The sequence below is a fragment of the Pecten maximus genome, chromosome 12 (genome assembly GCF_902652985.1).
Source record: "Pecten maximus chromosome 12, xPecMax1.1, whole genome shotgun sequence".
NCBI classification, from domain to species: domain Eukaryota; kingdom Metazoa; phylum Mollusca; class Bivalvia; order Pectinida; family Pectinidae; genus Pecten; species Pecten maximus.
This window is the reverse complement of record NC_047026.1, coordinates 12365410-12508135: the sequence shown is the minus strand read 5'-3', so window position 1 is coordinate 12508135 and position 142726 is coordinate 12365410. Positions and strand designations below refer to the sequence as shown.

The following is a 142726-nucleotide window of genomic DNA, read 5'->3' as shown; positions in this document are numbered from 1 at the left end:
CGGCTTCTCATTAGTTGAGGCTTGTCCAGACTACTCCTCCTAAAGTACTACTCCGATTTTAACGCAACTTGGTACGCATGATTAGTGTAACATGTAGTTAAAAAAATGGGAAATGAATAGGTGCACTCCTAGGTCAGGCAGGGGACTTCGTATTGCTGTTGCAATACTATCAATCCTTGTTGATTCTGTGTAAGACTGATCTTTTCTCTACTTTCCATTCTTTTCTTTTCTCCGGTGAAACTTATATGTGAAGCTTGAGAAATATTCCTATAACAGGGATTTTTCGTGAACGGATCACACACAAATCACAGACGTAGGGTGATTTGAATAGTCCACATCATCATTAAAACAGAAACATCGTCATCATAAAAACAGTAATAAATTGTAAGTTGTGAAACCTATTCATCGTATCATCATTGTCCCATGAAATAAATGCACTTCATAAAATCATATTGTTCTTTATTCTTAAACTTTTATGCAGCAAAATTAATCTAGACTCTATGCTTAACACACTGGAGATTATATTAGCAGATCAGTGAGGTGGGGAACTTTTTATGTTTCAATTGCACATCCATCCTCTGTTCCTGAAAAAAGGTGATGTGTGTTTATAGGAATAGATGAGCGTCTAGGTCAATGATGGTAAACAAGTTTCAACACAAGGTTGCCTCTATACTCGACTCCTCTTTTATTCTCATCTGCCTTATAGACTGCTTTGTGTCTTCCATAAATGGTGTCTTTTAACAATGGCTACCGTTCTTTATATTAACTGTTATGTTTTTTGTGAACAAAAATAAATGTCTCCCCTTCTCCCTTAATATCGTGGATTTTATTTTAGTTCAAGGCCACACTGTCAGGGGTTGATAAAGATATATAGCAGCTTTCATTAGAATATATTTGAAGGTTGAATCTTATTGCTAGATAAGAAATCATTAGAAAAATGTGAGCTTTGGCTTTTGACCCTGAATTAATCGCCAAAGTAACCATACGGTAGTGCATTTCACATTGACCTCAGATAATTCAAGCACAATGTAGACCACAAGTTTTGTTAAGGAGTTATGGCATTGACAAAAATTGCACTTACTTGACCTTGACCTCAAGGATAAAGATCAAAGCATTATGTCTTTGACCTCGAGTTCAAGGTCCGAATGATCCAATGATATTTCTTTGTTCTTCGTCAGTGGTTAATTAAGGTATACATGTTCTAAAAGGTTAAAAAGCCTGTACAAGAATTATTGAAACAAGAGGTCCAACGGGCCTTAACGGTCATCTGACTATCTTAAGTACATCATACTACTAAAGCTAGTAAATAAAGGATCATTTCTTGGTGCGCGATCAGAAAGATGCAACAAGAGGCCCAATAGGCCTGTATCTCTCACCTTGCTCTACAGCAACTTTGAAGTTTATCTATTTCATTTCTGCAAATACTTAGCTGATTACCACTTTATTCAAATATCAGAGTAGGCTAGGTGTATTCATGTCAATGAATTTTCTAGTCCTTCAGTCCAGCATACTATTGGCCTAATATCACATAATAGAGTCTCTTGGGTATCAAGAAGTCATTGTTTTAAGATTTAAGCCTATTTGAACCCAGTGACCTTTAGTGTAGGTCAATTCGTTTGAACAAACTTGGTTTCCCATCACCCGAGCATGCTACCGGCCCATTATCAAATCCTTTAAAATCTTTTCTCTACTTTCCATTCTTTTCTTTTCTCCGGTGAAACTTATATGTGAAGCTTGAGAAATATTCCTATAACAGGGATTTTTCGTGAACGGATCACACACAAATCACAGACGTAGGGTGATTTGAATAGTCCACATCATCATTAAAACAGAAACATCGTCATCATAAAAACAGTAATAAATTGTAAGTTGTGAAACCTATTCATCGTATCATCATTGTCCCATGAAATAAATGCACTTCATAAAATCATATTGTTCTTTATTCTTAAACTTTTATGCAGCAAAATTAATCTAGACTCTATGCTTAACACACTGGAGATTATATTAGCAGATCAGTGAGGTGGGGAACTTTTTATGTTTCAATTGCACATCCATCCTCTGTTCCTGAAAAAAGGTGATGTGTGTTTATAGGAATAGATGAGCGTCTAGGTCAATGATGGTAAACAAGTTTCAACACAAGGTTGCCTCTATACTCGACTCCTCTTTTATTCTCATCTGCCTTATAGACTGCTTTGTGTCTTCCATAAATGGTGTCTTTTAACAATGGCTGCCGTTCTTTATATTAACTGTTATGTTTTTTGTGAACAAAAATAAATGTCTCCCCTTCTCCCTTAATATCGTGGATTTTATTTTAGTTCAAGGCCACACTGTCAGGGGTTGATAAAGATATATAGCAGCTTTCATTAGAATATATTTGAAGGTTGAATCTTATTGCTAGATAAGAAATCATTAGAAAAATGTGAGCTTTGGCTTTTGACCCTGAATTAATCGCCAAAGTAACCATACGGTAGTGCATTTCACATTGACCTCAGATAATTCAAGCACAATGTAGACCACAAGTTTTGTTAAGGAGTTATGGCATTGACAAAAATTGCACTTACTTGACCTTGACCTCAAGGATAAAGATCAAAGCATTATGTCTTTGACCTCGAGTTCAAGGTCCGAATGATCCAATGATATTTCTTTGTTCTTCGTCAGTGGTTAATTAAGGTATACATGTTCTAAAAGGTTAAAAAGCCTGTACAAGAATTATTGAAACAAGAGGTCCAACGGGCCTTAAGGGTCATCTGACTATCTTAAGTACATCATACTACTAAAGCTAGTAAATAAAGGATCATTTCTTGGTGCGCGATCAGAAAGATGCAACAAGAGGCCCAATAGGCCTGTATCTCTCACCTTGCTCTACAGCAACTTTGAAGTTTATCTATTTCATTTCTGCAAATACTTAGCTGATTACCACTTTATTCAAATATCAGAGTAGGCTAGGTGTATTCATGTCAATGAATTTTCTAGTCCTTCAGTCCAGCATACTATTGGCCTAATATCACATAATAGAGTCTCTTGGGTATCAAGAAGTCATTGTTTTAAGATTTAAGCCTATTTGAACCCAGTGACCTTTAGTGTAGGTCAATTCGTTTGAACAAACTTGGTTTCCCATCACCCGAGCATGCTACCGGCCCATTATCAAATCCTTTAAAATCTTTTCTCTACTTTCCATTCTTTTCTTTTCTCCGGTGAAACTTATATGTGAAGCTTGAGAAATATTCCTATAACAGGGATTTTTCGTGAACGGATCACACACAAATCACAGACGTAGGGTGATTTGAATAGTCCACATCATCATTAAAACAGAAACATCGTCATCATAAAAACAGTAATAAATTGTAAGTTGTGAAACCTATTCATCGTATCATCATTGTCCCATGAAATAAATGCACTTCATAAAATCATATTGTTCTTTATTCTTAAACTTTTATGCAGCAAAATTAATCTAGACTCTATGCTTAACACACTGGAGATTATATTAGCAGATCAGTGAGGTGGGGAACTTTTTATGTTTCAATTGCACATCCATCCTCTGTTCCTGAAAAAAGGTGATGTGTGTTTATAGGAATAGATGAGCGTCTAGGTCAATGATGGTAAACAAGTTTCAACACAAGGTTGCCTCTATACTCGACTCCTCTTTTATTCTCATCTGCCTTATAGACTGCTTTGTGTCTTCCATAAATGGTGTCTTTTAACAATGGCTGCCGTTCTTTATATTAACTGTTATGTTTTTTGTGAACAAAAATAAATGTCTCCCCTTCTCCCTTAATATCGTGGATTTTATTTTAGTTCAAGGCCACACTGTCAGGGGTTGATAAAGATATATAGCAGCTTTCATTAGAATATATTTGAAGGTTGAATCTTATTGCTAGATAAGAAATCATTAGAAAAATGTGAGCTTTGGCTTTTGACCCTGAATTAATCGCCAAAGTAACCATACGGTAGTGCATTTCACATTGACCTCAGATAATTCAAGCACAATGTAGACCACATGTTTTGTTAAGGAGTTATGGCATTGACAAAATTTGCACTTACTTGACCTTGACCTCAAGGATAAAGATCAAAGCATTTTGTCTTTGACCTCGAGTTCAAGGTCCGAATGATCCAATGATATTTCTTTGTTCTTCGTCAGTGGTTAATTAAGGTATACATGTTCTAAAAGGTTAAAAAGCCTGTACAAGAATTATTGAAACAAGAGGTCCAACGGGCCTTAACGGTCATCTGACTATCTTAAGTACATCATACTACTAAAGCTAGTAAATAAAGGATCATTTCTTGGTGCGCGATCAGAAAGATGCAACAAGAGGCCCAATAGGCCTGTATCTCTCACCTTGCTCTACAGCAACTTTGAAGTTTATCTATGTCATTTCTGCAAATACTTAGCTGATTACCACTTTATTCAAATATCAGAGTAGGCTAGGTGTATTCATGTCAATGAATTTTCTAGTCCTTCAGTCCAGCATACTATTGGCCTAATATCACATAATAGAGTCTCTTGGGTATCAAGAAGTCATTGTTTTAAGATTTAAGCCTATTTGAACCCAGTGACCTTTACTGTAGGTCATTCGTTTGAACAAACTTGGTTTCCCATCACCCGAGCATGCTACCGGCCCATTATCAAATCCCTTGTCATCTTGGTTATTGAAAAGTCATTTGAAGATTTTAGACTACTTGATCCATGTGACCTTGAATGTAGGTCAAGGCCATTCACTTCTACTAACTCGATAGCCATTCACCTCAGCATACTACAGGCCAAATATCAAGTCCCTACTCTCTGGGCCTCTTGGTTATTAAGAAGTTGTTAAAAGATTTTAGCCTATTTTACCCATTTGACCTTGAATATAGGTTTAGGTCATTCATTTGAACAATCTTGGTAGCCCTTCACCCAAGCATGCTACACATCTAATATCAAGTCCCTGGAGCTATTTGTTATTGAGAAGAAGTCATTTTAAGATTATTAGCCTACTTGATCCATGTGACCTTGAATGTAGGTCAAGGCCATTCACTTCTACTAACTCGATAGCCATTCACCCCAGCATACTACAGGCCAAATATCAAGTCCCTACTCTCTGGGCCTCTTGGTTATTAAGAAGTTGTTAAAAGATTTTAGCCTATTTTACCCATTTGACCTTGAATATAGGTTAAGGTCATTCATTTGAACAATCTTGGTAGCCCTTCACCCAAGCATGCTACACATCTAATATCAAGTCCCTGGAGCTATTTGTTATTGAGAAGAAGTCATTTTAAGATTATTAGCCTACTTGATCCATGTGACCTTGAATGTAGGTCAAGGCCATTCACTTCTACTAACTCGATAGCCATTCACCCCAGCATACTACAGGCCAAATATCAAGTCCCTACTCTCTGGGCCTCTTGGTTATTAAGAAGTTGTTAAAAGATTTTAGCCTATTTTACCCATTTGACCTTGAATATAGGTTAAGGTCATTCATTTGAACAATCTTGGTAGCCCTTCACCCAAGCATGCTACACATCTAATATCAAGTCCCTGGAGCTATTTGTTATTGAGAAGAAGTCATTTGAAGATTATTAGCCTACTTGATCCATGTGACCTTGAATGTCAGTCAAGGTCATTCATTTTTACAAACTCGGAAGCACTTCACCCCAGCATGCTACATGCCCAGTATCAATTCCCTGGGCCTCTTGGTTAATGAGTAGAAGTTGTTTAAAGAGGTCACTCATTTGAACAAACTTGGTAGAAGTTTCACCAACATGTATCTTGAATGATTTAGAATGTATAGCCCTGGCAGAAACTTCCTGTAAAAATTATCTTATTGGACCTTTAAACATAAGGTTTGCAAGGTTAGAATGAACTAACAGTAATGAATTACACATCCGCTTAAGGTAGGTGCAAGTATCCTCAAAATTTCATTAACATATATATATATCTTCAACAGTTCAAAACTTATGGCCCAGACAAAAAAATATTATTATTAGAATAAACTGGTACTAATACAATGTCTGCCTTCATTCAAAAAACATAATTATCATTTAATATCAAATCATACTTCAATATATTTCTATAGTTGATATATAATTATGACAATGAAAAGACAGAATCAAATTCCATATCAATTTCAAATAATTTAATCAATAAATTAATACTGATATCAATTTGATATGACAAAATATTTCATTTGGATTCAATTTTTTTAATGAATTTTCAAATTTCCCCAAATTCATATTTTTTTTACAATATTGACATGTAGAGTAAAATTGAGTTTATTACTCAAAATCCATGAGTATGGCTTTTCGATAATTTTCAATATTCAATAATATGTGTTTATTATACTGCTTCTAATAAGTAAGTGGCAAGTGTAAGCATTTACATAATTTTGATTTCTCCCCTAGAAAGGAGAGGGGCACTTTCAGAGGGAGGGGTACTAATTGCGGTGAATACAGGATATGTCACATTGCCCTAGACTGTACCACTGTCAGGTAGTATTTCATACTAAGACATTTAGATATTTATCTATTCAAATAGAAATAACATGGTTTTTTTCAATATATATTATTTATATTTCACTAAAAAGTTAAAGGAAAAAACGAAGTATTAATTGTTTTTATATAAACTGCTATGATAAAGATCGATTGAGAATATTTTAAGAAATTTGCAAATATTTGTCCAGAACAGTTTCTTCTTGTATTAACTTTTTACCAAATTTTCATCACCACATTTATTATTATGTCATTACGTAAGACAATCAACTGACTTATTCCCTTGTAAATACAATTCATTTTTGCATGAGTCCTTTTCAACAGTTTTGCTACAAACAATGAATCCCACAATATTAAATTTGAGTTATTCCAAAAATTAAGTGAGTCCACTCCCAGCAAAACTCTCTGGAGTACATACCAGACACTGGACTTACAAATGTAGATTGATCACTGAACAAGTACACTGTATATATAATTTCATCAAATCCATTGTGAAACTCTTTTAATTGAAGATAATTAGAAACAATATGTCCTTAAAACAGGAGAAACAATAATTAATAGCAAATAAATATAATCATTAATTTCTGAGAGGATTTTGGTTTGGTTTATTTTGTTTAAAGTCCTATTAACAGCCAGGGTCATTTAAGGACGCGCCAGGTTTGGAGGTGGAGGAAAGCTGGAGTACCCGGAGAAAAACCACTGGCCTATAGTCAGTACCTGGCAACTGCCCCATGTAGGTTTCGAACTCAAAACCCAGAGGTGGAGGGCTAGTGTTAAAGTGTCGGGACACCTTAACCACTCGGCCACCTTCTGAGAGTAATAATGATAGAAACATCAAACATTTTTTTACATAAACAGTTAAAATCATGTTTACCAATTAGTAGCTGTGTATACATACATATATTACATTTATGAAATTTATATCAAACTATAAATCATTTCATTGGTGAATTTAAAACTTTAGGTTTGTAGTCACCTTACTTATGTATCAATTTTATTTAAAGCCTAGTCAGTGACATCAATGATTATTATTACTGACATTCCGAGGGAAAGTGTTAACCCTCAGATTCCTCAATGAGATTTTCAACAAAAGTAGGGATATAAAAAATCTCAAAAATCTCATCGAAATGTTATTTAAATTTTTTGAAAAAAAAATAAGGCAGATAAGAAATGAACTATAGGCTTAAAATAAAAATTGTTTTTACAATTTACTTTGCTTACACATATCCTTCCAATTTCAAAATGCAGGCAATCCCTGGAATTTCAAGGACTATCTCCTCTTTCCAAACTTATCGGATCAATATGACTTAAATGTTTTGATATTCTTGTCAAGTGAAAAATTACCATTGAACATGTCTATCATTCAAGAGAAAGATTAAGCAATATTCAATTTCTTCATTTTGTGGGCAAATCTGCAGTTATCACTCTAAATGTACTGTGATACACAAAAGTTTTGCCCGCAAAGTCCGAGCAGTTTGGAATTTTGGGAGTGGCTGGTTCAAGTTCAACACAAACTGATTCATCCTGGTTCAGTGTGGTCTGAACAACGTTTAGATTTTCATTTCCTGCTAGGCCATTGGAACTATCATTATCAGGAACTTCAATCATGTACATGCATTCCTGGCCATTTTGATCTTTGTCCTTTTCACATTCATCTTTCTCATCCATACTTTCACATTTGTCTTCACTTGTGCAATCACTATCAGTTTTCTCATCCTCTTCTTCACTGTCACTTTCCATCATTTCTTTCAACAGTAGACTATTCTGAAACTGTAGAATATCTTTCAAATGCTTCACAACAAAATGTTTGGTTGAAGTGTTTGAAATCCAAGGGAGACGACTCCCAACATCAGTCAGAATTTCATTAAGTTCTTTCAAACGAACTCCCCAGACTGGGGTGAAGATGAACTTGTGCTTTTTGGCAAATTGTTTTATCCTACAATTGCTGTATTCAACCAAATTCATGGAACCCCAGGCAAGATAAGCAGCTAGTCCAAGTGTAACATCTCTATGAGGGCTGCTGGATGTCCGTTTTCGTTCATATAATTTCAAAATATCCTTCACCATGTCTAAGCATTCTCTGTTGAATACTGAATCAGATAAATGATAAGCCATGAGAGATGCTATACTTTGATACTGAATGTCAATATGCAATTTAGAAATTAATCTTTGATGAAGTTTTGCTACATCTGATACTGACTGTCGTGTCAGAAAACAGAATTCCTTGATCGTGATGGGAAAGTTGAACTGACGTCCTGTTATGTAAACGCAGCAATGGCTCAGCAAAATTTTGTTGTATGTATACATGCATTTAAATTCTTTGTATTGTGTTGCTTGCAGGAGCAAAGAATTTGCTGCTTCAATCATTTCAGGTCCAAACGATAACTTTACACATAAACTTTGCAATTTAGCTCGGCATCTTTTCATTGTAGGTTGTTCTCGTTTTCCCTTTAGATGCCATGCATGCAATGGAAGCTGAGACTGTGTGAAAACTGGGTTCTGGCAACCAATGTAACTGTCTGATACAAATGTCTGCAGCTCTGAATGGACAGTTCCACAATTCATACAGACAGCGCCCTCTTCCTCCTGGATTATTGAACTTTCCCCACATACTGTGCACTTCTTGGCAGACATAATTCTATAACAGAAAAACATGTCCGTTATGTTAATTTGTTCAGTAGATATAGAGGCTGTGTACAATCATTCATTACAAGAAAAAAATAGATTAGATGAGTATTTTCTTTAAAAAAAGTTGTTCAAATTATGTTATGCAAACAGCTGTATTACAGAGGCATATCTAGTCTTATATTTCAGAATATAGCCAGAAATATATGTACATGTGCCTTTATATTATATAACTTACATAATAATGTAGCAACACAAATGACGAAGGAAGACAACTTTTTGACTCGTATGTCATATCCCTTGCCATTTTTCATACATATATATGTATATAAGACTAGACATACCCCTGTACTTCGCTGCCCTAAAATGTTATTAATATTTTAATTTCTGTACTTAGATACAGTTGAGTGTAGACTAAAGGTTACACAAACTGCACTCCGAGTGCGCTCCGTTTGGACTTGGAGTGCACTCCATTTGGACTCCAGGTAAACGTGGAGTGCACTCGGATGGGCACTCCAAGTTTACCTGGAGTCCTATCAGGCTCCAATCCTACTTGGGTCCACATGTATCACATGTACCTGTAACCAAGTACATATATACATGATGTTTATAGATAGATGTATACTCCTATACATTTAGATTCCTTAAACATGTAACAATAAGATATGTGTTACTGTTTTATCTTTGTATATATCATCTTATTATTTTGTAGGTTCATTTTTAGTTGGATTATTAACAGCATCTAATATAATTGATTTTTTCTATTAGTAAACCCTATATCAAATGAATAGATCTGGCACTTCGTTGAAAAATGTATGATAGCATTCCTTTGATTTTAAGAGTTTTAACAAGCCACATAAATGAATAGAAATCGGTATTAAACAAAAATGTATTTGGCAAGTTGTTTGTAGTCTCTCAAAATGTAGTGTTTGATTGTGTACCGGAAATATCTTGTACTCAAAGTACTGTTGTTTTAATCATTCAAATACTTTACTTCCAACAGTTTATATTTATCTTAACATACAATACAAAAGAAAGTTCTTTTTATCACTTTGATAGCATATTCCGGATCCAATGTCTAATATTGATTTACAGTTTAACATCAGACTTAAATTTCCATTTGGTAAACCAACTATTTTTTGTTATACCTGCCTCATTAAATCCTGGTCATACATGGAGTTATTTTATGTAAGATACAATCTCCCCCAACTTCCAGGTTAATATTTACCTGTATATCAAGCGTGATTACAGGGGTGTGGAGAAAAGACAGACTTACACTGACCCCAATAATGACCCCTTCCTCCATGTTTACCTCATAAGGTGTGAAGATCTGGACAGGTGTACACACGGTCATCTAACTACATAAAGACCCCCTTAATTTTCTAAGATGGAAACTGGTCATCACACCTTACCTTTACCTAGCCTGAGTTTCCTCTGGCCCTGACACCAATATATATGGTGTCGGCCGCAGCTAGAAGAAACCCAGGCTGATCATGACCTATACCAAGGTCATTATACAATATAGGTACAGACTTGTGACTGGCTATATCTGACACTATTGAAATGATATGATTGTCCATTCCTATTACAGTATTATTTCAACAGTTATAAGTCATTATTATAAAAAAAATATTTGAAAAAAGATATTTCATTTCCAACTGGTACTATTACTTTTTATGTCTTTGATATTAAAATGTAAGTATGTATAGAGTATTAGAACACACCATGTAAATCACGATATATTAATATAATTTTCATGTTTGAGTTAAGTAAATACTTATCAAACATTCCATACACCAACTGCAGCTGGCCTTATGTCATTTTTTTTTTAAAGTTTGAACATTTAACTTTTTGATTTTATAATTGGCTTGAACAACCATTGTACATTCATGACCTGTATCTGCTACATAAAATGTATGAGTGATACATATGATAGATATTGACTGAATGGGAATAGAAAACGATGTAGTACATGTAGTTCCAACAGGTCAGTTTTACAGGTAAATGGTACATACATGTAGGTTTGTGGTTGCCGTGTCCAACTGCCCAGAGGCAAATTGTACCTCAGGCTCTATAATCCTATTCCCTGGACGAGAACAATGTGTACTAATTACGGGTATATAAGGCTATAGGTTGGTTTTAGGAAATGGTGAATTTACATTTATTATATACCATTTGGAATTACACTGAATTTTTTTTTTTTTACTTTAATCTCTTTCTTTACAATTAATTTTTTAAAGCAATCATGTCTTTATATTTTTGAATATAACAAGATAAGAACTGCATCATTTCTTAATTTGATCTGCATTAATTTTTTTCTGAACTTATATCATTCAACGTAGTACCTCTACATACCAGACACCTGCATAAACCAGCCAATACGTTTGGTCTCAATGACTTACGGTTTAGACAGGTTACAATGTAATAAGAAACAGCTTATTTTTACTTTCTAATTTCAGTATAGAATGACTTCATTTCGGAGCGTACTTTAATTTGTGTAACCTTTAGTCTATACACTCAACTGTAACTGTCTTTTATGGATCTTAATAAAAATAAATATTTCTAGTAGACTAAACAAATGTTACCGGTAATATCACAAAAGTAATTTGTAAAAAATCTACTTATCTATATATGAATAATATTAAGAGCATCAAAGTATTAATATATAATATACACTGTATGATATAGTCTGATTATAGACATGGTGTCTTAGAGGACTCCAGGTAGACTCCGAGTCAACTTGGAGTGCACTCCAAGTTTACCAAACGGAGTGCACTCGGAGTGCACTTGGGTGTAACCTAACACTCAACTGTATGGTGCACGTTTGACAGCTCAGTATGTGACAAACAGCACGAAATTTTCATATGTAAATTTTACAGAAATAACATTGTTTTTTCAATATAAATTGTGTGTTTTCCACTAAAAAAAGGTTGAAGGAAAAACGAACCTAGACTAGATCTATTCTCGCCATCGTCTTGAGCTACAATGTACAACATTTCAGCTAAATCTAGACCTAGATTGGCTAGAATCTACATCTCGACATTCTCGTTGGAATTTTTTTTTCAAACAACATTTTACTAGTTTTTATCTATTGTTAAAACTAATTATTACAATTTTAAGGAATCTATCTATAGGTCTAGCTATAATGTTGTTCTGGAATTATTGATATTCTATTACCTTTCTTGGTTGACACTTTTTGGCACGCCAAACGTTCCACTTTCGTTTTGACTATGACGCTACTGATTTACGTTGCATCGTGTTTAGATATATATAACAGCGACTGGATTATTTAGGCTACATTCGCATTCTAATTTGAGTTACTTCCCTTTATTTTCATTGTCATGAAGCAATATTGATCCAGCACCTAACGAAACACTACAACACATGTTATTGATTATGCAAAGCATATGACATGTTACTAAACCAGATAGCTTGTAAGTTTTATCACGGATTCGTACAGTAAAATCTACTGTAGATTCTACAGATGCACAGCATTTCCATCTTATTTACAGTATACTCTATACATGTACATGTAAATATACGTCTATACAGGTACATTTTGTACGTACAAAAAATGTACATGTACATGTCTTTTAAAATCTCATATATTATCATAAAATAATATTTTCATATAGATCTAGTCATATTGGCCGGCATATTTTTTATCAGAATTACTTTCCTTTGCCATTATCCAACAACTTCCAATATCTAGCACGCAATCATTAACATATAGACATTTTCTCCTAATAAAAACGCCAGGAGGAAATATAAGACTAAGCAACCGTATTAACTTGGAGGTTAGAGTGTCACGTTGGTTGGACTGAAAAAGATTCCTCGACAACCACAGCTACAGTAGATTAAATACCTTAGAAAATGGAGTTCGTTTTAATCTTTAAATGTCAGATGAATTATTCAGTAAGGTCGACAGTTAAATGTATAGGCAAATATAAATATAAGCTCAGCATTGAGTAACTTTGATAGTCTTATACTGATGTTGTCGTTAAATAAATTCCCGGCTTTTGCAGGGCACTTGGGCCTTTCTAGTAAAATGGCAAATGGATATTGAGGAAGACATGCCTGCAGAATACACAGACTGTATATATATAACATTTTAGCGCATGGCTGTTTAAATTGTTATAGTTGGTATATGTTTTGTTATATCGTTGTTTGTTATTAATCCTATTGTTTGGATGATATGAAATAACAATAAAGTTGATTGATTTAATTGTCTGTATTCAACTTGAGATACACGTATTTTACATATATATACATGTGTATCTTTCTTTCTTTGTTTCTAATACTTAACGCATTGCATTTGTACTTGTTTATTAAACTTAGAGTATTAATTAAGGTACTGGTTATACTAAATAAGTGATATTGTTCAAAAGTATATTTATCATGATGATGTATATTACACAAAAAATTATACAGGATTTTTTTTTTTCGTGTGTTGTAACAAAAAAAGAAATCAGTAGAGCTATTTCTAAGACGGAGAAATGAAAAGAAAATTAACAAACACCTAAATATATATAGACACATGTATAGCAATAATTAACAAGCTTAAGGCTCCATGATGTCATAGGTACATGTATGATGATATCTTAATTTCCAAAGAGAGGTCGTGTCTATAAAAGAAAGTTTCGGGATCAGGCGTCTATTGTAAATGACAAATTTACGTTATACGTGTGTTAACTCTTTGAACTCGGCGACTTTAAGTTTGTTCTCTCCGTGGCAATAAAACAATCATCCAGAATCGTTTCCACTCATCTTTTTTTTATGTTTACTGTAACTCTGTATAGAGATACATGTCTGATGTCTACTGTAACTCTGTATAGAGATATATGTCTGATGTCTACTGTAACTCTGTATAGAAATATATATATCTGATGTCTACTGTAACTCTGTATAGAGATATATGTTTGATGTCTACTGTAACTTTGTATAGAGATATATGTCTGATGTCTACTGTAACTCTGTATAGAGATATATGTCTGATGTCTACTGTAACTCTGTATAGTGATATATGTATGATGTCTACTGTAACTCTGTACAGAGATATACGTCTGATAACTCTGTATAGAGATATATGTCTGATGTCTGCTGTAACTCTGTATAGAGATATATGTCTGATGTCTACTGTAACTCTGTATAGAGATATATGTCTGATGTCTGCTGTAACTCTGTATAGAGATATATGTCTGGTGTCTACTGTAACTCTGTATAGAGATATATGTCTGGTGTCTACTGTAACTCTGTATAGAGATATATGTCTGGTGTCTACTGTAACTCTGTATAGACATATATGTATGATGTCTAATGTAACTCTGTATAGAGATATACATCTGATGTCTACTGTAACTCTGTATAGAGATATATGTTTGATGTCTACTGTAACTCTGTATAGAGATATATGTCTGATGTCTACTGTAACTCTGTATAGAGATATATGTCTGATGTCTACTGTAACTCTGTATAGATATATATGTCTGATGTCTACTGTAGCTCTGTATAGAGATATATGTCTGGTGTCTACTGTAACTCAGTATGGAGATATATGTCTGATGTCTACTGTAACTCTGTATAGAGATATATGTTTGATGTCTACTGTAACTCTGTATAGAGATATATGTCTGATGTCTACTGTAGCTCTGTATAGAGATATATGTCTGGTGTCTACTGTAACTCTGTATAGAGATATATGTATGATGTCTACTGTAACTCTGTATAGAGATATATGTCTGATGTCTGCTGTAACTCTGTATAGAGATATATGTCTGGTGTCTACTGTAACTCTGTATAGAGATATATATGTCTGATGTCTGTTGTAACTCTGTATAGAGATATATGTCTGGTGTCTACTGTAACTCTGTATAGAGATATATGTCTGATGTCTACTGTAACTCTGTATAGAGATATATGTTTGATGTCTACTGTAACTCTGTATAGAGATATATGTCTGATGTCTACTGTAACTCTGTATAGAGATATATGTCTGATGTCTACTGTAACTCTGTATAGAGATATATGTTTGATGTCTATTGTAACTCGGTATAGAGATATATGTCTGGTGTCTACTGTAACTCTGTATAGACATATATGTCTGATGTCTACTGTAACTCTGTATAGATATATATGTCTGATGTCTGCTGTAACTCTGTATAGAGATGTATGTCTGGTGTCTACTGTAACTCTGTATAGTGATATATGTCTGATGTCTACTGTAACTCTGTATAGACATATATGTATGATGTCTACTGTAGCTCTGTATAGAGATATATGTCTGGTGTCTACTGTAACTCTGTATAGAGATATATGTATGATGTCTACTGTAACTCTGTATAGAGATATATGTCTGATGTCTACCGGAACTCTGTATAGAGATACATGTCTGGTGTCTACTGTAACTCTGTATAGATATATATGTATGATGTCTACTGTAACTCTGTATAGAGATATATGTCTGATGTCTACTGTTACTCTGTATAGAGATATATGTCTGGTGTCTACTGTAACTCTGTATAGATATATATGTCTGATGTCTACTGTAACTCTGTATAGAGATATATGATGTCTACTGTAACTCTGTATAGAGATATATGTCTGACGTCTACTGTAACTCTGTATAGAGATATATGTATGATGTCTGCTGTAGCTCTGTATAGAGATATATGTATGATGTCTACTGTAACTCTGTATAGAGATATAGGTCTAATGTCTACTGTAACTCTGTATAGAGATATATGTCTGATGTCTACTGTAACTCTGTATAGAGATATATGTCTGGTGTCTACTGTAACTCAGTATGGAGATATATGTCTGATGTCTACTGTAACTCTGTATAGAGATATATGTCTGATGTCTACTGTAACTCTGTATAGATATATATGTCTGATGTCTACTGTAGCTCTGTATAGAGATATATGTCTGGTGTCTACTGTAACTCAGTATGGAGATATATGTCTGATGTCTACTGTAACTCTGTATAGAGATATATGTTTGATGTCTACTGTAACTCTGTATAGAGATATATGTCTGATGTCTACTGTAGCTCTGTATAGAGATATATGTCTGGTGTCTACTGTAACTCTGTATAGAGATATATGTATGATGTCTACTGTAACTCTGTATAGAGATATATGTCTGATGTCTGCTGTAACTCTGTATAGAGATATATGTCTGGTGTCTACTGTAACTCTGTATAGAGATATATGTCTGATGTCTGTTGTAACTCTGTATAGAGATATATGTCTGGTGTCTACTGTAACTCTGTATAGAGATATATGTCTGATGTCTACTGTAACTCTGTATAGAGATATATGTCTTGATGTCTACTGTAACTCTGTATAGAGATATATGTCTGATGTCTACTGTAACTCTGTATAGAGATATATGTCTGATGTCTACTGTAACTCTGTATAGAGATATATGTTTGATGTCTACTGTAACTCTGTATAGAGATATATGTCTGGTGTCTACTGTAACTCTGTATAGACATATATGTCTGATGTCTACTGTAACTCTGTATAGATATATATGTCTGATGTCTGCTGTAACTCTGTATAGAGATGTATGTCTGGTGTCTACTGTAACTCTGTATAGTGATATATGTCTGATGTCTACTGTAACTCTGTATAGACATATATGTATGATGTCTACTGTAGCTCTGTATAGAGATATATGTCTGGTGTCTACTGTAACTCTGTATATTTACATTTGGATGGCAAAGCCATGATATAAACAAACTAAACAAATTTGCAGTCTATGAGAGTATAACTGACACCCAAAGCGTGACACCATTCTATGCATAACTGACACCCAAATCGTGCATTCGGGTGTTATTCATACGCGACCGGATCCCCCGGAACTACTTGCAACCAATGTAAACAAATGGCATCTTATCATTGCTCATCATGCTATCGGATAGAGTACGAGACCAGAAAACAAATCTTAAAATGTAAAACGAAAATAAAGGTAAGAATGGTTAACAATCACGAAAATAGAAATAAAACAAGATTTAATAAACACATATGTTGACAGATATTTGTTCCGGGGCCAGAGTGGAAAATCATTACACACCACATTGTTTGCGCGCCACCGCCATCCAGTGTTTGAATGACAAACATTTTGAAACCCGCCACATCATGTTTATGTCAAATCATAAGAACGAGGCTTCTCTCCGGTCGTACAATAGAACAGTTTCTTCTTCACAAAAGAAAGCATCAAGTGGTGCATTACCGTGTCTAACGCATCCTAAACTTGAAACAGCCATGGTACCCGTCACAAGCAACGTTGTCGCTGAAGCTCATCTAACTCCCTCGGCCACTGTCACTTCTCTCATTGGTCGTATCCCTGACACCGGTGCTGTTGTAGCTACTATAAACTGTAATCAGGTTTCCATGCAATCAAAGAACATGTTTACATCTGGTTTTTTGGCGAATTCCACTTTCTCCCACTGCACATTCAACTTTCATAGCTAAACTCTGTCAATGCTGTCAGCCGTTGCGTGCGCGTGGTGACAGGTGAAATTTCCATCCGCATAATTGTTCCGGATGGTAAATTTTTAAAAAATAAATCCGAAATCGTTAACAAACTGAATAATTCATCCGTATATTCTGAAATACTGACTACCAATATTATTGATATTGTTATTAAAATATCTGATGATGTTTTCAGTATTTTTTTAATGATTTCCACGCACTATTTTTTTTTTATTTTTTTTTGCCAATCAGCACGTGAATCACAATAGGCTGTTCAATTTGTTGACCTCTGACAGTGGAAACGTCGGTAAAAGTCAGATTTCAAATTATAATGAAAATTAAAGTTGAAATCGAAAAGAAACTAATATAGAAAACGTAAATATAAGCATTAAACTGTCTTTTTATGGATTATATGGTCTATATAGATGCCAGAGCTTTGCAGACAATCATTTCATAATGCGCTAGCGCGCATTATGAAGATTGTCTGCAAAGCTCTGGCATCTATATAGACCATATAATCCATAAAAAGACAGTTTAATGCTTAAATAGAGATATATGTATGATGTCTACTGTAACTCTGTATAGAGATATATGTCTGATGTCTACCGGAACTCTGTATAGAGATACATGTCTGGTGTCTACTGTAACTCTGTATAGATATATATGTATGATGTCTACTGTAACTCTGTATAGAGATATATGTCTGATGTCTACTGTTACTCTGTATAGAGATATATGTCTGGTGTCTACTGTAACTCTGTATAGATATATATGTCTGATGTCTACTGTAACTCTGTATAGAGATATATGTATGATGTCTACTGTAACTCTGTATAGAGATATATGTCTGACGTCTACTGTAACTCTGTATAGAGATATATGTATGATGTCTGCTGTAGCTCTGTATAGAGATATATGTCTGATGTCTACTGTAACTCTGTATAGAGATATATGTCTGGTGTCTACTGTAACTCAGTATAGAGATATATGTCTAGTGTCTACTGTAACTCTGTATAGAGATATATGTATGATGTCTACTGTAACTCTGTATAGAGATATATGTCTGATGTCTACTGTAACTCTGTATAGAGATATATGTCTGGTGTCTACTGTAACTCTGTATAGAGATATATGTCTGGTGTCTACTGTAACTCTGTATAGAGATATATGTCTGATGTCTACTGTAACTATGTATAGAGATATATGTCTGATGTCTACTGTAACTCTGTATAGAGATATATGTCTGGTGTCTACTGTAACTCTGTATAGAGATATATGTCTGGTGTCTACTGTAACTCTGTATAGAGATATACGTCTGATGTCTACTGTAACTCTGTATAGAGATATATGCCTGATGTCTACTGTAACTCTGTATAGAGATATATGTATGGTGTCTACTGTAACTCTGTATAGAGATATATGTCTGGTGTACTGCTAACTCTGTATGAGATATATGTTGTAACTCTGTATAGAGATATATGTCTGGATGTCTACTGTAACTCTGTATAGAGATATATGTCTGTGTCTACTGTAACTCTGTATAGAGATATATGTCTGATGTCTACTGTAACTCTGTATAGAGATATATGTCTGGATGTCTACTGTAACTCTGTATAGAGATATATGTCTGGATGTCTACTGTAACTCTGTATAGAGATATATGTCTGGATGTCTACTGTAACTCTGTATAGAGATATATGTCTGATGTCTACTGTAACTCTGTATAGAGATATATGTCTGTGTCTACTGTAACTCTGTATAGAGATATATGTCTGGTGTCTACTGTAACTCTGTATAGAGATATATGTTGATGTCTACTGTAACTCTGTATAGAGATATACGTCTGATGTCTACTGTAACTCTGTATAGAGATATATGTCTGATGTCTACTGTAACTCTGTATAGAGATATATGTCTGATGTCTACTGTAACTCTGTATAGAGATATATGTCTGATGTCTACTGTAACTCTGTATAGAGATATATGTCTAGTGTCTACTGTAACTCTGTATAGAGATATATGTCTAGTGTCTACTGTAACTCTGTATAGAGATATATGTGTGATGTCTACTGTAACTCTGTATAGAGATATATGTCTGATGTCTACTGTAACTCTGTATAGAGATATATGTCTGATGTCTACTGTAACTCTGTATAGAGATATATGTCTGGTGTCTACTGTAACTCTGTATAGAGATATATGTCTGATGTCTACTGTAACTCTGTATAGAGATATATGTCTAGTGTCTACTGTAACTCTGTATAGAGATATATGTCTGATGTCTACTGTAACTCTGTATAGAGATATATGTCTGGTGTCTACTGTAACTCTGTATAGAGATATATGTCTGGTGTCTACTGTAACTCTGTATAGAGATATATGTCTGATGTCTACTGTAACTCTGTATAGAGATATATGTCTGATGTCTACTGTAACTCTGTATAGAGATATATGTCTGATGTCTACTGTAACACTGTACAGAGATATATGTCTGGTGTCTACTTTATAGAGATATATGTCTGATGTCTACTGTAACTCTGTATAGAGATATATGTCTGGTGTCTACTGTAACTCTGTATAGAGATATACGTCTGATGTCTACTGTAACTCTGTATAGAGATATATGTCTGGTGTCTACTGTAACTCTGTATAGAGATATATGTCTGGTGTCTACTGTAACTCTGTAAGAGATATATGTTGGTGTATAATCGTATAGAGATATATGTCCTTTGTCTACTGTAACTCTGTATAGAGATATATGTCTGGTGTCTACTGTAACTCTGTATAGAGATATATGTATGATGTCTACTGTAACTCTGTATAGAGATATATGTCTGGTTTCTACTGTAACTCTGTATAGAGATATACGTCTGATGTCTACTGTAACTCTGTATAGAGATATATGCCTGATGTCTACTGTAACTCTGTATAGAGATATATGTATGGTGTCTACTGTAACTCTGTATAGAGATATATGTCTGGTGTCTACTGTAACTCTGTATAGAGATATATGTCTGATGTCTACTGTAACTCTGTATAGAGATATATGTCTGATGTCTACTGTAACTCTGTATAGAGATATATGTCTGATGTCTACTGTAACTCTGTATAGAGATATATGTCTGATGTCTAATGTAACTCTGTATAGAGATATATGTCTGATGTCTACTGTAACTCTGTATAGAGATATATGTCTGATGTCTACTGTAACTCTGTATAGAGATATATGTCTGGTGTCTACTGTAACTCTGTATAGAGATATATGTCTGCTTTCTACTATAACACTGTACAGAGTTTGAGTGATTGTCACAAAACGTCATACACTTAGTCTCATCTATGATGACTTGAATGTATTTGCATTTCAATCTCTCGGGATGCAACTTGGGTCACTCTTACTATAGATATATTTCCATCGTCCTCGCTCTATCAACACCGTTATTCATTTGATATATGTAATTCTGTAACTTCAAATACTTACTCACAACTACAATGTATTTATGTATTGTTATGATGTAGTCATGTTTCCCAGTGCGATAATGTGATAAGACAATTCTTATCATTTTTTTCCAAAGGCTAATGTTAAATAGCAAGTGGATTCGTGGAGCTTGAGATACGATGTTTGTATAATGGGCGATGCATATGTATGGTGTCCCTAACATCACTGACACGTCCTAGAAGAGCGAAACAGCTGTATGGTGTCCCTAACATCTCTGACGAGTCCTAGAAGGGCGATACAGATGTATGATATCCCTAACATCTCTCACAAGTCCTAGAAGGTCGATACAGACGTATGGTGTCCCTAACATCTCTGACGAGTCCTAAAAGGGCGATACAGATGTATGATATCCCTTACATCTCTGACGAGTCCTAGAAGGGAGATACAGCTGTATGGCGTCCCTAACATCTCTGACGAGTCCTAGAAGAGCGAAACAGCTGTATGGTGTCCCTAACATCTCTGACGAGTCCTAGAAGGGCGATACAGATGTATGATGTCCCTAACATCACTGACACGTCCTAGAAGGGCGATACAGACGTATGGCGTCCCTAACATCTCTGACGAGTCCTTGAAAGCCTATACAGATGTATGGTGTCCCTAACATCACTGACGAGTCCTAGATGGCCGATACAGATGTATGATGTCCCTAACATCTCTGACGAGTCCTAGAAGGTCGATACAGACGTATGGTGTCCCTAACATCTCTGATACATCCTAGAAGGTTTATACAGATGTATGGTGTCCCTAACATCTCTGACGAGTCCTAGAAGGGCGATACAGATGCAGTAAAACACGGTTATAATGAATCCCAGGGGACCAACTGAATCAGTTCGTTATATCGATAGTTCGTATTACGTGTATTACGAATTTTATAGTTTTTTTCTTAAAAACTTCGCTGTATGAAAATATTAAAATAAAATTACAAGCAAGTACAAATCAAAAGCGATTCAATTATTTTAAGTCAGTTATAATTTTCTGCCGAAACTATTCGTGTGAGGCAAGTGTGTACAAAGTACTAAAAACATCTGACATATCATTTTGGGAATCCAGAAAATGGCTTATCCCGTGTAAATAATCACTCGCCGTAACACCACTCATTACGGAATGTTCCTCCTCTGTCTCTATTTTCTCCTCGTCTTCACTGTCCAAAATGCTCATAACGTCTTTTACAACATCTGCATCAATACTGACGAAATCGGTCGCGGTGACCTTTACCCCGGAAGTCTCGTTTTCACTAGCTCTCAATCGCTTGACGATAAAGCCATTGTGAAACATACATGTACTGTGTACACACTAATTAGACATCTAAGAATGGATTAACAACTTGACATAAACATCGACAAAACAACTCACTTTATTCAGAGGTCATCGAAAACATAACTCACCGATTCAATACCCTGAAACGTGCCCTCGGGTGCCTATCGATAACACGGCCGTGATCACCAGGGCATGACTCCGACTTCGGAGATGGGTTCGTACTATAGTGTTAAAATAACATAGAATTTCAGCCGACGGGACCGCTAAATTGGTTCGTTATAGACAATATTTCGCTATGTGAAATTCGCAATATAATTACAGAATTACATAGAAGAGGGAGAATAGCTGGGGAATCGGAATCAGTTCGCAATATCCATAAAATCGCTATAAGCGTGTTCGTACTAAACGTGTTTTACTGTACATGTGTATGGTGTCCCTAACATCACTCACAAGTCCTAGAAGGTCGATACATATGTGTGGTGTCCCTAACATCGCTGACGAGTCCTAGAAGGTTTATACAGATGTATGGTGTCCCTAAAATCTCTGACGAGTCCTAGAAGGGCGATACAGATGTATGGTGTCCCTAACATCACTGACGAGTCCTAGAAGGGAGATACAGATGTATGGTGTCCCTAGCATCTCTGAAACGTCCTAAAAGGGCAATACAGATCGACGTTGTCATTCATTTTGACTGTACTCTATAACGTGTGTGTCTTTTTGTACAAACCATGTAGTTCATCCTTCCAGCTTCTCAAAAGAACTCGTTATCACCACAATCACTACTAATTGATATGTTATAATGAGTATTTTAACAAAATACGATGAAAAAATAAAGTATTAACTAAATAAATCAACTCAGGGAATTGAGTATTCTAAAATAACTTTATTTCAGTTTATAACACAGCATTATGGATTTCATATAAATTAAGTCACATAATAAATATACATAAGGAGACTCGTTCCTGTAATTATTTTCCTTTTCAGTTTTGTTTTTGTTTGTTTATTTCTGTTTGAGGGAGAAGCTTATGCTTTAACCGACATCTTAAGATACCAATGTAGACCAACTTGCTTTTTTTTCAAATGTTTTTTTTACAGGAAGGAGTCTCCAGCAACAAACACTTTATATTTAAATATTATACTATCACAATTATCTTATCGATTCATGTACTATAATAAACACCATGTTTGGAGATATTTACATTAACATGCTACAAAATATGTTGGAGCTGCCAAAAATGAAAAAAAAAAAAAAAAAACTACTGGTGTCAAGCGCTTAGTTTTGCATTTTCATAAAAAAAATAATAATAATAATAAAAGCACACAAAAATTGTTCTATGTACTTACGGGCCAGTGTATCAAAGACTTCAACAAAAGTGCGCTTTTAAAAGGCTATACACAAAATTGGATCAGCGTTATTGTGAAGCTATTGTTCTCTCCCGAATACCCGGAATTCTCCATTATAAACAAACATTTATGAGATATTATGATTATTACACCGTCATGAATATTACAAGCTCGTTCAGTTACTATCACCTTAAACAGGAGGCCAAGAAGCGACTATACGCTTATAAAAGGCCGTTTACTGCTATTCAGTAGAACTCTTTAACTCAAAATACAACTACGTAGTACTTTCTGCTTATCTCACAATTTACGTAATACTTAACGTCGCCCACGTCGCCCTATACATTCAATGACGCTTAAATGCCATTTCTGGACAGTTACCTCTCTCAAACGAGGATGTGCTTTTTGTCCAACATTCAACATTACTCAGCAAACAAGTTTGCCTAAGTTCGGCAACATCCAGAATCGGTGAAGTGATATTCCTGTCACCCAGGTCTTGACTTTAATATCACAATGTCGTAATACGCTGTCAGAAAAAAAAATCCGTGTATTTTAACGACATGATTCTTTCTCCAAGTTCGGCAATACCAGAACAGGGGTGTCGGTTTTAGCACCCTTCAACATTTGGCTTTATGACAAAAAAAGCCCTTCGTACAAGGAGTTAGGGAAACCAAACGTCTTACAAGATCTTTGGTACCGAAGGCTATACATATTTGACATAAACAAATATGATTCATCCTGTTTCTGGCTGAAATCATAAACTGTTTCCTAAATACATGTTGAACAATCTATACCTGCCATATTTACCAGAACCAGATAATCTACGCCGTTGGCCGTCGAAAGGTTTTCTGAACAAGACGTTGGGTGTTTCTTGTCGATTTTCTTGAGTGGACTTGTCAATGATCTCCAGACCTTCAATGGTTTCAGTCTGTCCTTGAACTGCAGCATTTGATGAAGGTTGGCTGTTAATAGGTTGAAAACGACCTTGACCTTGCCCTATTACCATTCCATTTCCGTTTGGCTCAACCAATGGCGGCCCCATCATTGGTGGTTGCCCTGGAACCGGCGAGTTGGTTGGTTGTATCATTCCGCCATTCGGTGTCAGGAAGGGGGGTGACTGTTGACCAAATGGACGGCGTTGGAACATGCCGTTGTTTCCCATTGGTCGAGCAATGCGCGGGACGGTCAGTGTCTGTCCAATCTGAGAACCAGAGTTGACCATAACGGGAATTACTTGACCATTCTGTGTCCGTACCAGTCTCGTCATCGGTTGATCGGGATTCTGTGCTACACCGTTAACAAATATTGGAAGAGGTTGCTCACCCGTTTGTTGGATTCCATTTACAGCACGTGGCTGTTCACCATTTTCTGTGACTCCGTTTACATTGCGTGGTTGATCACCATTTTCAAAGACATTATTTATTAAGCGTGGTTGTTCGTTGTTCAATTGTTCGCCATTTTGAGGAATGGGAAAAGTTGGGCGGCCATTAGCATTCGGTAAAAATCCGATCGGTCTCGGAATCTGCCCTTGTCCCGGATTGCCTGAAAATTGTCCGGCTTCATTTTGTTGTTGGACAGGCAAAAATCCGAGAGGCCTCTGCCCTTGTCCTTGAATCGCAGCAGGGCCTGTCGTGAGTGGCATTTGGATCGGATTTCCGTTGCGATTAATCTGTATTTGACTTCCAGAATTAATAAGTTGTCCGTTTGGTCCAACAGATATTTGTTCTCCTTCACCTTGCTGTTGGACAGGTAAAAATCCGAGAGGTCTTGGACCCTGCCCCTGAATTGCCGCCGGACCCGTTGGGATAGGCATCTGGATAGGATTTCTGTTGTTTACAATTTGTCCGTTTGGTCCAACAGATATTTGTTCTCCTTCACCTTGCTGTTGGACAGGTAAAAATCCGAGAGGTCTTGGACCCTGCCCCTGAATTGCAGCCGGACCCGTCTGGATAGGCATCTGGATAGGATTTCTGTTGTTTATAATTTGTCCGTTTGGTCCAACAGATACTTGTTCTCCTTCACCTTGCTGTTGGACAGGTAAAAATCCGAGAGGTCTTGGACCCTGCCCCTGAATTGCAGCCGGACCCGTTGGGATAGGCATCTGAATTAGATTTCTGTTGTTTACAATTTGTCCGTTTGGTCCAACAGATACTTGTTCTCCTTCTGGTGGTTGTTGGGTAGGTAGAAACCCGAGTGGTCTCGGAATCTGGCTTTGTCCTTGATTTATATTTGACTGTTCAGATCCACCCCCCAGTTGTTGGTTGGGTAAAAACCCGAGGGGTCTTGGTCCTTGTCCTTGAATTGCGGCCGGGCCTGTCATAACTGGCATCTGAATCGGGTTTCCATTGGGACCAGCTTGAAGTTGACTTTCGGGATTTATGATTTGCCCATTTGCACCAACTTGTACTTGATTTCCTCTGCCAATTATTTGTCCATTTGGTCCAATTTGAAGCTGATTTTCATTACTTATAATCTGTCCATTTGGTCCGATTTGGATTTGGTTTCCAGTTCTGATTGGCTGTCCGTTTGGTCCAATTATTACCTGTCCTGGAATCTGACCTCCCATCATTGAGCCAGGAAGCATTTGTCGTATTCCAAACTGGTTTTGGCCCTGCCCTGGGACAAAACCTATGGGCCTTGGAGATCCATTTACTCCCATCCCCGGAGAAAAACGACCTTGCCCTTGTCTCTCCATTGTATTCGGTCTCCCGCAATGGCACAAATAGCCCCATTTTTTGTCGAAGGCTGCAAAGCAAAAAGAAAGGCATGGTTTAATGCACAATTGAATTTTGTTACAGAGGCGTGGTATCTCCTGCCATTAGTTATCTTTAATATTTTTGTGATATAGTTTAAGTTCATGTTGATAACATCGTTGCTCTACATGACGTAGCCGGAAATGTCTCAATCTGAAAATTGTAATTTCCAAAACGATGCTTATCCGAGTTCTTGTCGCACAAAATCCTTTCATTTTATGATTATTGATATTTTTGCGACAAAATGTAACACAGGTTTACGTTTAAGAAATATATAGATATATTCATTATGGAACATGGAACATGGAACGCTTGCACTTAATCTGAATGATAAGGTATGATTACAAAGCGTCGGTTGTTAATTTAATAAAATCCCCATGTTAATTACAAAAGAATGTATAGGAATGTGGCACTGAATTACATGTTTCCTGATTAGACACTAGCAATAAATCTCCACGTCTAATGAGTATTTCAGAAACACATTGTAGTATCTGGCAAACTTACCTGACGTTTCATTGCAGGTAGTCGTTAACTCATCCATTCGACGAGGGATGTTTCCCCGCAGACAGCCCATGAAGTATGGAAACTCGCTAGTTGCATGATATCGGTATTGGCCGTTGACAAAACGACCGTGACATTTATCAAGGTCAGAGTTCATAACTTCTCGTTTTAGGTCTGACGCCATTGGTCCATAAATTGGAAATCCGTCACGTGCAACACCAATCAACTCGTCTTCCCTTCCCTTATAAAGGCAATTTTTTGGGAGAGCGTGATAGTGATAGACGCCCGTGGGGTCAGGATGACCGTTACATTGGTCTAGTTGTTCAGCTGTATCCCCTTCCACAGCGTTCTGACCCTCTAAGTTGAGAGGATTAAATAGAACGACGCCTGTCCGAGATATACCGATAGGTCCCATTGGAAGACATCCGGGCTTTTCCGATATCGAGGGATTTTTTGGAACGCTGAAGATGTTGTTTCTCGGTATGACTGATTGTGACGTCAGCGAATCAGGGGCATGATCAGGCAAACCATTTGACACAATGACGAATCTGAGGATCGAAAAAAGTGAAAATGAAACATTTTTAATATGCAGAAAATATATATCGCACCTACAAATGTGGTTGGTCCTCGTGTTTCTCATTGAAAGATTGTAAACTCTCCAGTCGTAATCACAAGTTACAATTGTATCTACACTGAAACCCTTTCCAACCGACTGACCTCGGTCGATTCCGATGTAGACACGGAATCCGCCGAATTGTTACGAATGCTGTCGACATTTCATTCATGTGCCTGACCCTTTATTTTACTTACGAGTTTTCTGTTTCCGAAACACTGACGAAGCCTCCGTATCGTCTGCTATTGAAGAATTGTCCCGCCTCCTCGAGCTTCAAACATCTGACGCGCGAAAATACAAATAAATAAAGGACGCAGGCGAAAAAGGGCGTCATCTTGAACATTCTGCAAAATATAAAAAAAAAAGTTTAAATGGTATTCGTCATACACAATTGTTTAAATAGATTGTGTTATGTGGCTCCAGTCAATACAAGCTACATGTTTTAAGTGTTTAAGATTTTCCAATTCTCCGGTGATTTATTTTCATAATTAATGACATCATATTATGTGGAGGCGGCATAGTGCGCGAGTCATTCATGAATGGAAAACCACAAAGTGAAAGGTCAAAGTTGAATATCAGTCACGACTTCCTGTCAGTTAGTGAATGAATGAGTATTTCACCTGATAGGTGCGGTAACCACAATGACATATTTATTTTGACGAAGTAAATCATGAAAAAAACAGCCAATGAAAAATCGTCTTACAGACGACGTTTCAGTCGCAGTTTCCTACCAACCAGTTCTTCATAACGCAAATAATCAACTCCTCATATATTATTTTTTGTTAACACCAAAGCTTTGGTTTGCTTTCGACATTTTAATATTTATTCAACGCCCGATATATTTCTTTTTAAAGCGTTGAAAAAAATCAGTTTTTTTTTTATCTTTATTTAAAAAATAAAATACAAATAAATTGTAATTTCTATTTATGCATGCATCCGAAACACTTGGACTTTCCTTCTCAAATTACCATAAAATCCAGGAGGTGTGATGTGCTCGTATGTTGTAAGTACATGTAACCAGATTTGGATAAAAAAAAAACTATTGATTTTCATGCCATGCTAAGATCTGGCTATATCGCTTGGTAGATAACTGGCTTTGCTCTTCAGAGATCTACCTGCCCTGCAGCCAAGGGGTGCGAATGTGTAACTGCATCCTACCCCCATTGGATAATCGAAAGAGGCGACTTAATTAGGGATCTTAACTTTTCTCTTCATCCCATTTGATCAACGACAAAAGCAAATTGAATTATTTCTGTTTGCTGATAGGCAGAACTTGTGCAAGGCTATGGGAAATATTGTCCATGTCATGAAACTGTTACTTCACATTTGAAATAGCTGATTCTTCATGGAGCTATTTTATCATAAATAAAACCCCAACTGATACATTGCATTGGCCAGTCCTAGATTATTTTTTGATCAATGTAGCCGTTGCGAAATTTACACGTTTATGATCAACTACATTTCATATGAAGCAGACAGCAGTTGGCAGATTTATTGAATCTGGGATTTGTCATTGATATGAATTTATTGCTAGAAAGGAAAGGACAATCTGTCAGGAGAAACAAACACTACAAAAATACATTTTTTATATTGTAATGTATTACTATCAAACTGATCCGGATATGTTGTTTTTAATATTACTTGTGACTATTTTCCGGACTAGGTGTTCCGGCATGGTTTTATGTATTAGTGTTAACGAAGAAGAAAATAAAGATGGAAGCATGGATGATGAAGCTTGGTTTATAATTCTGTTTACAAGATGTCGCTGCGATCCCCACAGCAATACAATATGGAAAAAAAGGAATATAATGTTTGAATACCTTGTGCCCTAACTGTTTGCTTCATTAATGCAAAAAGATATGTTTAAATCAAATCAAGTATAGCTATTATTTGAAAGAAAATTGTATTTGTTGAATTCTCGTCATGGATTTTAAACGAATGGGAAGACACATGCATACATAATGAACTGAAACTTTTTACAATTTAAGGTAGTGAAATATAGTCCTTAAATTGTGTTGTCTACCTCCTTATACTACAAAATGTACATATAAGTAAACTATTGTTTGAATAGACTTTATTTTTCTGACAAAAGGAATCCATTAATATTAATAATTTTGACGATATTTAACGGCAAATTCTAATTTTAACAGTTGATCCGTCTGAAGTAATATTATGTTAAAAAATACTGAAAACGTCATACGTTATACAATCGATATTAAGAGACTCGACAGAAATACTTCATGCAAGGAGAATGTAATATTGGCGACATCTTGTCTGTTTCTTCGGGTCATTACTAACTGGACATTCGTAAACAACTTGTGTGGTGCGCCCGGAGGGAAAGTCTATGGGTCTCAAACTAGACTAAGTCCCGGTGAGAAAGTCCGCATAATTTGCAGATTTATTCATTTATTCATTTTTTTATGTTAAGAATAACTTTTAATTGGTTCAAATATCTTTTTATATTTATTTATAGATGTAAGGATCCATGTATAGATTGCGAGCCGCTGTAAATCGGTTTTGATCGTAAACATGATAGAACCGGAAGTGTCCGTATTTATACATTAGTTATTACCCTCTATATCATAACTTGACAGAATCGTGTGTCTTCGACGTCGGTCGGCGTCCATGACCGAAGGCGGTGTACAATATCTAAGTCTAAATATCCCATCCGGATAAACAGTTTAATTAATTCCAAACGAATAAATAAAATAAATAATTTTACCATAAAACTTAGATATCATCATTTGCACTTGCGGTTTTAGCAGAAAACTTCAAGGGTAGAATACGTGGAGGGTACAAATATTTAATCACTAGATAATAAGAGTAAATGAGTCGTAGAAAGAAAGTTTTGATCTTCGTTTACAAAGAAATTCAAATTCAAAGATTGAACAAGAATACCTAATGGCGAGAAAAAAATATCATACAGATGATTTTTATCAAAAATAAAGATAAATTCACGCTATTTTTCCAAAATGCAAAAACAGTGTATATTGAAAATAACTCACAGATCCTACCATCGTGTTTATACTGTAGTTACCTACATAGCAGCCTTAGACTAAACTAATATCCTTGCTTTAACGAGGAAATTATTTTTATTTTTTTCATATGTTTTATTAATTCTGAATTGATACATTATTGCAATTTCATATTTATCGGTTCCATAAATGCATGAAGAATTTTTAAACTTTAATTCATAATTCCTGCGAAATAACGGGTAGTTTTCCATAGGGTTTAATCAAAACCTCAAGAAATTCAACCCTGAACAAAAACAACGTTTAAAATACAGTATATCTGGTATCTTCGTATCAACACAAGTTTTGTAAATATCTATGTGAGATAAAAAAAATGCAATTGATGTACTTTCACTGTTTCTCACCGATACTTTTAAAGGGGCATTCCTACGTTTGAATAAAGTTTAGGTCATCATGATGAAACTTACAGGTAATATACATTTTTTCCTAGTAGTAAGAGTAATAATCTTCATATTATACGACAGTTTTGCTCTCAAGAAAAACCAAAGTTCTTGGAGTAATAAGTCCTGAAAATTCTTAATTCGACCCGAAGTATCACTAATTACCGCGATATCAGTCTACAATACGCCTTTTTCCTGTACATTTCGGCGTTAATTTCATTACTTGTAGGCGCAAACACTAATATTATCATCATTCGGACATAGATTTCATCAATAGAAATTGTGCATGTTTCTGATGTCTGAACGAAGGAATGTCCCTTTAACCATTAAGAATACTATGTAGTATCGACAGCGTTATGCAGCACACGCACTACAGAAATATATCTAATCAAAAACAACAACTGAAAACAAAATACTGTCGGCGTCCTCAACTACTACGACCGAAAATTTAATGCTGTGAATTCACTTTAAAACGATTAGAAAGAGAAGCTTAAACGTTTGGAGGATGGTGATAGCGACAATGATTATTATGTTATTTTCGGTATTGTATAAATTTTATCGATCATGCTATATTAATGATTTATAAGAGGCAGAACCAAAGACTTGTTGGGAAGTTAAGTTCCGGAATATTGCGGATAAATTAGCACGGTTCTGGTTTGACGATTAGGTGCCGTAGATAATGAGTTCGAAACTCGGTCAGGGCAAGGGTCATAAATAAATGTCTTTGTCATTTGTGTTACTTTGTTATACACACTCACATGTTAATCAATTAATTGATTAATTAATGTTTATTCATTTATCATTTATCTATTTATTAATAATTCTTTGTATTGTGAAATAGTAACTCGCTTTAAAATCTACAACATTTTTCGTGTTTAACAGAAACAAGTAATCTTTTTTGGACGAGATTTTTGGGACAAAAACAACACTTTCGACCATCCTCTAAATAAATTATAATGAATTACTTAATGTCTATTTAATTTACAGTTAAATGATACCATGATTCTCAGGGTTTTGGGATATCAATCACACTGAATGCCACCCGATATTGTCGTTGCTCTCAGCTGCTCCAATTGCAAGCTGTGGTGAACTTCGGAAAAAAACATCATTGATTATATTTGTTAACTAGCACCAATTTTCTATTTCTAAGTAATACCCATCCAGCGAGTGTCTGTTTTTAGCAAGTATATATAATAACCACTTCTAAACTAAGACGAAGTTGGTTCTACAGAGATATTGTACAGAATTTGTACTCATTATAAGAACGTTGATATTTTGTTCGCTCTGCTTATAGCAAGTTGATGTTAATTGATAATTCAGCGACCAGTCTCACCCATATTCTTATGGAAATTCCTTCACTTAGAAATATCTCGTAGGGAAGCATTATACAATTTAAAAAAGATTCCTAAACGTAAATTTCGTCCTTAAATTTTGTAAAGCTTTCGTATGGAAAATTTTGAAATTGATGACACCGAGGCCTGATGAATGATATTGAGCATTATATACATGTATTATCATTAATATTGTTACAAAGTTAGTAACTCACCTCTACTTTCCTATTGTTGATACGCTTTCGTGTCCAAGTGTTACCTGTTCGAGTTACCTGTGATATATATCCCAGGTATATACTTATATGATATATATCCCAGGTATTCCTACCCGTGTGCGTCGTGATTCTGTGAACGATCAATCAATGTTATCGAAAATCGCCGTGAGGTATTCAAAATTCCGGCCATGGCGTTAGTTTCCGGTTTTAGTAGCCAATCAGAAGGCGTCATTTTGAAAACGTCTTAATCAGGCATGTTTAATTTAGCCATGTATGATGGACTAGGCAACTAGTGACGCCTATGAGTAGACGAGTTTCGTATTTTCATTGGTCAAGACTGTACACACGTATTAACTGGCCGCTATGACGTGTATTTGCAAAAACGCCTAACAAAATGTTGCACACGATTCTTATAAAATATCGGATATGTGTATGCCAAATATGGTCAAATAATTGCACGTTCATTCTGAAATTACAGAATCCCTTTATGGTATTTATGATATTACTGATTTATGTACAGTCAATGACTATATAAGGACATGAACACGTGCTTCATTAACGGCCACCATGCAGCTGGAGCATGTGAACATGCTATAAATCATAAGGTATACATGTAATTAACTATCGCTGATAGTGGTAGTTATTTTCCAGTACAGGAATAGAATAAGTTCCTCTACACTGGACTCCATTAATATTCTATAATTTGTGTTTAAAGAGTTCATTTCTTGTTATGGTTGCCTTATAATTATACAAAATATCGTGATTTTTTTTATTTATCTTTTTTTTATAATTCATCTAATCTATTTTTAAATGTGTTTATATTCTTAGCAGTTACAACATTGTTGATATGGTAGGAGTAGGGATTTATATTTTTTCTATTAATACTTACCAGAAGCAGGCGCCTGTGGTTTTCAATAGCTTCTAAGTCTCATTTTTTGCAAATGCTATCCCAAATTTCACAATCATACTCTGAGAGAGGCCGCACATACTCAAAGAATAGTTTCCTATTAAAAACATAGGTGAGGTATCTAAGAGTTGATAAATATATCTTAGTTTCACTTAAAATGCATTTAATATGGACACCCCATTTAGCATCCCCACTAATATATACTCAGAACCAAACTCCCACATGTACATCAGTTATGTGACCATATACTGAACAGCACGCGCAGTTTGGATTCTCACTAATTAATAAAAGTAGGTCACAGTGACCATATAGTGAACAGCACGCGCAGTTTGGATTCTCACTAATTAATAAAAGTAGGTCACAGTGACCTTATGTTGTAAAATTCAAGTTCAGCATCTATTGTTTATTCCAGATGTCAATCTTCATTTACCTATCGCAATGTTTAGAAAAGTAGGTCGTGGTAAAATAAATTTGCAAAATTCAAGCTTAGCATCTATTGCTCATTACAGATGGCAAATATCATTATCCTATGACAGGCATGTATAGTAAGGATATAACAATCGCTATTAATATAGAATTGTAAATTGATGATTTTTTATCAACATAGCACGTACGAGGGCTGATTGATAAGTTGGAAGTCTTCGACATATTGAAGGATTTGAATTTTGTCGGTCATATTGTATCATTTTTCAACATAATCCCCTTCAGTATCAGGGCCTCAATGCCACTTTTATAGAACTCATTTTCTTGGCTGTTCAGAACGTCATCCACTGCATATTAGGGCTAGGTTAGGGTTAGGGTGCCTGAAATAGCTGTTTTCAGGTTTTGGAAATAGATGAAAGTCTGATGGAGCGAGATCAGGTGAATAAGGCGGATGCTCAATCATTTTAAAGCCACAATCGTGAATGGCAGCTTGTTGGCCCGGATGGAGGTTGCAAGGGGTCTTACTGTGGGAGGAAACTGGATTACCCGGGGAAAGCCCACGTGGACAGGCAAGTGACCCCATACCTTTTCACGTCCGATCGGGGAATCGAACCCCGGCCGCCTCGGCGAAAGGCAAGTGTGTTACCACTGTGCCACCCGATCGCCCACTTTTACATGTTTTACCTATCCTTTCAGCTCTATTTATAGTTTTCCAACTGCCAGTTTAAATTAGTGATTTCTGATTACATATTATAAATTTACACAATGTTTTTGCATTTTTCACATCTAAAACATCAAGGATATTTCAAAACACAGTTCTTTCGGTAGCATGTAGCTTTTGAAGAGTTTTCAACATCAGATTTCCATTTTTGTATAAACTGATCTTTCACATTTTATTTTTACATAATAACATACTCATACGCGATCAATATTATTTTGCTGTAACCAGGTATGACCAATTCCACAATCTTCTAATATGTGTTTTATACATTTTAACCATGGACAGATCATATTTCCATTAATTAATTTTAAATACAATTCACTATACATTAATGTAGAATTTTGTTCAGCTTTAATTTCCAAACAAAGGTCATGCCAAATAATTAATCAATCTGTTTTTAATAGTAGTGGACAATAGTTAAGCTCCAAGTTCTCCATACGACAAGTAATAACTTATATAAGTTGAAGTGAACTTTCTAAACTATGTCACTTTTGACAAAATCCCTTGTTTCACGTCCATATATACGAATAGAGATCAGGTTTTCGACAGCAGACCTCGTCCAGTCCAAACAACCAATCGGGAACCGTCGGCACTTTCCGTAAACGAAAAAATACCGTATTTTTTTTCGTTTACGGAAAGTGCCGACGGTTCCCGATTATCCAAACAACATGTGATGTGGATTATACATGAAACCGGAATAGTCCACTTACAACATCAAACATATACACGAATGTTATCGACACGACAATGTTAACGGTAGACAATAATCAAGCTACACTATAAAACATTGCAACTTCCTTATTTCCACTTAACATTCAAAATTTTCCACACACTCAGAAATAAAGCGGTATTGATGAAGAACAACAGCATGGGAGCGATTCAGTTTTGTTTACTAATACTTGTTGTTGTTTCAACAGAATCAACGGAATCCGTAAAATTTTCTGGTGAGTACCCTTCATCTGTCTAGTATTAATAATTAAGTAGGACGAGTACTCTCCATCAGTCTAGTATTTATAATTAAGTAACTCTGACGAGTCCCAGAAGGGATTGTAGGACGAGTACTCTCCATCAGTCTAGTATTTATAATTAAGTATCTCTGACGAGTCCCAGAAGGGATTGTAGGACGAGTACTCTCCATCAGTCTAGTATTTATAATTAAGTATCTCTGACGAGTCCCAGAAGGGATTGTAGGACGAGTACTCTCCATCAGTCTAGTATTTATAATTAAGTTCTCTGACGAGTCCCAGAAGGGTTTGTAGGACGAGTACTCTCCATCAGTCTAGTATTTATAATTAAGTTCTCTGACGAGTCCCAGAAGGGATTGTAGGACGAGTACTCTCCGTGGGTCTAGTATTTATAATTAAGTTCTCTGACGAGCCCCAGAAGGGATTGTAGGACGAGTACTCTCAATCAGTCTAGTATTTATAATTAAGTTCTCTGACGAGTCCCAGAAGGGTTTGTAGGACGAGTACTCTCCATCAGTCTAGTATTTATAATTAAGTATCTCTGACGAGTCCCAGAAGGGATTGTAGGACGAGTACTCTCCATCAGTCTAGTATTTATAATTAAGTATCTCTGACGAGTCCCAGAAGGGATTGTAGGACGAGTACTCTCCATCAGTCTAGTATTCATAATTAAGTATCTCTGACGAGCCCCAGAAGGGTTTGTAGGACGAGTACTCTCCATCAGTCTAGTATTTATAATTAAGTTCTCTGACGAGTCCCAGAAGGGTTTGTAGGACGAGTACTCTCCATCAGTCTAGTATTTATAATTAAGTTCTCTGACGAGTCCCAGAAGGGATTGTAGGACGAGTACTCTCCGTGGGTCTAGTATTTATAATTAAGTTCTCTGACGAGCCCCAGAAGGGATTGTAGGACGAGTACTCTCAATCAGTCTAGTATTTATAATTAAGTTCTCTGACGAGTCCCAGAAGGGTTTGTAGGACGAGTACTCTCCATCAGTCTAGTATTTATAATTAAGTTCTCTGACGAGTCCCAGAAGGGATTGTAGGACGAGTACTCTCCGTGGGTCTAGTATTTATAATTAAGTTCTCTGACGAGTCCCAGAAGGGATTGTAGGACGAGTACTCTCCGTGGGTCTAGTATTTATAATTAAGTATCTCTGACGAGCCCCAGAAGGGATTGTAGGACGAGTACTCTCAATCAGTCTAGTATTTATAATTAAGTATCTATGACGAGTCCCAGAAGGGATTGTAGGACGAGTACTCTCCATCAGTCTAGTATTTATAATTAAGTATCTATGACGAGTCCCAGAAGGGATTGTAGGACGAGTACTCTCAATCAGTCTAGTATTTATAATTAAGTATCTCTGACGAGCCCCAGAAGGGTTTGTAGGACGAGTACTCTCCGTGGGTCTAGTATTTATAATTAAGTATCTCTAACGAGTCCCAGAAGGGTTTGTAGGGCGAGTACTCTCCGTGGGTCTAGTATTTATAATTAAGTAGGACGAGTACTCTCCATCAGTCTAGTATTTATAATTAAGTATCTCTGACGAGTCCCAGAAGGGATTGTAGGACGAGTACTCTCCGTGGGTCTAGTATTTATAATTAAGTATCTCTGACGAGTCCCAGAAGGGATTGTAGGACGAGTACTCTCCATCAGTCTAGTATTGATAATTAAGTATCTCTGACGAGTCCCAGAAGGGATTGTAGGACGAGTACTCTCCATCAGTCTAGTATTTATAATTAAGTATCTCTGACGAGTCCCAGAAGGGATTGTAGGACGAGTACTCTCCATCAGTCTAGTATTTATAATTAAGTATCTCTGACGAGTCCCAGAAGGGATTGTAGGACGAGTACTCTCCATCAGTCTAGTATTTATAATTAAGTTCTCTGACGAGTCCCAGAAGGGTTTGTAGGACGAGTACTCTCCATCAGTCTAGTATTTATAATTAAGTTCTCTGACGAGTCCCAGAAGGGATTGTAGGACGAGTACTCTCCGTGGGTCTAGTATTTATAATTAAGTTCTCTGACGAGCCCCAGAAGGGATTGTAGGACGAGTACTCTCAATCAGTCTAGTATTTATAATTAAGTTCTCTGACGAGTCCCAGAAGGGTTTGTAGGACGAGTACTCTCCATCAGTCTAGTATTTATAATTAAGTTCTCTGACGAGTCCCAGAAGGGATTGTAGGACGAGTACTCTCCGTGGGTCTAGTATTTATAATTAAGTTCTCTGACGAGTCCCAGAAGGGATTGTAGGACGAGTACTCTCCGTGGGTCTAGTATTTATAATTAAGTATCTCTGACGAGCCCCAGAAGGGATTGTAGGACGAGTACTCTCCATCAGTCTAGTATTTATAATTAAGTATCTATGACGAGTCCCAGAAGGGATTGTAGGACGAGTACTCTCCATCAGTCTAGTATTTATAATTAAGTATCTATGACGAGTCCCAGAAGGGATTGTAGGACGAGTACTCTCAATCAGTCTAGTATTTATAATTAAGTATCTCTGACGAGCCCCAGAAGGGTTTGTAGGACGAGTACTCTCCGTGGGTCTAGTATTTATAATTAAGTATCTCTAACGAGTCCCAGAAGGGTTTGTAGGGCGAGTACTCTCCGTGGGTCTAGTATTTATAATTAAGTAGGACGAGTACTCTCCATCAGTCTAGTATTTATAATTAAGTATCTCTGACGAGCCCCAGAAGGGATTGTAGGACGAGTACTCTCCATCAGTCTAGTATTTATAATTAAGTATCTCTGACGAGTCCCAGAAGGGATTGTAGGACGAGTACTCTCCGTGGGTCTAGTATTTATAATTAAGTATCTCTGACGAGTCCCAGAAGGGATTGTAGGACGAGTACTCTCCATCAGTCTAGTATTGATAATTAAGTATCTCTGACGAGTCCCAGAAGGGATTGTAGGACGAGTACACTCCATCAGTCTAGTATTTATAATTAAGTATCTCTGACGAGTCCCAGAAGGGATTGTAGGACGAGTACTCTCAATCAGTCTAGTATTTATAATTAAGTATCTCTGACGAGCCCCAGAAGGGATTGTAGGACGAGTACTCTCCATCAGTCTAGTATTTATAATTAATTATCTCTGACGAGTCCCAGAAGGGATTGTAGGACGAGTACTCTCCGTGGGTCTAGTATTTATAATTAAGTATCTCTGACGAGTCCCAGAAGGGATTGTAGGACGAGTACTCTCCATCAGTCTAGTATTTATAATTAAGTATCTCTGACGAGTCCCAGAAGGGATTGTAGGACGAGTACTCTCCATCAGTCTAGTATTTATAATTAAGTATCTCTGACGAGTCCCAGAAGGGATTGTAGGACGAGTACTCTCCGTGGGTCTAGTATTTATAATTAAGTATCTCTGACGAGTCCCAGAAGGGATTGTAGGACGAGTACTCTCAATCAGTCTAGTATTTATAATTAAGTATCTCTGACGAGTCCCAGAAGGGATTGTAGGACGAGTACTCTCCGTGGGTCTAGTATTCATAATTAAGTATCTCTGACGAGCCCCAGAAGGGATTGTAGGACGAGTACTCTCCATCAGTCTAGTATTCATAATTAAGTATCTCTGACGAGTCCCAGAAGGGATTGTAGGACGAGTACTCTCCATCAGTCTAGTATTCATAATTAAGTATCTCTGACGAGTCCCAGAAGGGATTGTAGGACGAGTACTCTCCGTGGGTCTAGTATTTATAATTAAGTATCTCTGACGAGTACTTTCTGTCAGTCTAGTATTTATAATTAAGTATCTCTGACGAGTCCCAGAAGGGATTGTAGGACGAGTACTTTCTGTCAGTCTAGTATTTATAATTAAGTATCTCTGACGAGCCCCAGAACGGATTGTAGGGCGAGTACTATCCACTAAAGCTAGACCAGAGAGCTAACATCGCACTCCCCGCCAAGTGAAGAGCCACATTGCGTTATGCGGAGAGCGACAGCGCTCTATGCAAACAACAGCAACGCGCCATGCGACAAAATTATGGCAAGCCAAGTTGTCATTTATTCACGGAGTAACGTTGATCCAGGATGTTAAATCAAATAAGATATCTTATGTAATATATATATATGATATCTCATAAAAGGTATAAGATATCAGATATAATATATAAGATATATATCTTATAAAGGAAATTATATAATATATCTTATATAATTCGATTATAAGATATCTTATAAAGAACGAGATTTGAATTTGAGATAAGTGAACTCTCATCCACTCGATGAAGGAGCCAAGATGAAACTGAAACTAGATATAATTATATAATGGTTTGAAACAGATTTACAATTGCCATATATTCATGTTTGCTCGAACACAACATCTACTCCGTGCCTCGCCGATCGTGGTCGCGACAGAGGGTTGATTGTGCATGTTCCGCGTGCCTTCCAACAAAACGGAAGTTACCTTACAGAGGGAGCAGTCATTCTGGAACTTTTATGCTTTGTCAGTCTCACGAGAGTCTCGTTTTTCAAAAGATATCTTATAAACTTTTCTTTATAAGAGATCTTATATATAATATATGAAATCTTATATCTTTTATGAGATATATTATATACTTTATAAAATATATCATAAAGAAAAGTGTGTAAGATATCTTATAAAAGATATAGGATATCTTATGTAATATAAAAGATATCTTATATATTATATAAGATATCTTATAAAGAAAAGTTTATAAGATATCTTAAAGAAGATATAAGATATCTTATATCTTTGTTGAGATTTCTTTTATATTTTATAAGATATTTTATAAACTTTATATAAGATATATCATAAACATATAAGATATCTCATAAACATATTAGACATTTGATAAACATAAAAGATATCTTATATCATTTGGTAAAATACTGGATTAACATTGCTCCGCGAATAAATGACATCTTGGCTTGCCATACAAAATAAACGCGCCATTGACGAATAAGCATGTTTTTCTACAATCAACAGATCTTTTTTTTTATCGAGGAAAAAAAAGCAACAATTTCCAATTTCTCAGGTCCCTGTGGTTTAGTTCATTTTCTGTTTATTGTTTCGGTATCTGACTCCTTATCTGTTTCCGTACCAGCTTCCAGCTTTCACCAGTCGCAATGGCGGAACCATTTTTCATCATTTCTACCTATTTTCCGCAACATCTATGGGGGGGGGCAGCGGTGGCCCACGTGGGTTTCGAAGGCAGAGGTGGAGTGCTAGGGATAAAGTGTTCGAAACCCACGTGGAGTAGTTGCCTGGTATTCACGGTAGGCCAGTGGTTTTTCTCCGGGTAATCCGGTTTTCCTCACCTCCATAACCTGACACTTCCTTGAATGGTCCTTGCTGTTAATAGGACGTTAAACAAAACAAGACAAATCAATCAACACCTATTACGCGTAAAAGAAGTTCAGGTGCTGAACGTGTCTACCTTCCATGGTCAATTAATAATTTTTCCTGAGACGGTATCAACAGCCGACGGGTAGCCCACAAAGCCAATGCTGTACACTGGACCAGAACAAAGCCACCACTCCACACTGGACCAGAACAAAGTCACCACTGGACACTGGACCAGAACGAAGCCACCACTCCTCATGGGACCAGAACAAAGCCACCACTGTACACTGGACCAGAACGAAGCCACCACTGTACACTGGACCAGAACGAAGCCACCACTCAACACTGGACCAGAACAAAGCCACCACTGTACACTGGACCAGAACAAAGCCACCACTGTACACTGGACCAGAACGAAGCAATCACTGTACACTGGACCAGAACGAAGCCACCACTGTACACTGGACCAGAACGAAGCCACCACGCCACACTGGACCAGAACGAAGCCACCACTCCACACTGGACCAGGACGAAGCTATCACTGTACACTGGACCAGAACGAAGCCACCACTCCATACTGGACCAGAACGAAGCCACCACTGTACACTGGACCAGAACGAAGGCATCACTCCACACTGGACCAGAACGAAGCCATCACTCCTCACTGGACCAGAACGAAGCCACCACTCCACACTGGACCAGAACGAAGCCACCACTGTACTCTGGACCAGAACGAAGCCAATACTGTACTCTGGACCAGAACGGAGCCAATACTGTACTCTGGACCAGAACGAAGCCAATACTGTACACTGGACCAGAACGAAGCCACCACTGTACACTGGACCAGAACGAAGCCACCACTGTACACTGGACCAGAACGAAGCCACCACTTTACACTGGACCAGAACGAAGCCACCACTCCACACTGGACCAGAACGAAGCCATCACTCCACACTGGACCAGAACGAAGCCACCACTCCTCACTGGACCAGAACGAAGCCATCACTCCTCACTGGACCAGAACGAAGCCTCCAATGCACACTGGATAAGACAGAAATCACCACTGTACACTGGACCAGGACAAAGAAGATATCGGTTAAGAAGGAACGGACGTTGAAATAGGGCCGAAATGCTGAATAGTAAACAAGGTCCGGAATAGACAGAGTTAAACTACTAAAGGTAAAGAATTTTTGGGGATCAAATTATTTTACCGGTGTAGAACAGATTGTGTCCAGTTTGGACAGAGTCCATTGTAACATACGGGGAAAGGTCGCGTTTTCACGTTTCCATTTCTTCTCTCTTTTCTTCACTTGTTTAACTGACCAAGCATTCATCAGATTGTTGTTTGAACGAATTGTAAAACTTTTATAGCCAGTTATACATGCTATTGATGTGTCAAATATCAAGCTTGTATGTGTCAGGGTAAAGAAGGAGAAACATTTGAAGTGCAATTTTCCACGATTTTAAATGTTTGATAATGCACATACCATCATCAGAACATGTTCTTCAAAACAGACTGCTTAAAAAGACTTTTGAATGTTTTTGATTTATCTTCTCTTTTTTTTTACCCCTGTATGCATATGTGTAGGAGAAATATTTTTGTGCAGTTTTTGAGGATTTTGAATTGTCTGATTCCTGAAATTTAAGTATTATAATAGATATAGTTCACATATAGAAGGAAGAACGTCCGATTCCTGATTAAAAACGATGATTCCTTCTTTTTTGTTCTTTTTTAAATAAGAAAGTTTAATTCAAATACAGAGTTTCAGAGTGCTAGATACTGTTTAAGAAGAAAACTGGAAACTCCAGCATTTTTATGAGGTTCGACCGGTAAGATTTAAATATGGCAGAGAATGCGTCATGCTATCGAAAATTAACATTAAAAAGGGAGATTTTAATTAAAATGTCAAAAAGAGATTAATATAATATACTCAGAGAATAAACACACAGATAGATGTAAGACACTTGATCATTATATATTATGTGGTAATGTATACTGTTAGGTACAAATTTGTACACAACTTTTAAGTCGACAGGTATATGTATAGTATACAAATATACATATGGACTATCTTTTATTCAAATTCAAATTCTTTATTGCATTTAGCTTTACAGCTCATTTGCATTGTACAGATGTAATAGTACAAAATTCAGTTGGCGTACATACGGGACACTGCACATATATAATTATATCAATTAATTAGAGAATGGACAACATCATTACATCAGAGATTTTCTCAAATTATTTGCGTCGTACACTTTACTTAAAGATTTAGCTCTTTTACTTTTGTTGTGCTTAATAGTTGGACAAGCTTAAATACACATGGCTTTTTCCAATAATATTTTTTTTATAAATTTCTGCCTTAGATATTGATACACTGGACATACAAGGAAAAATGGAATTCATCCTCAAGATCACGATTAGGATCACAAAATTTACAGATACGTTCACTCCTGACTATATTAGAATAACGTCATGACTCAATACACAAGTTATGTGCTGATAACCTCATTGTTGTCAATACAATACGATTTTTCTTTGGTATATATTTAGTCAAATAACTTTGTAATACAACATCACTTACCAAGTGTCGATATAAATGGCACTTAGGCGAATTTTCTAAAATAACAGATAATTCTTGATGTGCTATGTCATTAATCCTTTGCTTGATCAAAGGTAAGATATTTGAATTTATTGAATGTTGGTTTATCCATGCTTCACCATAACCAAGACTGAAACAACATATCTTTGACACATTCAACCCAATTAAATACAGTATTTGATTTTGGTAAATTCAATAAAACATCATATGCGGTTTTCAAAATACAGTTATTAGAATTTATAATTTTGAACCAGTATTTTATCATACGATATTTTCTGGTATAAAAAAGTGGAAAACGACCCAATTCAAAATAAATCATAACATTGCATGTAGATTTTTTAACATATAATATCCTTTTACAAAATTCTAGGTGTATCTTTTCAATATCTGGCGCTTTACAGCCACCCCAGACTTCAGATGCATAACTTAATACACTGTTCACACATGTATCAAATAAATTCAAAAGTGTAACATAATTCAATTGCATAGATTTACATTTTGAAAAAAGGGCAAATACTGCCTTTCGCCCTTGTTCAGACAACTTTTTTTTGTAATGTATTAAATTTATTATTAAATCTAAAAACAACTTCCCAAATATTTAAATTGGTCTACAACTTCCAACTGTTTACCATCGTAAAACCAACAATCATCTTTATGTAATTTGCCACTTTTTCTAAATACAATTATTTTTGTTTTTTCCACATTTACAGTTAGACTCCATGTCTGAGAGTAGTTATAGAGGTTATCTAACATATTTTGCAAATCACTCGCAGACTCAGCAAAAAGGACCAAGTCATCCGCATACATCATGAGAAAGAGGCTTAACTCCCCAAATTGGTAGTCATTTGTTCCTTGTTCAATAAAATAATTGTCAAAGTCGTTGACGTATAACGAAAACATAATTAGGGGACATAATTTCCCCTTGGGCGAGGCCCATATTGTTTACAAAAAATTCTGAGCATCTTCCATCGACAGTAACACATGATTTCACCTGTCTATACATTGATTTAATAGTTTTAAGTAATTTTCCTTTAATCCCAAGTCGAAATAATTTAAACCACAATTATATCTATCTATAGAGTCAAAGGCTCTTTTAAAATCTACAAAGCAACAAAATAATCGTTTCTTATCATTAAAAGATTTGGTAATTATAGCATGAAGTACAAAAATTGCATCGACTGTGCTTACACCAGGACGAAACCCAAACTGGGCATCCGTTACCACACTGTTTAGTTCAGACCATTGTATAAGACGGTTGTTTAAGATTGACGTAAAAAGTTTTGCCATACAGCTAAGCAGGCTAATACCCCTATAGTTGGTAGGGTCACTACGGTCCCCTTTCTTATGAACAGGAATAATAACAGCTGTTGACCAAGCTTCAGGAAAAATACCTGAATTTAACACATTATTGAAAATTTTCATTAAAACAGGGTTCAAATATGTACTGCATTCAATAAAGTATTCATTAATAATACCATCTAAACCATGAGATTTCCCTCTTTTTAGCCCACTAATGGCTTTTTAATTTCCTGAACGGTAATTAGTTGGTCTAATTCATCAAACACAGTATCTTCATCCTCATGTTCATCTATTTGCTGTACTTGAACATTATTATTAACAGAGCTTTCTTTAAAATGATTGTAAAAATCGGACATTGTTGCTACAGGTTTGACTCTATTTCTAGAAGAGAATTTTTTATAGAAATATCTAGGGTTATGCTTTCTTAGATGATCCATTATATCACCTTCTACCTTCCTATACATATTCTTACCACAGGGGCTTGGCAAGCCCCTGTGATTCTTACGCTTCGATCCTCTCAGCTATTTTGTACTCCCGTTTACTTGCAAGTAGCTGTTCATGATTATCATGAGACTTATCTCGATTAAAAATACGAAGTTTCAACAAATATCGGCCTCTCAGGCGTTGTAGTTCATCATCGAACCACGGTTTGTTTTCCTTTGAGACATGCGACCGAGACCGAAATTGTATTCAGACCGTGTCGCACGTGCTGACCTCTCAGGTCGCTCAGCTTGTTCCACTTTTGTGAATGGAGATAGTAAATCTAACCGTTCATGCGTGACATTGTAAACACTACTGTTAATAGACTCTGGGGTTAATTCACCATCAATGTTACTTGCAGTATTAAACCTATCGATAGCATCACGTATTACAGTAATACATTGATTCTTTAAGGCATCGTCCCATTTATGTACAGGCCTCTTAGAGCCTGATAAATCTACCTCCGCCTTGTCACCAGGTAAATTCGACTGAATTTGGATATGTAGAGGAGCGTGATCCGAGAATTCTGTGAAACTACAAACAATAAAATTTTCTATAATCGGGATAAGCTGGGGATGTATAATTAGATAATTTAATAATTAAACGAGTTTTATTATATAAGATTGTAATTTTCTCAAATCAAATTAATGCTGAGGGATCACTTGAGATGACGTAGAGGGTCACGTGACTTCAGTATTGAGAGTAGATTCATAAGATATCGAACTAGATAAACAAGGGAGGGAATATGAATATGCATTGTATAAAGATCTGTAAACATAAATCAGTATACAAATTGACCTGTAGTCTTGCCTAAATCAAGACTATCAAGATATAAAGGGTTGGGCAAGTGATCCCTCAGCATTAATTTGATTTGAGAAAATTACAATCAAACTTCGTCTTATATAATAAAACTCGTTTAATTATTAAATTTTCTCAAATCAAACATGCTGAGGAATCACATGAGATTTTAGAGTCGAATCTTATGAATCTGTAATAGTATAGTAAAAACAACCAACAGACCGTTTGCAAATAAACAGAATATAATTTCTCTATGAAATGTCATAACATGTACACACACATAAATTGATGGTAACTCGCGATCGTAAAGTCTTGTTTATACACGAATGTATATAGTAATGTCTGTAGTACGAGAACAAGCTAATATTAAGGAGCATCACAGCATCAACTGATATTTACATAATCGGCAAAGCTTCTGCGGTCTTATTACTGGTAGAACTAGTACTTGATTGCACAATATTTTTGTAGTAAAACTTTTTGAATGTACAGTCAGTTTTCCAACCTGCTGTAGCAAGAATCTCGCCAAGTGGAACTGTCTTATGGAGAGCTGCACTGGTAGTGGCTGCGCGAGTACTGTGTGGTTTAAAAATGTCAGTGTCAATTCCTGCATTCCCCATCACACACTTAATCCACCTGCTAATAGTAGCTCTACAAATGCCTTTATGAGGAGCCACAGTACCAATCAAAAGTTTTGATTCATTACCTCGAAGTTTTTCAGTAAATGCAATATAAACACGTAGCACATCCACCACACATAATTGAATGTTATCTTTAAAACTACTAATATGTACAGGTTTTTGGTGATTCCCCGGCTTAGATGTTTTTAAAAGTTCACTAAAACTAATGGTAACACCAGTGTCTGTAAAACTCAAGTCACTAAGTTTGATCAGATGGATAGTCTGTCCTCTTTGCCCTGTCACTAATGCAAGCAACATAGTCAGTTTCCAAGTCAGATGCTTAAGTGAAAGTGTCTTGGAAGGAGATAAAGAAGAGACATAGTCCAAGACATCAGAAACATTCCAAGTTTCTTGGTAACGAGGAAGTGACGGTCTTTTAGTAAAGACTCCCTTTACGAACTTAGTCACCAATGGATGACCTCCCACATTTCCCCCATCACTATTGTATAGGGATGACAAAGATGAAACGGCTGACCGAGCAGTGTTAATAGCACTATACCCCACTCCTTCTCGAAATAGCATGGTTAAAAACAGTACTAAATGCTCGGCAGATGCTGTAAATGGAGAACACGCCCTCTGGTTACAAAACAACATCCATCTGTTGATATAACTCCCATATTGTTTTTGAGTTGACTGTCTCCAGGCCGAGAGAATGATGTCAGATGTGTCCTCTGGTAAGCCGCGGCCACTGAGGGTTTCCCTGATAACTTGAAAACCCCCAACCTCATTGTTTTGAGCGGGTGCTTCTTTTCCGGGTTTGTTGGCATAGTTAGACTTTGACTTGTTGGAGGTAGAATGAAGCTTTGTGCTGATACCATTTTTAGGAGCGGAGAGAACCATGGTTGAGTTGTCCAAATGGGTGCCACAAGTATCACTGAAGCTTCGTCTAACTGGATTTTCTGGATGACTTTCCCCAACAAACTGAAAGGAGGAAAAGCATAATAATTATAATGTTCCCAGTTGAAGGATAAAGCATCCACAGCTCGAGCTTGTGGGTCTGGTAGATAGGATACATAAGTGTCCAACTGCGTGTTCAGTCTTGATGCAAACAAGTCAATATCACAGTCATGAATAATGTCACATATCTGCAGAAAGATCTGTCTGTTCAACATCCATTCCATGTCATCATGCAAAGCCCGAGAAAGAAAATCTGCCTCAGTATTTAATTTCCCTGGAAGATGCGATGCACTTAACCAGATGTCTCTGTCTATACACCAAAACCAAATTTTCCTTGCCATATCATTCAAATGTTCTGTTTTACCACCCATGTTGTTAATGTATGAAACAGCCACCATGTTATCCATGAAAACTTGAACATGAATTCCTCTTTGGGATGAACAAAAACATTGTAAGGATAAGAAAGCTGCTGTAAGCTCCAACACATTGATATGGTGCCCTTGTTCAATATAAGACCAATGTCCACCAGTTTTCAAGTCGGTGTTTTCAACTACAGCCCCCCATCCAGATTTTGAACTGTCCGTTTTCAGTATCATGTCTGGGGAGTTGCGAGAGATAGGTTTAAAACAGTCTTGTATATTATCTCTCCACCAAGAAATTTGTTTCTTTACTTGCACAGAAATCAACATGGTAGCATCATATTGTCCATAATTTGCTTTGAGTAGAATGTCTTTCTCTCTTTCTAATGATTTATAATGCAACTGTGCATGTTGTACACCTGGTTCACAGGCCACTAGTTTACCGACTAACTGAGCAAAGTCACGAATCACACATGATGTTGCCTTTAAAAACTGTTCACAGTCTCGTTTTAGGTTGTCAGCTTTTTCTTTGGTCAGTTTCACTGTCATGTCTGTTGAGTTTAACACAAACCCAAGGAATGTAATCTGTTGAGTTGGTATAAATACAGATTTTTTAGGGTGAATAGTAAATCCTAGATTGTCAACTAATGTAGTTGTAGCAATTATGTTCTTTGCACATTCCTCAAATGTATCTCCTTGAATGAGATTGTCATCTATGTATGCAACATTTGTGTGTCCACTTTTCCGTAATTGAGAATACATAGGTTTCAGCAGCTTTGTAAACACACGTGGAGCTGATGCTAGACCATTAGGCAAACATGTGAATTGGTAACAGTTATTGTCCCACCAAAACCTCAAAAATTTTCTATCATATGGGTGAACTCTGACCGAATAATATGCGTCTTTAAGGTCAATAGAACCAAACCAACAGTCTCTGGTAATAATGTTAATGGCCGACTTCAAAGTATCCATTTTGAAATGATGATACTCTACATTCTGATTAAGTTCTCGAAGATTAAGGATTAATCTGTGAGTTCCATCCTTTTTTGGTCTCAGAAAAATGTTTGAGAAAAAAGAATAATTTTCTTGACATGTTGATACTGGTTCAATCACACATTTGTCCAATAAAAGTTCAAGCTGTTCTGTGATAATTTCCCGTTCAGTCACACTAAATGTGATTTGTCTAGTTTGTTTGGTATTAAATGGTGGATCAACAAATTCAATGCGATATCCTTTCACTATATCTAGAATATGTTTGTCAGAGGTGATCTGATGCCAATTAGACTTAAAGTCAGAAACTTTTCCGCCATAGAAATTTTCTGGAGTGTTGTCAAAGGCAGGTAGCGTGAAATTTTTTGATATAATATGCCTACCTACCTCAGTCCCTAAAACTTCTTTTTCCTTTGTTGATGGCCTTTGTCCAAAAAAGGGGCCTGGGTGTGGTTTTGTTTTGGTCGAAACTGTTTGTTCCAGTTGTTGGAAGATGAATTACCCTGTTGCCATGACGAACCCGGAGGTCGTTGATACGGATGGCCCCCATGTTGATACGAATGTCCGCCATGTTGAGACTGATATCCGTGTTTGTTTTGGTAGGGGTGTATTTTATCCTGAGCTATTTCTCGTCTGAAGAAAGGTTTTTTGGCCGCTTGTTTACCCATGCGTCTGGCAGTGTCGATTTCTTTTAACTGTGTATTGAGATCATCCCCAAACAGGTAGTCAGTGACAGCATTGGAGTCTTTGCACAATTCTTTGTATTGTGGTTTAAGATCCGGTCTAATGATATATCTCCTGCGGAAAGTAAGATCCATAAACGCGATCTGGCACAATTTAAAAGTGTCGTTAGCCAGGTTCACAGCTCCCACAAGTTCTGATGCGGTAAGTCCACGTTTAGTGTTGTGCGCTGTCAGCAACATGTCCATCAAGTGAAGCAATGGACAAAAGGCTTTGGCCTGAAGGTTTTGATTTCGTTGGAGTTTGGCATCCAAATCTCTCGTCGATTTACGCACCGAATTCCACAAACCCGTATTAATAGTGGGCACTGTGAGGTTACGCACATTCGACGGCTTGTTATACTTAGAGGTCAGATCTTTAATTTTTTCCTCAGACACTCTCGAACGAAGTCCAGTGTTTGCAACATTTGCCAGTGTATCATTGATGGCTGGACCTGTTTTGTCCTTATTCTCCACAAACTCTGTTAGCGAGTTTAAAACACTTTGATTGTCGAAATCCTGTGTTATGTCGACAGGCGACTCATCCTCGCTACATTCTGAGTCCTCGCCAGGCGTCATCGAGGGACCAGCAGGCCCCATTAAACGATCTAATGCGTTCGAAAAAGTGTCATCGTTAGTTACGGTGTTGTTAGTCGTTTGACAATCAACTAATGAGTCCATCCTGGCCTTCAAAGCAGCCAACATCTCCCCTTGTTGGGCGAGAATGCCGGAAAACATGTCTATGTTATTTCCGGAAGCGGAAGACGTAATGCCGGTCTCGTGATTTCCCGTTCTAATCTCGCCAGGTACATTAGCATAATTACGCCGCCTAGCGGCAGTGACGTCATGATCTGGGTCAATGTGATTTGCATACTGCCTTGATGAAGATGGAGGTGACTCCGCCATGTTAGTTTCCGATTGCGACGAAACAGTCTGAGTCCGCACTGCCAAATTGTATCTCCGCAACGGTGGCGGTCTAAATTCTTCTGAAATTTCAGAATGATCAGACATGATATCTTCTTCAAGTTCATGTTCAGGGGCTATGATGCCCAAGGCGGGTTGAATGGCTATGATGCCTTGACCCTTTCGTGGCTTCGAGTTCAAAGGTTCGTCAGCCATGACGAGCACAACACAAGTTGAATGTAAACAAAGTCCACGTGCTCAGAACATCCAGCTCCGTTTGCCGAAATGGCAACACGAAAAGAAGCAATGACACTTCACTGTCACTATTGCTAAGTTCAAAGATGAGCTAAGCCACAAATCACGATGAATTAGTAATTAAAAAGACAGAGAAAAACGAAGCGTACACATAAACAAAGAGATCCTCTAGTCCTGAAGTCACGTGACCCTCTACGTCATCTCATGTGATTCCTCAGCATGTTTGATTTGAGAAAATCTATTACACTCATACCACTTCTACCAGGCGCGTAGCTAGGCCTGTTTGGAAGTGTACGCCGACGTGATGCCAAAGGCATCACTGGAAGCGCGCAGCGCGAGGAGGGGGTGGGCACGGGAGGGGGATACTTTATTTGATTTATAGAAGGCCTTAGGAGTAATCTCCAGTATTCTGGTGGCAGTTTCATTAGTCCAACTAAACAAGAAATACGTCTATTTTGTGAGGGATAATCGGTTTTTATTCAACTTTCAATTTCCATGAGATATTGTGTCAATTCATTCATTCATTGAAATATGAAACCCAGTCGCCGGGCTTTGGTTTCAGCAAACCTGGACACTACCAAGTCAAGGTCTACATCAAAATCTCGATATGCATGCAACAATGCCAGCGACGACATCCGGTCACATCGCATGGTAGACCTCAGATAGGTTTTTACCCTGCGCATGATGCTGAACGACATAAGTATATAATTGCTGAATCGGAATGCCTGGCAGGGATTTAAACAATCCGGAAGAAATAAAAACAAAACAAAAAAAACCCAAAAACAAAACAATGAAATAAATAAATAAACGGGATACACACTTGACCCGGGGCGTAAAAAGACTATTTCGAAAAAAATGAGGTGGACGCCCGGGCGTACGGGCGTACGCCTGGCTACGCGCCTGTCTACCATGGAATGTAAAATCACTAGAAAAGGTATATTTGTCTCTTCCATTCAATATCCTTAGACCGGTAGCCTTACAAAAGTTTAACAGTCTAGTACCATATTCATTCAGCACTGTGTCGAGATTAACCCTTTTACCGATGTCAACATCGGCATCATAAGTAATAAAACCTTGTAGATGTTGTTGGACATTTCTATTAATATTATCATGTCTAACAAAAGCATCATCCATTCGTGTTCTACTATTAAAGTCTCCAAAAACAAAAATATCACCCTTATTAGAGTAATCAGCAATAGAGTTTTCAAGTTCAAAAAATAAATCACAGTTATAAGACTGGTAATAATTTGAACTGGATGGCGGGATGTATACACCTGCCATATATGAATCCTTATCAGTGCCTAGTAATACTTTATCTAATTTTATCCAGGCTATTGTATCAAAAAGTATTTCATCGACTGTAACAAGATTCTTTAGATCTTGATTTATTAATATAACAATACCTCCTCCTTGTGTATGTCTTGTCAATGTTCTAGGGATACAAAAACAATCATAACCACAAACACTAAGAGAAAAATCATTTGTTATCCAACACTCAGTCAACAATATTATATCATATGTACTAATATAATTAGCAAAAGCTTTATCCTCTAATTTACCAATGAGACCACCATTAATGTTCCATGAGATTATCTTAAGTTGTCTCGCATTGTGTCCAGACTCTGCGTATTCCTATTTACGTCCTGTTCGTCCGTTCTGTGTGTTCTTCCTTGTGCTGTAAGTGTTGCTTGCTTTACACAGGGCCCTGTGTAAAGGGACCTGTTTATATATAACTAGAATCTCATACATCACTCGAGTGTTCCTTTATCGGATTCGTATCAGTTGTTCCAAATATGTACGGTATTGTATAATGAAACGCAATTGAATCTCAAATGAGTTCCAATTAAAGATGGCGGCCGTCGCTCGCTTCAAACCGACTATTTTGTCTTTTTTTACAACGTGCATGACAAATGACGAATCACAGTTCCGCCATCTTGGATCCAAGTGGTACGTTTGAATCAACGATCCACAAAAACCTGTACAATGTGTTCCATTCTGAGACAGCAGGATCGTACCGGTACGAACCCGATAAAGGAACGCTCGACATGTCTAGTACACTTCAATGTAAACTCCAGTCCATTGCAGTGTTAACTCCAGTGCACTAGATCGCGATGTTTAGTTTGTGATTGATTGTAGCACACTAGCAGCTACATTTAGCAATTACCTCAATTTTGACCTCATGAGATTGAAACCCTGACTTTCCCTAAAGATGGTGAAGCTGTAAAAGTATGGAGTTCAGGCACAATAGGAAAATAAATGAAGTTGGTAAAGCAAAGACATCGGAAACCTATTTATAGTAACAGTGGCCTCAATTTAGACACCTGGGTGGCCGAAACCTTTTTTCTCTTTTGACAAATAAATGACATGTTTCTATCGAAATAAAAAGAAAATATTCTGAGGATGAACAGAGCCGTGGAACTCGCATTGCCCCCAAAAGTAAGACCTCTCGTAGATTCATGTAACTTGTTTCACAATAACTGTGATTACAACTTTTTACAGCTATTGTGTCTAAGCATATGATGAAATTGAATTCGAGCTTTCTGAGCATTTCTTCTATTTTTGGTTTCAGTGCGCCTTGTGAACGGCACCAAACGTTCGGGTATGGTTGAGCAACTTGTTGGATCGACATGGGAGTCATTATGTGGAGGTGTGTGTTGGACAGCCGAAAATGCTCGTGTCACCTGCAAAGAATTGGGATTCCAGTATGTATACAATATGTTCCGTTACACATTGTTTTTATAGAAAGATAGGTACTTTAAACATTGCAGTTGAAGAAAGTGGCCTACGTGTGTAAGTCTGTAAGTCAAGTCTTTCTGTTTCTCGTTGTATCAGCAACACCTACAGTTTGACCGTTCGTGGCGCACATAATTTAGTTCAACTTGTTTGAAGAATTTATTATCATGCCGCACCCCGGGGCATATATATATATATATATATATATATACAAAAATGTATATATATAGTGTTTCTTATGTCCATCCGTCCCGTCTGATCCCGTCCTGTCAGATTCCGTTACGTCCAATCAGATCCCGTCCCGTCCCGTTCCGTCCAATAAGATTCCGTTCCGTCCCGTCATATCCCTTAGAGTCAGATCCAGTCCCGTAAGATCCTGTCCCTTCCAACCCCGTGTCGTCAGATCCAGTCCAACCCCGTCTCGTCAGATGCCGTCCTGTCCAATCCTGTCCTGTCAGATCCCGTTCAGACACGTACTGTTCCGTACTGTCAGATCCCGTCCCGTCGGATGCCTTCCTACTAGATCCTGTCCTGTCCGATCCCGTTCCGTCCGATTCCGTCCCGTCACTGTCAGATCCCGTCCCGTCAGATCCTTTCCCGTCAGATTCCGTCCCGTCCCGTCGGATTCCGTCACGTCCGACCCCGTCCCGTCAGATTCCGCCTCGTTAGATCCCGTCCCGTCAGATCCCGTCCCGTCAGATCCTGATCCGTCCCGTCAGATACTGTTCCGTCCCGTCAGATCCCGTCCCGTCAGATTCCGTCCTGTCAGATCCCGTCCCGTCAGATTCCGTACTGTCAGATCCCGTCCCGTTGGATGCCTTCCTGCTAGATCCCGTCCTGTCCGATCCCGTCCTGTCCGATCCCGTCCCGTCAGATCCTGTTCCGTCCCATCCGATCATGTTCCGTCCCGTCAGATCCCGTCCCGTCAGATTCCGCCTCGTTAGATCCCGTCCCGTCAGATCCCGTCCCGTCAGATCCTGATCCGTCCCGTCAGATCCTGTTCCGTCCCGTCAGATCCCGTCCCGTCAGATCCCGTCCCGTCAGATTCCGTCCTGTCCGATCCCGTCCCGTCAGATTCCGTACTGTCAGATCCCGTCCCGTTGGATGCCTTCCTGCTAGATCCCGTCCTGTCCGATCCCGTCCCGTCAGATCCTGTTCCGTCCCGTCAGATCATGTTCCGTCCCGTCAGATCCCGTCCCGTCAGATTCCGCCTCGTTAGATCCCGTCCCGTCAGATCCCATCCTGTCAGATCTCCTTCGTCCCGTCAGATCCCGTCCCTGTCAGATCCTGTTCCGTCCCGTCAGATCCCGTCCCGTCAGATTCCGTCCCTTCAGATCCTGTTCCGTCCCGTCAGATCCCGTCCCGTCAGATTCCGCCTCGTTAGATCCCGTCCCGTCACATCCCGTCCCGTCAGATCCCGTCCCGTCAGATTCCGTCCCGTCAGATCCCGTCCCGTCAGATTCCGTCCGTCAGATCCCGTCCCGTCAGATCCCGTCCCGTCAGATTCCGCCTCGTTAGATCCCGTCCCGTCACATCCCGTCCCGTCAGATCCCATCCCGTCAGATTCCGCCTCGTTAGATCCCGTCCCGTCAGATCCCGTCCTGTCAGATCTCCTTCGTCCCGTCAGTTCCCGTCCCGTCAGATCCCGTCGCGTCAGATTCCGTCCGTCAGATCCTGTCCCGTCAGATTCCGCCTCGTTAGATCCAGTCCCGTCAGATCCCATCCTGTCTGAGCAATGGACATTTCCTGAGATATTTGTAACACGTTTGCTTCATATTTGCACCATGTAGAGCCGAGCTTCTTTACACCTGATCACATGCAAGTGGTCATTGATCAAGGTTAAAGGGTAAAAGGTCGCCTTCGACTCCTTTGGCACGGGACGTATTGTTGCATGCATTCTCGGTAAAGTGACACTATTAATCTTTCTGAGAATTTGCACCATTAACTATCATTTGCATATTAATGCTACCATATATAAACATCTTAGAATGAAATTATTTACATACTTGACACAGACATCCATCGTGTGCCGTCTTGACGTCATAAATGTAGCTTTAGGTTTGTCCAATTTGCTATTTGTTATTTTTATGTATTCGATCGAGAACATAATATAATAGGTATATTTGGTACGTATACCAGCGACTACCTATCAAACCATAGGCACGTGCCTCCTCTGCCATTACACTCAATATAATAAGGTTAGGAACTCCATCGACCTAGTTAAATGACTAAATTTCGAGAAAATGGTCATTATCGACAAACTGTTCAAGATATGTCGATGGGAATAGTTTCAATCGACAGAGTTTTCTTTGACATGGTATATATGTCAATAGCTTGATGACGTTATATATGTACTGTAGAGCTTGGCTTTATGAAACATCGGGAAATTGTCAGACACTGATAGGTAGGATGTTTATACCCATAGGTAGGGTGTTTAAACCGATAGGTAGGATGTATATACTGATATGTATCATGTTTATACCGATAGGTAAGATGTTTATACTGATAGGTAGGATGTTTATACTGATAGGTAGGATGTTTATACCGATAGGTAAGATGTTTATACCGATAAGTAGGATGTTTATACCGATAGGTAGGATGTATATACTGATAGATAGGATGTTTATACTGATAGGTAGGATGTTTATACTGATAGGTAGGATGTTTATACTGATAGGTAGGATGTTTATACCGATAGGTAGGATGTTTATACCGATAGGTAAGATGTTTATACTAATAGGTAGGATGTTTATACCGATAGGTAGGATGTTTATTACCGATAGGTAGGATGTTTATACTGATAGGTAGGATGTTTATACCGATAGGTAAGATGTTTATACTGATAGGTAGGATGTTTATACCGATAGGTAGGATGTTTATACCGATAGGTAGTATGTATATACTGATAGGTAGGATGTTTATACTGATAGATAGGATGTTTATAACGATAGGTAGGATGTTTATACCGATAGGTAGGATGTTTATACCGATAGATAGTATTTTATACTGATAGATAGGATGTTTATGCCGATATGTAGGATGTTTATACCGATAGGTAGGATGTTTATACCGATAGATAGTATTTTATACTGATAGGTAGGATGTTTATACTGATATGTAGGATGTTTATACCGATAGGTAGGATGTTTATACCGATAGGTAGGATGTTTATACCGATAGGTAGGATGTATATACTGATAGGTAGGATGTTTATACTGATAGGTAGGATGTTTATACTGATAGGTAGGATGTTTATACTGATAGGTAGAATGTTTATACTGATAGGTAAGATGTATATACTAATAGGTAGGATGTTTATACCGATAGGTAGGATGTTTATACCGATAGGTAGAATGTTTATACCGATAGGTAGGATGTTTATACTGATAGGTAGAATGTTTATACCGATAGGTAGGATGTTTATACTGATAGGTAAGATGTTTATACTGATAGGTAGGATGTTTATACCGATAGGTAGAATGTTTATACCGATAGGTAGAATGTTTATACCGATAGGTAGGATGTTTATACTGATATGTATCATGTTTATACTGATAGGTAGGATGTATATACTGATATGTATCATGTTTATACTGATAGGTAGGATGTTTATACTCATAGATAGGATGTTTATACCGATAGGTAGAATGTTTATACCGATAGGTAGGATGTTTATACCGATAGGTAGGATGTTTATACTGATATGTATCATGTTTATACCGATAGGTAGAATGTTTATACTGATAGGTAGGATGTTTATACCGATAGGTAGAATGTTTATACCGATAGGTAGGATGTTTATACCGATAGGTAAGATGTTTATACTGATATGTATCATGTTTATACCGATAGGTAGAATGTTTATACTGATAGGTAGGATGTTTATACCGATAGGTAGAATGTTTATACCGATAGGTAGGATGTTTATACTGATATGTATCATGTTTATACTGATAGGTAGGATGTATATACTGATATGTATCATGTTTATACTGATAGGTAGGATGTTTATACTGATAGATAGGATGTTTATAACGATAGGTAGGATGTTTATACCGATAGGTAGGATGTTTATACCGATAGGTAGGATGTTTATACCGATAGGTAGAGTGTTTATACTGATAGATAGGATGTTTATACCGATAGGTAGGATGTTTATACTGATAGGTAGAATGTTTATACCGATAGGTAGGATGTTTATACCGATAGGTAGGATGTTTATACCGATAGGTAGGATGTTTATACCGATAGGTAGGATGTTTATACTGATAGGTAGGATGTTTATACCGATAGGTAGGATGTTTATACCGATAGGTAGAGTGTTTATACTGATAGATAGGATGTTTATACCGATAGGTAGGATGTTTATACTGATAGGTAGGATGTTTATAACGATAGGTAGGATGTTTATACTGATAGATAGGATGTTTATAACGATAGGTAGGATGTTTATACTGATAGGTAGGATGTTTATAACGATAGGTAGGATGTTTATACTGATAGATAGGATGTTTATACCGATAGGTAGGATGTTTATACCGATAGGTAGGATGTTTATACCGATAGGTAGAGTGTTTATACTGATAGATAGGATGTTTATACCGATAGGTAGGATGTTTATACTGATAGGTAGAATGTTTATACCGATAGGTAGGATGTTTATACCGATAGGTAGGATGTTTATACCGATAGGTAGGATGTTTATACCGATAGGTAGGATGTTTATACTGATAGGTAGGATGTTTATACCGATAGGTAGGATGTTTATACCGATAGGTAGAGTGTTTATACTGATAGATAGGATGTTTATACCGATAGGTAGGATGTTTATACTGATAGGTAGGATGTTTATAACGATAGGTAGGATGTTTATACTGATAGATAGGATGTTTATAACGATAGGTAGGATGTTTATACTGATAGGTAGGATGTTTATACCGATAGGTAGGATGTTTATAACGATAGGTAGGATGTTTATACTGATAGGTAGGATGTTTATAACGATAGGTAGGATGTTTATACCGATAGGTAGGATGTTTATACCGATAGGTAGGATGTATATACTGATAGGTAGGATGTTTATACCGATAGGTAGGATGTTTATACTGATAGGTAGGATGTTTATACCGATATGTAGGATGTATATACTGATAGGTAGGATGTTTATACCGATAGGTAGGATGTTTATACTGATAGGTAGGATGTTTATACCGATAGGTAGGATGTTTATACCGATAGGTAGTATGTATATACTGATAGGTAGGATGTTTATACTGATAGGTAGGATGTATATACTGATAGATAGTATTTTATACTGATAGTTAGGATGTTTATACCGATAGGTAGGATGTTTATACTGATAGGTAGGATGTTTATACCGATAGGTAGTATTTTATACCGATAGGTAGGATGTTTATACTGATAGGTAGGATGTTTATACTGATAGGTAGGATGTTTATTACCGATAGGTAGGATGTTTATTACCGATAGTTAAGATGTTTATACTGATAGGTAGGATGTTTATACCGATAGGAAGGATGTTTATACTGATAGGTAGGATGTTTATACTGATAGGTAGGATGTATATACTGATAGATAGGATGTTTATACCGATAGGTAGGATGTTTATACTGATAGGTAGGATGTTTATACCGATAGGTAGGATGTGTATACTGATAGGTAGGATGTTTATTACCGATAGGTAGTATGTTTACACTGATAGATAGGATGTTTATACTGATAGGTAGGATGTTTATACTGATAGGTAGGATGTTTATACCGATAGATAGGATGTTTATACCGATAGGTAGGATGTTTATACCGATATGTAGTATGTTTACACTGATAGATAGGATGTTTATACTGATAGGTAGGATGTTTATACCGATAGATAGGATGTTTATACCGATAGGTAGGATGTTTATTACCGATAGGTAAGATGTTTATACCGATTGTTAGGATGTTTATACCGATAGTTAAGATGTTTATACTGATAGGTAGGATGTTTATACCGATATGTAGGATGTTATTACCGATAGATAGTATGTTTATACTGATAGGTAGGATGTCTATACCGATAGTTAGGATGTTTATACAGATAGGTAGGATGTTTACACTGATAGGTAGAATGTTTATACTGATAGGTAGGATGTTTATACCGATAGGTAGGATGTTTATACCGATAGATAGGATGTTTATACCGATAGGTAGGATGTTTATTACCGATAGGTAAGATGTTTATACCGATTGTTAGGATGTTTATACCGATAGTTAAGATGTTTATACTGATAGGTAGGATGTTTATACCGATATGTAGGATGTTATTACCGATAGATAGTATGTTTATACTGATAGGTAGGATGTCTATACCGATAGTTAGGATGTTTATACAGATAGGTAGGATGTTTACACTGATAGGTAGAATGTTTATACTGATAGGTAGGATGTTTATACCGATAGGTAGGATGTTTATACCGATAGATAGGATGTTTATACTGATAGGTAAGATGTTTATACCCATAGGTAGGATGTTTATACCGATAGGTAGGATGTTTATACCGATAGGTAGGATGTTTATACCGATAGGTAGGATGTTTATTACCGATAGGTAAGATGTTTATTACCGATAGGTAAGATGTTTATACCGATAGGTAGGATGTTTATACCGATAGGTAGGGTGTTTATACCGATAGGTAGGATGTTTATACCGATAGGTAGGATGTTTATACCCATAGGTAGGATGTTTATTACCGATAGGTAAGATGTTTATACCGATAGGTAGGATGTTTATACCGATAGGTAGGATGTTTATACCGATAGGTAAGATGTTTATACCGATAGGTAGGATGTTTATACCGATAGGTAAGATGTTTATACCCATAGGTAGGATGTTTATACCGATAGGTAAGATGTTTATACCGATAGGTAGGGTGTTTATACTGATTGGTAGAATGTGTATACTGATAGATAGGATGTTTATACCGATAGGTAGGATGTTTATACCGATAGGTAGGATGTATATACCGATAGGTAGGATGTATATACTGATAGATAGGATGTTTATACCGATAGGTAAGATTTTATACCGATAGGTAGAATGTTTATAACGATAGGTAGGATGTTTATAACGATAGGTAGGATGTTTATACCGATAGGTAGGATGTTTTTACCGATAGGTAGGATGTTTATACCGATAGGTAAGATGTTTATACTGATAGGTAAGATTTTATACCGATAGGTAGAATGTTTATAACGATAGGTAGGATGTTTATACTGATAGGTAGGATGTTTGTACTGATAGGTAGGATGTTTTTACCGATAGGTAGGATGTTTATACTGATAGGTAGGATGTTTATACCGATAGGTAGAATGTTTATACCGATAGGTAGGATGTTTATACCGATAGGTAGGATGTTTATACCGATAGGTAAGATGTTTATACTGATAGGTAAGATTTTATACCGATAGGTAGAATGTTTATAACGATAGGTAGGATGTTTATAACGATAGGTAGGATGTTTATACTGATAGATAGGATGTTTATACTGATATGTAGGATGTTTATACCGATAGGTAGGATGTTTATACTAATAGGTAGGATGTTTATACCGATAGGTAGGATGTTTATACTGATAGGTAGAATGTTTATACTGATAGGTAGAATGTTTATACTGATAGGTAGGATGTATATACTGATAGGTAGGATGTTTATACTGATAGGTAGGATGTTTATACTGATAGGTAGAATGTTTATACTGATAGGTAGAATGTTTATACTGATAGGTAGGATGTATATACTGATAGATAGTATTTTATACTGATAGGTAGGATGTTTATACTGATAGATAGGATGTTTATACTGATAGGTAGAATGTTTATACCGATAGGTAGGATGTTTATACCGATAGGTAGGATGTATATACTGATAGGTAGGATGTATATACTGATAGGTAGGATGTTTATACCGATAGGTAGGATGTTTATACTGATATGTAGGATGTTTATACCGATAGGTAGGATGTTTATACTGATAGGTAGGATGTTTATACCGATAGGTAGGATGTTTATACTGATATGTAGGATGTTTATACCGATAGGTAGGATGTTTATACTGATAGGTAGGATGTTTATACCGATAGGTAGAATGTTTATACTGATAGGTAGGATGTTTATACTGATAGGTAGGATGTTTATACTGATAGGTAGGATGTATATACTGATAGGTAGGATGTTTATACCGATAGGTAGGATGTTTATACTGATAGGTAGGATGTTTATACCGATAGGTAGGATGTTTATACTGATATGTAGGATGTTTATACCGATAGGTAGAATGTTTATACTGATAGGTAGGATGTTTATACTGATATGTAGGATGTTTATACCGATAGATAAGATGTTTATACTGATAGATAGGATGTTTATACCGATAGGTAGGATGTTTATACCGATAGGTAGGATGTTTATACTGATAGATAGGATGTTTATACCGATAGGTAGAATGTTTATACTGATAGGTAAGATGTTAATACTGATAGATAGGATGTTTATACTGATAGATAGGATGTTTATACCGATAGGTAGGATGTTTATACCGATATGTAGGGTATTTATGTATTTGGTAGGTTTTTTGGTAGGATGATTTTACTCATATTATGGTTTTAGATTAACTATGATTCACTTGTTCGTATTGATCCAGAGGAGGAAGTCGGCCTTCCGAGGACAGGAGAGTTATTGGTGATTATGCTGCGGGAAGATATTACTGCCATGGAAACGAAAATTATTTACGCAATTGTGATCAGATCAGCAATTGCTCACCAACTCCATGTATATACGGGGCTCAAGTCATTTGCCAAGGTGAGACACATCTATATATAATTGACATTTAACCTTTATCCCATCTAATCATACTTAACAGATGATTTTTAAAGTTAGGATCATGTTCGCATGTCATGTACAAAACCTGTTTTCATTATACAATACTATATAATCTATCCGATATGAAATGAATAGTGATATTTATTTATCACTTTGGAATATGAACTAAAGCAAATTATTGATGTGATGTTAACAATGCTCTCAACGTAATATTTTCAAACGTTTTAATGCTTTATCCTGTCGTTTGGTATTAGTTCTGATTTATTTTTATACCTACATATATGTACATTTAAATTTTAGATTTGATTTCAAAGTGTTCTTTTTCAATAAAAATATTATCTTAGATAAAGATGCAACAATCATGTTTCTGCAGCACATACTGCACCAATCATCATTAGATGTCTGATAGTCTAGATTAAAATACTAAGTCCACCTGCCTTAGTTCGCCTCGGCATGAATAAACCTTTCAATAAACATCTCATCTCTTTTTTTCTATTTTAAACAGATGCAGTTCGGCTAATTGATCACGGACCCTTCGGCAACAAAAGAATCGAGGTTTTCAAACGAAATTTAAAGAGAAAATGGAAGTGGGGAGGTCTCTGTAGCAAATGCTGGACAGGTATCAACTCCAATGTTGTATGTCACCAGTATGGATTAAGGTGAGTCAATTAGTAAGTTATAAGATTACCGCCTACTTGACTCCGCCTGTTGCTAGGTTTCGTCTAATCGACTACAGGCAGTGCTCTGTCTATGTGAGGGAGTAGACTTGTGTTTCTCAATAACAATACATTTTAATAATAATTAAGAGGTCACACTGATTATATTCGGTCAGTAGCATGCTGGGATGAAGGTCTACCAAGTTGGTTCAAATGAATGACCTTGACCTACTTTCAGGATCACAGGGATCAGATGTCTTAAGATCTGAATTAAATCAACTTTTTCCCTCAATAACCAAAGGGCCCAGGGTCATAGTATTGAGCGATTAGCATTGCTGGGATGAAGGCCTACCATGTTTGTTTAAGTGAACTACCTTGACCTACTTTAAAAGTTAAAAGGCCGAGATGTATTTAATGTTGGTTAAAAAGTAAAAAATCGTTGATCAGTGGACAGATCGGAACTCTGGTGACCGTTAAGCCCCCTGGACCTCTTGTTACGTAGTCGCCTTTGATATGAAGGGGGTTTTTTTTTTTTTTTGGGGGGGGGGGGGGGGGGGGGGGGGGGTCAACATTTGTAGTTTCTGTATGCATTCTTTCTAACTAATCTTCGCTCTTCGAATTTATTTTCGAGTGAAAATGACAATGTTTTTGAAATGACAAATTATAAATAGAGAGAAAAGGTAGCTGTAGAAAATAGCAAAAACATTATGGTAATATGTCATCCAGACAAAGTATAACTACTGTCTGATTTGTCTCGCTGTTTTGTATCTACAGATCGGGCAAGTTAAAGGAGACTGAAGCCTTCAACCCAGACCAAACTATATGGGATCATGTCCAGTTTAATTGCAGTGGTGATGAGAAACACCTTTCCGATTGTCTTAGAAGTAACCAGGAGTGTCAAAATTGTGGAAATGAAGCCATAATTAACTGTATTCAAAAAGGTAAACAATTTATCAAACTTATTTCCATGACATTGACTTGGTTAAAACCTTATATCTATGACATTGACTTGGTTAAAACTTATATCCATGACATTGACTTGGTTAAAACCTTATATCCATGACATTTACTGGGTTAAAACCTTATATCCATGACATTGACTTGGTTAAAACTTATATCCATGACATTGACTTGATTAAAACTTATATCCATGACATTTACTTGGTTAAAACCTTATATCCATGACATTAACTTGGTTAAAACCTTATATCCATGACATTGACTGGGTTAAAACCTTGTATCCATGACATTGACTTGGTTAAAACTTATATCCATGACATCGACTTGATTAAAACCTTATATCTATGACATTGACTTGGTTAAAACCTTGTATCCATGACATTGACTTGGTTAAAACTTATATCCATGACATTGACTTGGTTAAAACCTTATATCCATGACATTGACTTGGTTAAAACCTTATTTCCATGACATTTACTGGGTTAAAACCTTATCTCCATGACATTTACTGGGTTAAAACCTTATATCCATGACATTGACTTGGTTAAAACTTATATCCACGACATTGACTTGGTTAAAACTTATATCCATGACATTGACTTGGTTAAAACTTATATCCATGACATTGACTGGGTTAAAACTTATATCCATGACATGGACTTGGTTAAAACTTATATCCATGACATTGACTTGGTTAAAACTTATATCCATGACATTTACTGGGTTAAAACCTTATATCCATGACATTGACTTGGTTAAAACCTTATATCTATGACATTGACTTGGTTAAAACTTATATCCATGACATTGACTTGGTTAAAACCTTATATCCATGACATTGACTTGGTTCAAACCTTGTTTCCATGACATTGACTTGGTTAAAACTTATATCCATGACAATGACTTGGTTAAAACCTTATATCTATGACATTGACTTGGTTAAAACCTTATATCCATGACATTGACTGGGTTAAAACCTTATATCCATGACATTGACTTGGTTAAAACCTTATATCTATGACATTGACTTGGTTAAAACCTTATATCCATGGCATTTACTTGGTTAAAACTTATATCCATGACATTGACTTGGTTAAAACCTTATATCTATGACATTGACTTGGTTAAAACTTTTATCCATGACATTGACTTGGTTAAAACCTTATATCCATGACACTGACTTGGTTAAAACTTATATCCATGACATTTACTTGGTTAAAACTTATATCCATGATTGATATTTACTTGGTTAAAACTTATATCCATGACATTTACTTGGTTAAAACTTATATCCACGAATTTGACTTGGTTAAAACTTATATCCATGACATTGATTTAGTTAAAACTTATATCCATGACATTGACTTGATTAAAACTTATATCCACGAATTTGACTTGGTTAAAACTTATATCCATGACATTGATTTAGTTAAAACTGATATCCATGACATTGACTTGGTTAAAACCTTATATCCATGACAATGACTTGGTTAAAACTGATATCCATGACATTAATTTAGTTAAAACATATATCCATGATATTGACTTGGTTAAAACTTATATCCATGACATTGACTTGGTTAAAACCTTATATCCGTGACATTGATTTAGTTAAAACCTTATATCCATGACATTGACTTGGTTAAAACTTATATCCATGACATTGACTTGGTTAAAACTTATATCCATGACATTGACTTGATTAAAACTTATATCCATGACATTGACTTGGTTAAAACCTTATATCCATGACATTGATTTAGTTAAAACTGATATCCATGACATTGACTTTGTTAAAACTTATATCCATGACATTGACTTGGTTAAAACTTATATCTATGACATTTACTTGGTTAAAACCTTATATCCATGACATTGACTTGGTTAAAACCTTATATCCATGACATTGACTTGGTTAAAACCTTGTATCCATGACATTGACTTGGTTAAAACCTTATATCCATGACATTGACTTGGTTAAAACTTATATCCATGACATTGACTTGGTTAAAACTTATATCCATGACATTGACTTGGTTAAAACTGATATCCATGACATTGACTTGGTTAAAACTTATATCCATGACATTGTCTTGGTTAACGTTACAATTTATTGAAGTCAGAAACAATTACGTAATGTCTATTGAGGTTCTGCAATGACTTTAAGGATAGATTTAAAATAAAAAAAGGAAATTCTACTCTCGGTCCGTAAGTTATGGCTCTGTTGTGCAAAATCATTGAAATTAAAATTAAAGTCACTCTTTTTAAAATCTCTTTTTGCAAAGAAATTACTACGCAGATGTTTTAGCCAATACAAAGCGACGATTGTAAGGTGGACCCTTGCATCTACAAAGTTAGCATTGAGGAGAACCAAATAGATTTGTCCCCATTTCCACTCTAAAGATCTTTAACTTTATTTGTTTTATTTCCCTTTCTATCTTTTATTTTGTCTTCCTTCTGTTGGTTTCCCCATGACAAACGTCCTCATACTACACAGTTGTTTTAACCCCATGCCAACACAGTCTCCATGATGTAGCTTGTTTCAAGGATGATTATATTATATACATGTACATATTTTGTTAATTTCGATGACTTCAGAATCATTTACTTAATTGTGACGTTATCAATTCCAAACGATGGTTGTGATTCATTTATTGCGAATTTCAGTATTGTCAGAATATGTCTATAATTCTGTCTGATAGATTTTAATAACGATACGATATCCAGAGGATATTGGTTGCGAATGTAATGATTTCCTGGATACTTTAAACGGCGATCGAGATAATGTTACTTCAAAAATCATAAAAATCATCCGTGACAAATATATTTACGGAAGTCTTCAATTCGCGAATGGACCTGATGAGTAGGCGTGAAAATTAAATCCTCCGAATAAAAATGCATTACGGTAAGCAGATGAATTCCACGGTGCTACTATTCCGCGGTTTCCAAGTCCAACCTACTGTAAACGTGATTATTTTCGCGGGGGGTTAATTTCGCGATTTCAATATGTAAACTATACGCTTGGGAATAATTTTCGCGATCGATCCACTTTCGCTTGTAGTTCAAGATTACGCAATATCAAAATAATATGCGTGGGGGAAATTTTCACGATCAAAAGAAGTCCGCGTATTATTACAGTAGTTCATAGGTAGTAAAATTCGCGAAACCGCTTCTTGTTAACTAGCCCGAGTTTCCTCCTGCCCTAACACCATGTCTGATGGAGGGCCAGAGCGCACTACGATATGAAAACGTGGAATTCTCCGACACCGGTAGGTGTCGCTAAGATTTTGGTATATTAATATTGCGTGAGTTAGCAGTTGTATAGGTCTTCGACCAATATTATGAATTTTAACTTGTTGCTTCTGTCTCTGTTTCTTTCTCTTTGTTCTTTTTCTATTTCTGGGTTAGATAATGCATGTTTAGTAATGACAAGTGGAAAACTCAACGTTACATGATGGAGTGTATATCTATTCTTTCTGCAAACTGTCAGGGTCTTGGGGATAACTTTAAGAGAAAGGATGTGTTTTCTTACTTGAGATCTAAGAAATGTAGTATATATTGCTTGCAAGATACCCATTTTACTGAAGAAAACCAGAACTTTATCAGAAATGAATGGGGTTTCGATTGTTATTTTAACTCTTTCAAATCTAACGCCAGAGGTGTAGCAATATTATTAAATAATAATTCGGAAATTAAGGTAAAAAGAGAAAAAAAGGACTTGACAGGTAATTTTCTGGCTCTAGATATTTTATTAGAAGGTTTTAGACTTACTTTAATTACACTCTATGGACCTAACTCTGATACTCCAAGATTTTATGAAATATTAACTGACACTATTGAAGAATTTGGGAATGAAAACTATATAATATGTGGAGATTTTAATTTGGTCTTAAACCCAGAGTTCGATTATGACAGTAGCTACAAATCTATCAATAACCGGAAAGCCAGAGAGAAAGTTTTGGAAATTATTGAAAACTACTCATTAGTTGATATTTATAGGGAGTTACATTCTGATAGTAGAAGGTATACGTGGAGGAAGAAAACCCCAATTAAACAGGCTAGATTGGATTTTTTCCTTTTATCAGACAATCTGTTATCTAGTGTCAATAGCTCAGGTATAGAATCTGGATATAGGTCAGACCATTCATTCCCAACAGTAAATTTAAAATTTAACGAATTCAGACGGGGGAGGGGGCTTTGGAAATTTAACACATCCTTATTATACCATGAAGAATATTTACAACTAGTTAAAAAAACTATTTTGGATATAAAAACTCAATATTGTCTTCCAGTTTACAACCTTAACAGTATTGCCAACATTCCTGATACAGATTTACAGTATGTAATTAATGATCAACTCTTTCTTGAAATTTTGTTAATGGAAATTAGGGGGAAAACAATATCTTATTCATCTTATAGAAAGAAACAACAAACTCAGACTGAAAACAACGTAAGACAAGCCATTCAAGATATTGAAGAGCAGGAACAGGTAGATGTGGAAGAACTTGAAAGAAAGAAAAAGGAATTAGAAAATATCAGGCTTAATAGGATTAAGGGCAGTTTTGTAAGGTCTAGGGCAAAATGGCAAGAAGAAGGAGAAAAACCGACAAGTTATTTTTTTAATCTAGAAAATAGGAATTTCACATCCAAAATAATACCAAAAATTGAGAAAGAGAATAATGTAGTTATTTCGAAGCAGGATGATATTCTTGAAGAGATTCGTTCATTTTATGAAAAATTATATGCAGACAATGAAACAATTGAAGATGTAAATTTGATGGATTTTTTAGATACTTTTAGTGTAAGAAAATTAGATCATGGTGATTCTGAAAGCTTAGAAGGCATTATTTCTATTGATGAGGCAGCAAAAACTTTGAAGAACATGAAAAATAATAAGAGCCCTGGTTCAGATGGCTTCACTGTGGAATTTTTTAAGTGCTTTTGGAAATATCTAGGGGTTTTTATTATAAGGTCTATAAATTTTGGATATAAGAAAGGTATGTTATCAGTTACACAAAGACAAGGTATAATTACGTGTATTCCTAAGGGGGATAAACCTAGACAGTTTTTGAAAAATTGGCGACCCATAACATTATTAAATATAGTCTATAAAATTGCCATTGGATCTATAGCAAATAGAATTAGAAATGTTTTAGATAAACTCATAAGTGATGATCAAACAGGTTTTCTTTCTGGCCGATTTATTGGGGAAAACACTAGATTAGTTTATGATGTTATGCAATATGCTGAGGAAAACAATATTCCAGGAATGTTATTAATGATAGATTTTGAAAAAGCTTTTGATTCTGTTTCTTGGAGATTTATTGATAAGGTTTTCAAATTTTTCAATTTTGGTCCTGACATACAAAACTGGATAAAAGTACTGCATAATAATGTAAATGCTACTGTAAATCAAGGGGGCAATTTGTCATCTTTCCTTAATATTAAAAGAGGCTGTCGGCAAGGGGATCCAATCGCTCCATATATCTTTATCCTTTGTGTAGAAATTTTGAGTATTAGACTAAAAAATAACAGTAGAATTAAAGGCATAAATGTTAGGAACACTCCAATCCTAATCTCACAGTATGCTGATGATACCTCTCTGATATTAGATGGTTCAGAAAATTCGTTAAGGGAGTCCATTTTTGAATTGAATACCTTTGCAAAAATCTCTGGTTTGAAATTGAATATAGACAAAACACAGGTGATTTGGATAGGGAGTAAAATATATAGTGAAGATACTTTTCTGCCAGAGTTAAAATTAAAATGGGGAATGGCAAAATTTACCCTTCTTGGCATAGAATTTAGTGTTAATCTTCATGAAATTCCCAAATTAAACTTTGACAAAAAGTTGATCAAACTTAAATCTATTATTAAGATATGGAGTAGGAGATTACTTACTCCAATAGGTAGAATTCATCTCATCAAAACTCTGTTGTTATCTCAATTGAATCATTTATTTATGTCATTGCCAAATCCAGACAATCACTTTTTGAATAATCTTAGCCAGATACTTTTTAATTTTTTGTGGAATAGTAAAACAGACAAAATAAAAAGGGATGTATTAATACAGGATTACTGTGATGGAGGACTCAAAATGGTAGATATTAGACTTTTTATTGATTCTTTGAAGCTAGGATGGGTAAGAAGGCTATTTCAGAAGTCAGGTAAATGGCAAGTCATTTTAAAAACTATTATTGATCTACATATGCTATCCACCTGTGGTAATGAATATATTCGGGAGTGTCTAAAGAAATGTAAAAACAGTTTTTGGAAGGATGTCTTTCGAGCTTGGATAAGATTTGATGAATGTGATAGGGTAAAACAAATTAAGAAGAAAAATATCTGGAAAACCCCATTATGGTATAATAAAGACTTAACCATTGGAAAAAGAAGTATTTTTTTCAAGACCTGGTATAATAAAGGGGTAACAATAGTAGATGATCTTGTTAAAGATAATAATACCTATACTTTCTACACACTCCAAGAATTTATTCAAATTTATCGAATAAATACACACTTTCTCCAATATCAAGGTGTAATATCTGCTATTAAAACATACTTAGCAAGGGATGATTTTGAAAATTATAAATTGCTTTATCCGATAATTCCAAGTAATATTGATTGTTTCATAAAGAAGACAAAAGGAACAAAAGATATATATAATCTTATGGTGAAAAATAATATTGCTTCGACTGGTAGGAACAAATGGGAAGCCATAATGGAATTAAATGATTTAAACTGGGGAGTGATTTATAAAAATATTTTCAGGGCGACAAAGAATACAAAACTGCAATGGTTTCAGTACAGATTAGTCCACCATATTTTAACTACAAATTCCTTAATGTTTAAAGTAGGGCTAGTGAACAACCCATTTTGTACACTCTGCAATCAAGAACGAGAAACAATACTACATATCATGTGGGAATGTCGAGAGGTGCAGAGTTTTTTACAAAGTATCGAAACTCTGTTAGATGCATTTTTTATTCCGTTCTCATTTAATAAAAAAACTTTCATTTTTGGCTTATTTATAAATAATGAGTCTGCCATAGGTAACGCACTTGATAATGAAGTATTAATTATCATTAAATTTTATATATATAGGACAAGATGTTTACATAAAACTTTAAGTCCAGATGCTCTGATTAATTATTTGAAAGATTATTACATATTACAGAAATATATAGCTAATAGTAAAGGAGAGCAGGCAAAAGCAATATTGGACAATGAATGGAGAAAATGGAAACCACTTTTAGAAATTGCAGCCAGTTAATTATTTCATATACCCTAAATCTAATTATTCCATTTAATTACTGATAAAAGTTTCTCTTTCTTGTATCTCCATCATGTGTTATTTTTGTTTCTTTCTTTTTCTGTCTAGAACCCTTAATAAAGATACTTTGCTCACTCTATTCCTAACATTGTATTGACTAGCCCAGCTCTCTCTCTCTCTCTCTCTCTCTCTCTCTCTCTCTCTCTCTCTCTCCTCTCTCTCTCTCTCTCTCTCTCTCTCCTCTCTCTCTCTCCTCTCTCTCTCTCTCATATGTGTACGTGAATGAGATTGTTTTGAATGTGATGTACAGTATGTTGTTTTGCTTTTTTATTTTTATTTACCTTTTTTTTGTGAGAGGATATGATAGATGTAATCGACTGAATCAGTGTGGAGCCTGGTCAATCATGTCAATGACTCTGTTGATGTGGAAAGAGTTGATATGACCAACACAGATACTTAGCCCTTGACATGATTGATCAGGCTACCAGGAAACTGAATATGTTTGTGTGTGTTTGTATATTCTGTGTCGGTGTATGAGGATGTGTGTATGTTCTGTATATATGTTTGTCATTATATTCATGATTATGAGTATGTATGATGAAGATGATGATCTGTTGATGGATGATGATATATGACTGTTATTGCTGAGTATGATGATGATGATGGTTGTTTGAAAACAATGATGGAAATGTTTGTTGAAAATGATATGATGATTGTGATTATTGATGATGATGATGATGATGATGATGGTTCATGGACGATGATGAAGATACTATGACGATTAGTTTGATAATGTGATGATGATTGTGATGTTTTGTTGAAGACGATGATGATGAAAAAATGATGAGATTATGATGAGATTTTGATGATTGCATGATGATGATTACTATGATGATAATTATGATGATGATAATTATGATGATTTGAATGATGATGACCATGATGATGATGATTATAATGATGATGATTATAATGATGATAATTATGATGATTTGAATGATGATGACCATGATGATGATGAAAATGATGATGATATTATGAAAAGATTATGATGATAAGATTGTGATGATTAGTATGATGATGAGAATATGATGTTGATGAAGATACTATGATAATGAGATGATTGTGATATTATGATTATAATGTTGATTGTGATGATGATGATGATGCTATGAAGATTAGTTTGACGATAAGATAATGGTTATGATTAGTTTGATAATGTAATGATGATATGATGATGAGAGTTTGATGATGATTATGATGATGATAATGATGATGATGATGATGATGATGATGATGATGATGATGATGATGAAAGACAGTTTGTGATGATGGTGAAAATGATAGTGTGAAAAACATACCGATTGGAATCGATGTATGTATGTGTGTGTGTGTGTGTGTGATTATTCATGTATTCATGTATTAAAAATGTCTTAAAAATTAAAAATTAAAAAAAAAAAAAAAAAAGATTTTGGTGCAAACACATAAAAACCGGGGGTGACATAGCAACTACCTTCCACATATAGATAATTGAGATATCTATTTACCCCCAAAACATCTATTTAGTCCCATATCGGTGTTCTATTACGTCCGTATAGACCTTGCTTTACTCTGGTCAAAATTGCACACTATTGACCGTCCATTTTGTAAGTAACAGTAGATCTATCCACCAAAATCGAAACGCAAGGGACCGAAAAGACCAAATATCAAAATATGGTGTGTTTTCTTCTTATATACTTTAAATCAGGAAAACTTAATATTTCCCAAAACATGTTATATCGGATTGGACCCTATCATTCAAAGAGACTATAGAGGAACATCAAACCCTGTAAGAAAACGAACGCGTTTTCTGCGAAATAAGTTTGAACATGATTTAGCTATTATATACAATATCCAATAACTTAGGTTTCTAAATTTGTGCAATAAACATTTGTATTGATTGAAATCAATTGTATTTGTATAAACTTTTTTCTCCAAACTATATAACTAGTAATACTTGTATTAATCCAAAGGGAGTAACTTTTATCTAAAGTCAGTAGGATCATAAACTATCAATGATATAAACAGATGAACGGCAATCATTTAATAACTGACGTACTCTTTTATTAAATCAGCCTTCCTAGTTACAAGTGGTTTCCTTTATGAATTGAAATAGATTACACCAGTATACGTAGTTTCTTTGGTGAAAAGAGAAATAGTACACCAGTAGTTTGTTTGATGAAGTGAGATATATTACACCAGTAGTTTGTTTGATGAAGTGAGATATTTTACACCAGTAGTTTGTTTGATGAAGTGAGATATATTACACCAGTAGTTTGTTTGATGAAGTGAGATATATTACACCAGTAGTTTGTTTGATGAAGTGAGATATTTTACACCAGTAGTTTGTTTGATGAAGTGAGATATTTTACACCAGTAGTTTGTTTGATGAAGTGAGATATATTACACCAGTAGTTTGTTTGATGAAATGAGATATATTACACCAGTAGTTTGTTTGATGAAGTGAGATATATTACACCAGTAGTTTGTTTGATGAAGTGAGATATATTACACCAGTAGTTTGTTTGATGAAGTCAGATTATTACACCAGTAGTTTGTTTGATGAAGTCAGATATATTACACCAGTAGTTTGTTTGATGAAGTGAGATATATTACACCAGTAGTTTGTTTGATGAAGTGAGATATATTACACCAGTAGTTTGTTTGATGAAGTGAGATATATTACACCAGTAGTTTGTTTGATGAAGTGAGATATAATACACCAGTAGTTTGTTTGATGAAGTGAGATTATTACACCAGTAGTTTGTTTGATGAAGTGAGATATATTACACCAGTAGTTTGTTTGATGAAGTGAGATATATTACACCAGTAGTTTGTTTGATGAAGTCAGATTATTACACCAGTAGTTTGTTTGATGAAGTCAGATATATTACACCAGTAGTTTGTTTGATGAAGTGAGATATATTACACCAGTAGTTTGTTTGATGAAGTGAGATATATTACACCAGTAGTTTGTTTGATGAAGTGAGATATATTACACCAGTAGTTTGTTTGATGAAGTGAGATATATTACACCAGTAGTTTGTTTGATGAAGTGAGATTATTACACCAGTAGTTTGTTTGATGAAGTGAGATATATTACACCAGTAGTTTGTTTGATGAAGTGAGATATATTACACCAGTAGTTTGTTTGATGAAGTGAGATATATTACACCAGCAGTTTGTTTGATGAAGTGAGATATATTACACCAGTAGTTTGTTATATGAGGTGAGATATATTACACCAGTAGTTTGTTTGATGAAGTGAGATTCTTTACACCAGTAGTTTGTTTGATGAAGTGAGATATATTACACCAGTAGTTTGTTTGATGAAGTGAGATATATTACACCAGCAGTTTGTTTGATGAAGTGAGATATATTACCCCAGTAGTTTGTTTGATGAAGTGAGATATATTACACCAGTAGTTTGTTTGATGAAGTGAGATATATTACACCAGTAGTTTGTTTGATGAAGTGAGATTATTACACCAGTAGTTTGTTTGATGAAGTCAGATATATTACACCAGTAGTTTGTTTGATGAAGTGAGATATATTACACCAGTAGTTTGTTTGATGAAGTGAGATATATTACACCAGTAGTTTGTTTGATGAAGTGAGATATATTACACCAGTAGTTTGTTTGATGAAGTGAGATATATTACACCAGTAGTTTGTTTGATGAAGTGAGATTATTACACCAGTAGTTTGTTTGATGAAGTGAGATATATTACACCAGTAGTTTGTTTGATGAAGTGAGATATATTACACCAGTAGTTTGTTTGATGAAGAGAGATATATTACACCAGCAGTTTGTTTGATGAAGTGAGATATATTACACCAGTAGTTTGTTATATGAGGTGAGATATATTACACCAGTAGTTTGTTTGATGAAGTGAGATTCTTTACACCAGTAGTTTGTTTGATGAAGTGAGATATATTACACCAGTAGTTTGTTTGATGAAGTGAGATATATTACACCAGCAGTTTGTTTGATGAAGTGAGATATATTACCCCAGTAGTTTGTTTGATGAAGTGAGATATATTACACCAGTAGTTTGTTTGATGAAGTGAGATATATTACACCAGTAGTTTGTTTGATGAAGTGAGATATATTACACCAGTAGTTTGTTTGATGAAGGGATATTCTTTACACCAGTAGTTAGTTATATGATGTGAAGTATATTACACCAGTAGTTTGTTTGATGAAGTGAGACATATTACCCCAGTAGTTTGTTTGATGAAGTGAGATATATTACACCAGTAGTTTGTTTGATGAAGTGAGATATATTACACCAGTAGTTTGTTTGATGAAGTGAGATATATTACACCAGTAGTTTGTTTGATGAGGTGAGATATATTACACCAGTAGTTTGTTTGATGAAATGAGATATATTACACCAGTAGTTTGTTTGATGAAGTGAGATATATTACACCAGTAGTTTGTTTGATGAAGTGAGATATATTACACCAGTAGTTTGTTTGATGAAGTGAGATATATTACACCAGTAGTTTGTTTGATGAAGTGAGATATATTACACCAGTAGTTTGTTTGATGAAGTGAGATTCTTTACACCAGTAGTTTGTTTGATGAAGTGAGATATATTACACCAGTAGTTTGTTATATGAAGTGAGATATTTTACACCAGTAGTTTGTTTGATGAAGTGAGATTATTTACACCAGTAGTTTGTTTGATGAAGTGAGATATATTACACCAGTAGTTTGTTGATGAAGTGAGATATATTACACCAGTAGTTTGTTTGATGAAGTGAGATTATTTACACCAGTAGTTTGTTTGATGAAGTGAGCTATATTACACCAGTAGTTTGTTATATGAAGTGAGATATATTACACCAGTAGTTTGTTTGATGAAGTGAGATATGTTACACCAGTAGTTTGTTATATGAAGTGAGATATATTACACCAGTAGTTTGTTTGATGAAGTGAGATATATTACACCAGTAGTTTGTTGATGAAGTGAGATATATTACACCAGTAGTTTGTTTGATGAAGTGAGATATATTAAACCAGTAGTTTGTTGATGAAGTGAGATATATTACACCAGTAGTTTGTTTGATGAGGTGAGATATATTACACCAGTAGTTTGTTGATGAAGTGAGGTATATTACACCAGTAGTTTGTTGATGAAGTGAGATATATTACATCAGTAGTTTGTTTGATGAAGTGAGATATATTACACCAGTAGTTTGTTTGATGAAGTGAGATATATTACACCAGCAGTTTGTTTGATGAAGTGAGATATATTACACCAGTATTTTGTTATATGAAGTGAGATATATTACACCAGTAGTTTGTTTGATGAGGTGAGATATATTACACCAGTAGTTTGTTTGATGAAGTGAGATATATTACACCAGTAGTTTGTTTGATGAAGTGAGATATATTACACCAGTAGTTTGTTATATGAAGTGAGATATATTACACCAGTAGTTTGTTTGATGAAGTGAGATATATTACACCAGTAGTTTGTTGATGAAGTGAGATATATTACACCAGTAGTTTGTTTGATGAAGTGAGATATATTAAACCAGTAGTTTGTTGATGAAGTGAGATATATTACACCAGTAGTTTGTTTGATGAGGTGAGATATATTACACCAGTAGTTTGTTGATGAAGTGAGGTATATTACACCAGTAGTTTGTTGATGAAGTGAGATATATTACATCAGTAGTTTGTTTGATGAAGTGAGATATATTACACCAGTAGTTTGTTTGATGAAGTGAGATATATTACACCAGTAGTTTGTTTGATGAAGTGAGATATATTACACCAGCAGTTTGTTTGATGAAGTGAGATATATTACACCAGTATTTTGTTATATGAAGTGAGATATATTACACCAGTAGTTTGTTTGATGAGGTGAGATATATTACACCAGTAGTTTGTTTGATGAAGTGAGATATATTACACCAGTAGTTTGTTTGATGAAGTGAGATTATTACACCAGTAGTTTGTTATATGAAGTGAGATATATTACACCAGTAGTTTGTTATATGAAGTGAGATATATTACACCAGTAGTTTGTTTGATGAGGTGAGATATATTACACCAGTAGTTTGTTTGATGAAGTAAGATATATTACACCAGTAGTTTGTTTGATGAGGTGAGATATATTACACCAGTAGTTTGTTATATGAAGTGAGATATATTACACCAGTAGTTTGTTTGATGAAGTGAGATATATTACACCAGTAGTTTGTTTGATGAGGTGAGATATATTACACCAGTAGTTTGTTATATGAAGTGAGATATATTACACCAGTAGTTTGTTATATGAAGTGAGATATGTTACACCAGTAGTTTGTTTGATGAGGTGAGATATATTACACCAGTAGTTTGTTATATGAAGTGAGATATGTTACACCAGTAGTTTGTTTGATGAAGTGAGATATGTTACACCAGTAGTTTGTTTGATGAAGTGAGATATATTACACCAGTAGTTTGTTTGATGAAGTGAGATATTTTACACCAGTAGTTTGTTTGATGAAGTGAAGTATATTACACCAGTAGTTTGTTTGATGAAGTGAGATATATTACACCAGTAGTTTGTTTGATGAAGTGAGATATATTACACCAGTAGTTTGTTTGATGAGATGAGATATATTACACCAGTAGTTTGTTATATGAAGTGAGATATATTACACCAGTAGTTTGTTTGATGAAGTGAGATTCTTTACACCTGTAGTTTGTTTGATGAAGTGAAGTATATTACACCAGTAGTTTGTTTGATGAAGTGAGATATATTACACCAGTAGTTTGTTATATGATGTGAGATATATTACACCAGTAGTTTGTTTGATGAGGTGAGATATATTACACCAGTAGTTTGTTTGATGAAGTGAGATTATTAAACCAGTAGTTTGTTGATGAAGTGAGATATATTACACCAGTAGTTTGTTTGATGAAGTGAGATTATTACACCAGTAGTTTGTTTGATGATGTGAGATATATTACACCAGTAGTTTGTTTGATGAAGTGAGATATATTACACCAGTAGTTTGTTTGATGAGTTGAGATGAATTACACCAGTAGTTTGTTTGATGAGGTGAGATGAATTACACCAGTAGTTTGTTTGATGAAGTGAGATATATTACACAAGTAGTTTGTTTGATGAGGTGAGATGAATTACACCAGTAGTTTGTTTGATGAGGTGAGATGAATTACACCAGTAGTTTGTGTCTATATCTAATCCTCCTTTTAATCTTAATATTTACTTTATTTTTAGAACACATTTACAACGAGAAATGCGATAACAAAACAGGCTGTAAAAACGGTTTGATTTGTAATGACAATGTCTGCAAATGTGGAGACGACACTACTTCATTTTGGAATGCTGACCAAATGAAATGTACACAAAGTAAGTATATTTAAGATGGAAGATTCTCTCTTCCTGTTCGACTTGATTTACGATTTTCTCTCTTTGTTTTGCTCATGTTTTGATATTCAAGCTTTTATACCACGTGAACATCTTATTAATTTGACAAGAAGTTAAGTTACGAGTTAAGACGAAAAATGTGATATAAATACAGGATATTAGGATAATTTGATTTGCAAAGATGTTATCTAAAAATGAAAATACGAAAGAACAGTTAATTTTGGAATGTAAGGGAAATCATTTAGATATTCTCAGTTTATTTCATATGTGAAAAAAATCAAGGTTATAAGCTTTTATTATGACTATGCTATTTTGATGAATATATGCACGTGTTTTGCTTAATCTTTTATAACGGAATATTTTATTTTATGACCTCCTCCGATCTGAGATGATCTTTCTTCCTATAGGTAGCATAGTTACAATGATGATTGGGCTCTTTAATGAGGTTTGATGATTAAAACATGTTGTCTGCAAATGTGAAGATGACATCAGTTAATTTTGGAATTATGACACAATAAAATGTACAAAAAGTATGTTCATGTCATTTTCACTGTTTACATAGATATTACTGGGAATGCGTATTTCGACATCATATATCAAAAAACTATGACTTTGTGTTGTTTACCAGGGCGATTCCCGTTCCTGTACCGTTCCCCCTTTCAATGTAACGTAATACTTGTGCAGATTTGTCTATTGTTCATGTCAATCGTAATTTTGTGTACGGGATAAGTTTGATAAGTGTGATAATTCTTTTAGATTTTCCATTATCTTTTGAAATAATAAATATTTCTTTGATAAACATAGAACTGGATTTCAACGAGACATGTACAAACAGGACAGAATGTATGAGAAGTTTGATCTGTGCTGTAAACAATGTCTGCAGATGTGAAAATGAAACCACTACATATTGGAACGGAGATGAAAATGCATGTTCCGAAAGTAAGTTTGTTTGATATGGCTTATGTGCCTTTAGACACGAACATGTTTTTGTTTGTTTTATGTGGTGTGTATAAATAAGGAGCTTGATGTATGTGATGAAAAGCATGTAACCAATTCATGTTGAATTGCATGGAAAGTGAACGACCTGATTATTTTTGAATGCTTAATAACACCCCGGGGGTTATAAAGTAAACGATATGTATTTGATTGATATAGATATCAACCGAAATCAATACACATGTATTTCAACTTTCCTCTGGATAAAAAAAAGCTGATTTTTTTTTTGACTGCATGTATTATTTGCACATGGAATTGACAGTATTTTTTTTATCAGTGCGTATCAATAAACATCTATCAGCCAAATTACATTCACTCTAGTGTAGATATCAGTATAATCCAATGTTACTTTAAATGCAAGATAAACACCCTCAATAGATATATATATAACGCATGTTTAAATATATATTTCGAACGTCATCAATGGAAATCCACATTAAATTAATGACTTTACGCTGTATAAGTGTTTCCTGGACATTCGCTGATTCCAGTTACTAGTACAATATCGAACAAAAGTAATTGAAATAAGAAGAAATAAAATCAGCTTTTGGATTCTTTAACATAATGATATATTGAGTTGGTCTTCATAAATCAGCTGATTTGTGTCAAGGATCTGATATGCACAGATGATGTCGATGTCTGCAAATGTCAAAACGAAACCAGTTCATTTTTTTTATTAAATATACATTTGATTTATGATAGAACTGGATTTCAACGAGAAATGTACAAAAAGGACAGAATGTATGGGAGGTTTGATCTGTGCTGAAAACAACGTCTGCAGATATGAAAATGAAACTACTTCATATTGGAACGGAGATGAAATTACATGCACCGAAAGTAAGTTTGTGCGCTAGAAATTCATACGTATTCGATGCTTGTTTATATGCCTAGTGTTTCCGTTGTCACGACCTTATATTGATTCTATATTTGAAAATGTGACTTAGCCCGGTTTCACCTAGATTTCTATGGCAGATGTCGTCAAATTACGTTATCAATTTCATACCTTATGTTATCTGATGAAATGTACATCAGCCGAATTAAATTAAATTTTGACGTGATACGTTAGACACAGGCTATATCAAACCCACATTAGTCCTTCCTTTACGTTTTCTCTGTCAACCTTGTAGAGAACGGTACGGCATTTATATTATAGTGAATTTGTAATCGCGTCATATACCGCCTTCCTTCGTTATTAAATATGCATTGATTTTAAAGGCCGCTGGATATCTGTATATAGGAAGTATTGAAATTTTCAATAGTTGGTATTAAATTTGGTTCCGTCTGTCAGACTCCCGTTATCAAATTGTTTCCTCTTTTTTTCATGGAAAAAGTAGTGGAAAACCTAAATAACGCAATTTATTCTTGTTAGAATATATTTCATACCGTTTTTAATCAATTCAATTCATATCACAATGTAAGGAAGCCTTGTTTACCTTTCAGCTACAAATGGTGATAAAGAAAGGAATACTGTATTCGTCATACCTATCCTGGCAACAGTTGCGGCAGTTTCTCTTTTGGCAGCCATCGTCTTATCTGTATGCCTGTTCAGGTAACTCCAACAATTTATCGTTTCTGTATTGCTGCAGGATAGATGAAAATGTATTCTGCTTGTTCTGATTCAAAACCGGGTCTGTCTTCTTTCTGTAAAAGTAGCTTTTGTAAAAATAATATAGATACCGCTGACATATTTTTTGTATGTCTTTGTTTTGGATATCCGATCCACATCTCATGTTACCGTGTAGATGTTTTCTATTTACAATGTAAGGATTCAATGGCGTAAGCGCACTAAGAAAGAAATGTAGTAAGCTACGGTAGCAGTGTACAGTAAAAATGCCAAATTCTGAAAAATATGGCACATGCTTTAGATATGTAAACATTGCCAGTTAACCTTACATATAACCTCTAATAAAGTATATATATTTGAAATCTGTACAACATTTGCAATTTTAATAGAGCTCTGAAGGATAAGTAAACTGATATTTTCTGTGATTTTTAGAGCTGTGAATACCATGGTAACAGCTTAAAAAATTCTCAAAAATTGCAAAATATTATGATATTTGACCCAAAATGGCACAATTCTCTACACAATTTTTTTTCTGAAACCTATTTAAAATTAAATATCTCTATCCCAAAGACAGAATTAATCTTGTTTGGACATATGTTGTAAATTAAGTTTTTCCGCTATCTTACCTTTTCTGTGGGCTTCCATTTTGCGCTGTAGGCGAAACTAAATTTCCTGTGTAAACACACGTTCGGAAAATCCGGATATTTAAAATCCGGAACCAATTTATTGATTTTTGTTTTAATAAATGTGAAGCCTGTATGTACTACTTCATACTGGATATACCAATTATAGTGTACATTTATTTTTTCATTTTTTATACATATCATAATACAGGAGTTATTTGCTTAACAAAAAAATTGCCCATGGCCAGGCTGTCTTACTGTGGTGTGCTACCTACTGCTGACTTTTTTTTTTTTTTTTTTCTCTTTATTCAAAACAACAAGACGACAAATACAATAATTTGTGTTAACATGTTAGAATTATTTTATATGAATAGATGGCAAACAAAACAAAACAAAATTCACGGAAATGGGAACGGAAACCATTTTGCAGACGTATTATACATAACTGTTGCAATATGTTGAAAATCAGCACGTGACACAATGTTTTCATACTGCATTCATAGTGTTTTCATGGTCAATTGTTCGTTGTAATCAACACTCGGAATGTAAATATGATTTAATAACATGCAACTGTTCATTATTGTAGAGTAAGATCCAAAGAAAGGGGCGATCGAGGAATACGTAAGTAGTCTATTTTATTTACCCTAATTGATAATAATAATACCTGTATGTAGGGTGTAACAGTTGTACCTACTGTCCCTATCCCATTACAAGATTCATAAAAGTCTTCGTTTTCCTCTGGTTGATTATGGCCACGATCTTAATTTTTCTAAATGTCTGAATGAATCCGTCGACACTGTCTCACATTAGACCCGACGAGGAAGATTGTGAGTTCTGTCAAATGTGTATTGCTTCTGTATGCCTCTCGTTAGACGCTGTGAGTTAGATTATGAACGTGCCCACATGATTTATAGGGAACAACCAACCAACTGAAAAATAGACTTTTGAAACGTGCCCCTGTGTATGCAAGATTGAACAAGGGATAAAAAGTTTGGCAACCACTGATTAGCAAGTATATAATGAAGCTCCAAAATAATTATGTAGCCTGGTAGGTCAATATTCATAGGTACTGTTGATATAGATTTGGTAAGTAAGATTTAACAGGTAAAAAAAGGTATAATTTTTATTGCTGAATTCTGAATGCTGAAATTTGAGCTTAAGGACTCAACTTTTTTTTTTGATAAGGTGTTATATGGGACCCTTAACTTTTTTAGCTCGTCTCTTCGAAGAAGAGTGAGAGCTTATGTCGTCACTCCGGCGTCGGCGTCGGCGTTGGTTTTCCAAATATTACATTTGTGGTGCAAGTGTTGAAAGGCATAGTAATTTATGGTAATATGGTCCCTGTGGGGGTCAAACTATCCCCTGTTGGAGTTAAACTAAAAGATTTTTTGGGAAAAAAAACAGATTTTTGAAAATTTTTGCGTTAAGTTTTTGGTGCAAGTGTTGAAAGGTATTAAAACATCACTTCATAATTGTACTAGGGTGCTGATAATTGGCAATAGAGTTCCTCTGGGGTTAGACTATACCCTGCCAGAGTTAAACTAAAAGATTTTTTGGGGAAAAAAACAGAATTTTCAAATTTGTGGACTTAAAATATTTCTGCGTTAAGTTTTTGGTGCAAGTGTTAAGAGGTTTTAATACATCACTTTATAATTGTACTAGAGTGCTGATATGTATCAATAGAGTCCCTATGGAGTAAGACAATCCCTTCCTGAAGTAAAACTTTTAAAAAAAAATCGGATTTTTTCTTTTTAAATCTGTGTTTTTTTGTTTTTAAATCTTTGGACTTTGTTTTAAGTTTATATTGTGAGTGTTGAAAGGCATAGTAATACATGGTATTAGGTTCCCTGTGGGGGTTAAACTAACCCTTGCCGGAGTTAAACTGACATGTTTTTTTGCGGAAAAAAAACACATTTTTTGAAAAAAATTTGTGCAAATGTTGAAAGCTATTTAACACATCACTTTATGATTGTACTAGGGTGCTGATATTTGGTAAAAGAGTCCATATTGAGTTACACTATCCCTTCTTGGGGTGAAACTGAAAATAAAACAATGTGAAAATGCTCACAATAGACAATTTATACCGGTCCACATTTTTCAAGGGAGGCAACTCTCATTAGGATAATATTTTGTCAAAAAATTGAAGAAATATGTCCAAAAGCAATTACAATTGTATTTAATATATTCATTTAATCTACAAAAGCATAGCTTGTCTCCCGAATGTTTGTCAACAAATAATTTATATATATATAAATTAGTATGGTTTTGAAAATTGCATAAATTCACAAAACATAACCTGATCATGTAAACAATATAAATATTATTAATGCAATTTGCAAAACCATTCCAATTGATATATTTAATTATTTATTGACAAACATTTGTGAGACGAGCTATGCTGTTCTCCAACAGCTCTTGTTATAAATTATAATTGCCAAATTGAGTTTGTGAATTTTAATGATATACTTCAAAGCATTAATACTTAAGTTTATGGAAAAACAATTGGTTGGATGGTTCTTCTACCAGACTGATTATTTCTGCTCTCTGTCTCACGTAGACCCTGTCATGATGATGATGGATGTTATCACATGGCCTATGAGTTTGATTATTTCTACTCTCTATCTCATGGTTGATTCTGTTAGAAAGATTACGGCTGTTAACTCATGGTCTATAAGATTGGTTTATAGATCATGTTCAGCTTTAGATTGGTAGAAAACTGATTGAGCAATCATCAAAAAAAATTGACGAGCTATGCGACACTCTCATGAAATCTAACTGTGTAAATACAAGTTAATCCCTTTCGTTTTATGATTCAATAAATTCCGTTTACTAAAGTTTTTAGGATTTTTTACTGCCTCCGTTTTTCTCGAATGAATTTATTCTCTGAAATTGTCTTCTCAGAAGAACATTACACAAGCATAAACCCAGCCGAAAGAGAAGAACCACATACTTACGAAATGATGTGAACATATCAGATATGTGTACTACAATTTCCTGGCAGTGGTATCTGATGTTACCGCCCAATGGTTAATTTGTGTATCAACGAATTAGATGAAAATGTCGCAAAACTGGTTAGTCTTAAAACCTGAAATCTGGAAAATGTTTCTGAAATTGATCTGAATGCTTTGAACCTTGCACACAAACATTTACTTTATTCTATATGTTAACATTGCAAACATCGTTTATGTCATTATTTTTTTTTTAAAAGACATGTGTTCCTATTCTGTACAAAAATGTTTTAACCAAGGTCGATCCATGGTTTCGATATATGGAATTAAAATTATTTGCATCACATTGCTGTAAAGTCATCGAGTCAGGACAAGACAGTTGTTAGAGACATTACAACAATACAATTAAACGCATTTTCCTTGTCATCTGATAAATACATTGTTTGATATGTATTTGTCATATTACCGGTACATTTATAATCAAAACATTGTTAATTCATGTATCAAAATTTGAAATAAACCTTCCATGTCATGTCGTTATTCCATTGATAGTTTCATTAACAATGATATCATTGTGTTCAGTACCAAAACTCATGTCTTGTGCTAGATAAGGTGTTTCCCGAGAAAACAGACAGACGAAAAATATACCCATGTTAAGAAATGATTCTAATCAAAGTGATGGCGGGTTGGCTAGATGCATAGATTCAATCTCATATTTTATTTATCTGTTTTTTATTAACGATTAGAAGTCACATGTTAAGTATTGGCTCATTTTTCAAACTAATATTGATAATGATAAAAGTAAAAGTAAAAAAAAAAATTGAGGTTTTCTTTTTCCATAACATTATTCATGTATCTCTGTCTAATGAGTACATTGTATTGACTATGAAAGGGAGAGAAATAAAGACAGCGGTAGAAAAAGAGAGAGAGAGGGGAGACGAAAGTTGAACGGTGAAACACAGGGCGCCTGTATACATGTACAAAACAAGAAATAAATCACCATATTCAATAAATCACACCTTTTAGAATAGAAATTCGAAAAACAAATTCCCAATTCCGATTGTCCTTTCTACCATCTGAAACACAGCAGAATATAAAAATTTAAAGTCATCTCAAAATAGGGGATGTGCATCGATTTTTTAAGGGACTAAATGGCTAGATTTTCACTTAAATAATATAAAACTTTGAAGTTGATAAACATTGCCAATATTTCACAAAAAGTGCCATAATTTTGTAAACAATCTAATTTCAAGTATCGCAACGCTTTCCGGAAATCAAATGCATGAAGGAACTATTGAAATCTAACCATTTAGTCCCTTTAAAGAGCAAAACATTTTCGACTTACCACGTGACATCACCCTCTATTCTTGTTAAACCTGCATGTCTAGTACTATAATTTTATATCGATATGTCTAGTACCATAATTTTTTTATCGATATTTGTGTTTGTTTAACTTGTAAATGTGTCTAGTACTATATTTTTTCAAGAATACTGCTTTTTCTGATTTGACCAATCAAAACACTGATTACAAACGACAGTGGGAAAAATTGAGATTTGCATATAGCTCTCCGTCATGATTTATGACGTCATAATTTAAATTAGAATACATAACGTCACAATTCGGCGTACATTTGTGAGCCGTTGCCCGGGACCGCCATGAAATCTTGGCATATTTTGCTTATATGATGTAATAAACAGAATATCTAACAGTATATAGCTAATACGTGTGCTACGCACTCGTGAAAAATGTCAAAATATTGGCCACTGTCAGATATCCTCAATTTATATCAATATTTGTGTTTGTTTAACATTTGTTTTTGTTTAACTTGTGAATGTCTCGTATTATCATTATTTGTTTTTGAACTTTTTTATCAATACTTGTGTTTGTTTAACATGTAAATATATCAACTACTATCATTTTTACCAATATTTGTGTTTGATTAACTTGTAGATATTCTAGTATATAGAGGTTCCCCAACGAGTGGAGATTGTTTATCATTTTTATCCAACTCTCGTTAGTTAATTTTTTAATTTTGAAAAGACACGAGCTTTAGCGAGTGTCTTTTCAAAATTAGAAAATTAACAAACGAGAGTTGGATAAAAATGATAAACAATCGTCACGAGTAGGGGAACTTGTTTATCCCATAACTTCTTTACTTACAAATGTAAGCATGTCAAGTTCAAATTCTCCCAACGTAGCAACTAAATTCCGTGAACCAAATCACTACGGGACAAAATATAGGTCGTTATGAATGAAAGCTTATCATCTATTTTAGATGCAAGACTCATATCTTCTGTACTATATTTGTAAATGATATTATTTTACAAAACGAAATATAAGTTTGAAAGTCCTTGTATCTGTGTAATTTATTAAAAGGTAACTTGTTTAAATAACTCCGCTCAAAATAGTCGAAGACGACACCCGTCATCGCGAAGTTGAATGTCACCGCTGAATATTGGACTAATCATTGTCAGATCCAATTATCGGTCCTTTCCTGGATTTCGTAGGTATGCTATTACTGGTTATTGTGATGTTAAATGTTCATTCTGAGATTTATTCATTCAAAACATCGTGCATTTCAACAAATATTTCGGAAACCGAGCTGGAGTGTTGAGCAATATATGCCTAACAATTATGTAGCCCTAGTTTACGTTTGTCAGTGTGTTTACACGAAATCTCGTCAGTTTACTGACATGAGACAAATGTTCCAAGATGATTTTTCATTGTTTGTGTTTGGGATAAATATATTCGTAATAAAAGGTAAGTGGAATGATAAGAAAACTTGTGTTTATTCGTTGTTTTTTTTTCTGTTCCGTACCGAATGACACCCAACTAAAAGGGAAGATGCCTTACAGTTACGGTAGATGGTGCGACCGTTTCATTCAAATGACTACGATTTAGAGACAGCGATTTAACCATTTTGTATTACATTTGTTCATTGTTTCGATAATTCATTCATTGATATCGGGGTCCACTGCATATCTAGAATCAGGGGGGGGGGGGGGGGGGGGGGGGGGGGGGTCAGTTTTAATTCGCTACTTGTAGGCCTATAATCGATGCAATAGGCTATTTTGCTTCCGTCGGCTATTTTACCATCAAATTATATTTCGTACGACTCAAACCCCAGATTAATCGACATTTCCATGAGGACACCCGGGGACCCCTCTCACCCAGTTTAATAAGCTAATGTTGAGCACCAAAAATCCACAAAACGGCAAAAAAAAGAGAAGATAAGTGAGAGTAGTAAAAATAGTCCGTGGTCAAAGGCCAGAGGTTAGCCAATCAGATTCGTTGGAGGTCACAAATGACCAATCGGAGGCTTAGAAAGTGGTTACACACTGCGGTGTGTAAACAAAAACAATAACACACTGCTACGAATTTTATCACGTGCCATATATATCAGTTGTGAAACAAGCGTGGTTATGGGATAAAACATTTTTATCAATAGTTGTGCTTGTTTAACTTGCAAATATATCAAGTACTATCATTTTTATCAAAATTCATGTTTGATTAATTTTTGTTTATTTACTTTCTGTTTAACTTGTAGATATTCAAATATAACTTTTTTTATCAATCCTTGGGGTTTGTTTAACTTGTAGATATATAAAGTACTATCATTATTATCAATATTTGTGTTTGTTTAATATTAATATTTGGTTTTGTTTAATTTGTAGATATTCTAGTATTATCATTTTTGTCAATACGTGTGCCTGTTTAACTTGTGATATATATCATACTATCATAGTATATGCAGACGATTCTGAGATGTTTTTACACAAATATTTCAGATCATACTTGTAGTGCTACGTGCAATCGCACATTACTAGTATTTATCGGGAGATTTTGCAATGATCCTTTCTAGTTTTCGACAGAAAATATTGTCAGTGACTACGCCTACTGACATGCTGAAGAAGTTTTTAACATCCTTAAATCTTATAGAAAGAAGTGTTTTATGGTAAATTTAAATAGTTGTTTTCATCCATACTTTTCATATTCAATATGAATATTTTTACACAGATCAAACAATTTCTGAAATATTTCCTATCAAATGGCCGATCTCAGTTATTTTTCAGAGAGTTGTTTTTTATGTTTAATATATTTTTAGGTAGGGGAAATATTGGAAATCCGGAAATTGGACTGTCTTTGTCTTTTGTGTGTGACTTAACATCCAATCTGAAATAAAGCGAGAAAATGAGGTGTTGTTTGTTTTTCTCTGCAGCGAGACCTCTCTCTCTCTCTCTCTCTCTCTCTCTCTCTCTCTCTCTCTCTCTCACCTTTCCATTGTTTATATTCGTAATATATATTTTTTCTTTGTTTTTGTCCAATCCAATTTGTTCATATATTGACGATATTTCATGTCAAAGTATAAACAGTGAGGCCAACACAAAAATTCAGCATGAGGTTTAGCGGGAAGGGGAAATGCTTTTGTTTAAACAAAAAATCTGGATTGTTATTATTTAAAGGGACATGGCTCAGAAGGGATATTAGGTATAAACAATTTAAAGAACTTCATCTGAACGGACTGATGGATTTTGACCAAATTCGGACTGGAGTATTATTGGATGAAGGGAATCCAATGATGGAACAAAAAAAGAGACTAACTCCATGGTATTCACATGGGATATGCTCTATTGATAAGGGTACCACTTTTTAAACTTAATTGGTTACCCTTAACTGAAAATTAACTCATATAGAGAAATCACATTTTTGATTATCATTTGTTGCATTGACATTGGAATTTATCAAAACCTGGTTAGAATGATTAGCGAGGGAGGCTGATAGTATGTATATATTGGCACTGACTGACCCCATGTGGCTGATGGGCGTGGCCACAATTGGTCAAATTGACTTAAATATATTAAAAGCCATGCTACCGTTAAGGTGCATGGGCCTTTTGTTACGATTTTGATAGGGTCGCGAAATTAGCAAGACAGACGATATGACATGGCCTTTCAATGTCAAACTAAAAATATACGAAAGTAATGTGTTCAAATCAGACCCTATTATGAAAGTAATATTTCCCAAAGACTTATTTAATGTCAGGTCGGGAAAACAGCATCTTTAGAAACAAACAAGCGTGATAAGCAGAATACCAAAACGCATCATTCATTTTCTTGATCCAACCAATCGCGCGACGGACGTTTAGACACGTAACATTGTTTTCATATGAATACACCATAAATATGAATAATTTACAATATATTATTATTGGATATAAAACAAGTCAATAAACCCACATTGAAATCAATATCTACAATAACATATTACACGTTATAGATAAAACCATAGACCTCTTCATAAAAGTGAATTAAAACGTTAATTTCTTGATCAAGAGGCTTTAAGAAATAGGTTTTTAAGACATACCGGTAAATCTAAACCCGAGGGTCTTTTAAAATTGTTATGCTAATGTTCAAAGAAACAAACTATCTTATTAAATTAAATAAGTTTGCGATCTGCGAACAAACGCAGTATGAGTTTATATGCCGAACATTGAAACTGGATTCTTGTGATGTTTGATCCGGCAACCGGAACATAATTCCAAAAGTATTTGACTGTGAATGTAAATTCGACATGCCTTGCTTTTGACAAGTATTGAAGTATCTTATTCCATTATAGAAAAAATACATACCTAATAAATGATAATACAACTGAATTAAGTAGACACAGTGATAACATTAAACGAGAGGACAAACAACACCTATAATATTAGCCGGATGCTCATTTTGTGATTTCTTGAGAATTCTCAAATTTCAACTGAGACTCTCAGGTAGCAGACCAAGGTAGGATAGCCTGGCCATAGGTGATTGTTTTTGTTAAGCAAATAACTCCCGTATTCTGATATGCACGAAAAATGAAAAAAAAAAACAAAAACAAAAATAAATAAATGTGAAGTATAATTGGTATATTCATTATGAAGAAGTATGTACAGACTTCACATTTGTTAAAAAAAAAAACAAGATTTATTCCGGTTTATAAATTTCTATATTTTCCAAAAGTTTGTTTATGCCGGAAAGTTAGTTTTGCTTATAGCGAAAAACGATACCTCGGCAAGGTAAGACAGCAGAAAAACTTAATGATGAACATTTTACAACGTTAATCTTTGGGATAGAGGTATTTAACTTAAAATAGGTTTTTAAAAAATTACGTAGGGAATTGGGTCATTTTGGGTCATTTTTCATGATAGTTTGCAATCCCCCCCCCCCCCCCCCCCCCCCCCCCCCCCCCCCCTCTTTTTATTTTTTTTATTTATTTACCCTTCACAGCTGGTTACATAGATAACAAATATGTACATATTACTTTATTATAGGTAATATGTAGGATTAACAGGCTATGTTTACGTATCTGAAATATTTCAGAATTGGACATTTTTACTGTACACTGCAACCACTGTAGGAACAGGGAATCTCCCCTTGGAATGCCTCTACCAACTGCTTTATAGCAGAGATCAACACAGACTGCACTGACTCTCACTGACTCTCACTGACACTCACGCACTTCTTTCTTCTATCACTTGAAACTGAACACACATCCACTGGTAGCGGAATCGTAATACCAGCATACATTTCTGTGTCAGAGACAATAGGCACAAAAGAGGAATGAAAGGGCAGTTGGTCGACATTATACATTTGTCTCGCATCTTAATAACAGGGATAGTTGGTGGAAGTGCTTAACGCGTTCATACCCACATATGGGGCCGCGGTGGCCGAGTGGTTAAGTTGTCCCGACACTTTAACACTAGCCCTCCACCTCTGGGGGTTTCGAGTTCGAAACCTACGTGGGGCAGTTGCCAGGTACTGACCGTAGGCCGGTGGTTTTTCTCCGGGTACTCTGGCTTTCCCCACCTCTAAAACCTGGCACGTCCTTAAATGACCCTGGCTTTTAATAGGACGTTAAACAAAAACAAACAAACAAACATACCCACATTATAGGTAGTATACATGTCTCTTTTTAAAATGATATTATGTTCAAAATAGTTTGTTTCTGTTAAAGCTGTCGTGTTTTAGCGGGACTTACAGCAGAGCTTTCAAGAAATCGCCTCCGACGCTACAAGCCAAAAATGTTCATCATAGGAGACGGCCAAACGAAAACTATCAAAATCTGGATGGAAAGGTTAAAACGACCCAAAATCCGAGGTCATTTCTATTTGGATCGAAATAAGAAATTAAACCATTTACAAAACTATTTCAGATACTGAGAAAAAATGTCAAAGATTATAACCTTCAAAGTTTTGCCGATCAACCATCGTTGCTGTTATTTACGCATTGTGATACCTTATTTAAAATAAGTGGTGATACGTAATCGCAGCGAAACTCCATGGAAAGGTCAAAAAGATAATTCATTACGGCCTGGAATACATTGTTTGTGACCAAAACCAATCACTCATACTGAGTTTGTGGTACGATTAAACCAGTCTTTATATCAGCAACTTATTATACATTATATTATACATACGTCAATAACATTCCTGAGGAATACAACCAGGTCACTGATAAATATTTATCTTTGCGCTTCTGCGTCATAATATAAACCTAGTAAGCTCCATTTCGATTAAAGGGACTAAATGGTTAGATTTCAATAATTTCTACATGCATTTGATTTCCGGAAAGCGTTGTGATACTTGAAATTAAATTGTTTACAAAATTATGACACTTTTTGTGAAATATTGGCAATGTTTATCAACTTCGAATTATCGCTGAACAACATTTGTTGTTTACATCGGAGAGAGCCGAGTGCGTCACATGATTTCAGTATCCTCGCTTTCACCCGACGAAAATGGAATCGAGGTAAGTGTAAACATTTTGTCACGTGGATGTAGAACGTGATTACTTTGCAATCGGATGGTTTATACGGTCTCGAGGAGTACCGATCGTTATTCACTATTGTTGATTGAGAGCTCAAACAGATAAAAGTACGTATAACCCTCAGAAGTAGCATGTAAAATTTTGACATTCGGCAATGGGGCCTCCAAAGGGGACTTCGTTTCGTTTATTGTGATGTAGGAAAACATTATTATTATTCATCTTTGAAGTGTTCATTCAATTCAATATCGTCCCAATGTAAGAAATCGAAGTGTAAACTCAAATTGGAATTGCTATTTTGTATGACCGTAAGTGCTATGACGACGTAACAGCTATACAGTTGTAACCAGACATATATGTCTCTGTTGTAACATACAAAAAAAATGCCGATCACTAACGTGATAGGCCTACCCAAAATTGAATTCGATTTAAATCTGATTAATGGAGATCTACATTGTAAATTGATTGCACTGAGAGCAATACACAAACTGTAGGTCTAGATATAAGAAAAAATAATTCAGTTTTACACAGAAATTGTAATTTATTCGACTGTTTGAATCCCTCGGCCTTTCAGATTGACATCCTAATTAAAAATCGGAACCTTCATTGAGTTAGTAGTTTTTGCACTTAACTTTGCTTCTGTTTAATGATTGTAGTTAAAATGTTGTTGAAAGCCTTGTACGTTATTTAATGAATTATATAATTAAATATGTACGTTAAGAAATGGATAACACTGATACATGGTAAAAGATGGATATGAGTATTGTTGATTATCTCATTTATATCAATAATGTATTATCTCACTTATATCAATTTATCATCGATATAAATGAGATATTTAATTCACAATACTGATGTCCATACTGTTTTAATAATTCAATGATTAGCTGACAGTCTCAATGACAGTCATGGATTGAGGAATTGGACTATTCTCAAGTTTACCTACATGTACAATTATGTTCATTTATATGTTACATGTTCTTGTATTTCAGTCAACCTCAATATCATCTTGATTGGCAAGTCAGCAGAGCATGCAGTCTAATTATATATGGGTAGAGGTCAAGGTGACAGGAGTAAAGAAAATATAGAAATCGTGAAAATTTAAGCATTTTATTGGTAATCACTTTGTCTGTTTGCCCATACACATAAGCTGAATTATCTTATTTCAAGGAAGTTGTTTTGACACCTGTGCAGTGAAAAGGTTTGATATAAAATCAAAATAAATTACATTACATCATTGAATTCATGGAAACCTTTTGTTTTATGTACCATATTTCATATGCAGCAGTTTTCACTGATACTGGCTTATGTAAAACAAGAGGCCAATTGGCCTTAATGGTCACCTGAGTTTTGAAATATTCAATTTAACTGACCCTTTTTAGCCTCGCCCAGAAGGTCAGTCAGGGCCAACATGTGCATGCGATCAAGCTGTCATCCCATGCTGATAATGTTAATGAAGTTAGAATGAATTTCAATAGAAATCAAACAAATGCTGATCAAAATTGTGATTTCCCTATATAAATTTAGTCCCCCATCAGGGTCATGAAATTCACAATTTTTGTTAAAGACACCAGTATATGATTCTACCATATCTGCGAGCTGAGAAGATCTTTCAAATTTTAGTCAATTTGACCCTTTTTGACCCTGCCCCTCAGGTCCCTGGAGGTTGGGACTATGTAATCCACAGTTTTGGTTGACCTTTTGACCATGAAAGCTTACTGACAAATTGTTTAAAGACAAGCAAGGAAAGACGACGGACAAAAGTCAGTTAGAATAGGTCACTTCATACTTCATCTCAGTTGACCTAAAGATCCAACCCTAATTTATCAGAATATCAACAGAACAGTGACTTATGATGTTGATAATACACTAAACAGTAAATGCACAGTACAATTTGTCTCACAAATAGTTTTGATATAGAAAACACTGAGAAAAGTCAAACATGCAAATAAAGAATTTACCACATTGTATTTATTGTCTTGCTCAGATGTAAGCATTGGCATCAATGACTAGAGAAAGTTGACTGCCATGACTAGTGACTTAACATCAATGACAATTGTTGGCATCAGTGATAATTGAGTGTTGACATCAATGACTATTGAGTATTATGGAGTGTTGACATACATGACTGGAGTATTATGGAGTGTTGACATACGTTACTAATGAGTACTAGTGAGTGTTGTCATCCATGACTATTGAGTATTAGTGAGTGTTGACATAAATGACTATTGAGTACTACTACTAGTGAGTGTTGTCATCCATGACCATTGAGTACTAGTGTGTGTTGACATTAAAGACTATTGAGCACTAGTGGGTGTTGACATCAATGAATTTTGAGAGTTTATAAATTACTTGTGAGTGTTAACATGAATATTTCAATAGTGCACACATGTACAGCTATGAATAATCATTTTTGACTAAGCATTTAAATTTCAGACCAGACAATGTTGTTTGTCTCTTGAGATTATATAAATTTTGAAATTAAGGCTGCACTGATTATCATATGACATTAATGGAATGGATAACAGCTAAGCTATTATAGTAACATTATACCAATAAACTAAATACTACTCAAATTTAAGTTACATTTCAAACATTTTTCTACTTTTGAACTACCTCTCCCAACAATGGTTCAAACTACAAGTGGACTAGATGTAATTCTTGAAAAAAAAATGAGTTAAATCCTTTTTTTTTTGCTATACCAGGTAATTCTCTTATTTTGCCCCGAAAGGTGCCACTCAGATGATGGTGACGCTTCATTTATGCAACATATAACATTGCCACATAATTCTCCTGACCAAATTTCATCAAATCCATTTAATTGTTCAGGACTAGTAGAATTTCTAAAAGAGTTTCCATTCTGACCAGTGAACTAAAAAAATGTTAATAATAAGACCATTACAAAGGGCAATAACTCTGCAAACTACTGTCAAAAACTACTGTCCAATAATTTCTATTTTTGAAGTTGTCTGAGATCTTGTCGATATATGGCTGCTTATAAAGTTTTATTAAATTTGGTATATTCTGACATTTACTCAAGTTATTCAAATATTGTGTTCACAATGTTGACAGACGAATGCCGGACGCCTCAGTATGGCATACTCACCTTGGTCCTTCGGACCAGGTCAGCTACTAAACGTAAGGACAGATATTCAAAAGTAATAGTCTCTGGAACGTGATTAGTCTCAAAATGTCAATTATTCCCATTCATCTTAATTGGGATTTCTTCTCCTCTACCATTTGGGCAGTAGATGGTGGAGGAGCATGGGCTAGGAGTTTGAATCTTCTGGGATCTATTTGATGCAAGGGTTTTGGCTAGATATTCCAGTTCTATCTGTTATTCTGTTGGCCACTATCAGATTGATGAGTCCCTGGATGTGTTGGTATGTCCTTTCCACCTTGTACGGCACTTTTTGTCCTCCAAGAACTTTTGTGTTATAAATCCTGTGATATCTATAAGAAGAAGAAAAGATATTTTCTTACACAAAATCAATGTAATTTCCAGTTACACAAACCAACAAAATGTGCAAAATTGGCAATATTATAATCATGCCTTATATTGAAACATAGCAGTCATTATTTATCATGCAAAGATGGCTCTTCACGATATTTTGTCTGATTTTTCATCAAATAATTCGCCTGTCAACATTTTCTCAACTTACATTCAAGCTTAATTAGCCTCTACACACAATCAAGGCTTCTGCTGGGTCTTAAATATGTATACCAGTATCAATAGTTGAAAAATGTAAATTCAACACAACATATGTTGTGTTTCGCTTACGTTTTCGGGCCTAATGACTATCTTAAGGCATGATATTGTATATATGTGACATCATAATGTGGTATCCAAGACGTCAAATAAATGAAGCGTATGAAGATGGCCATTAGGCCCGAAAACACCATGGGAAATAACTAAACTAATTATGGTGTTATTGCATTAATTTGGTGAATCAATCACTATCAATATATAATGCAAAAAAAAAAAAATACTAAATTCACGAAATTGATACTCCAGAAGTTTTTCAATCTCCAATTGCACAATATCTTACCAAATACACTAAGAATTCAGCAATTTTCAACAAGTGTTAAAAGTAGAGGATACATGTGTAACAGGAGATCAGGAGATAACGTAGCGTAAGCGGCCAGACCGGGGTTCCAACCCGGGCCTCCGAACACCAGCCGGATGCTCTACCAACTATTGAGCTACCTGGTCACTGATGATCGACTCAGTCCAGTCCCGCTACACATGCATGCAGCTCATGCATGAATTATAGTGGTCAAAACTGATTGGTTCACTTATTCTGATTCAAATTATTAATTACAAAAAAAATCCATTATTGGTAGCTGCTAAACAAAAACAATATTTCAAATCCATTCATTTTAATTAGAAAAAAAAATTGTTATCGAAAATTGATCGGTTGGTGGTATCTGATTACAAACCAATACATGTATAGGAATTGGTTATGTTTTCAAACTGATTATATACAATATGTGTCATATACTATAGACCAAAACATGTAATCAAACTTGACGCCTATAGATACGTATATATATCTACATTTTTTTGTATATCAATATGCAAATCATAACGTAATAACAGTTCACAGTGATACATGACTTGTGTTGTATAATTATGAGAATTTTGAATGTTAATTAGCATCGACAGAAACTATTCCACGACTTTTTAATTATACAACTCAATAAATAAATAATGTTCTTCCTTCGCATCCAAATGCTAATGATTTATATAAATATTTGTTAATTAATGGCCTCAAGGATTAGTAATTAATTAACTATGAAAAATACCTAAGTGCGACTAGTAATAGTGTCGTCCGTAGTGGCTGCATGTACTCCATGTCGCCTGTGGTCATCTTCATTGCTTGGCTTCAGTTTCTTTATGACCAGATCTACATTATACGTACGCTCTAGATCTCAGGCTTGCTTTCAAAACTGTACAACGGAATATTAATAACACAATGTAAACTTAATGTGTAATATACAGGCAGTCTAACAAAAGCATAAAGTCATCAAGTTTACTTTCTGGTATAATACGATTAATTTGACAAATGTCAAAATTCCCTCTTGGGCGCCCCCTTTGATTTGTATTCCCATTTAGGACATGTTGAGGCCAATACCAAGCGATTCATGCCGTGTTAACACTACGTGACCTTTCTTAAGCTTAATCTCGATATCAGTTGTTACCATTTATGATAATTATGTATCATCAAGTACTATCAAGTCATCATCTGGGCGTACACGACAGTTGATCTACGAAACATCGAAGTCCAGTGCTGTCAACTAACCTGTTCAAGGCATTAACGTCACAGGACCCCATTTGGTACAATTTTTACACATTTATTCTAATAAAGAAAATACTCACGTGAGAATTTCAAATTAATGTTGATATTTTACTAAGACAACCTTTAGTACTTCCAACTGTATGATAAAAAAATAAATAGTACGTGATAGCTATTTATAGATCCGCGTTTTTTGTGTTACGTAACTTCCGGTCCGGAGCCTGCAGAGAGGACCCCATTTGGTACAAAGTGGTGAGACATCGATTTTTTCAATTATTTCCAAAAATATCATCAATAATGTGAGCGATTGCGATGGTAATACATATAGTATTACTTATTACATCAGTATTTTTCCAAAATATCAGTCATTTGTGTATAAATACCATAGCTGGAAATACAAATATCCCGGCCCGTATTTCCCGTATTTTTTTCCATTGAGCTCGAGTCCACGTGGTTTCATTGAACGATGTTTTGTGACAAATATCATAAATGCACATGTATGTACAGTGGTTTCACAACTTTTTATAAGTGGCAATACATTATACTTCTTTTAGGATGATGAAAATTTCATAAAAAAAAAATATATTAATAATAGATTACTAAATTAGAATATTGAAGCAAGGGGTACTTGTCGCTGTCAGGAGGTATGTAGAATGGTCCTACTGCTATATATATCCAGTGAGGACATTCCTACTAGCCGTCGGGCAGCTCAGATGTATGTCTACAGGATACATATTGAACCACACGGACGTTACAATATAATATTAAAAGTATGCATAAAATGTATAGGGGTCATATCTGATCAGTTTAAAGTTATAAACATGTTACATTGAGGATCATTGTACCTGTGATTGAACAGTTATAATATAAAATAACAAAAACACACAGTTTGTTTCATGTTGGTGACTATTACTGGCAGTATCATTTATTAATTTTGCTTTCTTTTGTTTATTTTTTTCCCCAGGGTAATTATTGAAATGAAATATTACAAGAAAAACCTTTAAAATGACAATAAATTTATTTTAATCAATCAATCAATCAATTAAAACACTCTTGATGGAAAGTCAAGAAACATTATTTAAAATTGAATATTTAAAATATGATCACATTAGCACAAGTGCTATTCTCGCAACATAACACGAGTAAGATTTAACAAGATATCACAGTTCATGTAAAAATGTCAACAAATTAATTTGAATATAATTAGATTGATCACTTACATCATAGAGGAAGTTAGGATAAAATGAAAGATATTGAATTGTTGAATAAATGTACTAGTAATTCTCACAGGTGTGACTAAAGAAATAGTTATAATACTATTGTAATGTAAATGTATATATAGATTATATGCTAAAACACTAATATAGTGTGAGTTTAGAACATTCAATCAACAGAAGTGAAATTAAAAGTTAACCATATTGTTTCTCAACTTGCAGGGCACATTTGGCAACACCAGGATGAATCTGATGCCTTCCTCATTTCAAATGTGCGGTACACTCTGGGTGGCAAACAATATGCATGAAAGGACTTTTTACAGAAGTAGCATGTCACCCAATTTTTTTCTTCTTCTATCGGAGAAACAAATTGATGATACTTGACATATAAGCATGCCGTGCCCCTCTGGGGTTGTACCATCCTGGTCAAGAGCCTTGTCAAGTGTTGGAAATACAATGTAGCTCAATATCTGACTGAACACGAGTACTGTAACTGGTGTCCTGACTAAGAGCTCAATGAGAATGGCTCAACATCAACATTCATGCTCTTCATGATTGAGGCATTCCTGGTGAAACCAGCAGCCACATTATGTACCAGCGTATCTAACCCAAAGGATATCTTCCTCCTCATCATTACATCGATCCCTGATGTTGCAAATTTTGCATGTATAAATATTTCTTCTGCAAGTTCATTGCGTTTGTTCTGTAGATGAAAGATTAAATTATGAGTTAAACCATAGCCGTGTTGTTATTTGTGTGTAAAAAGGTTCTAACTAACAAAACAGAGCCTTAACTGCTCAACTCCCCTGGCAGCAATGCTAACTTAGGAAGCCACTATATCAGTCCCTAATTGTCCTGTTACCTGTAACAATCAAAAGTAATTACAAGAGAGTGACCGATCGCCATCTGCAGAGGTGTTTGTTTCCTCAACCCCACTGGTGACAGCTAGCCATTCAACCATGGCCTAGACAACAAGAATGGTCAGGTAGTAATTAAATCATTATTAAGACCAACAAAAGAGGATAAAGCAATAGTTGTGTCAGTCATAATTGGTTTACTTCCAAAAACAACCGAAAAAAAATCTGACAGAACAGCAGGAGAGTTCCGAGTGTCTTTGTATACACTATAGTTATTGACTGAACCAGAAATGAGTATTTATTAAACTAAATCCCAACATGGATTTCAGAAAACATATCTCAAAATAAACGCTTAGGATTAAAATTATCAGAGAAATTTAATTTTAAAGGGTTAATGTTGTAATAGAAAAGATATTTCAAACCTTTTTTTTTTCCAAAATATTGAATATTAATTGTATTTATTTTTTCTTCATGATAATATTGATAATGATAATTTGTATCATTGAAAGGAAATGGTGAATTACTTGTTCATCAATGTACAGAGGATATTTCCCATTTATGCATGTTAAAAGTATTAGAAGGATTATTATAAATCAAATTATTTATTGAATTATTTCCTTCAGTGTTCAGTGAATGCCCCTTTATGTTAAGTATTCATAGTAAAAGGGAAATAACTCTTAATAAAGGCCTTAAAAAATCCGGACTTATCGTTGATCAAGCACCTGTGAGAGTGTATTAGAGATCAACTTCCGACATGCGCACAAATAGTTTTACTGCAATGGCGAAGCGGGGGAAGTTCGAATTGCAGGTACAGCACACTGAAAATGAGTGTATGTTCACTTTATAAGGCAAGTACCTGTGTAATACGACCAACGAAGACTTTTAGGACTATAAGAAATCATTTGGAGTGATAAATGTGCCGGAAAACATTTCAAAAGTTGATATAACACTGTCGTCGAAAGGCAAAACTATGCACAAAACGGATGTTTTCCTATAACTTACCCATTTCAATATCTTGTATTAAGCAAGCTGGATCGCTGCATACCTCAAAATTGACGTTGAAATGACCGTTTATATTTACATTATGACGCCATAAAATCTTAGGTCATGGAATGGACATGCGTGGATTTGGGAGCCATTTTATCAAATTTTGTACCAAATGGGGTCTCGTACCAAATGGGGTCGTGTGACGTTAGCTTGGCCAAAGGAGGGTCTGTTTTAATCCCTTCGGTCTTTTTTAACTGATGCCATCTGCTTGCTCTGTCTCTAAGAAACGTGTTCGTCTTTGTGAAGTTAAAATCACGTTCTCGATTATTCGTTTCTTCTTGCTCTCGGTTAAAACTGATTCAGGACCCTTCCACTTAGATCGGGTGTTCGCCATTTTTGTTATGATGTTTCCAATTTCCCGCATCGCGCATGCGCAAAGGTACGCAGAGGTATTTGTTTACACACATCGAAAAATAATAATATGAAATAACTACTAGGTTAGTCAAATTTATTTTATTTTTTTCATTAAATTTTAACAAATTGTTATGGACACTTTTGAAATGTATAATTAACATAAAGTGCTTAACTTTTTACATCATTTTAAATCGTATATCCTTTTTTATATATTATTTAAGTGGAAATCTAGCCATTTAGTCCCTTTAATATGACTATGAACCGAAATGAGTATGAATGCGAACTGAGATTAATGTAAACAAACAGTTCACGTCACAATTGAACGAGACGTTGCTGGAAATTATCTGTGTAAAAAAAATGAAATACCATATTTAAAAAAAAGGTTTAATGAGCTTTGACGAACCCCGTTCGGTATCACGTTCAAGTAAGTCTGTTGACTGGAATAATGCAGGTATTGTCACAAAGTCGACATAACATAGATATATCTGAAAGAGCAAAGTCGACCAACAATATCATGTATGTGATCGGGTTATCATGCCATGTAATATATAGCTGCCGTATCAAATTAGAAAAGCAGGACGCTGACATATTTTTCCATGACGACCGCTTTATTCAGCTGTTATACTCAGCGGACATGCTTCCGCATTATGACTTCATAAACAAAACAAGGCCATCCATAATACCCACAAGTAATCCTTATATGGTATTTCTTATATACCAGAATAGAGTTTGAACTGATCAGTGATCAAACTTTTTTTACTCAAATTGTTTTCCAAAGACTTTATTTTAAAGTCTCCTTTCCGCGTGGAAAATTCCGTCGCGAAAAGCAAGCGCGCGCCACGGATTGATTCGTCTATTCAACATTAAAAAGGCTCTTGGTTATTGTTTTCTAGTATGGCAAAGGGTGCAAATGTAATGTTGTCAGGATGAGGTTTTCAGAGTTCACTACTCCTCAATGAAGTTCTGTTTACAAGTTTACTTATACTTATATACAACGTACAGCATCATGGTCTGCATAGTATTGTGGCTCGTTCGGGCCAAATATCAAATCTCGCATTCTCGCTCTCTCGACCTTAGGTCGAAAATGCGAGGGAGCGAAATCGCGACGGCGAGGGAGCGAAAAAGCGAGAATGCGAAAGAGCGAAAACGAAATAATGTGAAACTTTGATGGCAAGAAACGAAAACGCGACCGCGAGGGAGCAAAATTTCGATGACGAAAATGCGAGATTAACCCATTACTCCTAACACAATACACACAATTACGGGATATACAAACACTAGCTTATCACAATAAATGCTTATGGCACTGCATTCGTCTAGCTCGGTTCATGCTATTTTTAGCTCTCTTTGGAATCGGTCGACGTTTTTCGATTTCTAGAATTGAGCTCAAGTGACAATAATTAGCGTTGTTTTCTCAAAAAGCAGTATCTCAGGGACTTGTCAACTGAACATATATAGGATCAATAAGCAAAAATCCTTTAAATAAGGGTTAACTGTAATATTTTTTTTTGTGTTATTGCTCAATAACGTAAAAAAAATATTACAGTTAACCCTTATAATTTAATTAACAACGATAAGAAACATTTTCATTAAGTTTAACATGTTTATTTTTTCCAGATATTTAAAACACATCGATAAATACAAAATCCCGTGAACAACGATTACTCCGCTGACGTCACAGGTTTTTTTTACGTTATGAGATGATAACATAATTTTTTGAGCCAATGAAAATGCTTGTTACAAGCAAAATTAAATTATATACTTGCTACAAATTATATGTAAAGCGATGTATCCCTGTGTCACAGCAGAATTCGGTGCTATGTCTCTGGAACATGTAACATGATTAATTACGGAATCTTTTTTCTAAATTACGCCTTAAGGGAGTGTATACGTAACACATCTGACAAAATAAAGCACCTGATTTAACATAGATTTTAATAACAGTAACTAGGAGTGCATCATTTGTGCGGTGCATTCACCTTCTATTGTTTAACATAAATTATAAACTTATACTCGGCACTGTTCACGTCCAAGGAACTTTTGCGTCTTGTTTTCCATTGAAGTGGCCGATGATATGCCTATTACCCGAAAGATTTAGTACTTATATGTTTTATCTTAAATGAACTCTTATGGAAATCGTCTTTGAGAATGCTATTTTTACGAGACTTAGCGAGATATCATATGAAAAGAAAACACATTTAAGGTACTTCTTACATTTTGACAGGTTTAAGGCCAATATTCACATAATAACAGACGGATTTCGTGGTAAATATTGATACATTTGTATTGTTTCTAAGTTGTCTGTTTTCTGTGGGCTTTAATGTACTCTCGTCGTATTGAGGCGATTACCAGAGGAGAAAAACGTCGAAAATTTAAAGTTAAGCGAGAACGAAAAGCAGCGTATTTCATATGTCATACGTATGACAGCGAACCATAACGACATAATAATGACACCTTTCCTTCTCCAAATATTTATTTATATAAAAAAAAATATTTTTAAAATACCATCAGAATACGACCAAGTGCTTTGAAAGTGTAAGTGTCTTCATCGGCGACACGCGCCATACAAATCTAGGTCACGGTGACACCCGCCATACAAATGTAGGTCACGACGACACCAGCCATACAAACCTAGGTCACGACGACGACCGCCATACAAACCTAGGTCACGACGACGACCGCCATACAAACCTAGGTCACGACGACGACCGCCATACAAACCTAGGTCACCACGACACCCGCCATATAAACCTAGGTCACCACGACACCCGCCATACAAATCTAGGTCACGACGACACCCGCCATACAAATCTAGGTCACAACGACACCCGCCATACAAATCTAGGTCACGGTGACACCCGCCATACAAATCTAGGTCACGACGACACCCGCCATACAAACCTAGGTCACGACGACACCCGGCATATAAACCTAGGTCACGACGACACCCGCCATACAAACCTAGGTCACGACGACACCCGCCATACAAACCTAGGTCACGACGACAACCGCCATACAAATCTAGGTCAAGACGACACCCGTTATACAAACCTAGGCCACGACGACACCAGCCATACAAATCTAGATCACGACATCCGCCATATATACCTAGGTCACGACGACACGCGCCAGACAAATCTATGTTAAATTAAAAATGATAACTAGGGAGTGACAACTTCGGACATGTCTGACCTCATATCGCATAAGGAACCAGAATGTGTCCAAATGGGATCATGGTGTCGAACAAAGAACTTCCCAATCCGTATTATACATCGACCTGCATATTGATAATGCCTTAGTCAGTAGTCGACATCTGACACGGAAATCGTCATAAAGGAGACTATCGCATGAACTGAAAACAAGCACAGGAAATGAAAGCGGGAGTGTTCCTACCAAGAGATGGAATTTTGTATATGGGTTACACCATGAGTTTAATACTAATATCTTTAATGTTATAAAATATACACTTAAGACTTGGTACATTGTTAACCAGTCTTCATATAGATATAATTGTATTGTTTACATACTTGTAATGATGCTAAGTTTTAGATACCGGTTCTTAAGGTTTAGCGATAGTGTTTCATCTCTTACGTAACAAATGACGTCATGCTTTCATGGGAGGAATAGAATATATTGTTGCTTTTATTCTTTTGGGACTGATTTTAGTTTAACTTCATTTATGTATGTCAAAGTACATTCATAAATGTTTTTTTTATTTCTAGCAGCAGTCGGTTGGATTCTTTTTCCATGGGATTAGCATTAATTTACATTGCAATGTATACGAGTTATTCCCCTTTGTGCGATGGACCAAGGTAGTACTAGACTTCTATATGCCATGAGTTATTTCCCGTATACACATTGGAAGGGGGCGCCAGGAAATCTTCATCTCAAAGAAAAAAATCAAACAATTCAAACACTTATTGTTAGGCTGTTACGGTCGAGTCGAAGTAACAATCTTGATAGAAATTTGTGCTGCAAATATCTAAATGACAAATATAAAGTAAAATAAACATAAAAAGAGTATATTTCTGAGTATTTGCGTGTAAGTCTTCAGGTACAAAAACAACTTTACACTTGATTATCGGGAGGGGGGGGGGGGGGGGGGGGGGGGGGGGGGGGGGTACACACGAGACATAAATCTATCGCTACAAGGTGTCGTTTAAGTTATTTTAAGCCGCTGCTAGTTCAATGGAATAAAATCGTCTCAGGTGATAAAGGAGTATTACATTGGTAAGTGAATTGCCATTAATTAAAATTAGGGGAGAGCGAGGCAAGAATATTCTGTTAAAAAAATAACGTACAGTGAAGGGGTACAAGGAGGTGCGTATGTGCAGCTGCTGATTATAAAGTTAAAGTCTTTAATGTATTGGAATTTAAGTAATATGCCTAAAGCCAAAGGAAAGCGGAAGTCAACACTGTCGGGGCCATACGGGCCAGGAGAATGGGTTGATAATACAGGAGAGGATCACCAGCCGGGACAAATCAGGCCAACCAACCTGGGACCAGTATTGGCAGTAATCAAGTGGCAGGAGATTGGCCCAATCAAGATGAAATGGGTCGGTTATGTAACAAACCTGTAACTATTCCCAGTGTTTTGGGGGTAAACATCGCAGATAAGGTCAAAGAACAAATCAGAGATGGCAAATATATAGAGTTAGGGATCCTTATTGATAATTCTAAACAAGAGCAATCTTTGGCTGTAAATAATGGAAAGATTATATGTGTAGAAAAGGCAAAGGCAAAAATTAAGGACATAGAAAATGGACAAATGCCTTCATTCTGTTTGCAAGTATATACGTAGATGCACACCCAGAAAGGGAAATGTTGAAATATATGCACGACATTAGACTCGGAGCAGTCAGGCCTAAGTCAGGAGGGTGGCGGATTTATGATGAGGAAAGAACATGACCTAACATCCCTGTGGTCAAATATAGAAAGTTAGCTTTGGGTCATATATATGGTCCCTGGGGTACCAACAGGGGAACTGTCACAGGGGTATACATCCCCCATACCACTTAAATGTTATGACTTTAATTACATGAACGGTGATATAGGTCACCATGTAGATACAGACATGCATGTCTGGGCTGTGGGGGAAACCATCCCTTGGAACAATGTTTCAGGGCTGGGCATAGGGGCCCAGGTACTGTACAGACCAGATTTAGGTTCCCGGGTGGTAACCAGAGGCCACAGGTTATTAGGTTTCTAGGCCCTAAGGGCAGATCAATCCTAGGCAAGCTAAACAAAATTGAATTGTCTACGTTCTCTAAAGCTTAAAAAAATATATATATAATTTCAGCCCCTATACTGTAGGTCCCAATCTGTGGCAGAGAGGAAATACCCCAATACGTGAAGGTGTTAGCACAGATGCTTGAAAATCATACGGATAGGGAATTAGGAGAATATTTGATGGCAGGGTTTTCTTAAGGCTTCAGGGTGCAGTACTCTGGCCCTAAGCTTCGTATTCATGTAACAACCTTGTTTCAGCAAACCAACATCCAAATATTGTACAGGAGAATTTACAGTAGGAAATTTTGTTAGGGCGAATAGCAGGTCCAGTTAGCGAGAGGCCAATATCAAATTTAAGGGTTTCTCCTATTGGGTTAGTGCCGAAGAGTGATGGTGGGTGGAGAATGATTTCACATTTGTCATTCTCAGAAGGCAATAGTGTTAATGATTGGATAAGTCCTGAGTTTAGAAAAGGGGCACTGATCGGAAAAATGGACGTCAAGTCTGCCTTTAGATTATTACCAATATACCCAGGGGATTATAACCGTTTAGGTTACAAGTTCCAAAAATATTTTTTTATTGACAAATACCTCCCATTAGGTTGCTCAATATCATGTAACATATTTGAAAAATTTTCTTCATTTTTGTTCTGGGCGGGTAGCTCAGAGAAGCCAGATCGAGACACTGAATCATTATCTCGATGACTTTTGCTTAGCTGGAGAAGCAAATAGTGGGATCTGTCAAATGTTAATGTCAACACTTTCAAATGATTGTTTTTTTTTGTAGGCTTAGAAATTGATGCAGTTAACAGGGTCATTCGGATCCCCAAAAAAGATTCTAGAGCTCAGAACATTACTTTCTTGTTGTGTGGGAGGAGAAAACATAAAATTGAAAGAATTGCAGACACTGACTGGGACCTTGAGTTTCTTTTGCAGGGCAATTAGAGCAGCAAGGGTTTTTATTAAGCGGCTATTTGATGCCATGGGTAGAGCTTCAAAACCCTATCACCGTATTAGAGTTACACAGGGTATGAGGGAGACATGGCTATGTGGTTACATTTTATAGAATCATTTAACGGAGAAGCATTTTTTCCGGAAGCCGAATGGGCTAGTATGATGTTCTGATACTGTACACAGATAGGGCTGGGTCAGTTGACCTGGGATGTGGTGCAATATTAGGAAACAGTTGGGTCTATTATCAGTGGCCCCCTCATTGGGAAGGTATCATGAAGGATATCACATCTCTGGAACTTGTCCCCCATGTATTGGCATTCATGATCTGGGGAAACTTGCTAATAAAAAGATCTTGCTTAGAATAGACATCCAGGCACTAGTGGTGATAGTAAATAAACAAACGTCAAAATCGAAGAGGGTAATGTAATTACTGAGGGTATTGCGACTGATACTACTCAAGTTAAATATACAAGTTAAAGCTAAACATATTTCAATTTGCGATAACAGGGTGGCAGACGCTGTTTCTCGCAAACACATGGATCGTTTCCGACAGTTGGCACCTACCGCAGACGAACACCCTCAACACATACCGCGAGAGTTTCTAGATCTGATCTCCAACGTGAAGCTGACAGACTACTAAACAATTCATTAGCAACCAATTCCCATTCAGTTTATGACAGAGGAGTCAAAGCATTTAACTTGTTTAGGAGGGAATATGATATGGCGGATTTGTGGCCACCACCAATTGTACTGTTTATTGGCCATATGTCACTACAGTGTGCATAGCAGGGATTGGATATAAATGCTAAATGTCAAGTTGTGCAGATTCCACAAGGGCTTTTGTCATAAAGAAAGCTATTGAAGGCATAAAAAGAGGTAGAAAAGGTTTAGACACTAGGCTACCTATCACGCCTCCCATATTAACTGAAATTGTCAAAGGCTTACCACTTGTTTGTTCATATAGTACATATGAAACTAACCTATTTACTTCAGCTTACCTCCTTGCATTCTTTGGGTTTTTGAGAGTTGGTGAGTCGGTCGGTACAGGTACTTGTGCCTTAAACAGGTCTGACTTAAATATAGATACCAAACAGATATCGTTTAGGATAAAGTGTTCTAAAACGGACCAGTATGCGAAAATTACTACATTATTAATATCAGAAATTCCAGAAAAAAGGAAATCTGTCCAGTATATAATTTGAAGCAATGCTTAGCAACCGCCCCAATACACCAGGCCCACTTCTTTGCCACTATGGGGGTAAACAACTGTCTCGATATCAGTTCAAGTCCATCATTCAGAAGGTCATGACTAGGTCAGGTAAAAGGGTAGGGAGGTATGAATTACACTCATTCCGTATCGGGGCAGCACAGCCAGTATGGCAAACTGGACCCTAGACCAAATACGCGAGGCTGGTCGGTGGTCCGAAAAATCAAAGTTATAGAAGGCATATATTCGTATCCCAGCAAAGCAGTTGTTAAACACAGGTTTAGCAGTACAATGAATGTAGGGGGGGGGGGGGGGGGGGGGTCATTTCAATATCAGTTTACTGACTATAGATTTAAGCCTTTCAGTTGAAGTCACAGTGTGGATAGTTGGCTCATCTATAATAAAAAGAACGCTTATACAATGCCGTACATATCCAGCTGGTCCACGTCTGGGATTTCAAAGGTTAGGCGTAGCGAGCATTTTCTGGCAAGGCAAACGTGGAATGAGTATGGCACGAGGTAATCCCAAAAAAATCAGCAAATGTTGAGGCTGGAAGACAACCATCCTACCTGATGGTCCACTGCAGTGGGAATGATATAAGGTTCATCCCAGCCAAAGAGCCGAGCTCGAGGGAGGTGATTATATCTGATCTATTGAAAATCAAAATTTTAATGCCAGAAACTTGTGTTGTATGGTTACAGATTTTGCCAAGGGGCTGATATAGGAAAGGGAACACTGAGACTATGGAAAGTGTTCGTATAAGAGTAAATAATGCTGCCGGGACAATGATACAAAGGATAGGGGTAATTTGGGGTTAATGGGCATTTTGACTCAGATAGAGTACATTTGTCAAGGGTTGGTGGTGATGTTTTTCTTAACACGATAAGAGGAGGTTAAGAGGCTTTCTTCAGGGGGCTAGATACCGTTTATCCTAAAAGTTACTAGCTTTTACATATTTAGTTTACTTAGATAGGCTAGGCTACGGCTAGTGTTGTGGCGATGACCGAGCGGTCCAAATGGCGCTTGGTTCAATCCACATCTTACTTTAATAGATTAACTTGAACGAGGACAAACTGAAGTTTATTTACTGAAGTGCTGCTCCCAAACTTCGGTTGTCTAACATGTGTTCAAAACTGAGGTGTTGTACCCAGGCCTTGGTTGAAACATTTTAAAGTGATGTAATATACGGTTTGTCATCTCATCTGAACACGAGTATTGGAAATGTAAACTGTGAAATTGAACTTAACTTTATTTGGGGGAAAACTGTGCAAGTTATCTGTTGGTGCCCTTGTTGGTAACCAACCAATCTTGAGAAAGTTTGAACTGTTAACAGTGACATTGAACTAAACTTTATTTGTGAAAAACAGGTGCAGAGGCAAATTATCTGTTGGTGACCTAGTTGGTAACCAACCAATTTTGTTAATAGTTATCTGTTGGTAACATGATACCAACTATTTTGTCAGTCATCTGTTGGCTCCCCGAGTACATGGTAACCAACCAAACACAGTTGATGTTTGCTAAATTATAAGCCGTGGCCCAGATATTGTCAAACCTTAAATAAATACAAAATCATGCGACAGGGTTGTGTTATCTCTCAAGTATTATTTTATTGTTGAATGTCTGAAATAAAGCAGATGTTTGTTGACAATATATTTGACGTTCCATGGACCCGGGAACTTGTTACGGTCTACGTGTAATTGGACCTTCCCTAATGTATATAGCACATTTTCAGATTTTTTTTAAAATTTCATCAAACAACAGGCATAGCCCATATAATCGCTCTCCTACAGGTTTGAATTACATGTAGTATATGAATTAATATATATATATATATATGTCATATAATGAGATGCAATTAGAAAATTAAGCATACATATAAACCGATCAAACATAAAATATGTGTTTGAATATATTGCCAATATCTGATCCATGGATACTTCATTCTGAATTTTGATTAAGTAAGTTCAGCAAAAATAAAATAGTTTGGCAATGTTCATGTGTTTGGTGAGTTAAATTCAAAATGTTGATTAGTATATTTGTATCAAAGATTTTAAATTCTTTTTAGAAGGTCAAATACTATGAAGATGATTTGAACTTTGAAAAAAAACTGAATTGGTTCACCATAATAATTAATGTTCGGTTATTGCAATCAAGAACGAGACTGAGAAATATAACCATATTTGGTAACCACATTCACCGAACGCCACCTACTGTGTGTTTCAATGAAATATGGTTGCCGCCATGGCCTTACGCTTCAAATAATTTACTTGCAAAAACATCTTCGTTTTATTTAGTAGTTTTACCGAAAATGTTGAAACATATTCAGTAGTTGTTTTCAAGATGCATACGATTTGAGAATTGAATAACGCTAGCGAAATGTGAAGACTAAATGAACCTGAACTTTGCGAATCAACTCCAGGTCAATATATTTAGTTAACAACGATTTCGCAGGCGCATTGGTCTCCGGCGGATGTTTTGATTTAGGCCCTTCCGTGTTCATTCCAAAATGGCTGACAGTATAACATAGGTCTGCAAATATGTCCGCGATTTTACTTAAATGTGTAAAATATATTTACTAGAATGTTAAATCATTATCAACTAGGTGTGTATTTGTGTAATTTAGAGAAAGAAATCTATCAAAAACGGCATTCGAGACGATACATTTTATCATGGCAGATGCTGAGTAGCTACATTATACATAGGCTACGTGTTTGGGAGATAGTACTGTGCGACTAATCAGTCAAATACAAATGATAATTTCTTGTTGTTATGTGCACGAGGTTGCTTGTTGTAGCCGATACGGAGAACGTACAAAATGTATTACTGTTGTAAGGGAGGTAACTGCAAGATTAAGGAAATCAAAAGTCAAACCAATTTGATTGGTCGATCCTTGCATGACTTTGACATGGGGTTTACAATCGAAGTGACATATAACTACGGCAATAGTTTGATGATATCAATATTTATGTAAACATGTGGTTGGCAGTTGTTGTCATGTTTCAAATGAACAATTATATAGCTTTTTTTTTATTTCGGCAAAGTCGTGAATATACGAACAGACGCTGGTTTGGGTATTTACTGAAACGGACTTGGAAATACCGAAACGAAGAAAAATGGGGCTTAAATTGGCATTATTATCAGGGAATTGACGCAGATATATACTCTTCAATGCCCAAATGCATCATGTGTAAAATATTAGGAATTTATTTGACCGAGAAGTATTTTAAATTAATTTTTAATCATTTGCGATTCGCGGCCCGATTGTCGTCAGAGTTGAATTACTGAAATGGCCGATAATGGACCCGAAATCGATATTTTTACGAGAGTGGACCCAAAATAGAGGTCTTTGGTGTGTTAAGTTCACCTTAAATTGTCCGTTTTTTTAAGAGAATGTACCCTAATTATTATTCTTTGATATACAATTTAGAAATTTTTGAAATATGAGGGTTTTAAATGACCTTGAAGTGTTTGAATTAATTTTGTATATGCTCGCTATTCTGATCGCGTAAGCCGTCAGTAAAAAAAAAGAGCCGGAAAACGGAAATCCGGATTATCTAAGAACGAATGCAAAAATACTTATAAATATGATATTCACTTAATTTGATATTCAGGTTTATTGTAGTTTTATAACTTTATAAATATTGTGATTTATTCTCTATATAATATTGCTGTGGAACTGTGTTATTTCTTAAACAAATTCATTTTAATTTGTAAAGAGGTCTGGCGCATATTGGCCTGTTTCGACCTAACGGTGACCGTTTTCAAAATCAAAAATATAAATGTTAAAAACTAATTCAGGCCTTGATTAGTAGTTCTAGTTGTGGTTTTCCGTAATTCTTTATGCGTGTTTCATCATATTAAGTTGAAATATGGTTTACTACATTGGAACTACCCTAAATTTAGTGCATATTAGAAGTTGGCATCAGTAAGGTCACAGAGTCTCGACTGTACTATAACTGATGATACCTTCAACAAAAAGACATATTTAATTTTTATCCATCCAAGATAGATCAACATACTTCCAATTTCAATTAGGACCTTACAGAAACATGCGTACAATCCTATCAAAACAGCTCCGAACATTTCAAATTATTTGTAATTAATTCCTAAATCAATATCAGTCAATTTATAAACTTTAAACTTAGAAGATTACTGAGTTTGTATTAAACAATAATGTTCGTTTACAGTACTTTCGGTACTTTGATTAGATTTAGGGGTAATTATGATATTTATCAATTATTTTGTCAGTTATTAACACTATAAGTTGTATACATGTTGAAATATATTTGTAGATCTGACAAACTCAACAATACATTAGAAAATATTGGTTTGTTGATTACAATCATCACACCGAGATAAAAGTACATCAAGGGTGTAGTGATTGTGATTGACAATAGGAAATGTGAACTGTTGAATAATTATTTTAGCTCTGTGTGTACTCTGTCAGAAAATGTCATAGATAAAGAATTACCCTTTTTTGAAAAGAGGACAGATTCTATTTTATCAGAAATACATATTGTTTCCAGTGAAGTTGAAGACATTATAAAAATTCTAGATGTTAAAAAAGCGTCAGGTCCTGACGGTATTAGCCACAGAATGCTAAAATTACTCTCAAGTGAAATGTCTATACCACTTTCTTTTATATTCAATTATTCTTTGTCATCTTGTATATTTCCTGAGAGCTGGAAAATTGCGCATGTCATGCCTATATTTAAGGCCAATGATGCAAGCACTGTCTCTCATTACAGACCTATCTCGCTACTAAGTTGTATAGGTAAACTTTTTGAGCGTGTAGTATATAATCATATCTACAATTTTTTAATCGAAAACGACATTATTTATAAGTATCAGTCTGGATTCCTACCAAATCACTCCACAACACATCAACTTATTGAAATATATCATTCAGTCATTTCTTCCTTAGAAAATTATGAACATTCTATCTTAATTTTTTGTGTGATTTTTCTAAGGCATTTGACCGCGTGTGGCACAAAGGCCTCTTACATAAACTCGACAATTATCTCTGGTAAATGGTATCTCTGGACCTCTTCTTCGTTGGGTGGCTAGTTATCTTTCAAAAAGAAAACAAGCTGTATTTATCAATGATTCACTTTCCTCTCTTAAGCCTATAAATGCTGGTCTCCCCCAAGGGTCAGTTCTTGGTCCACTTTTCTTTCTACTATACATAAATGCTATTTCCTGTAATCTTTCATCTCTATCTAGGCTTTTCGCTGACGATACCTCTCTATTTTACGCATCATATGACCTCAACCTGATTGAGACGGAGGCTAAACGGGACTTATTAAAACTTGAAATTTGGTCCAATGAATGGCTTATGTCCTTTAATCCTAATAAAACCGAGGCCCTCGTAATATCAACTAGACAACTTCCTTTTTGTTCCGTCCTTTACATTCGACAATACCCCGATTAAAATAAAAAAAAACCACCATAAACACCTAGGAGTCATTCTTTCTGATGATTGTAAGTGGAACGTACATGTAGAATCTATAGTCAATAAAGTAACTAAATATATAGCCACCCTCCGTAAATTAAAACTTATCTTAAACAGGAAAACATCAGAAAAAATGTACCTTACCTATATACGACCATTACTTGAATATGCATATGAAGTATGGGACAACTGCGGTACAACAAACTTTTAGAATTAGAATTAGAAAAGATAAATCTAGAGGCCGCAAGAATAGTCACAGGGCTGCCCATATTCACAAAAAAAAAGAGTTCTTATATCTGGAAACCGGTTAGTTACCCCTTTCGAAGAGAAGAGATGCTCGGAAACTTTCCTTATTCTATTCTATAGTAAATAATCTGGCACCTACTTTTTTATCGACCTACTACCAATGTATATTGGCAACATAGCTCCTTATATTTTACGAAATGCAGATTTATTAAGGGAACAACGCTTTCGTCTACAACTATCAAAAAACTCCTTTTTTCCTTCTACTTCAAAACTTTGGAATTACTTACATAACACTATCAGAAACTCGCCTACTTTAAGTTCCTTCAAATCTAATCTAAAAAAATCTATGACAGTAAACAATATATATGACAAGCATTTTATCAGTTATGGTCCTCGAAAACTAAATATTCTACACAACAGAATAAGAAATCGAGCAAGTGCACTAAGCTATGATCTTTTTAGAGCCAATCTCGTTGATTCACCTGCTTGTCAATGTGGACATCCCTGTGAAAATTCCCATCATTTTTTCCTTAACTGTCCCCTGTACAACAACTTAAGAGGAACTCTTATTGCTGATTTAACCTGGTACGATCCTGTTAATGTAAATATACTTTGCAATGGTGATACGAATATCTCCTGCACTGACAATATAAAAATCGCCAAAGTTGTGCAAAACTTCTTGAGAAGGTCGGGAAGATTCGACTAATCATCACTTCCTATCCCCCCCCCCCCCCCCCCCCCCCCTTCTTTTCATACTATTTTCATATAATATAAAAAAAACTTAATCCAAAATGCTCCATTTATCCATATAATATAAAAATGTTTTTTCTTCTAATTGATTAAGTATATTTGAATTCATTCCAAACATTTATATGTGGTGATCCTTCCCGATGCAGTCATTTAACTTTATATGTACCTATCTCCTCCTCCCTCCTGCTCTCTCTCTCTCTCTCTCTCTCTCTCTCTCTCATTATATTTTCGTTTCTTTATCGAATTTCTGAATATTTGTATATGCCAATATGCCATCATGTGACTATGTTATTGTTTATTATTTTGTTATTATTATGGGAGAAGTCGTTTATAAGTTGGAAAAACTTGCTGACTAATCCCTTTGTCATTATTATATGTCAATAAAATAGGTTTAAACTAAACTTGTGATTGACATCAAACAACTTATATTTTAAAGTTTGACGTGGAATGTCATATTTGTTACAGACCATAAAGAAGCGGTGAACTGTTTCAAAGATATAATTACCACAGCTACAGGCTGGTAGTTCAATAAGATGGTCTCTATAAACATCAAGATTAAGATTGCTTGAGTAATTCCTAAGTTGACAGATCAAAATATTGTATTTTCTATCACCTGCATCAATAAAAATAGTCTTTTTTGTTGTTGGGGTTTGTTGTTGTTTTTTTTTGGGGGGGGGGGGGGGGGGGGGGGGGGTTCTTTTTTGTCTTTTTCTGACATAATGTCACTTACAGATTATGATGTGATAATGAATAGATCAAACCTTGCTGCAAGTTCATTATAATCTTTCAGTGTAGATGGTGTAAAACTTTTGGAATATGTATTTGTTATAGTGTGATCCTTTCGTTTCTTGATAAGTATGGGCTTGTATTGTTAACAAGAGGCTCATCGAGCCTGTATCGTTCACCTGGTCAGATTTGACCAAATGTCAAAATAATGTTCATGTTCAATTCGTTAAAACGTAACTTTATTTGTCAATCTCAAACAATGCTCTATGTGGTTATAGTGTGGGGATCCCACCTGTTTTAAAGTAATAACGAAGTCCAGACTCTCTAAGGTTGTGAAAAGACTTTAGGGATTGTTTTTACAGCATGATTGTGTTTAAAGAAACTAAGTTCCTTAAGATGGGGGAAAACCATTGGGCTCTTTTTACATCAGAATTGTGTTTATCCCTTAACGTCCAACGATGCTATACATGGTTATGAGATGGAGGGCTACAGCAACCATTTATGTAAAATTTGTTCCCCATCCCCTAGGATGTTTCTGACTAAATCAAGTTAAGGTCCATTCATAACCTTGTGACTAGTAGCGATTTAAAGGAATTGCCTCAATTTCCCCTATTGGGTCCCACCCCTCCGGCCCCTGGGGGTCAGAGTCATCATATATTCAAAATGTATTCCCCTTCCCCAAAGGATCTTTCAGGCGAAATTTGGTTCAAATCCCTTCATAACTGCATGACTAGTAGCGATTTAAAGGTATTACCTCAATTTCCCCTATTGGGCCCCGCCCCTCTGGCCCCTGGAAGGGGGGGGGGGGGGGTCAGAATCGTCATTAATGCAAAATCTGTTCCCCTTACCCCTATGATGTTTCTGACCAAATCGGGTTCAAATCCATTCATAACTTTATGACTAGTAGCGATTTAAAGGCATAACCTCTATTTCCCCTATTGGGCCCCGACCCTCAGACCCCTGGGGGTCAACGTCACCGTTAATGCAAAATATGTTCCCCTTCTGCTAAGGATGTTTCTGACAATATTAAGTTCAATCCATTCATTATTTTATGACTAGAAACGATTTCAATGAAATGCCTCAATTTCATCTAATGGGCCCGCTCCCCTGGCCCCTTGGGGGTCAGAGTCACTATTTATGCAAAATCTTATCCCCTTCCGCCAAGGATGTTTCTGACCAAATTTGGCCAAAATACAATGAGAACTTTTTGACTAGTAGCGATTTGAAGCAAATGTTGACGGATGACGGACAGACGACGGACAGACGATGGACGCCGCGCTATGACACAAGCTCACCGGACCTTAGTTCCATGGTGAGCTAAAAAAAAAACCGGTTCAATTAATTCAGGTAAGTATGAGGGGGCAGTTATGTATTTTATATAAATGAATATTTCTTTTCCTTCTTGCAGCAAGGGTGTCCCAACCAAGTTCACAATACAGTTTACAATGTGAGGTTCCTGTACGCGGTCCAGTACAAATTCTAGCAGCCTCTATTTGAATAGGTTCAAGTAGTGCTGCATCCTGCTGTGTGAAAGTATCAAAGATGACATCTCCATATTCTAGTATGGGTCTTATGTAAGCGGTAAATATGGTCAATGTCTTACGAATCATTTAATATTTTACAGACTTCAATAAATAAATGCGTTGATATGCTTCGTTATAAATAAAGTTGATATGATGATGACACATACCATCTTCAGAAAAAATACACCAAGACGCTTATGAGATGAACATTTTTGACGATCTCATTTTGGAAAATGACATCAGGAAAAATAATATTTCTTCTCTTGCTAAATGTTAGAGATTCAGTTTTCGTAGGATAAAAATTTATATCTTATTCCTTGGACCATATATAAATGTATTATCAAGATCACTGGATAGACTAGTAGCTGCATCAATTGGATTTTTATATATAACTTTGAAAATAGATGTGTCATCGGCAAAGAGTCTTTTCTCATTATATAGATCAGAAATAGAAATGAACGTAGGACTGATCCCTAGGGAACACCGGCACTTACCTGTCTATATGATGAGAGGAAGCCTCTGATCCCTAGGGAACACCGGCACTTACCTGTCTATATGATGAGAGGAAGCCTCTGATCCCTAGGGAACACCGGCACTTACCTGTCTATATGATGAGAGGAAGCCTTCAATGGTCACTCTGTGTTTGCGATTACCTAGGTAATCTTTAAACCAGTTAATGAGATTCCATTTAATACCATATTTAAAAGTTTGAAAAATAAGCCAGGATGCCAGACACCATCAAATGCTTTACTAATATCACAAAATATTGATCTAATTTTAAATCCATCAAGTTTTTGAATAATAGTATTATACATGGAGAGTACTTGATACACAGTAAAGCCACCTAGAATAAATCCATATTGGTATTTTGTTAGCAATTCAAACTCCAATAGACGATTATATAAATGTCTGAAGATGTTTTTTTTCCAATATCTTACTGAAACAACAGGTAATGGAGATTGGACGATAATTAGACACTTCATTTCTATCACCTTTACCTTTATATATAGCATTTGTATTCGCCAATTTCCAAGACAAAGGAATAGAACCAGATGACATAGTTTTATTGAATTACATAGTTAAGGGAGTTGAGTTATTAGTGATGGGGTAAGAAGTTTAATAACTTCATCCGGTCCTGCAGGCTTTTTGTCATTAAATATGTTGTGATCTCTCACAACCTGCTCATGAAATAAAATACTGTTTAGTGTGTTAGGAGACCCAGGAATAGGGGGTAAGTGATCAATATTATAAGAGGATGTTGATATGGATGTAAAATAGTCGACAAGGCATTCCGCTTTATCAAGGGGATGAAACAAAACAGTGCTATTATGATTCAGTGGTGGAATAATAGTTAATTTGTTATTAATTCTCAGAAAATTTTTCACTGTTTTCCACCATTTGAAATATTTGAATCAATTAAAAAATTTTCTAAAAAAAAACAAAAAAATAAATGAAGATCTTTGGTAGTACGTATAGGCTTATGGATTCATTCATAATGTTCCTAAAACCAGCCCGATGATCTTGATTATTGGTCGGTATTGATTTTTTATGAATTATATTCCTCTGTCTTAGTTTTAATCATATCTCGTTTGACATCCATTGCTTATCATTCGGACGAATAGTAATTTTCTTTATAGGTATACAATCATTTATACATTGATTTTTATTATCAACAAGTAAAGCATTTAAACCATTCACGTCTTGTTGGTCTTCTTTACTTACCCAGTTTATATTATCAATCATTTGTTTCATTTTAACAATGTCCGCATTATTGTACATGAGAACTTTTTTTTTAATGCATGTTTCCTAAACACAGCTTTTATGCATACTGATAGCAGATTTTCCCCTTGAGTTGCCATGTTGTGCCAGCCGCGGTAAATTTAAAAAAGCATTCTGATTTGTTAAACACGTTTCTATAACCAATCAGAATGGTATACATCAAGTAAGTGTATGACCTGTAATAGTTATATTCGGTGATCTGATGAAGAGTCAGGCACCTGTGACCTGACGATGATACCGTCCATTGCTCAAGCGCGATGCCTGTTGGCTGTTTTGGTTCTTTTAGAAACAGATGATATTCATCCAGCAGTGATCCCGTAAAACACCGGACTAGATAATCTAAGTCGTATCAGAGAAGGATCTTTGAAGCGAATAACCAATAGCTTTCTAACGATGTCCAGGAAATACTTCACAGTAAGTATTTTCGAAATACAATTTATCATTTAGGTTTTGTTTCTGGGTTGAATGTAAATGCAATAACGATAAAACAAGTAAAACTGACGTTTGTGTCCTTTTCAGTAAGGCATTTCATGGATTAATTTCGAGATCGGCTTATTTTCAACGTTATTAGACGTTCCAAGTTGAGGATGTCGCTTGCAATACGACGTATATATTTGGTTGGGGATGGTATTCCGAACATTTCAATTGATAGAATAAAGTCTTATGCTGCAAAAACCAAGATTAACTGTAATATACATGTATATCATAAAACATCAATATACATATTTAAATAAATAATCGTCCTCACAAAAATGTAAATGCTTTATATTTACTCGAGAGACAAAATAGTTCCATGGAATCTATCACAGTAAGATATTAATGTCTACTCTTCCCTATACGAAATGTATGGTCATGGTACAATTGATCCTGTCGTCCACGTTAACAAAGAAATATATATGTAATTGACTATTTCATCCGATGGTAGACGGTTATGGAAACCATGCAATTAGACAGAACTTTTTGACATACAAATTACATATAATTATTCATATGTGATACACCATGCGTATGGTACTTATATCTGAAAAGTTTTATATATGAACTAGAAAATGTTCTCTGCAGTGGAATAGAGGTGTATATTTTGATTCAATCATCTTATTTTCTTGCACACAGACTACAAATTACATATACTTATTCATATGTGATACACCATGCGTATGGTACTTATATCTGAAAAGTTTTATATATGAACTAGAAAATGTTCTCTGCAGTGGAATAGAGGTGTATATTTTGATTCAGTAATCTTATTTTCTTGCACACAGACTCTCGCACATCTATGACCAAGTGTAAAACAAAGCGCTGCCGATTCGACTACAGTACATCATACCGAATCGTACATTATTTTATTCTATTTTATTTTTACCATCTCGTCAACCTTTTTTTCCAATTTGCTGTCAACAGGATCATTATCGAGACGAAAACATTCTAAATAGTCAATCGAGTCCAGAAAATACCATTTCAGACACTTCATATGTCAGTGCTAGTACGCTTCACATTGGTAATTAGTATGATGAAGGTGACAGTGTAGTCATGGAAACGTCACACTCGTAAATATCATATTGGTTGTGTTATATAACTTCTATCTTATGAGAAGTAGTGTTGTAAAAGTACGTGACGAGCGGGCTACTCTAAGCTAAGTGTCTGTTTCGGCTTTATAAACAACCCATGTTTTTTTTAAAGCTACAGTTTCAGTATAACCTCCATTGTAGTTCAAAGTTACTGATAAAACCTCACTGAAATAGACAATTATCTTTGTTTTTGCAAATCCGACACAGTCTGTTATTTCTGCAGAAACATTGATATCGCCAAAAAAAACGTCGCGAAAATTTGCCCAAAAATGAAATTCAAAAAATTGTATACGGTGTACTCTTACTAATTTCTTTTGCTTGCTTTTACAGTGCACCAGCCTGATCGTCGTTGGTATGGTCATTCTTAATTTTACCATAATGCCGAAGACTGGATGGCATTTCAGCATAGATAAGATTCCCACTGAATATCGCATTCAAAACTCCATTTCACAAACGACCTATGATAAAGGAAGGAAGTACATTGTATATGACTGTAGCAAAGCTAGGGGAGGTTTGTGTGGAGGCTGGTCAGACAGAATATCGGGTATTTTATCAACCCTTACCATAGCCGTCCTTACAAAACAACATTTCCTCATCAATTTTGACAATCCCTGCCTACTTCAAGATTATGTCATCCCAGCTACCTTCAATTGGATATATAATTCATCTGTGTTTCAAAATAAAAGCGAAGCATACCATTACCTACTTGACTACAAAGCATCTAATAATGGAAGTAAAGACGTCAACACTTACTTCCCGAAGGATGTCAACTTCATTCGGACGAACTGGGATTTTACGGAGTGTTTCAGAAAAAGACCAAGCATTGAACGTGAAATTCCTTGGATTGCTAAGTTGCAATATGCTGATATGTACAGGCAACTGTTCAAACTATTGTTTAAACCATCGTCTGTCCTTGATCGTGCATTAAAGGATTAATACCGAACACAACGATCGCGACCAAAGATAGCGTGTGCTCATGTACGTGTTGGGACCAATCCTAACATGCCAGGAGACGTCAGGAGACCAGAAAAACCACTGGAAGCTCTGTGGAAATATTTTGATACTTTGGACAAAAACGAATACGACATGTTCATCGCTTCCGACTCTGACAACATAAAGGAGTTGGGTAAGAAGCGTTACCATGGAAACATGATAGACACTGTCGGAAAGATCACACACATTGACCGACCCAATAAAAATGACCCACGTGAGGGATTTCTGAAACAGTTGTTAGATTTCTATACATTGGTCACCTGTGATATACTAATTATTTCACAGAGTGGGTTTAGCACGTTAGCAGCCTATGTCCGAGAAACAGACCATGGATTGTACTGTTGGCGAGGACGTGACCTCAGACAATGTTCCAGGTATAACGTGTCCTCGGCTGAAATCGTAGCGCCTGGCAAGTAGATATGCGAATTTGTTGCAAATTATCAGTTTCGGTCTTGGTTTAATGTAATCTAACATGGGTCTGCTCCGTGGACAGGGATATCTCAACCCGAGTGTAAGAGTTTGGCCAGTCAGCACGAGGTTTGTCGAGTGCTGGCCAGCCAAACTCTTATACGAGGGTTGAGAAATCCTTGTTCGTGGAATTAACTAATGTTTGAATATTTTTCTCACATACTTGCAAGCAAATGTTAGTTTTTATGAAAATTTCCATCGCACCATCTATAATGCTCCTTTCAATGTGCGCCAAATTGATGACGTCATCATTTACGACATGGTTACTCAACGTAAAATGATGACGTAGCGTTATTGTGAGCAGCGTCATATAGAACATACCAGCTATCCCCCTGTGTGAGATCGATTTATCTTTTCCCTAGTAACCGCCGGATTACCCTTTGAAATATGTGAAAATAATGTTTCTTTGATACCTCTCAGAAACAGAAAATTTCCCTTAGAATTATTGTATACTGTATATTGGTACATCTAGAGATGGAGATTTTCGGCAAATATTCAGGATAAGGCAATGTTTGATGATCTGGATTAATAAAATCTATTACCTGTAAGTGATCGAGATCGGGTTATCTCAGTCGAGGGCTAAGATTCTGTAACATAATCCCAACCGAGGCGTTAGCCGAGGTTGGGATGTTACAGAATCTTAGCCCGAGACTGAGATAACGCGATCTCGATCACTTACAGGTAATATATTTTTTTCTCGCACCTCTTACATATATCTAGTTGTATAATAACAACCCATCTATATATGCGTTTAGAGTGTAAGAGTATCCCGTCTGGGGCCTCCCGGTTCAAAGCCGATTAACCACCTCATCTGCGCTTCGAACTCAGTCCTTTCGCGTAAAAATATAGTTCGGTTATATCAAAGAAGAAAAACAATGATCAATCGGTACATATTATTTTAATAATAAACAACAACCAACCAAACAATGCATAGTAATTAAGTACATGACAAAAACAGTTTGAATGCACATATCGAGAGTATTACGTCACTTGCGCGGATGAATACATGAATGGGTTAAAATTCCGCCAAAACTCACGTAAAGGTACCAGATAGATCGGACGAGTTAAAAAAAATCTAGCACTGGGTATCACGTGAGATTTCCCTGTTCGAGGTGCGAGAAATCACATTATCAAACCATTAAAATGAATACACTGAGTCTAATATAATAACATGTGTATACTGTATGACCGTGGCTTACTGAAAATCACTTTTTCGCGTTGGGTTTATTATCGAGTATATACGATGTTATCATTGATGTATATGATACCTTATCACATAATTACAACATTGCTAGACACATAATTGTAACCTATATATGTATATATAGTTCAAAAAGATGAAGACATTGTGTATCGGTTAGATATATAAACAAAAAAGATTCAACATGACAAACAACTCCAATCAATAACGCTCGTGCTTTCAGGCCTTCCTGGTCATCTTCAAGCGATTGATTTATTACTATATTAAATATATACAGGTCAGGGATCGGAGGTCAAGCACTTGTGGCACAATAGAGTTGGAAAATCCTGATGTTATTTTTATGAAAGAAAGGGGCTAAAAAATATAAACAATGACAAATTTGATAAAATCCAAACTATTTATTTTATTGAATAACAGCAAAACAGTAGCCAAACCGTCAAAGACGTTACTTCTTGGATAACTATCGTATTCTTGAGGTATTAAAATAAACACATCGCGAAGCGTGACGTTAAAACGCTGTTGACAGATAAGACAAAAGTAAGGCACATATAATATTAGACGAATTTTATCAAAATAAAGCATAAGATAAAAGGTTTATCATTATGTGAAATATATTTGTTTTAATTGGGAAAATATATGGGAAATGATAAAAACATGTCTTTTGCAGATGGAAAGGCATAGAACCCCAGCAGGAAAATGTCTTCATAATAATAGTCTCTACCAACCATGAACTAATGCAATTAGTATTTCTGATGCGAAATGTAAATTCTGCTAGATAAACAATGAAACTCGATAACATTTATTTCATAGATTTATCTTTACTGATGAAGTGTACAGAACCACTTACAATTTAAGCAACAAACAGTATCTCGACATTACATTTTTAAGCTTTCTCGAACAAATGTCATAGTCTGTTGCCACCGCTTAGATTTTAATTAATGATTAGTTGTAAATCTAACTAATCATAAAATGAGTTCTTTCTATGTCTGGGAGATACATTGAAAACCATTGTTCACACATAACGACTACGTATACCATGCGATATATGTGCTGAATTACATTGTATGAATCCGTACATGATATGTTTGTTTCTTGAAGCTACTAATTGATATAAGTTTTTGCATAAGTACAATGTACATGTGTGTACGTTGTGAGTTTGAAGTTTATGTGAAGTAGAATGCTGTTTGGTATGATATATATTGTTAGAATTTATTTGATTGTAATTTCAATTTTAAATGATTACACTGAATCTTTGCAAGAGGAAAACTGATGTATGAAAGAACAATATAAAGATTTAAATAGTCTATTACCATTGTATATTTGAGGAAGGATTCCATGGTTTTTCACTTCTGGCGTTTCTTTCTGCCTTAGTTCGTTGATGAAACAAACAAAAAGGGCGTAGAATTGTCTGTTATTAAGTTATGAAGTTTGATGACATCACTGTCATTACTACTGGGATATAGAAATATAATGTTTTTAAGGTTTTGTAATTTTTTTTTAATTTCAACTTATATCCATACATCTATACCAACTGTATCTATTGGAATATGTTCATGTTTTATTTCGTTACTACAGTAAAGACTAGTTGCTTTGTCGGTTTGTAACACATATGGTTGTATTAACGTGTTGGCATATTGTTTCCTACATTGATTAATATGTATTATTATACTTTATCCATTTAACTAAATACATTGTTGTCTGTCGAAGGTATACTCATGTATATATGATAACAGGCCAAAAACAATATGTATTGGGTAGCGAGAATCGGTGAGAAGTGTTTCACGAAGGCTTATATCTTTCGAAAATACCGGCTTTCATTTCATCAGAATTATCGATGAATGTCGATGCATATTTTCTTACGTTTACTTGGGATATTTTTTTCTTGCGGTACACTTTGACTTGATTTGATTGTCTCTGAATATATCTGTAGCCTTTTATTTATAAACATTCTCTTTCTTTCCTGGATAGAGCAGGAACAGACGGCGGCATTCCGGGTACTTATGAACCTTTCATATCCATTCTTTTGTAAACATTCTCCTCTTTACGGAAGCATGTATGAGTCGCAGATATATGTCGTAATGTCAAGAAAATGACATATCCGTGGCAGGCGGGCAAAAGTCAATTGATGTATAAAACGTCCTCAAATGATATATACATTTTTCATCAATACAAATAGGACAATAATCCGAATCAGAAATACAAATTTTATTCGTTATTTCGTACAAATTATTTTGGCACAGCCTTGATGGTATATGAAATATATATGATGTTATGGGTCGCTATTTGAAATACAATGCATCGTTATATTCCAAGCCGGTTAGCCTTTTGAAATGGTGTTTCGCATGTTCAAATTCGTGGTATGATTTTCTGAAAAGAAAACAATTGTAATTTTAGGGATTCACTGTTGTCTGATGCAATACCAGCATTTACTGTACGATAAATTATGGCTAAGTTGAAGTTAACGGGACCAATTAAATATTCAATTTAACCGGTGGCTCGACTAAACTGGTTTCTATGTATGCAATGACATAAATGATCCAAATCCGTCTGTTGTCTATCATATGCATGTCTGATAACATGGTGGAACAAAGAAATACAGGAAAACAAACATTTGATATCCTAACAATGACTTAAGGGAATTTTAACGAATAAATATCAAACATGCACAGAAAACAGAAGAAAACAAACATCGTGAAATTATCACACACATGGATACACACGCACATTTTATTGATGAATGCAAGTCTGCCATACATACACAGTTTTAATAAAAACATATACTTAAACCTATAATGGTATCCGTATTAGTCCATTCTAGAAGTATTATATTGTTTTATTTGTAATATAAGGGTGTATATTTCCTAAATCATGAATACTATATTCAAACGGTTCAAAAGACATTGACACCCAAACTATATAAGAAAAGATTAAGTGAATCACTTACATCAGTATCCATTTATGATAGCACTAAAAGCCAATCTAATTAGAGTCTAGATAGTCAATCTCACTACGTTACATGAAAATCTAACAAAATTCCATAAGAGGTCACGTCGGGGTGACTTTTTGGATTAGCAAATCAAATGACTACTTCCAGAATCTTGGAAGTGAATTGTATATGTCCGAATTAGCATGACTTGAGTGTAAAGCATGCATAATCTATCAATTTGTTTGGTTTGAGAGTTGAATAACACACCGTATTGTGGTAGAATAAGTATTTCTACCACAATACCTTGTGTTATTCAACTCTCAGACCATCAGTTAATCATTACAGCTGTTGATTAACAATCTGTTTATACCACACGTGGTATAAACTCTGTACGCATTTTGATTGCCTAACACGGTGAACTTTGACTCAAGCTGCAATTGTTATTGACGCCATCAATAAGCTAATGACGTCACATCACCGGCTCCCGGACGTCACCGGTACACTTTATTTGCATACGCGAAATTATACTTGGCCACGTTTCCCTTTGATTCAAGCCGATATTATTGTGGTAGAAACAGGTCACACGACTCGAAATTGTTGGATATAGAGTTTATTTCACACGAGTAAGTTATTTTTTAAAAGTTGCAAAAAACGCTAAAGCTCGTGTCTTTTGTAACTTTTAAAAAATAACTTACTCGTGTGAAATAAATTCCATATCCAACAACCACTCGTTCTGTAACCTCTATATACACTATTCCAAAGTATTATATCAAGGATAATATCTTAAGTCCATATTTACGTCTAAGAATCCTCTAATGCTGTCAGAAGTTATCAAATACGTCATCTACTAGGTGCTTACATATTTGTTTATCTGCAAATGTGATTAGGTTATAGTAGTACAAACGAAAGCTTTAATGGGATGATTGTATATATCACGTCGTGTCATTGGTCGGTCGATTTTTCGCTAGACCTCCGATGCGCAGGCCTGTTCTTTTAACACTACAGGCGCATTGGGGAGTCTTCATCCACCCATTTATCTTTGCGGTTGAGGTTTTTTTGTCGCCATATATCAAAAGGTAATATATTACCTCTTTGGAAGATTTATCATTCTACTGATATTATTTATTGAGAAACGACATCAGACACGTAATATGTAATATCTATTTATGTTAATTTACCAGAGTAATTATAATCTTTCATATAAAGTGATATGTTATTCTTGAATGATCCCCCCCCCCCCCCCCCCCCCCAAAAAAAAAAAATTATTGGTTAGGGAAAGTCCAAAAGCCCCTAACTAAATTGTCCCCAGCTATTTAGGCCGACCAGTGACTCCGACCAGATTATTTACGGGATATATATATATGCATAAATATATAACTTTAATGTAATAAACAGAACTTGATTATCTTAGTTATTGTTTCTTATTTATTTGATTTAAGTTTTAAGATTTATTTAAGTCGGTTTGATCAAGGACGAGGAAATCCTTTACTTTGTTTCTGGTTTACATTCCCTTTCACAGTGACGCCCCAGGGCTAGTTATTGTGACCCTTACCAAAAGAGCAAATTTTTTGACAAATACCAACTGACAAACAAAATATTCGACACAAACAATAAATTTTTGATATAATTTAGAGGGGGACGGACCTCTGATATGTCGATACAACACAAGTATTTGAATCGAAAGTGGTCGAACTATCTGTGTTTAATGTACTAAGATAAAGTGTATGAATGGAACAAAGGACAACTTTCGACTCATCGGATGTATTCGATTCAAGCGAGTTCGTCTCAAGTGATTTTGACTGTAATTTGATTTTGATTTACTTCGAATTGTGAAATTATTTAATAAATGTTACTGAAGACCACTGTCATTTGTGTTTTCATTTAAAGTCAGAACCAAAGAAAAACGGTACAATTTCGTGAAAACCAGTTTTAATTTTCTACAAATGCTTCTGTACCACATCATGAAATAATGATATTAAAATATATTGGAAACACTGTTCATGGAAGGATGGGAACGAAAGAAATGTTAAAACAATGACGTAACAATATAAAAACGTAACTACAGTAACGGTATTCGAAATACAATCACAAATCTCAGTTATGTCATCTTAAGTCTTCTTAAGCGATTACGTCTCAGAGAAACATGTCTGACCGCTTGTATATGGACATAGCTTAATATCGTATTCAGTTTGTTTGTATTTCGATTTGTACAGCGATGGTGTTTTGTAGAGTGTGGGGTTTAAGATGGATTCAGATTTTTAACAGCGACTGACATCAGATCGTTGACGATTTCGACTGCTTAATAGGTAGTCACATTGTTCAGCTTTATTAGCTGTATTTATTTTTCGGTCGCGCACTAAGTCTGTATATGATGTTCCATCTCGCGCCGCCAACCATGGGAACTAAAAAATCTAGACTTATGTTCCGTGACACTTAACCCATATAGTCTTTACAACAATCTTGCACATTTATTATATGTTTGGCATGTTTAGACTGTAGTATACATTATCCACGGTCTGGTGTGCATCACTGTAACCGTTTAGAGGTTGTGTGCGAAGATTCGTGACGTTATGCATGAGTAAACTGTTTTGTGGTATAATGTTTTATTGAAGTGTAAATTTTGTTTTGTAAGTAAAGAAATTTGTCTGAGTAGAGCTCAAAGCGCAAATATCACTTTTAATATAGTTTTTTTAATGTTGTCGATGGTATTTTCATTTAAATTCATCATACAGATTTTCCTGTTGAATTCCTCGAGTATGATCATATAAATTGTTCACATCAGTGTCGCTGTCTTTCCTGACAAACATATCGTATTCCCCAGTGTTGGTCCATTGCTTGGAATGTGAGTACAGTCCGTCATCATCATTTTCCAAGATCCTCCCCCCAAGAACACCGTAACCATATTCATCGGTTTTAGTCATTTTCGTTGTTGTTGGTGCGGGTACTGAGACAATGATGTTACTCTGCGCTAGGCTATAAAGACCGTCTTCGCTGGCGTTGTTTTCTTGGTTTTCATTCAAATTTTCATCGGATAAATTAAGAACAGGCTCGCTGTAGTCCAAAGGCTGCCGATGGTGATAGGATACATCCTGTTCGTATTTCGAAGCGTTTCTTCTTTTCCTATTACATATATAAAAGAAATATCAAATATTTTTCACAAATGACAATTAAACATTATTACTAGCATGCAACGGGACATTGTTTCCGTTCGATAGCTCATGCTTTGATGAGGAAACAGTGTAAGAAAATGTAATATATGATTGCGAAAGATTATTGTGTAGATCTATATAAAAGAAATGTCAAATATGTTTCATAAATTTCCATTAAACACCATTACTAGCATGTAATGGGAAATTGCTTCCGTTCGATAGCTCATGTTTTGATAAGGAAACAGTGTAATAAAATGTTATATATGATTGCGAAAGATGACAGTATAATTTGAAATCTATCCGATTCTCAAACTTACGATCTGCGATTTACATAAGCACGGCTTTGTATTCAGAGTGTCTGGATATGATACCCTATGGCCAAATGACCAGCGGAGACTTACTTCTTAAACCAACGAACTACAACTGCGACAATCAGTATGATGAACAGGACGGCAATGGACACTCCAACAAAAATTGGCCAAAGTACTTGATCTGAAAATAGCACATTTAAAAGTACATTTGAATGAATAAATCATAGTGTTTACCAGGACAAAATATATTCAAACAAAAATATACACACAGAAAAAAGCATGTAGCAAAGTACATTGTGGAAAACAGTTGACATTATATGTATTTCGTTAAGATCAAATGAATATGATTAATGTTTATATATTACCAAAATTATTTCACTTATGTGCAAGATCTTCAGACAACTTAAAAGGTTGCATGAAAGACTCAAGATACCAGCACCTTTAAATACAAATATAAAGATAGAAACAATAAAGATGTAAATGAATAAACTTTATTAAAAAGATGTTTCGTACTTAGTTGATACCTATATAGAAAATTCGTATGTGAACTAAGTGAACACAGACATTCTCATACCCGTCACCAATTTAATAAATCTTTCCACAGGTTTATGAGATATCCTGAACACAAGCTTTATATTTTGATCAAGTGGTCACGTGCAATTAAAGTCCACAAAAAAAATGTCTACCATCGCAATCTCATTTGCATTGATTTGACGGTATTTCAGGTCAACATACTTTCCCTGTCGCCATCAATCTTCCCACTTGACACGTCCTCATTCTTTTTTCGACAAACAGCACCTAGGATGTCGTCCTCTTTACATTCCAAAGTGTCTTTACAGCTTGCGAACATGTATAGCGTACAGTTTTCGCCGAGACTCGATCCTTTACAGAGAAAAAAAACAGGATTTTTTTTAAACAACAGTCGTGATGAAAATAGACGTGAGCGGTTCAAAATGAATCCAGACACTTTTAAAAATAAACACGTGGATCACAAATACATAAAAATAATGCGGTATTCAAACAACAAAAATTGTCTCTTGGTTGGTAGGCAGTGTAGAGTATAAATTCATATAAGTTAAAATGATGTGAATGAAACACTATATAAACTTATTAACATTATTATTTTATTTATACGAATATTTGTCGAAACCTAGTTAAGGTAACATTCTCAAAATAGATTCAACTCAAGGTTGTAATAACGGAAACATTCTGCATATCAATAACCATCGAACAAGTCCGACTACATAACGTAGACACTTACTCTCGGTACATGCATCTTTATCCGTATTCCAATATGAAGAAGTTTCATTTTCACATCTGCAGACATTGTTTACAGCACATATCAAACCTCTCATACATTCTGTCCTGATTGTACATGTCTCGTTGAAATCCAGTTCTACCATAAATCAACGGAATATATTTTCACAATATCGTGCATACAAACTTTCAAAAGGCATCGGAACACATGCGTTAAAGAGTTAATATGTACCATCACTATATTGTTGTAAGTAAGAAAGAAAACATTCGTACAGAAATATAACGCAAAGGAACGTTTTGTCTGTTTTAAGTTATTTGGGGTTTTTTTCTCATATAAAAAGTTAACAAAAATGTTGTACAACATTTCTCTTTCTATCGTCAATATCATTAACAAACATCACAGTGTCATATTGTTACGAAACGGTTTACTGAGAAAGTCTCACTTTTTGTACATTTCCTTTCGTCAACATTCCAAACCAAACTGGTTTCGTTTTCACATTTGCAGACATCATCTTTGCATATCGAACCATTGAGACAAATCGGCTGATTGCCACATGTCACATTGTTACTTTGCTCTATAAAAAATAAAACAAAATGAAACTTAAATCATGGGCGTTATTCACACAAAAATGATTTATTGTATAATTCCACATTTTTATTTAATTCAGAATTTAATACAGCTTTGTAGACATAACGAGGTGATGAATTACGAATGTTTTATTACGAATTATTTTTTTGCGAAATTATGAAGACTTATCAATACGTCATTGAAACAATAGTCCAAAAAGTTTGGGTTTTTTTTTTTTTTTTTTTTATGTTAGGTCACAACTTCATACGTACTGGAACAAATAGTTATTGTCAATTCCCTGTACAAATAATTACATGCAGGAATCGTAATTCAGCTTCCTTCATTCAGAGGAAATTTGAAATATTGGGTTCGGTTGATATATATTAGTCGAATGTATATCATATACTTTATAACCCGGAGTGTTATTGAGCATTTAAAACGAAACATATCGTTCACTTTCCATGCAATACATCATGAATTGGTTATATATATATACACAATGACATCCATTAAGACATTGCTTTTACATTTAACATTTAAATTTTTAAAAAATACATGTTTTGGAACTCATAAGTCCAAGCAAACCAACTTACTCTCGGTACATGTATTTTTATCCGTATTCCAATATGAAGTAGTTTCATTTTCACATCTGCAGACATTGTTTACAGCACAGATCAAACCTCTCATACATTCTGTCCTGTTTGTACATGTCTCGTTGAAATCCAGTTCTACCATAAATAAACGGAATATGTTGTTTTTTTCTTAATATCATGCATGCGAAGTTTAAAAAGGCGTCCAAAGACATGTGTTTTAGATTTGATATTTACAATGTACAAGCACTGCATTATCTTTGTAAGAGAGAAAAGTCACGTGCAGAAATAAGTGAACACGCATTGTTTTTCCTGTTATCAATATCCTAAACAAACATCATAGTGTCATATTGTTACGAAACGGTTTACTGAGGAAGTCTCACTTTTTGTACATTTCATTTCGTCAACATTCCAAAATGAACTGGTTTCGTTTTGACATTTGCAGACATCATCTGTGCACATCAGACCATTGTGACAAATCAGCTGATTACCACATCTCTCGTTGTAACTTTGTTCTATAAAATAAAACTTAGTCATAGACTTCATTCACATTTTATCGTTAGCTTCACACCATTGCGAATTGTGAAATGCGAATGTCTTATGGCGAATTGATAATTTCCGAAATTATGTAGACTAACTCAATATATCATTCCGTTAATGAGTCCAAAAGCTGGTTTTATTTCTTCTCGTTTCAATTACTTTCGTTCAATATTGTACTAGTAACTGGAATCAGCGAACGTCCAGGAAGCACTTTTACGGCGTAAAATCATTATTTAATGTTGTTTTCGATTGATCACATTCAAAATACTAAGTATATATCTAAACATGTATTGTATTTTTATCAAGAGAGTTTTTCTTGCATTTAAAGTCAACATTGGATTATTTTGATATCTACATTAAGAGTGAATGTAAATCTTGGCTGATAGATGTTTATTCATACGCACTGAAACACAAAACTGCCAATTCACAATACTGCCAATTCACAATACTGCCAATTCCGTGTGCAAAATAATACATAGAGGCAACACAATTCAGCTTTTTTCATCCAGAGGAAAAATTGAAATGCATGTGTATTGATCTCGGTTGATATTTATATCAATCAAATACATATCGTTTACTTGATAACCCCCGGGTGTTATTGAACATTCAAAATGAAACAGGTCGTTCACTTTCCAAGCAATTTAACATGAATTGGTTACATGCTTTTCATCACATACATTAAGCGCCTTACTTATGCACACCATATATATCTTATAAAAGGTTCCAGTTCATGACACAAAGGTCATATCAAACAAACTTACTCTCGGTACATGTATTTTTATCCGTATTCCAATATGAAGTAGTTTCATTTTCACATCTGCAGACATTGTTTACAGCACAGATCAAACCTCTCATACATTCTGTCCTGTTTGTACATGTCTCGTTGAAATCCAGTTCTATTTTGATCAACGAAATATTAATTACTTCAAAAGATAATGGAATATCTTAAGGAAGATTGAGAAACAAGCATATCCCGTAAACAAACTTTCGATTGACATGATCAATAGATATATAAACACAGGTATTACATTATAATGAAAGGGGAAAGGTATACGAACGGGAATTGCCATGGTAAAGCTTAAAACACAAAATCTTAGTTTTTGATATATGAAATCGAAATACGCATGCCCAGTGATGTTTATGTAAACAGTGAAAAACACATGAACATGCCTACTTTTTGTACATTTTCTTTTGTTATAATTCCAAAATAAACTGATGTCGTCTTCACATTTGCAGACAACATCTTTTGATTATCAAACCTCATTAAAGAGCTCAATCATCATTTTAACTGTCCTCTAAATTTAAAAGACAGAAACGATAGCAAAAAGGTAAAACATAAAATCATAAAGTAAAGAGAGATAATCAGAGAATTAGACCAATAGGAAGGAAGAAAATATCAGATCAGAGGAGGTCATAAAATGAAATATTTCGTTATAAAAGATTAAACACATAAACAACCTTCACACACACACACACGGGCATACATACTTCAAAATAACATAGTAATAATGAAGCATTACAACCTTATTTTTTTCAAATATGAAATCAACTGATAATATCTAAACGATTTCCTCAACACTCAAAAATTAACCGGTTTTTCATCTTACATTTATAGATAACATTTTTGCAAAACAAACTATCCTAGCATCCTGTCTCTGATTTCTCGTGGTAACTCGTAATTTAAATTCCTGTCAGATTGAAAAGATGTTCAAGTGATATAAAAGAGAGAAAATTGTAATTCAAGTCGAGCAGAAAAAGAAAACATGATGATTTAGGAAAAAATCTTAAATACACTTACTTTTTGTACATATCATTTGGTCATCATTCCAAAATGAAGTGCTTTCGTCTCCACATTTGCAGACGTTGTCTTTGCAAATCAAACCGTTTTTACAGACTGTTTTGTTATCGCATTTCGCGTTGTAACTGTGTTCTAAAAATAAAGTTAATATTAAATTAAAATGGAGACTAGATATAGACACAAACTACTGGTGTAATATATCTCACTTCATCAAACAAACTACTGGTGAAATATATCTCACTTCATCAAACAAACTACAGGTGTAACGAATCTAACTTCATCAAACAAACTACTGGTGTAAAGAATCTCACTTCATCAAACAAACTACTGGTGTAATATATCTCACTTCATCAAACAAACTACTGGTGTAATATATCTTACTTCATCAAACAAACTACAGGTGTAACGAATCTCAACTCATCAAACAAACTACTGGTGTAATATATCTCACTTCATCAAACAAACTACTGGTGTTATATATCTCACTTCATCAAACAAACTATTGGTGTAATATATCTCACTTCATCAAACAAACTACTGGTGTAATATATCTCACTTCATCAAACAAACTACTGGTGTGAAGAATCTCACTTCATCAAACAAACTACTGGTGTAATATATCTCACTTCATCAAACAAACTACCGGTGTAATATATCTCACTTCATCAAACAAACTACTGGTGTAATATATCTCACTTCATCAAACAAACTACTGGTGTAATATATCTTACTTCATCAAACAAACTACTGGTTAATATATTTCACTTCATCAAACAAACTACTGGTGTAAATTATCTCACTTCATCAAACAAACTACTGGTGTAAATAATCTCACTTTATCAAACAAACTACTGGTGTAATATATCTCACTTCATCAACAAACTACTGGTGTAAAATATCTAACTTCATCTAACAAACTGCTGGTGTAATATATCTCACTTCATCAAACAAACTACTGGTGTAATATATCTTACTTCATCAAACAAACTACTGGTTAATATATTTCACTTCATCAAACAAACTACTGATGTAAATTATCTCACTTCATCAAACAAACTACTGGTGTAAATAATCTCACTTCATCAAACAAACTACTGGTGTAATATATCTCACTTCATCAACAAACTACTGATGTAATATATCTCACTTCATTAAACAAACAACCCATTGGAAATGGACAAGGCTGATTCAATAAATGAGTACGTCATATACATTTGTATTATATAATTATCGTTAACATCATACTACATCATTAATCGTTTATGTTTAACTGGCTGTAGACAAGACTTACCTCCCTTTGATTACGGTCTGTAATCCAACCAATGTTGTTTATCTACGCGTTTTATCCGGTCAATAATTTGTAGAAGACTTGTGTAAGTTTCCATAGTGATGTTTATGTATGATTTGTATCAATACATTTCGATTAAGTCAATTAAAATGTGTATTGCACAATTCTAATTACATAACGGTAATTTGATGACATTTGTTACACGAGTGTCCGGCCTTAGACAAAGTAGAATAATTTCAAACATCTTACCGCGTGTCTTGACGAACCTAACTTTTCCTAATTAACAGTTTGGAACTTTCGCAGATATATGATTTCGCTATATTCTCGGACATCAAATATATCGCGAAAATATCAGCCTCGCAAATATTTACATATAAGGTCGGGTGAAAATTCACCATACTCGCGAAATAGTAGCACCGTGAAATTCATCAACTATACCGTAGTCCATTTTTGTTCCGAGATATTAATACCCACCTCTACTCATAAGTTAAGGTCCATTCGCGGATATAAGACTTCCACGAAAATATAGGTAATAGATGCTTATAATTGTCATCGAAGTCACATAATCTCAATCGCCCTTTAAAGTATTCAAAGAAAATATACATTCATAACCGAAATCGTTTCGATATCGTATTGTTATTGATTGAAATATTTAATCCGACAGGATTGTAGACATATTCTGATAATACTAAAAATTCACTAGATATGGAATTGATTGAAATCAATCACGTAAAACTTATGTAGATTATTTTGATTTCAATGAAATTAATCAAGCATCAATTGCATGATGGATCATATATGAATTGCATGAATTAGTTTGATATCAATAAAACTCGCTAGATATGAATTATAAACATAGCTTGAAGTAAATAACGTAATAATTACAGGAATGATCATCCCGTAACATATAAGAGGCTCGGTGTGCCTGTATCGCTCACCTGCCATTAATTTGATCTAAGCCAAGGTCATTCATTTACATAAATCAGATAGCTTTTCATTCCAGCATGTAAGATGCTCAAAATAAGAAAAGAACTCGTTGAATGTAGGTCAAATTTGGTAGCATTTCAGTGCAACATGCTACATGCCCAATATGAGGTCCGTGTTCGTCTGGAGTATTGGAAAGGCATTGTTTAAACTCTCATATGAGCGATGTAACATTGAAAGAAGGAAAAGGACAATAATTTTAACAAACTTAGTAGTCCTTTACCCAACATGCTACAGGCCTTATTTCATGTAGCTTGGCCTCTTTGTTATTGAGTAGAAATTGTTTACAGATTTACCGTTTGATCCTTTTGATACTAAATGAGGTTCTAGGTCATTCATTTGTTTCATCGTAATACGAGTCGATCAGAAAAAGAAAACATGGTGATTTGGGAAAACATAAAATCAAAACCTGGAAGTCAAATATTGTTACTAAAAGAGAGAATCTTAAAAACACTTACTTTGTGTACATTTCATTTGGTCAACATTCCAAAATGAAGTAGTGTCGTCTCCACATTTGCAGACGTTGTCTTTACAAATCAAACCGTTTTTACAGCCTGTTTTGTTATCGCATTTCTCGTTGTAACTGGGTTCTAAAATAAAGTTACTATTAAATTAAAAGGAAGACTAATTATAGACACAAACTACTGGTGTAATATATCTCACTTCATCAAACAAACTACTGGTGTAAAGAATCTCACTTCATCAAACAAACTACTGGTGTAATATATCTCACTTCATCAAACAAACTACTGGTGTAATATATCTTACTTCATCAAACAAACTACTGGTGTAATATATCTCACTTCATCAAACAAACTGCTGGTGTAATATATCTCACTTCATCAAACAAACTACTGGTGTAATATATCTCACTTCATCAAACAAACTACTGGTGTAATATATCTCACTTCATCAAACAAACTACTGGTGTAATATATCTCACTTCATCAAACAAACTACTGGTGTAATATATATCACTTCATTAAACAAACAACCCATTGGAAATGGACAAGGCTGATTCAATAAATGAGTACGTCATATACATTTGTATTATATAATTATCGTTAACATCATACTACATCATTAATCGTTTATGTTTAACTGGCTGTAGACAAGACTTACCTCCCTTTGATTACGGTCTGTAATCCAACCAATGTTGTTTATCTACGCGTTTTATCCGGTCAATAATTTGTAGAAGACTTATGTAAGTTTCCATAGTGATGTTTATGTATGATTTGTATCAATACATTTCGATTAAATCAATTAAAATGTGTATTGCACAATTCTAATTACATAACGGTAATTTGATGACATGTGTTACACGAGTGTCCGGCCTTAGACAAAGTAGAATAATTTCAAACATCTTACCGCGTGTCTTGACGAACCTAACTTTTCCTAATTAACAGTTTGGAACTTTCGCAGATATCTGATTTCGCTATATTCTCGGACATCAAATATATCGCGAAAATATCAGCCTCGCAAATATTTACATATAAGGTCGGGTGCAAATTCACCATACTCGCGAAATAGTAGCACCGTGAAATTCATCAACTATACCGTAGTCCATTTTTGTTCCGAGATATTAATACCCACCTCTACTCATAAGTTAAGGTCCATTCGCGGATATAAGACTTCCACGAAAATATAGGTAATAGATGCTTATAATTGTCATCGAAGTCACATAATCTCAATCGCCCTTTAAAGTATTCAAAGAAAATATACATTCATAACCGAAATCGTTTCGATATCGTATTGTTATTGATTGAAATATTTAATCCGACAGGATTGTAGACATATTCTGATAATACTAAAAATTCACTAGATATGGAATTGATTGAAATCAATCACGTAAAACTTATGTAGATTATTTTGATTTCAATGAAATTAATCAAGCATCAATTGCATGATGGATCATATATGAATTGCATGAATTAGTTTGATATCAATAAAACTCGCCAGATATGAATTATAAACATAGCTTGAAGTGAATAACGTAATAATTACAGGAATGATCATCCCGTAACATATAAGAGGCTCGATGTGCCTGTATCGCTCACCTGCCATTAATTTGATCTAAGCCAAGGTCATTCATTTACATAAATCAGATAGCTCTTCATTCCAGCATGTAAGATGCTCAAAATAAGAAAAGAACTCGTTGAATGTAGGTCAAATTTGGTAGCATTTCAGTGCAACATGCTACATGCCCAATATGAGGTCCGTGTTCGTCTGGAGTATTGGAAAGGCATTGTTTAAACTCTCATATGAGCGATGTAACATTGAAAGTAGGAAAAGGACAATAATTTGAACAAACTTAGTAGTCCTTTACCCAACATGCTACAGGCCTTATTTCATGTAGCTTGGCCTCTTTGTTATTGAGTAGAAATTGTTTACAGATTTACCATTTGATCCTTTTGATATTAAATGAGGTTCTAGGTCATTCATTTGTTTCATCGTAATACGAGTCGATCAGAAAAAGAAAACATGGTGATTTGGGAAAACATAAAATCAAAACCTGGAAGTCAAATATTGTTACTAAAAGAGAGAATCTTAAAAACACTTACTTTGTGTACATTTCATTTGGTCAACATTCCAAAATGAAGTAGTGTCGTCTCCACATTTGCAGACGTTGTCTTTACAAATCAAACCGTTTTTACAGCCTGTTTTGTTATCGCATTTCTCGTTGTAACTGGGTTCTAAAATAAAGTTACTATTAAATTAAAAGGAAGACTAATTATAGACACAAACTACTGGTGTAATATATCTCACTTCATCAAACAAACTACTGGTGTAAAGAATCTCACTTCATCAAACAAACTACTGGTGTAATATATCTCACTTCATCAAACAAACTACTGGTGTAATATATCTTACTTCATCAAACAAACTACTGGTGTAATATATCTCACTTCATCAAACAAACTGCTGGTGTAATATATCTCACTTCATCAAACAAACTTCTGGTGTAATATATCTCACTTTATGTAACCTTTTGATCTTGAATGAGGTTCTAGGCCATTCATTTGAACACATGTGTAGCCCCTCACCCCAGTATGCTACTTCAACCCAATATGCTGCAGGCCTATTTTCACACCCCTGATCGTATTTAGATTTTAACATATTTGACCCCTGTGACCTTGGATGTAGATCAAGGTCTCTCACTTGAACAAAGTTGACTTCATCCTAGCATGATTCTTGGTTATTAAACAAATTTTAAATTGCATATTTGACCCCTGTGACCTAGATCAAGGTAAATGTCGTTCATTTGAACAAACTAGGTAACCCTTTACATCAGCATGCTATAAACACTATCAGGTATTTGGGACTCCCGGATATCCAGAAGAAGCTGTTTATACGAAAAAGTGATCGCGAACGGACGACGGAAGCCGCTCCACGGCATAGCCTCTCGGACAGGTGAGGTAATAAATGAGGACTTTCAGAGGGATACCAACAGAGGAAAGTAAATGTCATGGATATAAGGTTTTAACCAAGTAAATGTCATGGATAAAAGTTTTAACCAAGTCAGTGTCATGGATATAAGTTTTAATCAAGTCAATGTCATGGATATAAGGTTTTAACCAAGTCAGTGTAATGGATATAAGTTTTAACCAAGTAAATGTCATGGATATAAGTTTTAACCAAGTCAATGTCATGGATATAAAGTTTTAATCAAGTCAATGTCACGGATATAAGTTTTAATCAAGTCAATGTCATGGATATAAGGTTTTAACCAAGTCAATGTCATGGATATAAGGTTTTAACCAAGTCAATGTCATGGATACAAGGTTTTAATCAAGTCAATGTCATGGATATAAGGTTTAACCAAGTCAATGTCACGGATATAAGTTTTAATCAAGTCAATGTCATGGATATAAGTTTTAACCAAGTCAATGTCGTGGATATAAGTTTTAACCAAGTCAATGTCATGGATATAAGTTTTAACCAAGTAAATGTCATGGATATAAGTTTTAACCAAGTCAATGTCATGGATATAAAGTTTTAATCAAGTAAATGTCACGGATATAAGTTTTAATCAAGTCAATGTCATGGATATAAGGTTTTAACCAAGTCAATGTCATGGATATAAGGTTTTAACCAAGTCAATGTCATGGATACAAGGTTTTAATCAAGTCAATGTCATGGATATAAGGTTTAACCAAGTCAATGTCACGGATATAAGTTTTAATCAAGTCAATGTCATGGATATAAGTTTTAACCAAGTCAATGTCGTGGATATAAGTTTTAACCAAGTCAATGTCATGGATATAAGTTTTAACCAAGTAAATGTCATGGATATAAGTTTTAACCAAGACAATGTCATGGATATAAGTTTTAACCAAGTAAATGTCATGGATATAAGTTTTAACCAAGTCAATGTCATGGATATAAGGTTTAACCAAGTCAATGTCACGGATATAAGTTTTAACCAAGACAATGTCATGGATATAAGTTTTAACCAAGTCAATGTCATGGATATAAGTTTTAACCAAGTCAATGTCATGGATATAAGTTTTAACCAAGTAAATGTCATGGATATAAGGTTTTAACCAAGTCAATGTCATGGAAATAAGTTTAATAAATTGTTTACCTTTTTGAATACAGTTAATTATGGCTTCATCATTTCCACAATTTTGACACTCCTGGTTACTTCTAGGACAATCGGAAAGGTGTTTCTCATCACCACTGCAATTAAACTGGACATGATGCCATATATTTTGGTTTTTCTTGATGGTTTCAGTCTCCTTTACCTCACCGGATCTGTAGATACAAAACAGCGAGACAAATGAGACAATAGTTATACTTTGTCTGGGTGACATAATTACTATCATAATGTTTTTGCTATTTTCCTCAACTAGGTTTTCTCTCTATTTGGAATTTGCCATTTCAATAAAAATATCATCATTTTCACACAAACGTAAAAACCAACGTTGATAAAGTCTTTTTTCAAAATCCTCATATCAAAGGGGACTACGTATACAAGGCGACTACGTTAAACAAGAGGTCCAGGCACCGTAACGGTCACCTGAGTTCCGATTTGTACACTGATAAACGATGTTTTGCTTTTCACCACCATTAAGCACATCTCATTCTTGTGCCCTTGGAAGTAGGTCAATGTCATTCATTTGAAAAACTCGGTAATCCTTTATCCCAGTATGCTACTGGCCCAATATCATGACACTGGACGTCTTCGTTATTTAGAAGAAGTCGTTTAAAGATCTTAAGACATCTGACCCCTGTGACCTTGAAAGTAGGTCATGGTCATTCATTTGAACAAACATGGTAGACATTTATCCCACCGTGCTACTGACCCAATATAATGACCTTGTGTTTATTGAGAAGTTGAAAATGTAAATTGTTCACGACGCACAACGCTGGACAAAAGGCTGTCGCAATAGGTCACTTAAGACTTTGTCTCATGTGACCTAAATAGTAAAAATACGGTTGTATAGGAAAGGCATGTGAGGTTACGTCAAGCAGAGATGATGTAAAAGTGGAATTTTGGGTCAGTGCTGAAAAAGTGCTTAATTTTACGTCAGTGCTGAAAAAGTGCTTAATTTTACGTCAGTGCTGAAAAGGTGCTTAATTTTACGTAAGTGCTGGAAAATTGCTAGCATTTGGAGTCAGTGCTGGAAAACAGCTGGAATTTGCTCATGAGTATTTGAAAAGTCCTGGAATTCTTTAGATTCCTTAAAAGTGAGTAATTAATCACGAGAAAAATCTAAAAAGATTTAAATCATCAGCATTATTTAGTTTAATGTTGGATAATATCCAGATTATTGCAAACGCAGTCTTTTGGGCA

At 35.4% G+C, this 142726-nt stretch overlaps 5 protein-coding genes and 3 long non-coding RNA genes across 15 annotated transcripts in view; 3 read left to right on the top strand and 5 right to left on the bottom strand.

Annotated features, from left to right (window-relative positions):
* Positions 1-6932: 6932 nt before the first annotated feature.
* Positions 6933-12336, bottom strand: LOC117339499 (transcription factor IIIB 50 kDa subunit-like). Its single transcript, XM_033901134.1, has 2 exons — positions 12265-12336; positions 6933-9100 (listed from the first exon to the last, which is right to left on the bottom strand). Exon 2 carries the CDS (start codon positions 9094-9096, stop codon positions 7858-7860), a length of 1239 nt encoding a protein of 412 aa, XP_033757025.1. The 5' UTR covers positions 9097-9100; positions 12265-12336; the 3' UTR covers positions 6933-7857.
* Positions 12337-23180: 10844 nt separating this feature from the next.
* LOC117339584 (glutenin, high molecular weight subunit DX5-like) lies at positions 23181-32564 on the bottom strand. Of its 3 annotated transcripts, none has more exons than XM_033901270.1 (5): positions 32484-32564; positions 27723-27869; positions 26916-27460; positions 25537-26403; positions 23181-25392 (listed from the first exon to the last, which is right to left on the bottom strand). In XM_033901270.1, exons 2-5 carry the CDS (start codon positions 27866-27868, stop codon positions 24413-24415), a joined length of 2538 nt encoding a protein of 845 aa, XP_033757161.1. In that variant the 5' UTR covers position 27869; positions 32484-32564; the 3' UTR covers positions 23181-24412. The 3 variants fall into 3 exon arrangements, with proteins under 3 accessions (XP_033757161.1, XP_033757160.1, XP_033757159.1); XM_033901269.1 differs by having other exon boundaries at positions 23181-25674; positions 25819-26403; XM_033901268.1 differs by having other exon boundaries at positions 23181-26403.
* Positions 32565-35389: 2825 nt separating this feature from the next.
* LOC117338852 (egg peptide speract receptor-like) lies at positions 35390-62807 on the top strand. The gene is made up of 4 exons (XM_033900215.1): positions 35390-35478; positions 53361-53493; positions 62223-62380; positions 62746-62807. Exons 1-4 carry the CDS (start codon positions 35403-35405, stop codon positions 62805-62807), a joined length of 429 nt encoding a protein of 142 aa, XP_033756106.1. The 5' UTR covers positions 35390-35402.
* Positions 47498-51019, bottom strand: LOC117340088. Its single transcript, XM_033901877.1, has 2 exons — positions 49302-51019; positions 47498-47589 (listed from the first exon to the last, which is right to left on the bottom strand). Exon 1 carries the CDS (start codon positions 50750-50752, stop codon positions 49310-49312), a length of 1443 nt encoding a protein of 480 aa, XP_033757768.1. The 5' UTR covers positions 50753-51019; the 3' UTR covers positions 47498-47589; positions 49302-49309.
* Positions 62808-92418: 29611 nt separating the features above from the next.
* On the top strand, positions 92419-93896 carry LOC117339954. Its single transcript, XR_004535344.1, has 2 exons — positions 92419-92764; positions 93647-93896. It is a non-coding gene; the product is annotated as an uncharacterized LOC117339954 (long non-coding RNA).
* A 701-nt stretch (positions 93897-94597) lies between these two features.
* On the bottom strand, positions 94598-97964 carry LOC117339952. Its single transcript, XR_004535342.1, has 2 exons — positions 97461-97964; positions 94598-96107 (listed from the first exon to the last, which is right to left on the bottom strand). It is a non-coding gene; the product is annotated as an uncharacterized LOC117339952 (long non-coding RNA).
* A 12-nt stretch (positions 97965-97976) lies between these two features.
* LOC117339953 lies at positions 97977-99904 on the top strand. The gene is made up of 2 exons (XR_004535343.1): positions 97977-98203; positions 99388-99904. It is a non-coding gene; the product is annotated as an uncharacterized LOC117339953 (long non-coding RNA).
* Positions 99905-129112: 29208 nt separating this feature from the next.
* Positions 129113-142726, bottom strand: part of LOC117339950 (antigen WC1.1-like) — a 19684-nt gene continuing 6070 nt past the window's right edge. Inside the window, exons 5-16 of one of the 6 annotated variants that reach the window (XM_033901672.1) lie at positions 141515-141684; positions 139491-139622; positions 137388-137519; positions 134658-134789; positions 133621-133755; positions 132703-132834; positions 132323-132457; positions 131605-131736; positions 131166-131300; positions 130640-130786; positions 129995-130085; positions 129113-129564 (exon numbers count right to left, since the gene is read on the bottom strand). In XM_033901672.1, the coding sequence (XP_033757563.1) occupies positions 129156-129564; positions 129995-130085; positions 130640-130786; positions 131166-131300; positions 131605-131736; positions 132323-132457; positions 132703-132834; positions 133621-133755; positions 134658-134789; positions 137388-137519; positions 139491-139622; positions 141515-141684 (1882 nt within the window). In that variant the 3' untranslated portion in view covers positions 129113-129155. The remainder of the gene's footprint in view (positions 129565-129994; positions 130086-130639; positions 130787-131165; positions 131301-131604; positions 131737-132322; positions 132458-132702; positions 132835-133620; positions 133756-134657; positions 134790-137387; positions 137520-139490; positions 139623-141514; positions 141685-142726) is intronic. The other 5 variants (XM_033901673.1, XM_033901675.1, XM_033901674.1 and 2 more) reach the window with 5 other exon arrangements.

Coding starts and splice junctions, on each gene's coding strand:
- LOC117339499 (XM_033901134.1), bottom strand. CDS start 9,096: ATGTCTGCCAAGAAGTGCACAGTATGTGGGGAAAGTTCAATAATCCAG.
- LOC117339584 (XM_033901268.1), bottom strand. CDS start 27,868: ATGTTCAAGATGACGCCCTTTTTCGCCTGCGTCCTTTATTTATTTGTA. Junction 27,461..27,722: donor GTTTCGGAAACAGAAAACTC/GTAAGTAAAATA, acceptor TTCGATCCTCAG/ATTCGTCATTGTGTCAAATG. Junction 26,404..26,915: donor TACCTGCAATGAAACGTCAG/GTAAGTTTGCCA, acceptor TTTGCTTTGCAG/CCTTCGACAAAAAATGGGGC.
- LOC117338852 (XM_033900215.1), top strand. CDS start 35,403: ATGGGAGCGATTCAGTTTTGTTTACTAATACTTGTTGTTGTTTCAACA. Junction 35,479..53,360: donor GGAATCCGTAAAATTTTCTG/GTGAGTACCCTT, acceptor TTTTGGTTTCAG/TGCGCCTTGTGAACGGCACC. Junction 53,494..62,222: donor TGCAAAGAATTGGGATTCCA/GTATGTATACAA, acceptor GTATTGATCCAG/AGGAGGAAGTCGGCCTTCCG.
- LOC117340088 (XM_033901877.1), bottom strand. CDS start 50,752: ATGGCTGACGAACCTTTGAACTCGAAGCCACGAAAGGGTCAAGGCATC.